The 109,345-nt window shown below is 40.6% G+C and overlaps 2 protein-coding genes and 1 pseudogene across 2 annotated transcripts; 1 reads left to right on the forward strand and 2 right to left on the reverse strand.

Moving 5' to 3' along the window:
- Positions 1–634: 634 nt before the first annotated feature.
- Positions 635–11,463, reverse strand: LOC118841354 (annotated as a pseudogene).
- Positions 11,464–33,169: 21,706 nt separating this feature from the next.
- Positions 33,170–65,901, reverse strand: LOC118841363 (cytochrome P450 2K1-like). The gene is made up of 10 exons (XM_036748742.1): positions 65,796–65,901; positions 64,798–64,847; positions 59,828–59,990; positions 58,573–58,722; positions 55,988–56,148; positions 46,266–46,439; positions 43,969–44,110; positions 42,369–42,556; positions 40,833–40,974; positions 33,170–33,372 (listed from the first exon to the last, which is right to left on the reverse strand). The coding sequence occupies exons 1-10, from the start codon at positions 65,899–65,901 to the stop codon at positions 33,170–33,172; spliced, it is 1,479 nt and encodes a 492-aa protein (XP_036604637.1).
- Positions 65,902–92,552: 26,651 nt separating this feature from the next.
- LOC118843334 (cytochrome c oxidase assembly protein COX19) lies at positions 92,553–103,606 on the forward strand. The gene is made up of 3 exons (XM_036750926.1): positions 92,553–92,712; positions 96,573–96,684; positions 102,748–103,606. Exons 1-3 carry the CDS (start codon positions 92,631–92,633, stop codon positions 102,824–102,826), a joined length of 273 nt encoding a protein of 90 aa, XP_036606821.1. The 5' UTR covers positions 92,553–92,630; the 3' UTR covers positions 102,827–103,606.
- Positions 103,607–109,345: the final 5,739 nt, after the last annotated feature.

Here is a 109,345-nt window from a genome sequence, read left to right on the forward strand (position 1 = left end):
CGGGTTGGCGGTTCGTGGGGGAGGAGGAGCACTGCTGTGGCAGAGTTTGCTGCATAGAAGTAGCTCTGAAAACAGCAGCATAGCCCCTTAAGCTTGGGACAAAGTACTCTCTACTCTACAAGTAGTCATACTCTGAAAAAAGCTCAAGGGTCAAGTAGATGGCTGGGAACATGAATAGGCAGCGAAAACGGTCTCAGATTCAGACTCAGACTTTGGAATCTTTCTTTGGTGACAAAGAAGATCAAAACATACAGCCAGAAGAAGTCAACAAAGTCAAACAGCCTACATCAAAAGCCTCCAAGAAAAATATGAATTGGTCTCAGGCCATGGAAGAGCTCCAAAAGGATTTAGAAAAGCAAGTAAGAGAAGTAGAGGAAAAATTGGGAAGAGAAATGAGAGTGATGCAAGAAAATCATGAAAAGCAAGTCAATGATTTGCTAAAGGAGACCCAAAAAAATACTAAAGAAAATAATAAGTATTAAAATCCACATCAGCAACAATATCTTACATCCTTTGACAACAAATACAAATCTCTTCCTTTGCACAAAAAATACATTTTTATGCCCTTCCCATGATTAAATCTACCATATAAAAAGGACTTAGAGATAGTGTACATTATACATAGCACACTGCATCAAGAGGTGTGAAACTATGGAGAGGGCAGAGCCAAGATGGCAGAATAAGGCAGGAACTCACCTGAACTTTCCCAAATTCACCTCTAAATAATTATTTTAAAGTGCCTCAAAATTATTTCTGGAGCGGCAGAGCCAACAAAAAATGGGGTGAAATAATTTTCCAGTCCAAGACAGCCTAAGAGGTTGACAGGAAAGGTGTGTCTCACTGATGTAAAAGAGGAACACGGTTCAGTGTAGGCAATATCCATGCAGGCCAGCAGCAGGGCATGCCCCAGCAAGCCAGCAGGAGTCCCCAAGCCCTGGTGAAGGCCAGTGGGGAGGCTCTGCATCTCCAGCACAGCAGACCAGCAGCCAGACCCCAGGGCCCCTATGCAGCAGGCCAGTAGCCAGGTCTCAGGCTCTGGAGGCAAGGAGTTTGGGACAGTGCCCCATGTGCCCTAGGAGCAGAGTCCAACTTTAAAAGTCATTAGATAGGCTGGAAAATGAGCAAAAAAATAAAAGAAACTGACCATAGAATGTTACTGTGGTAACAGGGAAGATCAGGACACAAACTCAGAAGAGGGTAACAATGTCAAAATGCCTATATGTGAAACCTCAAAGAAAGATGTGTATTGGTCTCGAGCCCCAAAATAACTCCGAGAAGAGCTCAAAAAGGATTTAAAGAATCAAATAAGAGAAGTAGAAGAAAATTTGGGAAAAGAAATTAGAATGATATTAAGAGAATCATGAAAAACTAGTCAACAGCTTGGTAAAGGAAGCACAAAAAAGGGAAAAGATGTGCAAAAATCCACTGAAGAAAACAACTCCTCAAAAAGTAGAATTGGCCGAATGGAAAAAGAGATAAAAAAGCTAACTGAAGAAAATAATTCCTTAAAAATTAGAACTGAGCAAGTGGAAGCTAATGGCTCTATGAGACATCAAGAATCAATCAATCAAAATCAAAAGAAGAAAAAGAAGAAAAAAATGTGAAATATCTCATTGGAAAAACAATTGACCTGGAAAATAGATCAAGGAGAGACAATTTAAGAATTATTGAACTACGTGAAAGCCATGATCAAAATAAGAGCCTATACATCATCTTTCAAGATATTATCAAGGAAATCTGCCCTGATATCCTAGAACCAGAGAGTAAAATAGAAATTGAAAAAAAATCCACCTATCACCTCCTGAAAAAGATCCCAAAATGAAAATTCTCAGAAATACTATAGCCAAATTCCAGAACTCCTGGGTCAAGGAGAAAATATTGGAAACAGTTAGAAAGAAACAATTCAAAATATCATGGAGTCTAATCAAGATTACACAAGATTTAGCAGCTTCTACATTAAAGGATTGGAGGGCTTGGAATATGATATTCCAGAAGGCAAAGGAGCTAGGATTATGATCAAGAATCACCTACCCAGTGAAACTGAGCATAATCATTCAGCGGGAAAAATGGATATTTAATGAAAGAGAGGACTTTCAAGCGTTCCTGATTAAAAGACCACAGCTGAGAAGAAAATTTAATTTTCAAATACAAGATTCAAGAGAAGCATAAAAAGGTAAGCAGGAAGGAGGAAGCATACAGGATTTAATAAGGTTAAACTATTTACATCCCTATAGGGGAATATGATATTTGTAAGTCTTAAGAACTTTATCACTACTAGGGCAGTTAGAAGGAGTATACATAGACAAACGTTGCAAGTATAAGTTGACTTTGATGGGATGATATTATAAAAATTAAGGGATGAGAAAGAAAATTACACTGAGAGAAGAGTAATATGGGGTAAATTATTTCACTTGAAGAGGCAGAAAAGATTTACTACAGTGGTGGGAAAGATGGGGGAAAGGGGAGGGTTGACATTGTTTGAACCTTACTCTCATCAGAATTGACTCAAAGAGGAAATACCATATACATTCAGTTGGGTATAGAAATCTATCTTACCCTATAGAAAAGTACAAGGGGAGAGGAATAAGAGAAGGGGATCAATATAAGGGAAAGTGGATTGGAAAAGGTGGTAAGAAGGAAAACACTTGTGAGGAGGGACAGGGTGAAGGGAGAGAGAGAAAGACAGAGAGAGATACACACATACCAAAAGAGAAAGAGACAGAGACAGAGACAGAGACAGGGAGAGAGAAGGATAAATGGGGGAAAATATGATGGAGGGAAACACATAGTTAATAATCATAACTGTGAATGTGAATGGGATGAATTCACCAATAAACAGAAGCAGATAGCAGAGTGGATTAAAAACCAGAATCCTACAATATGTTGTTACAAGAAACACATTTGAAGCAGAAAGACACACACAGAGTAAAGATAAGGAGCTGGAGCAGAATCTATTATGCTTCATCTGAAGTAAAGGAAAAAAAGCAGGGGTAATGATCAAGATCTCCAACAAAGCAAAAGCAGAAGTAGATCTAATTAAAAGAGAAACAGAAGGAAACTATATCTTGCTAAAAAAGAATGATAGACAATGAAGTCATATCAATGATAAACATGTAGGCATCAAATAATATAGCATCCAAATTTTTAAAGGAGAAGTTAAATGAGTTACAAGAGGAAATAGATGATAAAACCATACTAGTGTAGGGTCAGCTAGGTGGCACAGTGAATAGAGCACCAGCCCTGGAGTCAAGAGAACCTGAGTTTAAATCCAGCCTCAGACACTTGACACACTTACTAGCTGTGTGACCTTGGGCAAGTCACTTAACCCCAATTACCTTGCTTTCCCCCCTCCAAAAAAAAACTATACTAGTGGAGACCCTCAACTTCCGCCTCTCAGAACCTAACCACAAAATAAATAAGAAAGAAGTTAAGGAGGTGAATAGAATTTTAGAAAAGTTAGACATGATAGACCACTGGAGAAAATTGAATGGGGATAGAAAGGAACATACTTTATCTCAGTAGTACATAGCACCTATATAAATATAGACCATATATTAGGGCATAAAAATCTTGCAATCAAATGCAGAAAGGCAGAAATATTAAATGGATCCTTTTCAGATCATAATGCAATAAAAATTATATTCAATAAAGGACCATTGAAAGATAAATTTAAAATTAATTGGAAACTAAATAATCTAACCCTAAAGAATGAGTGGCTCAAAGAACAAATCATAGAAACAATCAATAATTTAAGCAAAGAGAATGACAACAATGAGACAATATACCAAAATGTATGGGATGCCACCAAAGCAAGACTTAAGGCAAAATTTATATCTCTAAATGTTTCCATCATTAAATTCGAGAAAGAGCAGATCAATGAATTGGGTATGCAACTAAAAAAAAACTAGAAAAAGAATAAATTACAAATGTCTAATTAAATACCAAGTTGGAAACCCTGAAGCTCAAAGGACAGATTAATAAAATTGAAAGTAAAAAAAAAATGTTGAACTAAAAAATAAAACTAAGAGCTGGTTTTATGAGGGGAAAAAATAATAAAATGAGGAAACCACTGGTTAATTTGATTTAAAAAAAAAAGAAGATAACCAAATTACCAGTTTCAAAAATGAAAATGGTGAATTCACCACCAATGAAAAGGAAATTAAAAGAATTATTAGGCACTATTTTGCCCAAATATATGCTAATAAATCTAACACTCTAAATGAAATAGATGAATATTTACAAAAATATAAATTGCCCAGATTAGAAATAAGAAAAGAAAAGGAAACTGAAGGAATTAGAATGGGAAATGAGGAAACAAACCTATCACTCTTTGCAGAGTATATGATGGTATACTTAGAGAATCCTAGACAATCAACTAAAAGTTGAAATAATTAACAACTTTAGCTAAGTTGCAGGATATAAAATAAACCCACATAAATCATCAGCATTTCTATATCTTATCAACAAAGTCCAGCAGCAAAAGATAGAAAAATTGCATTTTTAAAAAAATGTAGACAATATATAAATACTTTGGAGTCTGCCTGCCAAGACAAACTCAGGAACTATATAAACAAAAGTACAAAAACATTTTCCACACAAATAAAATCAAATCTAAGCAAGCGAAAAAATATCAATTGCTCATGGGTAGGCTGAGCCAATATAATAAAAATGACAATTTAACCTTAATTAATTTACTTATTTAGTGCTATACCAATCAAACTATTAAAATTATATTATAAAGCTAGAAAAAAATAATAACAAAATTAATTTGGAAGAACTAAAGGTCAAGAATATCAAGGGAATTAATGAAAAAATGTGAAGGAAGGTGGCTTAGCTGTACCAGATTTCAAACTGTATTAGAAAGTGGTAATCATCAAATCAGTCTAGTACTAGCTAAGAAATAGAATGGATTAGGTACACAAGGCACAGTAATAAATTACCACAGTAATCTGGTATTTGATAAACCCAAATAACTAAACTTTGGGGACAAGAATTCACTATTTGACAAAAGCTACTGAAAAAAAACTCAAAAACATTATGGCAGAAACTAGATATAGGCCAACATCTCACCCCATATAAGATCAAGATAAGATCAAAATGGGTACACAATTTAGATATTAAGGGAGATATAATAAGCAAATTAGAGGAGCATGGAATATCTTACCTGTCAAATTCATGGATAAGGGAAGCATTTATGACAAAATGAGATATAGAGAGCATTATGGAAAGTAAAATGGATAATTTTGATTACATTAAATGTTCTTTAAAATTTGCACAAACAATACCAATGCAACCAAGAAAAGCCAAAAGCTGGGAAACAATTTTTGTAACAAGTGTCTTTGACAAAGGCCTCATTTCTCAAATATGTGAAAAACTGGGTCGAATTTACAAAAATATTTTAAAAAGTCATTCCCCAATTGACAAATGGTCAAAAGATATGAACAGGCAGTTTTCCAATGAAGAAACTGAGGCTATCTATAGTCATATTAAAAAATGTTCTAAAGCATTATTCACTAGAAAAATGCAAATTAAAACAACTCTGAGGTACCACTTGACACTTATCAGATTGGCTACTATGGCAGAAAAGGAAAATGATAAATGTTTGAGAAGATGAGAGAAAATTGGAACACTAAATTCATTGTTGGTGGAGTTGTGAACTGATCCAACCATCCTGAAGAGTGATTTGGTATACTTCAGTTATTATTATAAATGATACTTATTATTGCTCTGCCCCACCTTTACCCATTGGATCTTTCCATGACTTTTTAGGTCACCTTCCATTCTGATTCTTCCATAGTGTTCTATGAGTCACAGCTACATAATGTCACCAGGAGAATATGAGTCTTAATCAGATAGCTTTTTGCAGAAAAAAGCAATTTAATGTCACTGAAAGCACTATAAAATTTCCAAATGCAACCCAGATTAGTCTCTACTTCCTATTCAATTCTTTGCCCAGTTCATTGTCTAAGAGTCCTACTCCAGTTCTTTATCATGGTTTGGAACTCACCTTTTTGGGGTTCTTTAAAGCAAAGCCATGGAAGAGCAAAGTCTAATAATTCCTATCAAACTGTAAAGACTTCTAGTATGGTCCCAGTGACTAATTATGGCTACCATCTTAGCCTGGCCACATGCAAAGAGATATCACCAGAAAGATGACAATTGTTAGGTGATCCATTTCTTTTCAACCATAGCAACCCCCAAAACTTTTCAAGTAGAAAGGTAAAAAAAAATTTAGTCATTTGGAAGGGGCTAATGAATAAAGTGCTTATATTTAAAAGAACATTAGCTCTGGACTCTGATGCCTCTGATGCTTACTGCCATAAGACCCTGGGCAAGTCACTTAACTTCTGTTTGCCTCAGTTTCCTCACCTGTAAAATGGGGATAATAACAGCACCTACCTCCCAGGTTTGTTGTGCGAAATAACAAGACAATAATTGTAAAGTGCATATTGTCAGTGTCTGACACATATATAAATATATATAAATGTTATATCTGTATTATAATATATATATAATATAAATATATATATATAGATGTTAGCTATTATTATTATCATAGAGGGAGTTATTAAAACAAACAGATGGCCTGGCTGTAGCTTTGTCCTATTTTGATTATCTTTAAGAGAAGAAAGAAAGAGAAGCAAAAGCGAATATACTAGGGAAGAAAGAAGAAGGAGGGAGAAGGAATTTACTTTCTCATATAGTTGGGGTATATGAGATGAGGAATGCACCAACACGGAAAAAAAGGTGGGGGAATGGTCATCACATGAACCTCACTTTAACCTGAACCAGGCAAAGGAGGATTGAACACACTTATACACATGCCAACAGACATACAGAGATACACACAGAATTCAGTGTAAAAAATACATTAAAATCAACAGGGAAATAGACAGACGGGGACAGGAAGAAGGAAGATGGAGGTTTAAGGGGGAAGATAAACTCCTTGAGCAGTAAGTCATAAGTACAACAGACTCCAACATCTCAGTGCAGATGATGAAGGGTAAATTAAAAGGAAAAAAGAAAAAAAAGAAAGAATAAGAACCTGTGGTTGGAAGGTTGGGTGAAGGTTAAGAGAGCCGGGCAGTGGCATACAAGCAGATTGTTTCAATTATAGAACATTTATGTTAAGCATCATCCTTTTTTCTTTTTTAATTATTTCTTTTCTGTTATTAAGCGTTTGGTTTTTTCTTCCTCCCACCTCCCCCACCCACTGAAAAAAAGAGAAAAAAAACATCAAATCTTGTAATATGCATAATCGAGCAAAACAAATTCCCATAGTGGCCCCTCCAAAAAATGTTCTCATTCTTCACATTTAGTCCATCACCTCTAACAGGAGGTGGATAGCATCCTTCATCATCAGTCTTCTGGAATTACAATCCTTCCCTTTCACTAACTTCTTCTTTATAAACAAGGCGAGAGAGGGCAAAGAGCACAAGAAACTAGAATGGAGGGAAATATACAGCTAGTAATCATAAACTGTGAACATAAACGGGACAAAATCACTAATAAAACAGAAGGGGGTATCAGAATGGATTAGAACACAGAATTCAACAATATATTTTAAGCATATCACAAATAATTTATTTAAATATACTTATACTATCATAATCCACATGATTACAATGGGATTTAGACTCTTCCTCTTTTCAGTTATTTTTAGATTACAGTTTTGTAAGGGGGACTGCATGAAAATCAGAAAATTTCATTCCTCTTGAAATCTTTTTTCCCTGGTCTTTTTTCAGACTTATAAAAATGGTAAGCTTGACAGGTATAGTTCAATTCATCTCAAAGTTACAGATCACTCAGAGAGATCTATCATTGTTGAGGCACAGCAGGTGAGTTTGAACATAAATGTGGAACCACTTGGCTTGAATTCACAAAGGCTTTTCTTTTGGTTTTTGGTGCACATATTTCATGCCTCCCGAACTTAGGCTAAAGCTTGAAATCGTTATATATCCCATAGTTTCACAATCTTAGCCTGGCCCACTCAATCCAGGACCAAAAACTTCCCATGAACCTGAACTGAATTTTGGGTTTGTGATGAAACTTGATACCCCTTGAAACCTCTTGGTTTCAGGTATGAAAACTTCAGCAATAAGAATTCAGGGCCAAGAAGTCACATAACGATCACATTTCCGAAATTAAGTATTGTACGTGTATGTTTGTGTTTAAAGGCAAGTCTTTGTGCACCAGGCAGAATGCTTCAATCCCAACTATTGTTGTCTGTAACAAAATCAGAAATCCTCCAAAATACTTTAACAGCTCAGTGCCCAGGCACTGACTTTCCTGTTGTATTTTAGTCCTTACCTTACTGAGTTCCTCTTCTAAACTCTTGGTGTGTTCTTTTAGCGTAGCCTTATTTTGCCATGCTTTCTGATTAACTTGGCACCGGGCTTCCTCAATCTTCCTCTCACACCACTTTTCCATTTGTGTAGATACAGCCTCCAAAAAAAAACTGGGTAATTTCTAGAGCTTGGGAGGTGTCTCGAATGAGAGGGCCAGCCTGGTGGTCTGCTGGTTGTTCCTGGGTAAATGTGTTGCCATGTACATGTGTTGATACATGTGAACATAAATGGGGTCTATGCCTTGTCTGTCCATTTTTCCCAGACTTCTTCATTTGAGTGCCTTTGTCCATGCAGTGACCAGCCACATTAATTACTTCTTTTCAGTTATTAAGCTCACATTTAATTGCTTAACTAGAGGGCAACAAAACTGTCTGTACCTTAATTTGTGTCAGTTTAGAGTTCTCACATTCCAATGATGCTAGTTCCTGCTGTAGTCTGTTAGAAGCAGTAGAACTAATAAGTGTCTTTTCCTTGGGCCTAACAACCTGAGGAAGCAGAAGCAATGGCTGGACTGGTAGTAGTAACCACTGATTGGTCTTGACAATCTTTTCAGATTATTTGAACCCCAGTGAGATCCAAAACCTAAATTTATCATCCAAACTGCTTTGTTCTACTCTAAAAATGCCCTTTCCTGTCTCAGCAAGTTCAAAGATTGACAAATGGCACCTTTTCTGTGGTGACAGGATGTCTGCAACCAGAACAGTGGGATTTCTCTTATCTTGATATCCTAGGGACATTTGCATCTTGGGATCATAATCTCTAAGTGACACTACCTTGTCAATTGTCTTGTTCACCATAAACTGGAATTGGGATTATTACTTAAACCTTGCCTTTCTTCTTTCAGTCAGTCAGAAGTTTGCTTCTGAGTCCACGATCATGTATCTGCTAGCTTTAAGGGAATAAATTATATGAATTATATATCACCTAGCCTTTTGCCTCCTTTAACCAAACTTTCAGGTCTACGGTCTGCACTTGTGAAGGATTCAGAAGTAGATGGGTTTGATTTAGGCCTGGAGGCTCTAGAGTCACCAGAAAGTTTCAGCTCCAGGTTCTGAATCTTTAACATACACCTTATTTTCAATTCACCCACTAGGGACACCTGTCATTTCTCTCCCTCATGCTTCTTCAGCTCAGTATGCTGCTGCAGACACTTCAGACAATGTGATCTTTCTGCTGATAGCGGCTCAGACCTCAACTTATCCAGAACTCCTAGTTGATGTTGGGTCTTATTCTCCATATGCCCCAGTCTTGTGTTCATCTTATCCTGCACAGTTCCAAATTCTGCCTTTATTTCCTCAACAGTTGCCTCCAGCTGATTCTCCAGTTTATTAATCAATGGTTCACAATGACATCCATTTATTGGTGCCTGTATAACTCTTCCATCCTTTCCACAGTACAGGGTATACAGCTGGTATGCTCTGAACTCATGAGGATGGGGTGGGGATGAGCAATGATGCTTATCTCTTTTTGGGGGGTGATTATGTGAGTTCTTCTGGTGCCCAGGAATAGGCTGCTGGTCTGCTGGTGGGGCAGGGTCAGAGAATACAGATACCTTGCGTTTCAGCTTTTTCTTTTGGTTAGTCTTTGCCGGGGACTCTGGATATGCTGAGTAGAATTCTTCTTTGGCCTCTCCTTTCTTCTGAGTGGCTTGCTCACTGCTGGGAGTGTCTGCTGCCACGACACTTCCCTTGCTCTGGGCCACCTCATCTCTTGGCACAGACTGGGACTTCCTCTCCTCCTTGAGCCTCCCTGTCTTTTTTCGTAGGCTTCTCCCACGACTAAAGTGCAAGACTTGTGGTGCTTTGGTGAGGAGAAGAGCAACTTCAGAATTATTGTGGTGCCAGGCTGTCTCTAGTGGAATCTGACCAGCCTTGTTGACAATTGTCCCCAATTGTCACCTGCTTCCAGTAAAATTTTAGCCACTTTTTTTGTGACTTAGTGCAGCAGCAATGTGAAGAGCTGTGTCCCCCGCCTGGTTCTTTTCATGGACAGAACAGAAAGCAACGAGGAGAACCCTAATGATGGACAAGTGATTATAGCAAGCGGCAACATGCAAACAGGTATCTCCTGCATTATTTTTGAGGTTAGGTCGAGATCCTCCCAGCAAAAGAACCCGGGTGCTCTGGGAATGACTGTTCTGACAAGCCAAGTGCAGAATGGTGAATGGGATGGATAACTGTGAAGACTTCACAGGGTATGTCTAAGGGAGTAGGAGAGGTTTGGGATTTGGCCTTGTGATTCTGGAAGGTCAGGGCCTAGAGCTGTGGGCATGCCCTTCCCCCTCTCTCTCAGATGTTAGAAGATAATGAACTTCCTGTGAGCTATTTGTTCTCTGCTCCAGGAAGGTCTCTCCTCCCATCCCCAACCCCATTTCTTCTCCTAGACTTTCAGACATCACCCCGGTAGTTGAGTTCTGATAGGGAAAACCTGAATGGACCAGATCAACCTTGGTCCTCTGTCTAGTTTTCGTACCTAGACTGTAAGCCCACCTTCCAGCCAATGGCGAGAAGGGATAGAGGTGGGTGGGAATCTTTTCATTAAGAGTATAAATTAAGACAGGTTCCCTTTTACCTTGCCTCCTCCATTATGGAGGTGTGCCCAAATCTTGCAAGGTTTGTAAAATAAATTTATTTCGTTTCTCCTAAAGATGTCTCTCCTATTATTTAAAAATCCTGTCCCACACAATGGTGTTCCCTGCCTTGTTCTTGGCAAGCACATTGGCTCCTGCTTTAATGAGAAGCTTGGCAGACTGGCTGAAACCATGCCAGGATGCTTCATGAAGGCTGGTATTCTCATCCTTGCCTTGTCTGTCCAAAGCACATCCATCTTGAATGAGAGCTGCTGTGACCTTGGTGTTCCCTACCACAGGAGCTCGGTGCAGTGCAGTGGGATCCCCATCATCCTGGATATCCGGGTCATAACCTGCCTTCACTAAGATCTGGACAACAGGAAGATGGCTTTTATTGGCAGCAAGATATAGTGGTATCTGGCCATGCTTGGTAACAGCCACCTTGGCACCCTCGTTGATAAGCTGCTCCACATTATCCGCTTGACCTTTGTATGCAGCTATGAGAAGGCATTCTGAAACCACAGTGATCACATCCTGTTGGCTCATGAACTAGGAGAGAAAGGTTTTTGGGCAAGTGGTGGACAAGTTCCTGGCAGTTCCAAACAGATCCTGCCACCCAGGCTGCCCCCACACACAAAGATTTCTCCCCTCGTTAGAAGGTGAGTTTTATGACTATGCCATCTTTAGTATGGGGATTTGGTGCCAGAGCCTCCTAAGCTAGAACTGCCAGAAACCCTCACAAAAGGCAAAGGGCTGGCAAAACACCCTCAACCATGTACTTTTTAAAAGAAATACACTTGAAACATAAAGATTCAAATAAAGTTAAAATAAGTGAAGCACTAAAGCAAAATCTGTTATGCTTTGGGTGAACTAAAAATAGGTAGCTATTGTCATTTCGTAGTCCAGGCAAGAGGTGATGAGGGCCTCAACTACTGTGATGGCAAGCAGGGTGGGACTTTTTGCCTTTATTTTTTCTTTAGGAGTGCCTCTCCCCACTAAGGCAGTCAAGTGCCTTTGATGAGTCTTGCCTTTCAAATGTAATGGTAAGCAAAGTGGGACTTTTTGTTGTCCTTTGTTCTGGAATGCTTCTCAGCATTGAGGCAATTAAGTGCCTTTGAGCCTTACCTTTGTTTCAATAGGAGTCTTTGATTGAATCCAGAGTCTTTGATGACCTGCTTAAGAAACAAGAAAGCCCCAGGCCCCAGTCCCTACATTTTGTTAAGTAGGTGCTAAGCCCCAGGGCCCTGAGAAGTGTATATATGATCTGAGGTTGGCGTTTTATTTTGGGGGTTTCACTCATTGGAAGAGTGCTCCTGTAGTTTGGTCAGACAAGATTCTGGGTAGCTGTTAAAAGCGCGCGCCACCCCCCCACCCCTCACCTCTTTGAAAACCCAGATGTTGGTGTTTCTATGTATTGTGATCTGGTCAGACAGATAGAAGTCTGTCTGTTGGTTTCTGTTATTCTCTCTGCTTATAATTCCTATTTGCAATTTCTGTTTGTGTTTGCTCTGAAGTTCAAGGTGCTGACTTTTTCCCCTGAACTAAGTGAATGATATATGTATGTTTAATTAAAGTGAGATTGTAAATCCCTTAAAGTTGCTTTCCTTAGAAAAGCAGATCAAAGAACTTGTGTTAGCAGCCCTCCTGTGTGCTGGTGTCATTGGTCTCACACAGCCACAGTAGTGGCAAGTAGCACTGTTGTTACAACTATTTACTTCCCAACTTGAGGTCATCTTCAGCAACCAAGATGGACATCTGCTAGCTCCATCCTGAGAGCTGAAGGCATGGACGCTAAGTCAGCAAACCAATTCATTCTCAGTTCTAGGAAATCCTCCACAGTCAAGGATGGACCTTTTTTCATCTCTGTGCCTCATTATCTAAAGGGCCAAGAGGGAAAGGGTGCCAGGTGTAGAATTACTAATATGGTTTCCACCGTTCCCAGGATCATTATGTGATTAAGCCCTGCACTGGTAAACTTAATTTGTGCCCCTTCTTTCAATACGAGAGCCATTTAAAAGTAATAATTAGTGAGAGAGATTAACCATAATTGCTTCTTAGACTGCCTTTTTCCAGAGTTCAGATTAAATTCTTTTTTTCCCCCTCGTTGCAGCTAATCACAGTGATTTGGGGATAAATGACTAATTAGTAACTATGACATTGAGCATGAGGTGACCAGCCTGGGCCCTGATCCTAGATCACTTGATAACCAGCCTCTGTCACTGTCCTTGGTTTTTAAATATGGTGCCTTCCAATCAGTTGTGAGGTGGACATTCAACCAGCAGCTTCTTCCCTTCACTTTTCCCCATTTTCTCAGAGGGTTTAGCTCGATATCCTTGGTCATTTAAAGTCATCGAACCGCGTCTTACCCTGTCAGCATACTGGCTATTGGTTTGGCCCTAAGGAGATTTTGTCCAGGTGTTTCTTGGATTGTGTCCAGGTGACAGGCTCACCTGCTCACCTGTTCTCTCCCTGGTTCAATCCCATAGATCCTGTATCAAATAGGAGTTTGACAACCTGAGCAATGATACCATAGCCACTCCTGGGAACCCGCGAAAGATGTTTTCCTGGTTTTGGTTTTTTGGGGTTTTTTTTGGAGGGGGGTGTGGTTTAAACATCCTCCACCTTAAATTTGTTATGACCAAGGAAATAAGAACATGATATTATTACATATCTGAAAATCATTTCGGCTTAATGGGGGAAAATAGTATGGGGGTTGGGTTCAAATCCTGTCTCTGCAACTTCCTAACTATATGACCTTGGCCCAGTTATTTAAACTTTCTTGCTCTCAGTTTCCTCATCTGTAAAATTAGGTGCTTGAACTAAATAACCTATAGGGTCTCTTTCAGATCTAAATCTATGATACTACAGGGTTTTCCCTAAAGTTTGGACACATAGGCAAAAACGCATATTTTCAAGAAAGGAAATGAATACATTTTCAACAACATTTTATTTGATTGGAATAGTAACAAATAACATCTTCAATATGATTTCCATCATTTGTGGTGCAAAGGTTGATGTGCTTTGCAAGATTCACATGAACTCAATGCAATAACTCCACATTGCTGTCAATTTTCCTGTGTCCAGACTTTAGGGAGACCCTGCATATGTAACAGGGAAGGATGGTGCAGTGGATTAAGCACCGGGCTTGGAATCAGGAAGATTCAGCTTCAAATCCAGCCTCAGCTACTTACTAGCTGTGTGACCCTGCCCAAGTCACTTTGCCCTGTTTGCCTCAGTTTCCTCATCTGTAAAATGTGCTAGAGAAGGAAATGGAAAACCTTTCCAGTATCTTTGCCAAAAAAAACCCCAAAAATGGGGTTGCAAAGAGTCGGACATGACTGAAAAATGACTGAACAAGAGGCTACTCACAGGTTGTGTTTGTCCTTCGTTCTTGAAGGGGACCATGACATCAGGGAAATGATGATATGACTTGCAGTTGACTTTGATTTGAGTGAGGGAGGGCTGTGCAAGGTCACCAGTCTCACTTTCTCCTCCAGAGTCATCTGGGTCCAGTGGCCTGATATTCACCAGGATGACTGGAGATGGCCCAGCACCGAACAAGAGCAACATCACAGGGAAAGAAATAGCAACTGATAATTGAGGCTGAGGGTTACCTAGGATTATAGAATTTTAGAGCTGAAGGAGACCTAAGAAGTCAGGCCCATCTCATACCCATGCAACCAGTCCTTCTAAAATACCCCTGACCAAAGAGCGTCCAAATTCAGCCTATACACTATCGTACAAAGTAACTCGTTCTATTTGGGGACAATGCTCATTATTAGCAAGTTTTTTTTTCTAAAGAGCAAAAATATGCTTTCTTGTCACTTTTCCCCTTTGGATTATTCTTTCCTCCCCCACCCCAAAGTTACAGAGAATAAACCCCATCCCTCTTTTAGATGGTAGTTGTGTGTAGGGCAGTCCTGAAGCCAGCTCTAACTGACTCACCATAATAGCAATTTAGATTGGAAGATCTTTCCCACTCATTTATAGGCCATGTGACCTGCTTACATCACAGGAAGCCTAAGTCACACGTGGTGGGAGGAGCTTGCTGAGAGGAAAAGGAAGTTGTGTCACAGGAAATGCTGAGAGAGCCATTATGGCTGTTAATGACTGTTTATGGTAGTTAGAGCAGAGGTAAAGAAAGTCGACCAGTGATAGCTGTACTGTGAGTTTTGTGGGGAGGCCCCACCAGGGGATCAGAGAGGTTTTGGGATGGCAAGGCTCCATGTTGTGATATTGTGTTTTAAGTTCCTTGCTATTATGATAAAGTGGACTAACTGGCTGTGGGAGCAGATTGCCTGGTTATGGGATGTGGTTATCCGGTGTCTGAATAATGTTGTACTTCTTCTACCTTCTGTATAAAGAGTCTCTCATACTTTGCAATACAGAACCACATAGGCATATTCACGATTATTGTTGATATTGTGTTTATTGCCTTGCTGTTACACTCACAAGAGCTGATTGTTAAATTTTCAGAGTAAGCATTTACACTCTGGAAATCAGCAAATGCTACCAATCAGGGCTTGGTGGTTGTTTAGTTGTCCACTAAGATGCTAAACTGAACAATACAGTCACCCCATACTGCTTCTGTCGTGTTTTTTCACTTGTGTCCAACTCCTTGTGACCCTCATTTGGGGTTTTCTTAGCAAAGGTACTGGAATGGTTTTCCATTTCCTTCTCCAGTGCATTTTACAGATGAAGAAACTGAGGTAAACAGGGTTAAGTGACTTGCCCAGGGTCACACAGCTAGGAAATGTCTAAAGCCAGATTTGAACTCAGGAAGATGAATTTTCATGACTCCAGGCTGGGCACTCTGCACTTTGGCGCCCTCTAGCTGCCAAGCAGGGAGTTCCTTGCACTAATAAAATCACAAGTCAGATCCAAAAATATAACTCATTAAGCCTTTCCGTGGCCACAGCCCATTACTGACTCAAGTCAGGCTTTTAAGGCAGTTGTAGCTCAAACTTATTTAGCACTTTAAGGAAGGAAAGAAAGAAACAAGCATTTATGTTGCACCTTCTATTGCCAGGCACTGTGCTAAGCACTTTACAATTCTCTACTTAGAACAACCCTAAGAACTAGGTGCTGTTACTATTCTCATTTTACAGTTGAGGAAACTGAGGCCAACAGATGCTGAGTGACTTGCCCTGGGTCACCCAGCTACTCGGCGTCTGAGGCCAAATTTTAACTCAGATTTTCCTGACTCTAGGCCCATTGCTCTAACCACTGTACTACCTACCTCCCTTTGGCAATAACCTTTATGGTTTGCTAAGTACTTTCTACACAAAAACCCTGATTATCATCCCCAATTTGCAAACTAGGAACCTGAAATTGAGAGAAGTCACTTGTCAAAAGTCACACAGCCAGCAAGTGTCAGGAGTGGGATTCAAACTCAGATCTCTTGTCCTGTATTCTTTCCACCAGAGCTTTTACACACAAACCACTCTCTATTTGCCTCAGTTTCCTCATCTGTAAAATGAGCTGGTGAAATAGCAAACCACTCCAATATCTCTGCCAACAAAACCCCAAATGGGGCCATGAAGAGTCAGACACAACCAAAAAACACAGAACACGGAAGACATTCCCACCTTGTCACCGAATCCTTCGTCACCCAGAGCCTCTGAACAGTATCTGAGCCTCTGGGCAGGAGGGGACTAGAAATTAAGACTCTAAATAGCTGTATGATCATGAATTTACTCTCTCCAAAACTCAGTTTCCCCAGCTGTACAATGACAGGCTTCATCGGATGGTGGATCCAGAGCCAGAAAGGTCCAGAAGCCATCAAGTCCAGCACTCAAATTTTGCAGATTTAGACGACAGGTTCATAGGGCTTGCAACGTGTCCAAGGGTCACACTCTAAGTCTCAGAGGTAGAATGTGAACTCCGGTCCTCTCACTCCAGAGTCAGGAATTTCTTCCCCTCCGCCATATTGCAGTAGGTGGACACCTAAGGTCCTTCCCAGCCCTGAAATTCCTGGATTCTCTAATGCTAATGCTAACTTTATAAGGTCATTGCAAGGATGTCAGGAGATCACGAATCTGAAATCTCTTTAACTCGAGAATAAAGTAGTCAGAGAATGGGAGTTGTTATTGCAATCACCATCCTGATTAAAGCTATTGAACCGGAACATCAAAATATTAGCTGAGCTGAGCCAGAACTAAACAACCATTGTTTCTTGTAATTCAGCCAGAGTCCCTGCCAGGTGCTCCCTGAGCAGACAAAGGGGCCAGCCAGCCCCAACACCTGGGATTCATTAAACCCCTGCCTGTTCAAGGTGTTGGATGACGCGTTGTGCACAGGGGATCCCAAGACAGAATCCAGAAGGCACACGACCTGGGTGCGGATGGACACACCAAGCATAGAGGCACATTCCAAGATGGCCCAGGAGCCCCATCCAATTAAACTTAATTTGACACACTTGGATAAAATGTCTTCTTAAGCACAAGACAACGTGTTGGGAATTTGGGGGACGACCTCTATAAACAGCTTAAATATAAATTTAATGAATACTAATTTTTTTAAAAAAAGACAAACATTTTTAAGTGCCAGGCACTATGCTAACCACTTTTCATTGTTCTTGGTATAGGTAGCTGTGCGATTTAGCTTAACGTCTTGACTTTAACAAGCTTAGAATCGTACATTAATTTGATGATCACAATAGTGCTAGGAGTTAGGTGCTAATATTATCCCTGTTTTACAGATGAAGAAACTGAGGTGGGTGGAAGAAACAGAGGCCCAGAGAGAAGTGATTTTCCCTGGGTCCTTAGTCCATTGTTGTTTGTCCTTCTCAAATGAGAAGGACATACATAAATATATATATTTATAAATTATAATAAAATATATTATATATAATGTATATATTTATATATGATATATAATAAAAATATATTTATATATACATACATATACATTTATTCTATATATAAAATATAAAAGCACTTTGCAAACTTTAAAGAATTACGTAAACATCAGCTATTATCATCACTGTTGTCGTTAGTCGCGGGTGATGGCTTGACTTGTATGTGAATTGGATTTAAGTGAGACCGAGTTGTACAAGGTCATCAGCCTCACTCTCTCTCCCTGAGACATCATAGTCCAGTGCAGGACAAAAGACAGGATGACCAGCAATGGCCCAGGATGCAGTGGATGACCTTGGCAGCTTCACTATCTGACCAAGCTCTAAGCTCCTACTTCAGCCACCTTCACAGCCCTTAGAACAAATTGTTCTCATCCACCCAGTGTGCAAGGGGAAGTCTTCATGTGCTTAGGGTAGACATCTCTCTATCTCACTGATAAGCTTGAGGTCTGTTGATTAGAGGCAGTTTACCAGGGTGTGGCCATTGGGCATACAATGGTTTCTTGGAGCCACAGGTAAGAATTGTGTGAAAAGACGAGCAAAGGTGGATGAGCAGTCCTGAAAAGGGCTCAGCAAGCCCTCACACCAGGGGTGTTGGTCCTCTCTGAATACCCCATACACAACATCTGAGTCTGGACTTGAACTCAGGTCTTCCTGACTCCATACCTCATGCTGTATCTGCTGCACCACCCAGCTGCCTCAGTGAGTAAAATTGGGGTTTAATGAAGTGATTTCACAGACTCTCAGAGTTCAATACAGGAGTAATTTGGTAGCGAAAGGCTTCAGGTAGAACACCATTCTGAGTGTAGAGATCTAAGGTCTAGACCAAGGGAGGCCGCAGGTGGCCTTCTAGGTCCTTTTGACAGAATCCAAATCTTATAGAACAAATACTTGGATTTCATCAAAAGGCCGCACTTAGACTGCTGCAGGTTCCTCCCCCCCCCGGTCTAGTCTCTTGGCTTTGTCACTAGCTGGGACAATTGCTTCTCTCTGCATCTCGGTTTCGTCATGTTTAAAAGTGAAGGAGTTGGATCAGGTGATCTTTCTAAGGTGCCTTCTAGCCCTTTTAATACTTTAGGCTTCTAAGATGCCAATAAATAGGGTGATGCGAGTGAAAAACACACCAGAGGGTAAGAAAGACATTTATAATGTCCAAAGGCAAGCTCAGGTGCTTTCTGGGTATATTGAGTGAAGACAGAGAAGCTGGGAGTTGTAGGTATAATCAAGGTGGAAGTCGGGGAAGAAATCACAGAGTTTTAGAACTGAAAGAGGGCTTAGAGCTCATTTGGCCCAACTTCCTACCAGGTAGAATAATAGAAGACTCCTTCCCTTTTGATCGGACAGTCAGAGCTATCTGTTCATCTCATGGGTCACCTGCCCAGTTTGTTTTGAATGGTATGTGTCTAACTGCTGTATTGGAAAACATAGCTGCTTGACTAAGGATGGAAACGAGAGGGGAAGGCAAATGTCTTTTAAGTCAGTTGGCCAATGGGGACCTCAGATTCTGCCTATGACCTTATATAGAGATTGTTCACTCCAGGGTATTAACCCAAGAAGCTATGGTGTCTGGGTGGATCACACTCTGGAGCACAGGCTCACACCTGCCCGGATAGTTGACTGATGCAATCCTAGAGCTGGAGGGAGGCCCGGGGAGAGTGACTGCTTGAGAGAAAGACATGGCCCAAGTCTTATGGGTCTTGGGACAGCTCCCTCTGAGATCTCACCCAAGTCTGAAGGTTCCTGGGAACTATAGCCTCTGATCCCTTCTCTCTACTTGGACATCAGTATATGACTGGAATGCCTCTAAGCACAAGGTGTCAGTGCAATTTTGAGTTTTTAATGACAGAAAAACTACTCTAAGGCTTTGGGGATGATCTGTGTTTTTGCCATCAAACTCAACAATGGGTGGTCCTCTTTGTCAGGAAAAATTATATCCCCTCCCACACTGCACCTTTGCAACTCTTCTAATGGTCACAGACCAAACCAATCCATTCCAACTACTTGTGAGTGAGTCATTTAAAAATCTTGTCTTGTAGTGAGATGAAATCTACCTACATCTACCCATTGGGCTAGTTCTCTCTGGAGAACTATAAGAACACACCTGTTCTTTCTTCTAAATGACAACTCTGTAGATAAGTGAGTACAGCAACATGCCTGTCCCACTCTAAACCATTCCTCTCATAGTGGCCAAATGGGTACTCCTAAAGCACAAGAATGACAGTCACTTCCTTGTTCAAGAAACTTCAGGAGCTCCCTCTTTCCCCTCATCTAAAATACAGCCTCACCTGGTTGACTTTTAAAATTCTTTACAATCTGGTTCCTGGGTATCTTTACAAGCTTATTGTACATTATTCTCTTTCATACGCTGTCCTTGCCAGCCAAATTAGTCCTCTTCCCTGGGCATGACATTCCATTTCCTTGATTAAAGTCAAGGAAAATCTTCTTAAAATGCAGGTCTGACCACGTGGTGTCTGCCTATTCAGTAAACTCCAGTGGCTCCTTATCCCCTCCGGGATCAAATAGAAACTCCTCTGTTTGGCTTTTAAAGCACTATATAATCTATATAATAATTTCCAGACTTCTTGCACCTTAATTCCTCCCCTTCATGTACTCTATGATCCAGTGACACTGGTTCCATTTCTAGCACAAGATTCTCTATCTCTGTCTCTGTCTCTGTCTCTCTCTCTCTGTCTCTCTCTGTCTCTCTCTCTCCACCCCCCCCCCTCCACTCCCTTCCACTCTCTGCTTCTCTCTCTGTTACTCTCTTTCAGTTCAAATCTGGCCTCAGGCACTCACTAGCTGTGTGACCCTGGGCAAATCACTTAACCCTGTTTGCCTCAGTTTCCTCATCTTCTGCAAAATGTGCTGGAGAAGGAAATGGCAAACCACCCCAGTATCTCTGCCAAGCAAACTCCAAATGAGGTCACGAAGAATTGGACACAACCGAAAAATGACCTGACAATGACATGCCTCAGTGTGGTACCTGCCTCGAGACTGTAGATGTGCCCATTGGCACCTCTTGAGAAGATGAAGGACTCTCTTGGGTTGACCCACTTATGCTTCCTTGAGGATGATTCTAAAAGTCTCATCTATGGGAGATGAATTGATTGGCTTGGGCTTTGGGGGCTCAGGGCCACTCTTCGGGCCACTAACTGTACCTCTGCCCCTTTTTCTGAGAGTTCTTGAGAGATATTTTTTCAGCCCAAAGGCAAGCGGATCTGGGTCCTGGGGGCCAGTTAGGTGTTTGATGCAGCGGATAGAGTAGAGTGTTGGACTTGGAGTGAAAAATTCTGTCTCAGAGACTTGCCTATTATGTAATCCTGGGAAAGTCTCTTAACCTCTCTCAGCCTTAGTTTCCCCATCTGTAAAATGGAGATGTTAATAGCACCTACTTCCCAGAACTGTTGTGAGGATCCAATGAGACTGCATATGTAATGTGTTTTGCAAACTTTAAAATGCTCTATAACATGGCTAGTATTTGTATAGCAAATTAAGATGTGCAAGGTACAAATATTATCTTATTCTATTCTCACCAAAACTCTGGGAAGTACGTGCTATAATTTCCCCCAGTTTTCCAGATGAGGAAACTGAGGCAAGCAGAGATTAAGGGACTAGATAAATGCAAGTTGCTTATTATTGTTGTTTGACTTCATGCAGAGAGACGAGAGAAGCTGATACCTACACTGAGACCACAGCAGTCTTTTCTTCTGAGACTGTATGTGGAGAGGGGAAGGTTAAAGAATCTACTTCCCAGCACCAGAAGGCTTTGGGTGGATTGTGTTTTTCTGAAGCAGTAGCTTCTTGTTTCCAGTTTTGACCTTGTAAAGTATTAACATCTGGGAGAAGTAAAAACAGGGGTGGAGATGGGGGTGTGTGGAGAGGGTTGCGATATCTAAAGAAGGTATAACAGCATCATGGCAAAATAATATCCTAAATTAAGAGATTATCTTTTTGGCATTGGAAGCTGCCAGGCCTGCTTTAAACTTGCTTTGCCCTGACACGCCGTGGGATGTGACTGCCACTGAATTTTGTAGCTGACACCTTCAGCAGCTTCATGGATTTCAATGAACCCACATGCTAGAGGTTCAGAGCTTTGGAGGCTTTTTTCCCCCCTTGGTGAATCCTCCTTGTTCTTCTGATCGGATTCATGTGTCATGAATTTCTTGTCCATTCCAATCATATTGTTCCCCCACATCTGGGGTTCCCCTCAGTTTGTATTTCTCAGTCATATCCATCGGCTGCATGTTGGAAGATTAGATAACCTTGTATGTTAGACAACTTTGGCCTAATGGAAAGGGTACTGACTCTGGACAGAGACTGCCAGGGCTTCAAATCCTGTTTCTGCCTTTCTGGGGCTTAGTTTTCTCATCTCTCAAATGAGGAGGTTGAACTAGAAATCCTCTTACTCCCCACCCCCAATCTAGTACAGTGCTGACATTTACCTCTAGTCCAGGGTTTCTGAGCAGGAATTTGGTTTTGTTTTATATTTTGATAACTATATTTCAATATAATTGGTGTCTTTGTAATATCTATGCTTTTAAAAATATTCTCAGAAGGGTTCTATATGCTTCATCAGATTGCCAAAGAGGTCCATGATATACTTTTGTTGTTGTCATTCAGTCATATCAGTCATGACCCCTTTTGGGGTTTTCTTGGCAAAGATACTAGAATGGCTTGCCATTTCCCCCTCCAGCTCTTTCTCAGATGAGGAAACTGAGGCCAACAGGGTTAAGTGACTTGCCCAGGGTGACATAGCTAAAAAGTGTTTTGAGACTGGATTTGAACTCAGGAAGATGAGTCTTTCTGATTCCAGGCCAAGCACTAGTTGCCTTCTGCCATGGCACATATACGAAGGTTAAGAATCCCTCTCTCTGATCTAGTCCAACCTTCCCCCACCCCTGCCCCCACCTCCTTTGAGAAGTGAGGGATTGAAGCCTAGAGAGGGGAAGTGGCCTTTCTGAAGTCCCAGTTATTGAATGACAGGAGAACTAACCCAGATCTCCTGACTCCCAGTTCAAATTTCTCTCCCTGGACTGTAGCTGTTTTCTAGCATTTGTTAAAAGAGGTTCTTTCTATGGAGTCTGAATGCAGAGAGAAGCAGACTTTTCTTTTTTTTTTTTGTTCTGGTTTTGTTTGCTTTCTCATAGTTTCTCCCATTCATTATAATTTTCTATACAACATGACTAATGTGAAAATATGTTTAATTGGAGCCTAAATCAGATTGCATGCTGTTGTAGGGAAGGAGGGGGGAGGGAGGGGGAGAAAATTTAAAACTTATGGAAGTGAATGTTGAAAACTAAAAATAAATAAACTAATTAAAAAAGAGGTTCTTTGCTGACAAAGGACTTTCATTATCTGGTATTTCCTTTTTTTTTAAATAAATATTTAGTGAATATGTAAGCCTTATAACAAAAGCTAAAAATAAAGGGGAAAAAAAGGCAATTCACCAAAATCTATCAACCCATCAACTGAACTCTAAAGGAATGTGTCCTTATGCAGAAGGCTTTGTGTGGTGTGAGTGATAAATATAGTTGGGACCTGGATAGTCTTAGATGACTCAGCCTGAATCTCCAAGTTTAAAGGCAGGTTTCCAAGGGAAATTCTCAATGGGTGTCCACAGATGGGAGAATTTGACTACTTTGGACTTCAGGAAGCTTAGGGCTTTCTTATGTCCTCCAAAGTTTCTTCCAGTAGGAGTTAGAAGGGAAGAATCAAATAATTTTGTATTAACATGGTAATTCAAAAGTCCAGAAGGGAGAAGCTAACTGCAAAAAGGGAGATGGTCTATGCAGATGCAACTCCACATTTGCAGCCTCAGCAATGGTTATTTAAATTGATTAGACATCATTTTACACAAAAGCAAAGAATGGTTTGGTGGAGAAAAGCACTATACACAAAGGGTTCCAGGCTCAGTTCTGCCATTTCCTATTTGTGGGACTTTGAGCAACACATCTAATTTCTGTGAGACTCAATTTACTCATCTGTAAAATAGAGTTAATAATACTTTCACTAAGTGACTGGAATTGGGGAGAGAAAGGAATGTAGGGAAACTCCAAGGGGAGACTTAACTAGTTCAAAATTTGTCAGAATGTTTACCTTTAAGGAGGCACCCATGTCTTTTGAAAGACAGAAACCTGGTCTTGCTTCACTCCTGTAAAAGGGACTATGCCTATTTACGTGAGGGAGGCTTTTCTCTGAAAGCAGGTTGACCTCCCAGGACTTCAATGCCCACCAACAATCTTACCTCTGAAAGGGTGGGACCCTATTCAACATTTCCTTGTGCTTTTAATTTTCTTTAAGTCTTATTTTTATTGACATTTCTTTTTCTATCACCATCATTTTTTAAATTCAATATTATTTTATTATTAGCTCCAAATTCTCTTCCTTCCTCCACCTATTGAGAAGGTAAGAAATACAAGTTTGTTACAAATATGAAGTCATGGAAAATAAATTTTCACATTAGCCACCTCCCCACTCCCACCAAAAGAAAAAAAAAGAAAGAAAAAAATCTGCACTCTAGGTTCTCAATTTGGAGGTGGAATCACCTTTTTTTTTTTAATATATCCCCTTTCCCCCCTTGGCTGAATGAGTCAACTTTTTTTTTAACAAAGGTTTAAAAAAAAAAGACAGAGAAAGCAATCCAGCAAAACCTATCAACACATCAAGTGCATTTGCTTCAGCCAGGGGGCAGGGAGTGGTGGCAAATTTTCCCAACTATTCTCTATGAGTGCTCTAAATTTTCAAATCAGACTTTTCGATTTTCAAAATAGAGCCTTTCTATAACTCTGCCTTCTGTCCAGGATTGTTTGGGCACTCAGTTCTTGACTTCTTCTGTGAATTGACCGGTAGTAAACTCCTGCCTCACTGGGAATATATGAATCTGTCCCCCTGTAAACCTTTTAAAAGTCCAATCACTGAGCTCTAGACTTGCAATTGAAGCCTGCCTTGAAATTCCATGTCACCCTCCTACTTGCCATATGAACGCAGGCAGATTGATGAATCCCTCTGAGCCCATCACCTCATCTATAAAATGAAGATGATAATCGCATCTGCCATGCAGTGCTGTTGTGGGGATCAGGTGAGATAATGTACGTAATGTGCTTTGCAAACTCTAAAGCATTTTAAAAATGTAGAATAATGGATAATGATAATAATTTGAGACCACATGACTCAGTGGATAAACTGGCCTCAGAGTCAAGGTAACCTGGGTTCAAGTCTTCCTTCCGACAAATAGTGACTCTTGAAAAAATTTTGAATCAGCAAAGTTTCTTCTTGGGTATGAGAAATGAGGTTTTGGGGATCACTGGATTTCCTAGGCAGGGTCAAAGTCCTGAGGAAGAACCCCATGAAGGAAGGCTGTGCAGACCACAGGACTCCCAGAGGAAGGCCAAGTGGTAGCCCCCTTTATCCGTGGGGATCACAGGGCTCCTAGGGGTCAGACCCTAAGGAGGACCCAAGTGATGGCCTCTTAGAACAGTTGTGGGGAATCACAAGACTTCCTAGGGTTGGACCCTGAGAAAGAGCCACATGATGACCCCTAAGGAAGGCTCCCAGGGAAATCCTGAGTGGTAGCCCTCTTAACACCGCAGTGGGGATCACAGGACTCCCCAAGGCAGGGTCAGGAAGTTAGCCCAAGACGTGCTTCCACAGTTCATTGCTTTCCTGGTAACGTGACCTTGGGGAGATCCATGTGATTTGCCCATTCTCACCCAAAGAACTCAAGACCAGAGTGGGCAGAGGAAAGCATTTATTATGAGAGAGCGGGTGTAGCGCTCACTGGGAACACTCACACCGATACAGCTGCGACAGTGGCAGTAACCACCACCTCCACTCCCGCTAGAGTTAAGGTTAGTTTACAGTCTTTACTTTTTACATAGTTTTCCTTGGTTATATAGTTTATATAGGTAGGATAATGAGGATACAGAAGCAGAAGTGAAGTTAATTAGATTTTCCTTGTCTTAGTTTAGGATTAATCTACATTCTTTATTTCCCCTACCTTCCCTCTTTAACATATGCAAATTATGCAAATCAGTAGGCCTGGACTCTTGACCAAGACCAGACCCTTGATAAGCTTGAACTGGTTCAACCGGTTTGGCCTCTCTAGTTCCCCTGACTGCCTCCTCAAATGTCCTGTTTAAACACCGGTACAAGCCTCTGACCTTTCACCTGACTGACCTGAGGCCTGGTTTCTGCTAAAGCTGGGGTGGGGGAGGGGGGAAAGTACACCTTCAGTTCTGTGGAAACAAAACTCCTCCTCCCATTTCTTACATTGGGGTTTCCCCCGAATCTCTTTCCCGCATCAGAAAATTCTGTTCATTTAGTCATTTCTTACTGCATGTCTTGGTTTTGCTGTCTGGGTAGAAGAGGGGGAGGTAAAATATTTGGAAAGAATGTTGTTGTTTGTTCTTCATTCTTGAAAAGGACCAATGACACCAGGAGGGTGATGTCAAAGCAAAAAGCATCATTTAAAAAAAATTGAAGATAACGTAGCTTGTGCAGTTCTAAGCTGTAGGCTAGTGGGTAACCCCGGGGTTACCCTCCCTTGCCCTTGGAAAGACCAGTCTTCTTCAAAAGAGGGAAGTTATTGAAGTTCATACCCTGCCCTTGACACTTATTACCTTGTGACCTTAGGCAAGTCATTTAATGTCTATGAGACTCAATTTCCCCATCAGCAAAATGAAGGGGACAGATAGAGTTCCTAGAGTTCTAGATCTAGGACATTTAAATTCAGAGTCTCTATCTTCCCAATTCTGAACTTTTTCTTCTCTCTACGAACCCTTTGGTTTCTTTTACCCTCTGCCAGACACAGTGCCCTGGGGCTACCCTCAGCTTCTCTGTCCCAAGGTGCCCATAGTGTTTCCATGCTCTCTCTTCATCTCCCTTGTCTACCCAAAACTGTTCTTAAATCTCTTATTCACACTATGCACACCGCATCTCTAGCTAAGTTACTAAGCATGGATCAGTGTCTCTTGGTGCTGTCACTCTAGTGTAAAGAACTGATAATACTCACCCAGATGGAGGGAAATTGCTTTTCATGGGGGTGCTTTGCTTAGGCTTGGAGCTTTCTAAGATACAACTCTTATGCTGGAATCCCAGGAAATAGACAGGCAGTATGGTTCAGTGAACTGATTCTGTACTCACCAGATTGACAAAAGGGTCAGCTCAGCTGGACTGAAATCCTACCTTTGACACTACCTGTGTGACTTTGGGCAAGTCATTTAACCTTTGTGGATGCAACAAAAACCTAAATCCTTGCAAGTTAGTCTGGTTTTTCCTTAAAAGGTACTGAAGGCATCTTGGAGATTGATTGACTAAGAAGACCTAAAGGCTTGAGTTGTCTGATGAGGTATGGGGTTGAGGGGTGCTCGGGACCCCAAAACACCGACATGCTGGGTCCTGCTGAATGAATTCGACTCAAGCCTTCTCAGCCAAGGAAAAAGACAAAGTTTATTAAATAAAGGTTTTGCCATATTGGGTTGTCTTAAGAAATCTCACGATTTGTGATGCTTGTTTTAACAAGCAGGCCAGATTCAACCTGCTGAACTAGATAGAATCTGAGCGCCTTCATGGAGGCAAGATGAGACTTATATACACAAAGATTGTAGGAGGGATCAAGGGTGGTCCTGGGATGATGGGAGGAGGGGTTTAGGGAGGGTCTTGAGGAGGAGTCTAAGGAGGAGCTTGATGGGACTGGGATGGGGTCAGACTCCAAGAACAAATGGGATTAAGGGTGGGAAGTAGTTGAAGACTACCTGGAGATGACAGACAACAAGAGAGCTAGGGTAACAGAGCTAGGGTATAGATATTTTGATCAGGGCCAAGGGTGGGAAACAGGCAGAAGGCAATCCAGAGGTAGCCAGACAATGGAAGGCTAGGCTAGGCTAAACTAGGCTATTTGGGCATAAAAAACCAGATTAAGTGGGAAGATTCAGGGTGGGGCTCAAGGGGGTTCCCACAGTCTAAACCCCATCTCGTCAGCTTCACTTGTTTGAGTACACAGCATCACTTGATGTCACTTGACATGCCCTGGAGCTACAGACATGGGTGGAACTGGACCCCAACCTGTCACTTGACTTTCAGCCCTTCTTGTTGTTGCATCATTTTTTAGTCAGGTCCAATTCTTCATGACCCCATTTGGGGTTTTCTTGGCAAGGATTCCTTCTTCAGCTCATTTTACAGATGAGGAAACTGAGGTCAACAGGGTAAATTGACTTGCCCAGGGTTCCACAGCTAATAAGTGTCTGAGGCTGGATTTGAACTCAGGAAGAGGAGTCTTCCTGACTCCAAGCCCAGCACTCTAACCAATGTGCCACCTAGCTGCTCCAACTTGTAACCCTTGAGACTACTTTTGTAGTGAAAGACTTCCCCCCGTGAAATAGTTCTCTCACTTTTAGCTGAGGTGTTTTATCTCTCTGCCAGAGGAATCTGCACCTTTCATGCAATTTATAATCTTAGAGAATTGACTCAAGTATTAAGAATGGCTTGTTCAAGGACCACAAAGCTGATATGTGATACAGTCAGGACTTGAACCTAAGCCTTCCAGGTTTTGAGGCAAGAACTAGGAAATACATCATTGAGGGATGTGATCCTCATGGACAAAGGAGCTGCCTCATGGAAGAAGGACACCACCGCCAATGCCAACTGTAACTGATGGGCAGCTGAGCCAAAGAGCCCTAGGAACAGTGGTACCCCGGTGCCATTTGTCCTGTGTCCAGTCCCCATAAGCACAATCCAGGGAAGCACTCCTGGTGGAGATGTGACCTAGAACAGACTCAGCAGGCACTAGAGCCTCTGCCTCTTCAGTCAGAGTTACAGCGGACTCGAGAAAGTTCTGGCCACCAGAGTCATCAGCCCTGTGAAGTGTTCAACATCAGAAAGTGATGTGGTTTTTATTAATGGAAGTGACATTAAAGAAGATACATAACTATCTTCTTCACTGCTATACCCTAGACCTTGGGGTCTTTTCATCAGTTGTAGTTGGTCTCTCTTTATTAGAATGTGAGTTCCTAAGAGCAGGGACTAAGCATTTAATAACTACCTTTTATTCCTTCTTTCCTTCCTCTCTTCCTTCTTTCCTTCCTTCTTTCTTTCCTTCTTTCCTCCCTTCTTTTCTTTTTTTTCTTTCCTTCCTACCTTCTTTCTTTCCTTCCTTTCTTCCTTCCTCCTTTCCTTCTTTTTTCTTTCTTTCCTACTTTCCTTCCTTCTTTTTATCCTTCTTTCTTCTTCCTTCTTTGCTTCCTCCCTTCCTTCCTTCCTTCTCCCCTCCACCTTCCCTCCTTCCCTCTCTATGTATATATGTATGTATATGTATGCATATGTATGTACATGTACACATTATTACATGAATGCATGTGTGTAGCTCATGTATGTATTATATGCATTTGTTTACATGTTTTCTAGCTGTGTGTGTGCGTACATATGTGCATGCATGCATGTGTGTGTGTGTGTGTGTGTGCATTGGGTATACATTTGCATGTGTAGATGTATATATACCTTACTCCTAATTCACATACCAGTAATTAGAACGTGAGCTTTCAACTTTGTCTTTGTGATCAGACACAGATTAACAAGGCACTGTCCACCAGCCTCTAGCTCTGGTTTTATCAGCAGATGTACTTGGAGGGAATTCCCAACAATTTACTCAGCTGCATTATTTTGGATTTAGACACAAAGCATTTCTATTTTCTTTGAAATGATCATTTCCTTTAACTCCTTCACGTGTTGTGGAAGACACCACTTTGCAACTGCCTTTAGAAACTAAGAACATGTTTTTAAAATCATATGTTCTGGAAAAGGGGTCTCATCCCTTTAGAATAATTAGAAGCAGGCTGAGAGGGAACTGATGGTCTTCTGGGGGTAGTTAATAGGTAATTTTTAGTTTTCCATGGAAATTGGTTTTCCAATGATGCCATCAAAGGGTAAAAAATTAAGCAGGAGAATCAGGTCAGAGGAAGAAAAAAAAAATCTCCTGATTGGAAAAGGAGCCATGATAGGGAAACAAAGCACACACACAACGGAGTTTTGTTCCTTTTCTCTTTCCTGATACAGGAAAAGGAAAGATGCAGAAAGTTGATCCTCTCACTCACAAGTCTCTTCCACCTTCAATCCACACTCCATTCAGCCTCCAAAAGTGATTTTCCTGAAGCACAGATTTGACAGTGCTGTCTCCTAACTCACCCCCACCACACAAAAATGAGTCTTCCTCATTCCAAGCCTACTGCTCTCTGTCCCCTGTGCCAACAACTGTAGTGGCTCTCTATCGCTTCCAGGATCAGATACAAAGCCCTCTGATGTTCAAAGCCTTTCATAACCTAGCCCCCAGTCTTCTTACATCTTACACTGTCCACCTGCCCACCCACCCCACTGCCACCCCCACATACTTTTCAATCTGGGGACACTGGTCTCCTTGCTTTTCTTCAAACGAGACATTCAATCTCTCCACTGTGGGCATTTTCTCTGACTGTCTCTCAAGCCTGGACTGTTCTCCCTCCTCATCTCTGCCTCCTGGCTTCTTTCAAATCCCAGCTGAAATCCTACCATCTATAGAAAACCTTTCTTAATTCCCCCTTAATTCCAGTGCCTTCCTTCTGTGCATTACTTCTTTTTATGCTATATACAGTCTGTTCAAACATAATTGTTCATGTATTGCCTCTTCCATTAGACTGTCAGTTCCTGGAGGGCAGGGTCTGGTTTTTTGCCTTTCTTTGACTCCCCAGTGCTTAGCACAGTGCCTGGCATATAGTATGTGCTGGATAAATGTTCACTGACTGACTGAGTTGTAAAAGCAGAGAGAAATTAGTTGATTAGTAAGAACTGAGCATTAACTAGCAATATGAGATTACATGCAGGAGAAGGTCATTTCTGAGGTCTTTTTGGTGAGCTGCTTTCAAATCTAGAAGTACCCAACCCAACTACAGTGACTCTTCATCTCAAGGTTCCACACTGGAAGCACCACAAAAGAGAAGTGTTAAGAGTTCCTTTCAGTGAGGTAACAGTTAAAGTTTGGCATGAGAACATGTCATTGTAATTAGATATTTGAATTTCTTTTTAGCATCCTCAGTTCTTTCTTCTTGTCCACAGTGAAGCAAGAAACCCAAGGCAGTGCTATAAGTCTGAAGGATACAAACACCTAGGAGTCAGGGCATATCAAAGAGGAGGGAGTGCTTGATTTGCTAGCAACTTTGAGTATTTTCTCCCTGCTGGAGATCCTACCCAGGATAGAATAGGTAAGACTAGACAATATAGGTTCCTGGGGGAGGTAGAGGATCACCAGAGAGGAAAGGAGAATTATCTTTATTTATTAGTGACTTAGTAGTAGGTCCTCTGCCTTTTTGTCCTATATTGGTAGCTTGAATGCTTGCATGGGAGCTGTGGTCTCTCTCTTTTTGTTCCTTTTCTTTTTCTTTTTTTTTTTTTTTTTGGAATGAACTGAACATAAACCAAATTCTGATGTACTCTGGGAAATCTTTGGATGGGGAAAACAAACAGGGAGTGACTCAGTGAGAAACAAGCCTCTAAGATTGAACAGAGTCTGTGTAGACTCCAAAGCTCTGGTTCTGAGCAATGGTTACATGAAGTAGGGTTTTATCAGCATTTTGCAAAAGGCTTGGGAAGGCTCAGTGGTATCACCATATTTTATAGCCTGTTCTAAATTATAGAGTTGCGTTTGTGCCGTGCTCTCTACTTCACCTAACTGCCTCATGTACAGCCTAACTCTTATGTAAAGCTACTGACTTCTATTTGTTGTGAATGGTGGTGAGGTCTAGTCAAGTACTGTTGTGAAAAAAATAATCATTTAGCTAAGTATTTACTAGGTGCTAAAGGACAAACGTGATGGTTTCAGAAAAACCAGGAAAGACTTATATGAACCGATACAAAGTGACATTCGCAGAACCAGGAGAACATTATACATAATAACAGCAAAATTATAAAGATGATCAACTGTGAAAGACTTAGCTACTCTGATCAAGACAGTGAGTTCCAAAGGTCTCATGATGAAAAATGCTATTCACTTCCAGAGAGAGAACTGGTGAAATCTGAGTGCAGATTGAAACATATTTTTTTACTTTATTTTTGTTGCTTGTGTGTGTGTATGTATAGTATCATGTAAAAACCACGGTCAACCTCCTGTCTGAAGCTGGATTTTAACTCATAAAGAGGAGTCTTTCTGATTCTGAGGCCAGTGTGCTGGCTATTGCACCACCTAGCTAGCCTACAGGTTCTAGCAAATGCTAATGCAAAGAAAGAAGAAAGCATTTATTAAGCACTCATCATTTACTAGGCACTGTGCTAAGCAAAAGGCTTCACTTTGAAAAATTGTTAAATATAAAAAGGCAGCATGTCAAAAGAGTGCCAGTCAAGAAATCAGGAGACTCGGGTTCTAGGGCCAGATCTAGAGCTGTGACTAAGGTAGAGAGACTGGGGCTTTTGTCAAAGCATTGAAACCTAAAGGGCTCTGACAATACTTGCACTTATTCCTTTGGTTGGTAGAAACAACTGAGCTTAGCACCTGGTTAGTAAGAAAAACTAAATAGGGCAGGCAGGAACATACCAGATGGCCAATTTTTTTCTCCCTTACTTAGCCCCATCCCAGTGTGGGGCCAGACTGATCCTCCCAGTAGTGACCTAATTCAGTCCAATCCAATAAACACTTATTAAGTGCCTACTATGTGCCAGGCATTGTGCTAAGTGTTGGGGATACAATTAATATATTAATGACCTTCCATGCAGGGATGTCTTGGGGTCTGTCTTCTCCCCACAGGGTAGTATTAGAGGTGCTGTTCCCTTAATTCAGGTTTGATTTGGAGATGGATGAAATGAGGCACTTGCAAGTCATCAACCATTAACAAGTTTATTTTGCCCTAACCCAGCAAGTGGGCAGCTAGGGTGACACAGTGGATAGAACAGTGGCTCTGGAGTCAGGAGGATCAGAGTTCAAATCTGGCCTCAGACATTTACTAGCTGTGTGACCCTGGGCAAGTCACCTGTTTGCCCCAGTTTCCTCATCTGTAAAATGAGCTAGAGAAGGAAATGGCAAACCACTCCAGTATCTTTGCCAAGGAAATCCCAAATGAACCGGACATGACAAACAACTGAACAACGACTTCTTTGCAGAAATTGAGCTAAGACTTGTATTTACTGTACAAGCTACATATTACATTGGTATAATAATATCTATCTCTCAAGGTCAGAAAATGGGTGGATTATCTGTTTGGTCAGGCATGTAACAATATACGAATGCTTAATAAATGTGATAGTGATAGGTGTGCTCCTGCAGACCAGCTGGATCTTTACCAGGCTGGAAATGTGTACATATGGTCTAAAGCCATCCCAGTTTCTTTTGCTACCAAAATGGATGCACTGGTCTGAATGGAACCCAACAGCAGCTCTCCCACATTAAGAGCCATGGTCTTCCTCCCGGGGGACAGCGCACACCAGGTGAGGCGTTGGGGTCAAGGTAAAGCCAACTTGAGCTGTGAGGTCAAGGTCTGCTGGCTCCATCCCTGGGGCAGGCTTGAATGTGAACTTCTGGAGTAAGCCTACAAAGATCAGGAAGAGCTCCATCCTGGCTAGAGATTCTCCCATACACACCCGGCGCCCTGGATAAGGAAGAAACCAACAGACTCTGTGGTAAGCAGTTATACTAATGGGTTTTGAAATATTCATAGCTAGAATTTGTATAGCCTTTGAGGATTGCAAATTGTCATTCCTGTTTGACAGATGTGGAAGCTCAAATTCAGTGACTTGTCCTGGGCCACATGGATAGTGTCTGGGACTAGATTTGAACCCAGTTCTTCCTGATGCCAGGCCCAGTGCTCTATCCTCTGCCCCTCGTTACCTTCAAATCTCATTTCAGACCACATTTCTTTTTTTTTTTTGAGACAATGTTGACTTGTTCAGGGTTACTCAGCTAGTAAGTGTCTGAGGCCAGATTTGAACTGTGGTCCTCCTGGCTCCAGGGCCAGTGCTGTATACAGTGCACCACCTAGCTGCCCCCAGATACCACTTCTTACTTGAGGCCATTCCAGATCCCCCTAGTTGCTTGCTACTGCCTACCACCCTCCTCAAAAAATTACCTTGCATTGATGTCTATACAGGATATCCTCAAATTTTTAGTACAGTATAAACTTTAAAGAGTTTACGACCACATACTGTATTTTGTATGCACTTATTTGTATGCAACCTTTCCTTCGATAGAACATAAGCTCCTTAAGGGCAGGGATCGTTTCACTTATGAATTGTAACCCCAGAGCCTGGCACAGTGCCTAAACATAAATGCTTGCTGAGTAATTGATTGATGGACCCCAGGTATAACGGAGCGGAGAAAGGTGTTCATTAAATTATAAGATCCTTGAGGACGGAAGATTGTAAGATACCTTGAAGGCTACGAGGTGGCACAGCGAATAGAGTGATGGGCCTGGAGTCAGGAAGACTCATCAACCTGAGTTCGGTCTGGCCCCAGGCACTTATTAGCTGTGTGACCCTGGGCAAGTCACTTAATCCTGTTTGCCTCAGTTTCCTCATCTGTAAAATGAATTGGAGAAGGAAATGGCAAGACACTCTGTGCCAAGAAAACCCCAAATGAGGTCACAAAGAATCAGACAAAACCAAACAATAACAAAAAATGGAAATAACAAGGGCTTGTTATGAAGAAAGTGCCATGGAAACCTTGAAGCCCATCCTTTTAGTGCCCTGGGCAATTCTTTAAGACTCTAAATTGCAGAACAGGTGTTGACCTCTATCAATGGAGGGAACTTCCTCACTGGGAATACTTATATCAGTGTAATCATTGATGTGGTACAAAACTTTTTTTCTGTCCCAATTTCACAGATGGAACAGTGACTAAAGCATAGAGATTAATTGACTTGACTAAGTTCACATAGTCAATTTAGAATAGAGAGAATAGTAACTAAGTAAATGAGTTCTTAGGCTTACCATCCCCTTGCTAATAGTTATATATTCATGTATTAGATTAAATCCTTAAAGCACATCATTCCTTCAAGATGATATGAGGAATATATATATGCATGTATCTAGACACACATGTATATGTGTGTATATCTATATCCACGCATGCATGTATATACATGTACATACATAGATGTATATACACATATATGTATATACACGTGCTTATATGTGCATATATAGATACATGTATGTGTATGTGTGTGTATATATATGTGCATGTATATGTATGTGTGTGCATGTGTGTGTGTTTGTGTTACTGACAAATTTTAGCTGAATTACCTAGGAATCTCTGCAAGTGACTTGGAACCAGAAAAGCAGATCCACTAGGAGGAGTTCCTTTCACACCTACCCTGAGAACCAGGCCTACTCCAGAATGTCCGAGAGAAGATATTTCCAGGGACCAGATGACTACATGGAGACATCTGGGACTCAAGATGAAATGTGTTGATTAAATGAACACCAGGATTGGGTTACCAAGTTACAAGACTTCATGTTATTTAATACTAATGATCATTACTGTATTACCACAATGGCAGTTAGGTGATACAGTGGATAGAGCACTGGGTTTGAAATCAGGAAGACTCATCTTAGTGAGTTCAAATCCAGCCTCAGACACTTCCTAGCTGTGTGAACCTGGGTGAGTCACTTAACGGTTTGCCTAAGCTCCTCATCTGTAAAAATGGGTTGGAGAAAGAACTGGCAAACCATTCCAGTATCTTTGCCAAGAAATTTCCAAATGGGGTCAGGAAGAATGGGAAATGACTGAAAAAAAATGACTCAACAATTGTATTACTTCAACTTCTTGTTTGTTTCTTGATTTTGTTTCACATTTATTGAGTTTTCTTGGTGATATGTAAATCTCTCCTCTCAAATTAGTACATGGTGAGCCCTCTAAGTGGTTTAATTCTTAATTTGACTTAGTTAACCTACAGAGCCTATTTAACAAGCTTTGTCTCCTTGAGGGATTGTGACTCTGCTAAGTTTAACTTTTATGACATTGAAGAAAAAATAGGATTATGATTCTTGTAATAGTCATGGCCACAGTACAATTGTTTCCTGTTGTAAATTTAAATCCCCTAGTTTATTGCCACTAATGCTTACTCAAATTGATTTGGCACCAGCAGCAGAGATTAGGATAATGCAGTTGAAGATAGAAGGATGACATAGATCTGAATGTGGTGCTGCACTATGAGTATGGTGAGCACCAAAGTGGGGACTGTGCAAAGTCAGCCATTGGAACAGTCAGCCTGAGGGACCCCCATGTTTTAACCTTGCTAAACCTTTGAGTTCTGTGCTCAGTCAGCCTGCAGGGGAGGGTAAGGTCCCTTTGGGATTAATCCCTCTCCTGCAAACTAATCTCATCTCCTGTGGGCTACTCCCACAACCTGAGGGCTCATCCCATCTCTCAATGATGCTATAATGGGGAGGAATTGAAGTGACACTAATTCTACCTCCCTATTGAGAGGTATACCAATCAGAATTGTTTTACCCTTACATGTAAATTGTTCTGTTCTTGTTTATAGAAGCAACTTGAAGTTGGAATTGGGTGGCTGGCCCCATTCCAACTGCTTGATACTTTGGTGTTCCAATAAACTTTTTTGTCTCAAAACAGTGGGGCATAACCTCTCCATATTCCAGGCAACTGGAACTCAGGGAGGAGCTGCCAATCTGCATTGGTGGGATGAGTTCACCACAATGGGGAAATCATGGACCAAGAAAAAAAAATTATGTTAAGCATAATCAATATTAATAGCTCTTGTTTCTTTAGTGTCTTATACATACAAAACACTTTCTGCATGACAGTTCCTTTAAAGTAGATGGTACAAAATCTTAAAAATCTTGTTTCGCAGATAAGAAAATAGTCAACAATCTATAGTCAGTGAAGTACCTACTGTGTGCCAGGCACTATCCATAAGGCTCATACGGGTAAGATGAGTTGCCCAAAGCCACTCAGCTTAGTAAATCATGGAGGCAGGAATCAAAAGCGGGTCTTTCTCTGAGTCCAGGACTCAGTATGCCACACAATATTCCATCTCCCATCTCTATCCTTCTGCATAAGTTATCTACACACACACACACACACATACGCAGAATGCATTTTTACTTCACCACTACTTTGAGAATTCCTATTTTCCCTTATTAGTCATTTAATAAATATTAAGCACCTACTACGTGCCAGCCACTAAACTAAGCGATAATATTAAGCACCTACCATGTGCCAGTCATTAAGTTAAGTGACAATACAAAAAAAAGGGCTAAAGACAGTCCCTGCCCTCAAGGAGCTCACAATGTCAAATACCACCTTTTATATGAAGCTTGGGGAAGCTAGATAGTTTAGTGGATAGAGCACTGGGCCTGGAGTTGTTGTTCAATGGTTTTTCAGTCATATCTAACACTTTATGAACTCATTTGGGGTTTTTTTGGCAGAAATCCTGGAGCAGTTTGCCAATTCCTTCTCCAGCTCATTTTACAGATGAAGAAATTGAGGCAAACAGAGTTGAGTGACTTACCCAGAGTCACACAGTTAGTAAGTGTCTGAGCTAAGTCAGGAAGACTGGGTTCATATCTGGCCTCAGACACTAACTGTGTGACCCTGGGCAAGTCACTTAACCCTGTTTGCCTCAGTTTCCTCAACTGTAAAATGAGCTGGAAAAGGAAATGGCAAACTGCTCTAGTATCTCTGCCAAGAAAACTCCATGAATAGTATTGGAATGCTACAGTCCGCAGGGTCATGAAAAGTTGGAAACGACTGCATGATTGAACAACAAGTATGAAACTTTGCTTGATTCCCCCACATATTAGTTCTTCCTCCCCATATCAAACGGTAAATATTTTATATTTACTTATATGTGTACATGTCACTTCTTCTATAGAATGTAAACTCTTTAAAATCAGAGTCTGTTTCATATTTTTATCTTTGTATTCCCGATAGCCTAGTATAGGACATGATATATAGTAGGTGTTTGATAAATGCTTGTTTATGGATTGATTGCTATGTTGTCTATGTATATATTAGAGATTCACCCATAAGAACAGGTACCCAGGTGACTCAGGAAAGAGATTTCAGCTCAACTGATATGCCCTGATTTCACCCAAGTGTAACTTCTCTGAAGTCTGTAGGGTGGAAGTCTGCTTTCCAAAGTTTCTTTCTCTCCACTGGTATCTCCCTGAAGAGAGTCTGAAACTGCATGTGTCTTCTCTCAAAGAAGGAAGCAAAAGGATCACTTATCCTCTCCAAAACTTTTGTACCAACTCTGTCCCTCACACACGTATGCAGTGTTGAATCATCAATCTCTGCACCAGTGAGGAGAGTTTCAGGCAAATGTTCAAGCTTGAGACCTGGGTTACCCTAAAATGAGATACCCAGAACTGAGCATACTACTACTACTACACGTGTGATCTGACCAGGGTAAAACACTATCATCTCTATAATCCTGACTGCTTTGCCTCTCAATCCAACCTAAAACTCCTTAATGAAAATATGACACTATTCATTTTTATGGAGCCTACAATTCACTAAGACCCTCAAATCTTTTTCAGATAAGTTGCTATATAGCCTTGTATCTCATGATGTACTTGGGATATTGACTTTTTTTTTAATCTAAATGTATGTTCTAACCTGAATTCTGACACTGTCATCCAATATCAACTATAAATTTAATAAGCATACTAGTTATGCCTTTTATGCAAGTAATTAATACAAATGTAGATCTCTGGGGCACTCCACTGAAGAACTCCTTCCAGGTTGACATCAACTACTCTTTAGGTCTAGACTTTCAACCAATTTCCAACCCATCTAATTATACTATTGTCTATTACATAACTATTTCTTTTTAAAAAGAACAGCAAGGAAATTTTCTAGTGTTGTATGCAGCTAGCCATGAGCTGACTTTACTCAAAGCCCAGAGCCACAAACTGGCTGAAGATGGTCAAGCTGGTTCAAACCAGTTAAAATGGGTCCTGTGATTTCTTCGGAAACTCTCTGTTGTTGCACCTGGGGACTGCTATCTTGGACGGATGTCACCATGCCCCTAGCCTCCCCAGAATTCTCTATGAATTTTCAGCTATTTTGCAAAACAACTTATGTAACAGCTTCACGAGGTTGTGCTTTCCCTAAGACTCCATCTCTGTTGAAATGCATTTAAACCCTTGTGCCCATCTCGAGTGCTCCAGTGCTCTGGTGCTGTGTGGTATCCCCATTTGCAATTCTCTTGCCTCTGTTAAAGACAAAGGTCTTTCTGGTAGCTTTCATAGTCTTTTATTTAGAGTTGATGCTAGTAATAAGCAAGTTGGTAAAAAAAAAAAGTGTGTTAGAACTCAGAGCAGAACTCAGTCAGTAAGATATAGTGGAAGAAGCATTGGCCTGGGAGCCCAACGACCTGGGTTCTGAGCCTGGCACTGATGCTTTTGTACTGGGTGACCCTAGAGAAATAACTTAATATTTCTGAGCCTCAGTTTCCACATCGGTAAAATAAGGGTGATAATTCTTATACTACTTAGAGGCAGCTTAGGCGGTACGGTGAATGGAGTGCTGAGCCCAGCATCAGGAAGATAGGAGTTCAAAGTAGGCCTCAAACACTTCCCCGCTGTGTGACCCTGGGTGAGTTACCTAAACTCTGTCTGCCTCAGTTTCCTCAACTTTAAGAGGAGAATAGCGTTAGAACCCACCTGTCAGGGTTATTGTGAGGATTAAATGAGATAATATTTGTAGAGCACTTAGCGTAGTGTCTGTCATATAGCAGGCATTTAATAAATTTAGCAATTTAATGAATTTAATAAATGCTTGTTCCCTTCTGTCCTTTGCTTCTTACTTTACAGAGTTAGCATTAGTATCATCACCATTACTACTACTGCTACTACCACCGCTGCTACTACTACTAGTGCTACCACACTACTACACTACTACTACTACTACTACTACTGGAAAAGATTTCAGAGGTTAGAAAAGAGTCAGCATCACCTAATTATGCTGTGCTGAGCAAACATTCGCTTGCATTTTGGTTGTTGGTACGGAGTTGGACAAAAGTTATTCCACTTGTTCATTTTAGGTCCTTTCATCTAGGCATCTAGGTGGTACAATGGGTAGCGCTCTGGGCCTGGTGTCAGGAAGACCCGAGTTCAAATTTTACCTCAAATTTTTACTATGTGACTGAGTAAATCACTTAACCTCTCTTTGCCTCAGTTCCCTCAACCGCAGAATGAGGATGATAATAGCACCCACTTCCTAGTGTTACCGTGAGGATCAAATTAGATCAGATAAGATAAGATTTGTAACGTCCTTAGGACAGTGCCTGGCACATAGTAGGCACTTAATAAATGCATATTCCCTTCCCTTAAACCTTCTCACATTGATTTCTCCTTGGCAATTTGCTAGCCTGCATCCCATTCATATCATCCCAGGGAATCTACTTAGCAAAACTTCCAAAAGTCTGGGAGCCCCTAGGGCAAAAGAAATTCTTTTCATCTCCCCTGGCCCAGAATGTCTTTAGAGCACATGCAAACTAGCTTGGGAGCAAGGATGAAAAGGGCCAGGTGCATGTGGCAACCTTTACCATCAGCAGCTTCAATCAACATGTTCCCTCTGTGTGTAAAATGAGGAGACTGGTGCAGATAATTTCGAATGAATCCTTCAGCTCTTAATTGCAATTCTGTGATAAAGGCGCAGAAGTGAACTGGTTTTGAGAGGGTGGCCTCTAGTTTGGGAAGTGTCCCCTCTTCAGTTAATCAATCAATAAACATTTAAGCACCTACTATGTGCCAGGCCCTGTGCTCTTAATATCTATCCTATAATCTGTGGCAACAATTACAGATGTTCATAGAATTTCCTTTCTTTTAAACCTAAACCAGAAGGAATAAAAATGGAGATAACATGGTAGAATAGACGAAAGCTCTTTGTTTAGAGACAAATCTAGCCCTGTGGGACCTTAGGTAATTCACTTTGATTAGACAACTCTGAGGTCTCTTCTAGCTCTCAATCCATGAGCCATAATCTGTTTGGGGAAAAGTGGACTCCTTTTAAAACATCTATCTGATAATTTGTGGTGACTATTAAAAATGTTCCTGGAATCTCTTTTATTTTTTTTTTTACCTAGGCCAAAAGGAATGAAGCAGTCTTTCTTGACAAAGTTTCCAGTAGCATCAAGAAAGTGAGCAGGGTTGAACTGGTAAGGTGTCTCCCACTGTGTTGCGTCCTTGAAGACAGAGGAGAGCAGGGGAATCACCTCTGTTCCCTGAAAGGAGAGGAATGACCGTGGCATCATTACAAAGCCATACACTGTCCCCATGTATGTCTAAATATTCCTTTTGAATGTACTTCCCTCTCTCCTTTTCCCTGAAGACATGGGAGACCAGTGGGGTGGAATATTGCTTTACTGTTTTTGTTACAAGGGAAAGCTCACTGGATGGTGGGGATGGTGGGGGCAGTATATCCAGAAATGACTATTATTTAAAAAAAAAGACAGCAACAAAACTTAAAAAAAAAAATTTTTAAGTTTATCATGTTGTGTTGCCTGGTTTTGTCAAACTGCTTTATTTTATCTTTTTAAATCCTTTATTACAAGAGATGGCTTGCTGGGTAGGAGAAAGGAGATATATTTTTAAATGAAGGGGACTTAAAAATAAAAAGGACAGCTAGGTGACAAAGTGGATAGAGTCCTGGGCCTGGAGTCAGGAAGACTCATCTTCCTGAGTTCAAATCCACCCTCAGACACTTACTAGCTGTGTGTCCTCAGGTGAGTTACTTAACTCTATTTGCCTCAGTTTCCTCATTTGTAAAATTATCTGGAGAAGAAAATGGCAAATTAATCTGGCATCTTTGACAAAAAAAAACCCCAAATGAGGTCATGAAGAATCAGACACAACTGAAAAGACTGAACAATAACAACAAAAAGAATTTATTCTATTTGACTCCTAAAGGCATAAATAGGATCTAAATTAAATTAAAATTGCCACAAGTCTGATTCCAATTCAATATAAGGTAAAACTCCCTAACTATTAGCATTGCCCAAAATAAGGACAGGCTGCCTCCAGAAACAGACAGTTAGTTTTCCCCACCTTGGTGGGGTTTTGGGGAGGGGGAATAGATCTTGTTACTGAGTGGATGTTGGACAGAGACTTGCCAAGATGTCATAAAGGGGATTCTTTGTCAAGCCCACCTTGAATTAGGTGATTTCTGGGGTGCTTTCTAACTCTGAGATGCTAGAGCCAGAAGCTCCCCAAGCTCACTTGTAACCCTAGGTCACCCACTGCATCCTGGGCCATCACTTGTCATCTCGACCCTTGTCTTTGCCACTGGACGTTGGTGACTCTGGAGGAGGGAGTGAGGCCTATGACTTTGTACAGCTCTATCTACACTCATATCCAGTTGTTGCAAGTCAAGAAGGTTACGCTTATGATGTCGTTGGTCCTCTTTGAGATCGTGGGATGGACAACAGTGACCGTAGCAACTAGGAAATTCCATGAGGTCCAAACGCATTGATAGATATAAAACATCGACAGACTAAAAACCCTCCTGTGGCCACATCAATACTGTCTCCCATGGACAATTTCAACATTAGGAATCCAAGTATAGTAGGACCCAATTTCAAAGAACCAAATTCCATAATTTTTTTCTAACAATACGCACCTTAGGAATTACGTATCCCTGAAATTTTATATCAGCAGAAACGCTTCGGGACACACCCATCGGCACAATGTTGGCAAATCTCTGTATTTCATGTATCACTGCCTCTGTGTATGGCATGTTTTTTCGATCTTGCACGTGAGGGTCTCGTCTGAAACTAATGACTTTATTGATTTCAGCTTGGACTCTTCCTTGAAAAATATGTAACAAACAGCCAAAAAAAGGTGAAGAGAATGAAGTACATGCAGACCTCAAATTATATCATAAGGCAGTCATCACCAAAGCTATTAGTACTAGCCTAAAAAACAATAGAAAAGCAGATCCATGGTATAGACTAGACAGAGAAGAATTAGAAACAATTGAATTGCGTAACTCAGTGATTAATTGGCCTGAAAACATGAATTTGGAAAGGTAACTTTTTTTTAAAGTAAACTACTGTATTTGTTTAGGATTCTTTACCCTGGACAAGGGTAAAGAATCTGGACAAGGAAATGGCAAACCACTCCAGTATCTCTGCCAAGAAAAACGCAAATGGGGTCATGAAGAGTCAGACTCAACTGAACAACTCCCTGTTCTTTGGCAAGCTCTGTATTCAGACGCTACATTTTTACTATGGAATTATTTTGTTGGTAAGTAGTAAACACTATGAGGGCAGGGGCTATCTTACTTTTTTTTGTATCCCCAGAGTTTAGCACAGTCCCTGCACATAGTTGGCATTTAATAAATGTTGACTGATTAATTGACTCTGGTCTTTGGAGTGAATAGGAACCTGTTGAGACAGTGGGGATGTATTGGAAGGGTGGTTGTCTAGGGTCAGGACACCAGTATTAATTGAATCATGAATTTAAAACTCGAAAGGAACTTTCAGGTCATTGAGTCCAACCCCTTCAATTTACAGATAGGGGAAGTGAGGCTCCGGGAAGTTGCCCATGATCACATGGTTGTAAGTATCTGAGGTGGGATTCAAACACAAGACTTCCTGACTCCAAGTCCAGCACACTAGCCACTGCACCATACTGCCCAGCCCTGCTACTAATGAACTCTGCAACCTTCGATAGGTCACTCTGAGCCTCAGTTTCCCTATTACTTGAATGTATTTTATAAAAGCTTACAAGTATCCATGGTGTACCCTCTCTCACCCTGCCCCCCAATAAGACATGAAATACTTGAAGTCAGGGATTGTTTCATTTGTATTACTGAATCTCAACGTCTAGCACAATACCTGGCACATTGGACACCTGCTGCTGGAGAAGACTGAGTCTGGTGGAATGCTTGAGCTCAGGAGTTCTGAGGGGCAGCGGTACTAAGTGAATTAGTGTGAGCCCTTAGCACCAGGCTGCAGAAGGAGGGACAACCAACTCAGATTGGAAAAATGGAGCAGATTAATGCTACCATGCTAATTAATATTGGGATCGGGTCTGTGAATGGCCACTGCACTCACAGCTTGGGCAAGACTGAAAGACCCAGCCTCCAGAAATACATAAGTGAACCGCAAATTGAGTGAATGAACAATTGCTTATTGGCTGATCAATCTATAAAATGAGGGAGTTTGACCAGTTGAATTTCAAGATTCTTTCTAGTCATAACATTCAATGATTCTTACTTTGAACCTCAGGATATTTCATCATCAGAAGAAGGCCCCAGCAAAGTGTAGTCGATGTGGTCTCCGTCCCAGCGCCAAAAATATCCAGTGTGCTAAAGAGTAAGTTTTTCTTGTGGAATTCGGTCTTTGGATTTTGAGTTTCCTATAACACATACATCATGTTCACTGTTGCTCTGTTGGCGAATGTTTAACAACAAGCTCTCCAGGTGGAAAATGTATAGAAGACACACTTTTAATTTTAATAGGCACTAGTATGCATTCTCCATCACTTTCTTAAGTCTAGACAATTAACAAAAACAATAAATCAAATGCTGATTTACATCATGTGTCGATTTCCAACATGTAAATGCCCACACTGAAAACTGGACACTTTGGCTTGCAAGCCCATATGGGCTGGCTCCAGCACACTTCTGATTATGTGATTCTGACCTGTAAGGAAAATGGATGCTACTTCTCTGAGGTCCAGTAGCAGAAAATAGATCTTAGGCTTGCCATCAAGGCACAAAAATTCTAGTAGAATGCTCACAATAGAGATTCCACAGATTTCTACGGCAAGAGGATATGGCTTAGCGCTATTATATTTAGAAGCAGTGCCAGAGTATTAGAAAAAAGAAGGGAAGAGATAGGGAACAACCATTTATTAAACACTTGCTGTGTGCTGTTCTAAGAGCTTTACAAATATTATCTCATTTGGGCTTTACAATAACCCTGGTAGGCAGGTGCTTTTATTATCCCCATTTTACAGCTGAGGAAACAGAGTCAGGTAGAAGTCAAGACTTTCTCAGGATCACACAACTCTAGCAAGTGTCTGAGGCTGGATTTGAACTTAGTTCTTCTTAACTCCAGGCCCAGTTCGCTATCCTCTGCACCACCTAACTTCCACTAGGTTGTTGTTTTTGTTCAGTCATCCCAGTCACGTCCAGCTCTCCGTGACCCCATTTGGGGTTTTCTTGGCAAAGATTCCAGACTAGTTTGCCATTTCCTTCTCCAGTTTATTTTACAAGCAAGGAACTGAGGCAATCAGGGTTAAGTGACTTGCCCAGGGTCACACAGCTAGTAAGTGTCTGAACCCAGATTTGAACTCAGGAAGAGGATTCTTGGATCCAGGCTCAAAAAACTCCAATAACTCAAACTCTGGGAACAGTTTCCTCATCTGGGTTTGAATTTTGTAGAAGGGATTGCTTCTCCAAATTGAACAAGATGACTTTGGAAAACCCTTCTAACTCAAAGATTCCATGATGCAATCATGTAATCACCATGTGAAAAGTCTTGGATCAGGGTAGCTAGGTGACACAGAGAATAGAGCACTGGCCCTAGAGTCAGAAGGACTTGAGTTCAAATCCAGCCTCAGACACTTGACACACCTACTAGATATTGGGCCCATCACGTGGGTTTCTTAAGAGTGTCAAATGACATATCCCATGTGACAATGACTTGAAAAGTTTAATGGCCCATAGCAGTGTGAGGAATTGGACAAGATGAGCTCTATAAAATTTTCTGGCTCTAAATCCTAAGATTCTCTGACCTAACTAAAATGTTCTCCTTGAGGGCCAAGAATTGTTCTGTTTGTATCTCTAACAGTATAGTGTCTAACATTCATCAGTAATTGAATGAATAAATTAATAAATGGAAATTATAGGGAGGCAATAATAAAGAGAACTTCTGAATACTGAGAGCCATGTAAAGATGGCATGGGATGGGAAGCCTTGGGAGGTGGAGAGCTCCCTAGTCACTGAGGCTGGGTGGCTAACTATAGAGAATTTTGTGGAAGGGATTGCAAAGATTCCGTGATGCAATCATGTAATCACCATGTGAAAAGTCTAGGATTGGGGCAGCTGGGTGGCACAGTGAATAGAGCACCAGCCTGGAGTCAGGAGGACCTGAGTTCAAATCCGGCCTCAGACATTTGACACACTTATTAGCTGTGTGACCTTGGGCAAGTCACTTAATCCCAATTGCCCTGCCTTACCCCCTGCAAAAAAAGAGTCTTGGATCCAATTCCAGCCTTGGATACTTACTAGCCGTGTGACTGAGCAAATCCTTTAACTTCTCTGAAACTCAGTTTCTTTATCTGTAAGAGGCAGATAACAACAGCATCTACTTCATAGGAATTGTTGAATGCGCGCATAGTACTTTGAAAACATTAGATTGCTGTATAAATGGAAGCTATTGGTGCTGCTGCTGGTGTCATCAACATTATAAAACTCAGTATGAAATTTTTCCAAGAAGATTGACAGAGCTCAAAGTCCTGGAGAGTCCTGGAGGGACTCTGCAGTTAACATAGAAACTATGCTTACCTGCTGCTGTTTTAACAAAAAGGAATCCACAAAGCCAGTTAAATGGCTGACATTAAGATGGCGGGCATGCTCCTCAAACACCTTGCCAAAGAAATTTTTCATCTTCTGAGTATTCCGTAGGATCGTCTTGTGGGCTCCAATCATGAATCCCAGAAAAGGATAGTAATTATATATCTAGGCAGAAAAAAAATTGAGAAAAGAGGCAGTTATTGCAAGCATGCTGATTACCATAGATTAATAGCTGCCATCTGGGAGAACAGAATGAAACTTGCTTATATTTTTTGCATAAAATACTTTCTCCTCACAGAAGGGCTGGCAATCCTCATGGACCTACCTTAACACATTTTAATATGTGTCTCTCTCCTCCCCTCCCGCCTCCCACTTACAGGACCTAGCCACATGAGTCCTTATTAATGCTCCTTTTTTTTAAAAAAGGATTTTTGAAAGGACTGAGAATAAATATCCGCTAATGTTCTCCTTAAAAAAATGCTCACTTGAATCTAATTAGACCAATATGTGTTTGAAGTGATGGCCTCGATAGTGACTAATAAAATATGCTTGGGCATACTCAAATATGCTTTCCAAAGTGTGTATTCAAGTTTATATAAATTTGAGTTTCTCAGATGCACACCTTTTATTATTCCAAGGGAATCTGCTGCCCTATCACAGGAGTCGTATCTGCTATTTCTAATCATGCCCCATGCTGCTTACCCACCTGGAAGCATGAGGCTTTCTCCTCCTGAAATACTGTTCACACTTCTCCCCACATATCCCCGGTTTCCTTCAAATCCCCATTCAAACATCACCTTCCAATTGAGGTCTCTCCTGTTCAGACTGGTTGCCAGTGCCTCCCCACCAATATCCACCCCTCAACAAATTAACTTTCATTCATTTTCTGTATAGAGTGTCCCAAAAGTCTTAGCAAATTTAAAGCCCTTAAAGCTTTAAAATCCATGAAGACTTTTGAGATGTCCCATATTTTGTATACACTTTAACTGTGGGTACGTTGTCCCTTCCCTACTTCCCACCCCTGTCCCCCAGGATGTAAGCTCATTGAGAGCGGGGGCCATTTCATTCATCTCCAAGGCTTGTCGATGGACTGATTAATGCAAATCTTACTCATCCTACCACTCAAGTACCTTCTTCTGTGTGAAGCTTACATGGACCATCCCCAACCCAAAGGGATTTCTGTCTCCTTTGCACTTACATAGCACTCCCTGTTTATACCACTCTTTTGGTAAGAAATGATGAACTGACTTGGGTCATCCCTTGTATCATTGGGTTGTTGTTGTTCATCCTTCATTTTCAGAAAGAACCAATGACATCACAGGGAGATGTCTTGACTTGACCATGAATTGGATTTAAGTGAGGCAGAGTTGCACAAAATTGGCAGCCTCACTCTCTCTTCCAGAGGCATCAAAGTCCAGTGGCAGAAAAAAAGTCAAGATGACTGGCGATAACCCAGCATACAATGATGACCTTGGCATCTTCCATGTCTGACCAAGCTCCAAGCCCTACACAGCACCTGCTTCTACCACCTTCATGGCCGTTGGAACATATTATTCTCATCTACCCATTTCAACAGGGGAAGACACCCTTCTAACTCACCAATGGGTTTGAAGCCTATCAATCAGTTACCCTCAACCTGGGTTAACCCCTCTGCTGAAATAATTTACTAGGGTGTGGCTACTGGCCATGCTGCAGCTTCTTATTGGGTAACCTGTGGCCCAGTACAGAACCAGACTCACACAGACCTGAGAGTTCCTATCTCAGAAGCTTTTCAATAAGAAATATTCTGTATGGCTTATGTTTTGACCCTCACCCAGACAAATCTGGGAACATCAGAATCTAGCTAATGTGGGATCTTTCCTGGGGATATTAACTCTCATGACACCCATAAGTAACCAAGGCTACTTAGGGATATTCGATTATGTCTCATAAGAGACATAAATAAAACTTGGACCCAAGTCCTGAAGCAAGGAGCAAACTCACAATATCAATAAAGAAATCCCTGCTAAATGGGAGGAGTTGGAGCTTTTCCACTGAGGACCATCAGAGTCCCTTCCTGCCTCTGGTTTCGCCTTGGAGTCTTGAGTCTTGCTTCATTGCATTTCCAAAGGCCTGGTCAGCATTTGTCAGGCCTTGAACATCTGCACAATCCAAACATATTACAGTGACTTCCAGAGATTCTGCATCTGCGCTGACCCAACAATACCTCAGCCAGTGGCTACCGTTACTTTCAGACACTGTCCCCCAGTGGCCAAGCCTTGCCTTCTTGCTCCCAGAAGTCTGTACTCAGTGCCAGCAATGGGCATTCTCCTATGTACTTTGAGCCCACAGCATTCTGGGAAGCACAGTGTTTGTTTCCCTCCAATCGACAATCATCCTTCTCTTCCAAAGGGTGGAGAAAGGGAGGAAAAACTCAGAGCAATTGTTTGGAAGTTAGAGAACCTGGGTAAAATTATGGTTCTGCCCCTTATAATGTGCATGATTAAGTCACTTACCACCTCAAGGGCCTGATCTATACAATAAAGAATTTGGACTTAGTGATCTCTAAGGTCCCTTCCAGTACTGAATCTATGAGACCTCACATGCCTTCTACATTGTCTCCCAAGTTAAAGAAATTATAGTTCTTGAGAAGTATAGCAAGTTCATAGGCACATTACGTAGTGATATGCAAAGTACATATTTTTCAACGTGATATAGTAGAATGGTGTACCGTAGACTATGCAAGTATATACTATACAGCAGCAAATATTAATTACTCAAAGTAGACCAAATACATAAATCATATGGAGGTACATTATTGTTTTTGAGTCATTTTAGTTGTGTTCAACACCTCGTGACTCCATTTAGGGTTTTCTTAGCAAAGACACCCTGGTTTGCCATTTCCTTCTCCAGTTCATTTTACAGATGAGGAAACTGAAGCAAACAGGTTAAGTGACTTGCCCAGGGCCACACAGCTAGGAAGTTCCTGAGGCCAAATTTGAATTCAGGGAGGTTGAGTCTTCCTGACTTCAGACCTGGCACTCTGTGCACTGTGACTCCACCTAGTGTCATGAAGGTAAGTACCACATGACATTTGGCATTAGAGTCCTAGGTACCTTTCATACATACACTCAATTAGCCAGGTGCCATCCTGCCTCAAAGGTAGCAGTTGTTCCTGGCTATATCAATGCCTATCCTTCTGATGGTGCCATATGCCAGCCTGGTCACCAGCTGGATAATCGAGGCATTTCTGGGATCGCCTGCTGTTATTTCTATTCCTGTGGTTTCTTTGCCTTCTAAAGGCAGTCTGGTATTCTCAAGCCCACCAGCTTTAAGTTCCAAATCAGGGCCCATACATGGTCCAGACGAGATGGTATTATCTACAGACCCTTGGGCAGCCACTCTTTCTAGTCACTATCACTCTGTTAGCGTCAAACTGTCCTCCAAGCCATCTAGGCTGGCAATAATGTGTAATAATAAAAAGACCTCATATCGACTTAATATTTTAAGGTTTGTAAAGCACTTTACACGTATGAGTTCACTGATCTCACAACAACCCTATTAGTTGAAGGCTACTATGATCTCTCCCAGTTCAGATAAAGAAACAGAAGCTTAGAGAGGCCAAGCAACTTGCCCAGGGTCACACAGCCACTAAGTATCAAAGGCGGGATTCGAACCCAGATCTACCTGATTTTAGCAATACTCTACCCAATGTAATATGTTGCCTCTTCACAAAGGGCTTGCTCAGGTCAGCAAAAGCCAGCACTGGTGCCTGAGGGAGACGGCAAACCAGGGTCATTAAGTTTTAATCACTCTTTTTCCCCCTTCAAAGCAATTTTGAGTTTATTTAGAATAAGACAATAAATAGCTCCCATAGCTAAGAGGTGCAGTGGATAGAGAACTGGGCCTGAAGTCAAGTTCAAACCCGACCTCAGATGCTTAGTAGCTGTGTGACCCTGGGCAAGTCACAAACCCTGTTTGCCTCAGTTTCCTCATCTGTAAAATGGCCATAACATCACCTACCTTTCATGGGATTTGAATTCGGGTCTTCTGACTGAAAATCCAGCTCGTAGAAGCAGCAGAGCCAACACTTTCAACAGCGCAAGACTCATGATTTTCAGTCTAGAATTCTCTTCACCACTCTTTGTGCCTATCTTCTCTTTAAGAAACCGTGTGTATTTCGTCACTCACTCCTGCCAGAGAGGCAAGGAGCTTCGAAGTCAGAGGGAGAGACATACATTTTAGGGTCTGGCCAATGTGGGAGTTTATTTTACTAGATTAAATATATCTTTATCAGGGCAGCAAGGTGGCACAGTGGATAGAGTACCATGCCCGGAGTCTGGAAGACCAGAGTTCAAAACTGACCTCACATACTTAGTAGCTGTGTGACCCTGGACAAGTCACTTAACCCTGTTTGCCTTAGTTTCCTCATTTGTAAAAAGAGATGAAGAAGGAAATGACAAACCACTCTAGCATCTTGGCCGAGAAAACCCTAAATGGGGTGACAAAGAATCAGGCATGGCTGAACAACAATTTTTGTTTATGATGAGATTTTGCTTTTGGGGTTTTGTGTGTGTGTGTGTGTGTGTGTGTGTGTGTGTGTGTGTGTGTGTGTGTGTGTTTTCAAGGGGTAGAAGGAATAAAAAAGATATAAATTCATATAAAAATAAATTTATTTTTAAAATAATAAAAGACTACATATATACATAGTCCTTTTGGGACAGATCTCGGGCATCTTGCTTCTAGTCACCTAATCCCCTAACATTCCCCCAAGAGTGGGAAGTTTTTCTCTAGGAGATGAATTGAATAATACCCTTCTTTCTTATCTCAAGCAATTTCTCACTGTAAAAAAAAATTTAACTTAGTTAATCTTAACTTAATTTGCATACTGAAACTGACCTTAACTTTTTTTTTAAAAAACAACCTGCTTTGCCAGGTTGCTCCTAGCAACAATTTCAGATATTCTTTCATTTAAGAAATATCCCTACAAACAGAATAAAAACTAGCATAAAATGCTGATTGCAATATTAAGTGTTTGAGTTGGGGGGGGCACCTAGCTGCCCACCAGAACCATACAGATAGGAATACTACAGTTACACTGTAAGTATATACTGCATTCATCCCCTTCATAACCTAGAACCTTCTATCTTTGGCTATCTAACATCTACTTATTCCCCCAACTAATATTATGTCTCAGCTTCCTCATCTGTAAAATGCAGATAATAATAATCTATCTCCTAGGGGTGTTGTGATGGGCAGCCAGGTGGTGCAACGGATAGAATGACGGGTCTGGAGTCAGGAAGACTCATCTTCCTGAGTTCAAATCCAGCCTCAGATACTCATTAGCTGCATGATCCTGGGCAAGTCACTTAACCCTGTTTGCCTCAGTTTCCTCATCTGTAAAATAAGCTGGAGAAGGAAATGGAAAACCACTCCAGTATCTCCGCCAGGAAAACCCCAAATGGGGTCACGAAGAATTGGGCATGACTGAAGCAAATGAACAACAACAAAGGGGTGTTGTGAGAATAAAATGAGATAATGTTCACAAAGCTCTTTGTAAGCCTTAAAGCATTCTATAAATGCTATTATACTGTCCTGTTTCAATTTGTTTCTTTTCTCTCTTCTCTTCATTTTAAGACTGGGTCTCCCTATCCTGTCCAGGCTGAAAGTACTGGGACTAGTCACAAGCTCTATGGGAACTTTGACCTGCTTCATTTCTGACTTGGGTTGGTTTGCCCTTCTGTATGCAGCCTGGTGGCCCCTTTGTTCCCAAAGGCTAACCATATTGATGCCAGACTTAGTGCGCATACCCCATCCACGTTGCCCACCATAGCACACAACTCATAAACACAAGAGATCCACCAGCTTTAGCTTCCTTGGTGGCTGAGGTTACAGGTATGTGCCACCATGCCGCGACATTTCATTTCGCTTACTTCATTTCAACAAACACCTTTTAAAACTTCTTGCTGTGTGATACAGGGGAAAAATCATGGAATTTGGAGCCAAAAGACTTGGGTTCAAATATCCACTCTGCTACGTATCACTTGTGTGAACTGGAGTAAATAATGTAACCTCTATGAGTCTCAGTATCCCCATTTGTAAAATTAGAAAGACCAGACTAAAATGCTGTTAATAGATCTGTGAATTAATGTAACTACTATGGAAAACAATGGGAAATTAGGCTAAAAAGTGACCAAATATCCATACCTTTTAACTGAATGGTCCTAATCTTAAGGATTTACTCCAAGTATGTAAAGGAGAAAAGAAAAGCCCCATACATACAAAAATATTTATAACAGAACTTTTTGTGGTAGCAAAGAACTAGAAAAAAATAGATTCATCCATCCATCTATTCATTCATTCAATAAACATTTACTAAATGCGACAGGCATTGTACTAAAGCACTGGGGATACAAAAAGAAACAAAAGACAATCCCTGCCCATTAATTGAGGAATGGTTAAACATAAGCATAAAGGTATATTAACATAATGAGATTTAATTCACCAAAAAGAAAGATGAAGAATTCAGAGAATCATGGGAAGATATATATGAAACAAAGCAGCGTGAAGTAAGCAGGACCAGGAAAAGAATATACATTGTGACTCCAACAATGTAAAAGGAAAGAACAAAAAAAAAGCATAAAATCATTTTGTAGTTATAATAATCAGACTTGGTGCTAAAAAACAGACAAAAATATACTTCCCTCCCTTCTTTAAAGAGGTGGGGGACTATGGGTATAGAATATTACATAAACTGCAAGACTCACTTCTATGTTGGTTTTTTACTCCTTTTACTCTTCCCTAATTTATGTTCAGTGGATAGAGCACTGGACCTGGTGTCAGGAAGACCTAAGTTCAAATCTGGCCTCAGACATTCACAAGCTGTGTAACCCTGGGTAAGTCATTTCACTCTGCCTCAATTCCTCATCTATAAAATGAACTGGAGAAGAAAACGGCAAACTACTCCATTATCTTTGCCAAGAAAACCCCAGATGGACACTAATGCATTGTTGGTGGAGTTGTGAACTGATCCAACCCAGAACAATTTGGAGCTATGTCCAAAGGACTGTAAAACTGTGTGTTTCCTTTGATCCAGCAATACCACTACTAGGTCTATATCCCAAAGAGATCATAAAAAAGGGAAAAGGATCCACATGTACAAAAATATTTATAGCAGCTGTTTTTGTGGTGTCAAAGAAATGGAAATTGAAGGAATGCCCATCAATTGGGAAATGGCTGGTTAAGTGGTATATGAATATAACGGAATGCTAGTGTGCTATAAGAAATGATGAGCGGGCAGATTTGAGAAAAGCCTGGGAAGATTTACATGAATTGATGCCGAATGAAGTAAACAGAACCAGGAGAACATTGTCCATAGTAACAGCAACACTGTGTGATGATCAGCTATGACTGACTTCACTTTTCTTAGCAATACAATGATCCAAGACAATCACGAAGGACTCATGATAAAAAATGCTATCCATATCCAGAGAAAGAACTGATGGAGTCTGAATGCAGATTGAAGCAGACTATTTTCACATTTTTTCTTTTGTTTTTTTTTCGTGGTTTTCCCTTTCTGTTCTGTTTCTTCTTTCACAACATAACTAATGTGGAAATATGCTTAACACGATTGCATGTGTATAACCTAAATCAGATTGCTTGCTGTCTTGAAGAGAGGGGAGGGGACAGAGGGAGAAGAATTTGGAACTCAGACTCTTATAAAAATCCATGTTGAAAACTGTCTTTACATGTAATTGAAAAAAAAATATTAAAAAAAAAAAAAGAAAACCCCAAATGGGGTCACAAAGAGTCAGACACAACCAAAACAACTGAACGACAACAACAAAGCACTGGAAAGCAAGGATTATACTAATTCCCCTCTTTTGGTCCTTGTGAGTTGGGAGGAGTGACCTTTAGTAGAGATAATTGCCAGAAATATGGTGATGTTTATTGTTGTTCTCTCATTTTCTTGGCAACTGAAATGGTTTGCCATTTCCTTCTCCAGCTCATTTTACAGATGAGGAAACTGAGGTAAACAGAATTAAGTGGCTTGCTCAAGGTCACACAGCTAGTGAGTATCTGAGACTAGATTTGAACTCAGATCTTCCTGACTCGAGGCTCTGTGCTCTATCCACTGTGCCACCTAACCACCCTAGAGAGATGGCGACCTCAGGGGAAAGCCAGGTTTCAGCTAAACAGCAAAGAGATAGAATAAGCATTAGCTGGGAAGTTGTTAAGAATATAGTAAGAATTTGTAGGCATGCATGGAGAGCATGATGGTAGGAGTGAATCTGGAGAGAAGAGCCAACCAGAATAGAGATGAGGGTTCAGGAGGAGCTAATAGGGGCGATTAGTTTGCATGCACCATGCAGGAGTTGTGCTCCATGGGCAAAACTGAGTCAAAAGAGAAACTTGAATTGCATAATTAACTGGTCAAGGCTCTAAATGGATTATACAACGCTGGTGTTTGGAATGTGTGCAGGAACACATACACACACACACATTCTGCCCATTGTTAACTAAAGGAGGCCAATCAACTATCTTACCCCCCAGGCAAAAGGTCTTTTCTGAATGGCTTTCCAAACACAACTCCCAGATTCAGGTTGAAGAGAGAGTCCAAGCAGCTTTCCCAATACCCAGAGGTAGATGAGAGGCAAAATGGTGTGGCTAAACCATTTGAGTCAAGGATACCTGTGCTCCAATCTCAGCTCTGACAGATATGAGAAGCATGATCCAAGGACCTAACTCCTCTGACTTCTAGTTTCCTTATGTGAAAAATTGGAATAATAGCTATTACCCACTTCACGTAATTATGAAGGTCAACTAAAAGAAAGTCTGTTTTAAAGACATATCAATTATTATTATTATTTTCCCACAAACACACATCTCTCCCTAAGCTTTCTGATTGCTATCATTTGTCTTAAGTCATATTTACTTCATCTCTGCCCCTTTCCTTAATTCTCTTTTTGTTCCCAGTTCTCTCACACCACTTCTCCTCCCCCCTCCCCAACCCCCCTGCCAAGGTCCTAGAGTCCAAAATTGTCTGTCCCTGTTTTTTTTTCCATCTTGCTACACAGAAACATTTCTGAACATCTATATAAACCAGTGATAGCAGGGACTCTCCTAGTTAATATTGAGGAGTACATGAAATACACAGATATTGGGGTAGGTGGAGAATTTCTAGTCACAAAAAAAGCTAGATCATCCTATCTCCTTATTATTATGTTGTTGTTGTCCATTCACGAACCACTCTTTGTGACCCCATTTGGGGTTTTCCAGTCTAAGATACTGGAGTGATTTGCCATTTCCTTCTCCAGCTCATTTTACAGTGAGGAAACTGAGGCAAACAAGGTTAAGTGACTGGCCCAGGGTCACACAGCTAGTAAGTGTCTGAGGCCAGATTTGAACTCATGAAGAAGAGAGTCCTGACTCCAGACCTGGCACTCTATCCTCTGTGCCATGTAGCTGCCATTGTAGGTATTATTCTCAATTCCCATATCAGCAAACAGAGGATAAGTGACTTTTCTGGCCCTAAGGCTATTAAGTCAGAAGGAGGATTTAGCCTCAAATCTCTTCAGACTCCAAGTCCAGCATTCTTCCCACTGTACCGTGGTGCCTTTCCTGGAATCCCATAAGAGCACTCTACATGAGTTACGTTAACTGGACAGTTAGGAAACTGAGCAGCAGACAAGAACAGGGAGGGAAAAAAAGAATAAAAGAGAACACAAAGTTACCTCAACCATGGCAGAGCCACTTAGTTTGACATTGTCATCCAAGAGCTTCAGCATATACTGAAATTCGAAATCATCATATTCATATCTCTTGCCAAGAAGGATGGAGCAGATGATATTTGAACTAGCATGTTTCAAGATGATCGATGTGTCAAAAGGTTTACCTACATCCCAAAGCATTAAAGAGAAAAACAAAGATGCCATGATTGGAAGAATGACGTTACAAAATTTGAGAGTTGGAAGGGACGTTAGTGGCAACCAGTCCCCACTCTAACACACCCAACAAGTGATCCTCCAGTCCGCGTGGTCAGAACTGATGAATTAGTCACACCCCACCGTAGGTCATGGGTTTTAAACGGTTTCTCCAAAACTAAGGATGAATTTTCACTGATTTCTACCGCTTCATCACTACTGTCTCTACCACCTCTTGGTCCCCGGTGGCACACAATAGTGACACAGTCTGTCAAGGCTTGGGATAACGTATGTGATTATGTCTTCATGGCCATGAAGATCTCAATGAATTTCTTTTTCCGGTGGGATTATACTTGTGCCAGATCAGTACCAGGATTAAGGAATGAACCAAGGGTTGGGGACAGGGATCAGGCTCTAAGAGGTCAATACCAATATAAGCAATAGGGTAAGGGTCTGACAGAGAATTTCCTTGATTTGCTATACTTATTGTAATGTTGTGAAAGATAGAGTATCAGTTTATCAGTTTAGCCACATGTGTTTTCACGACCATTATGACTTTTAGAATATTTCAATAGGATAATATAATTATTTACCAAATATCCCCTAAACCCCTTTGAACTGAGAGTCAGAAGACCTGGGTTTGAGTCCTGGCCTTGCCTCTCACTAAATGTATGACCTTGGGCAAGTCACTTTCCCTCTCCTGGCTCCAGTTTCCTCTTCTCTAAAATGAGTGGGTTGGACTCAATGATGTCAAGCTCGTATACAAATGGATCCCCGAGAGGCCATATGTGAACTTAGACAATCATATGTTAACATTTTATGTTGGATTGTATTTTTACTTTTTTTGTTAAACATTTCCCAATTATATTTTAATGTGGTTTGGGAGCCACTAGGGAGTTTTGCAGGTCCCTTGTAACCCAGGGCTGCAAGTTTCATATGTACGTTTCTCCCACTTCTGGCACTTTCTACCTTTTGGACCTTGGATTAGTCACTCAACTACTTTGAGCTGCCATCTCTTCATCACTAAAATGAACATTTGGAATGCTGTTCTCTTAGGTCTCTCCGAATTCTAGATCTATGATCTTATGACCTAACGTACACATATAGGGCCAAAGAATCTTCCCATACACCAATTTTTAACTATGCAAGAAGATTCTCCCCTAGCATTAGCTCAGTTCCCAGACTCTTAGCTCAGCTGGCTATGGCAGCAAGAGACCAAAATCTGAGTCTTGGCAGCATAGGTCATGTATTGGATTTTTATTGGCACTCTCCTGATTTGTATTATTAGAGAGGCAGCAAGGTATGGTAGAAAAACATAGAATTTGGAGACAAAGGACTCGGATCTCATCTCTGATACTTACTTGTATTACCTTGGGTAAATCAATTAACTGAGTCTCAGTTTCCTTATCTGTAAAATGGGTATGCCAACAGAACCATAACTAGTGTGGAGCTATCAGGGCTTTGCTCCAAGAGTGGAGAATTCAGAGTACGCCAAGCAATGGCACTCTCCTGGGGATGCTTCCTCTTCTGCTTTCATGGCCAAAGGGGCTTCAGGCCAGGGCACTTGTCCTCCATCCATATGAACTCTCTCATACCTCCTCAAGGACGTGTTTCAAGTGTTCTAGGTAATAATCTGGCATACCAACCTCCCAGGGTTGTTGTGAGGATCAAACAAAATGAAGGTGAAACCATTTTGAAGAGAGTCAAGTGCTTTATAAAGGTAAGGAATTGTCTTAATAATGATAACAGCTAACACTTATAGATCACCTATTACGTGCCTACAATAAATATTAGCTTATTTGATCCTCACAACAACCCTGGGGGCAGATGCTATGGTTAATACCACTTTTCAATTGAGGGAAGTGAGGTTAAGTAACTTACCCAAAATCACATAGCTGGTAAGTGTCTGTGGTCAAATTAGAACCCAAGACTTCCTGATTCCAGGCCTAGCACTCTATCTATTATTCTACCTATCTGCTTCTTACTAATGACTTATTCCAGTTCCTCATTGTAGTATGTAGATGATGTTGCATTCTCAAAGACTATGACAGCGGAGGACAACTCTAGGATGGTACCACCAACAACTAGAAAGGTTCTGAGAATTTGCTTGGCAACGTTCTCCGGTTTTGTGATCCAAGGACCATCCTAGTTATGTTCTCAGGAGATTGGACACGATGTGAAGATTTTTTTCCTAAGCACAATTTGAAAAGGCAGTATATGAAGCTATCATCTATGTTGGTGGAGGGCATCTCCCTGAGGTAGAAACTCGACCCTAAGAAAAGAGGTGCTATCATTTGGGAGTAGAGTTTGATATTGAAGGAAACCTGGTGCTGCCCTGCTCATTTGTCCAATGTATAGTTGCTATTCATTTCATCATCAGAGCCCCCAATACTAACCTTTGTGAGATCCAAAACACATAATAAGATAATGTAGTTCATCTTGAATCTTGAGTTCTATGAGGTTTTTTCCCATTCCAAAATCACGGAGATTACGTAAAGCAAATCTTCTCATTATTTTCCACGTTTCTCCATTACTAAAAACAATACCTAATAAAAAAGCATAACCAAGAGGTAGAATTATGCCCCCAAATGCAGCCCCTGATTCAGTCTCAATGCTTAATAAATCCCAACTACTTCTATGATCTAGGCTTCTAGAAGGCATTTCTATCGATGGAACAGAACTCAGGGAGTATTGATTCATTGTGGGGGGGAAGGGGTAGGAGTTGGAGTGGGAGAGAGTGTAAATTGTGGAGGGAAAAATGGAGAGCTAGAAGGTTGAAATTAGAAAAGGAAGTAGAGTAGCATAATGGAAAGAATACAAGATGATGAGTTACAGGACCTCAATCCTAGCCCTAGCTTTGAGACCTTAACCAAGTCACTCCACTTTCTCCCCTCCTCCTCAAATTTCCTCCCTTACAAAATGAAGGAGTTGGATGATCTCTGAGGTTCCTTCCAGCTCTAAATGATTACGACATTATTGCAAGTGAAGTTCACAGTGGGAAGATCTTGCAGTCATGATAAAATGTGCCCTTCACCACTGGAGACTCAAGAGAAACTCATATGACCCAGTGACAGAAATCTCACTTACCCTGAGGTTAAATGTCATCCTTCCACTCATTACGTATGTGACTATGGGAAAGTCACTTAATTTTTCTAAACATCACTTTCCTCATTTTTAAATGTCGGTATTAATATACTATTATGAGGAAACCAGTTTATAAACTGTGAATCCCCATAACCTATAGATCCATAGTGAGCTTTAAAGTGTTATGGTACAATTAAGAGTTGGTCTAGGTGACCTCTGAGATTCCTTTCAGTGAAAGAATTCATTGTTCTATGATTCTGTATTTTGAGAAGTTTGAAGCACAGGAAAAGTGAGGAAATTTTCTGAAAGTCACACAGGTAAGTGAGCTGGGGAACCTTTAACAAGGCAGTAGAATACTACTCTCTCTGTGTCTCTCTTTCTCTCTCTCTCCCTCTGTATACATACATATACACATACATGCATACATATACACTTATATATATATACATATATATGTGTATATATGTATATAAATAATACTCACACATATGTATGTATATATGAAAAAGTAGTTCCTTTTGAAAGGACCCAGAATATGGAAGGGGGGAAAAAAGAAATTTGAATTACCATGTCCTTCCCCTATCTTTTGAAATATCGGGATTTCCGGCCTGTTTTCAAACTCTTCACTGTGGTTTGACAAGGCTTCCTTTATGGCATCATAACCCACAAGTACCACTTTTTTCTTGGGACCCAGGTATACAGTGAACACCTGCCCATAAGTCTTGGATAGCTAAAATGTATATGGAGGATGAAAAAGATTAACAAAGAGCACAAGACACAGGACAAAACTGAGCAATTCATGGAGGGTTTTGCCGCCCTCCCACCTCCTTTTCCGATGATGTTTTTAGTATTATGATAACCTGTCTCCAGTGTTTCCCATTGGCTCAGCAGATATTACCTTCTATTTTCCCACAGGATCTCTCTCCTAAGGGATGTTCTTGTGACATAGTTTCCCAATGGAAATAGTCTTTTCAATAAGTTTCTCTGATAAAGGTCCCATTTCTGAAATATGTAAGGCATTGATTCAAATATATCAGAAAAAGAGCCATTCCCCCATCGACAAATGGTCAGGGGATATGAATAGGCAGTTCTCAGAGGAAGACATTTGAACTATCACTAGCCATACCAAAAAAAAAAAAAAAACCAAAAACTAACTGCTTCAAAGCACTAGTAAGTAGAGAGATGCAAATTTTGATTTGAGTATGAGTTTCCATCTCATACCAATCAGACTGGCAAATATAACCAAAAAAAAGGAAAATGACAAATGATTGAGAGATTGTAGGAATTCATGTATATTAAGATGCTGTTGGAGCTGTGGCTAATGTGGAAAACAATCTGGAACTATGACCTAAAAGTCACTAAACTGTATATACCCAATGATAGCAATACTAGGACTCTACCCAAAGAAAGATGAAAGGTACACATAAAGATATGTGTGTACACATATATAAAGTCCTTATAGCAGCTGTTTTTGTAGTAGCAAAGAACTAGAAACTCAAAAGATGCCTATCAGTCGGGGAATGACAGAACAAATTATAATATATGAATGTTACAGAATACTATCATGCTGTAAGAAATGAAGGGATGATTTCAGAGAAACCTGGGAAGACTTGTATGAGCTGATGCAGGGCGAAGAGAGCAGAACCAGAGAATAACAATGGCATTCTAAAAACAACCTTGAAAGATTTAAGAACTCTAATCAATGCAATGACCAACCATGATTTCAAGGGCCATTGATAAAGCATCACCTCCTGATAGAGAGGTGATAGATTCAAGATGCAGAATGAGAAATATAATTTTAGACATGACCAATGTGGGAATTTGTTTTCTTTGACTATGTATATTTGTTACAAGAGGCTTGTTTTGTTTGTTTTTCCCCCATTGGGGGCCATGGAAGAAGAGAAAATAAATGCTTGTTAATTGAAAAAAATAAAACAATCTTAAGAGGAAAAGAAAATTGTTTATGTGGTAAATATTCCATTTTGCCTATGTCCAAGTCAGTATGTGACACATGGAATATGTTCGATAAATGTACGTTGAATTGAAAGAAAAAAGATAGTGTCCCAATGATCTACCCTTCACCTTGTCTCCCATGAAAACAGACTCTTTGGAAATCTCCATGAATTGATTTGAACTGTCATCAATAGCAGATAATGGCTTAATGTGTTATTCGTCCGGATATATTTGCATTTTTCAGATGGAATAGTGGAGGATAATTCAATTTCCAAAGGAACAGAATCACTAACAGGAGAATTTCAGGCATCTGCAGTAAACCTGTGGGGGAAAGGCTTTTGGTAAGGGACACTTCCTAGTGCGCCTAAAGTTGAGCTCAGTCCCAAAGGGATGTGAAAAATGTCCTTTTGAAGTTCAAAAGTGATTTGCCTTGGCCCTATGCCCACCTGGGGATATAACCCTGGGACCCAGAGCTTTAACCAGGGCAAGGTGACAGGGGTATTATCCAAGGGCACGGACAATTAGAATATGCTGACAGCACATTTTTGGGATGTGATTTCTACATCATATATACACATATATGCACGTGCACACGCATGCACACACACATGCACATGTACGCACACACACGCCAGGTGAGCTCCCCTCTTCCTGGCCTTATCCTACAGGTTGGCAACCTTGTCCTACTTTATGCTTCCTCGGTGCCCCAACCACATCTGCCCATTCCTCCTATGGTAATAGCCAGAACCGCAGCAGCATAGAAACTCTTTTGGTGTCCCTACCCCAAGTAAGCTCACCACCTTTACCCTCATTCATATCCTGGCACAAAAATTCCTGGTTAGACCTCTGCTTGGCACCTGCTGTTGCTGCTGTTTGTCCTTTGTTCTTGAGGAGGACCATGACATCAGGGAGATGATGCCATGATATGCAGGTGAATTGGTTTTAAGTGAGGAAGGGCTGGGCAAAGTCACCAGCCTCACTTTCTCCTCCGGAGCCAGCTGGGTCCAGTGCCAGATACAGATCAGGACGACTGGAGATGGCCCAAGATGCAATGAGAGACCTTGGCCTTTTCAAGCTAAGGTCTAACAATTGTTTCTCCTTTGGCCGGGAACCCTGAGGGTTTTCCCTCCCTGATTTTTTTCTTGATGAGGATAGGTTCCTACACTAAAGATAAAGTATGACAACTTTTTTGTTCCTCTAAACAGTAAGGGCTCTAGAATCCACCCGTATCTTGTCTTGTTGGTTTCTAGGCTTCTCACCTTCCTTAATATCCCCATGCCTATGGATGATTAGAATAGTTAGGGTTGTAGTAGACAAGAAAACAAAAGGATGGGACAATCATCTTTTTAATAGCCCCTTTCAAGTGTATGCTCCTTCCAAGTGATGCTTCTGAACTTGTGTTCTGAACCTGAAAATTGTTTTTATACCAACAAGATTCATTCATTTTAGCCTTAATGATTTTTATGTTTTGGTTTTGGGGGACAATCAGGGTTAAGTGACTTACCCAGGGTCACACAAGCTAGTAAGTGTCAAATATCTGAGGGCAGATTTGAACTCAGGTCCTCGTAACTCCAGGGCTGGTGCGCTATCCATTATATCAGCTAGTTGTCCCTAGTCTTGATTTTTTATAGGTCATCATGATTCCTTTTTACCATTCAACTACTTGTGCTTTTTGTGAATTAATCCTCTACATAACGAGTTATAAAATATTTACCTTCGGGGCAGCTGGGTGGCGCAGTGAGTAGAGCACCAACCTTGGAGTCAGGAGGACTTGAGTTCAAATCCGACCTCAGACTCTTGACACATTTACTAGCTGTGTGACCTTGGGCAAGACACTTAACCCCAATTGCCCTGTCTTCCCCCCTGCAAATATATATACATATATATTTACCTTCCATATACCAAGAGGACTGTTCTGTGGTTTCTAGCACTCATTCCCTCCTCTCCTGCCTTTGTCTCCATCCTCCAGGAGACTAGCAAGCAAAGAAATAAACTGGCACATGAACAAAGGCCTCAAAAATCTAGAAAAGCAATTGAAGAAATGACTTTTTTGACCCTCATTTCTATTAGCAGCAGGGAAAAGAGGTAGAAAAACTACCTGCAAAAAAATAAATTAAATTAAATGAGGTTCTGAATCCAAGAAGTTCCAATTGAAGAAGTTTCTCTAAGCTTAAAGAAACCATGGCAAGTTAAGCATAAGCCTCCCCACCATGCAGTGGAAAGGGAACTTCCCTAGAAGGACAGGGAACTTAGTTCTGATTCTGGTCCTGCCCAATTAGTTTAACTAATTTTGAATCTAAGTAATTTGATGTTTGGTTTAGCATCAACTACTGCTGTAGTTTTCTGCGCAAGCAAAATGTATAAAAACTCATAGCTAAGAAAAACTCTATACCCCGTATCCTTTCTGAATCAATATTTCTTAACTATTGTTAATTGCCTGTACTATATAGCTATATCCTGCTTTAATTCTCTGTGTCATATATTTTAAAGAATGTTTTTATTTTTTTTTCTCAGTTACATGTAAAAACAATTTTTAACATTTGATTTTTTTTTATCATTGTTAAGTTCCAAATTCTGTCTCTTTCCCCTCCTTGAGTAGGTGAGCACTATAGATTATAAATGTGCTGTCATAAAAAACATGTTATCCATGTTGCAAAAGAGAACACAGACAAAAAACAAATACCCACACAAGAAAAATAAAGTAAAAAAAAAAAAAGAGGCTTCAATCTGCATTCAGACTCCATCAGTTTTTTCTCTAGAGTTGGATAGCATTTTTCATTACAAATTCCTCAGAATTGTCTTGTATCATTGTATTGCTGAGGACAGCTAAGTCATTCATTGTACAATATTGATTGTACATCGATCATTTTATATATATACATATATATATATATATGTAGATAGATAGATAGATAGATAGATAGATAGATAGATAATATAGCTGTTGCAGTGTACAATGATATCCTGACTCGGGTCACTTCATTTTGCATCAGTTCATGTACATCTTCCCAGGTTTTTCTTAAACCATCCTGCTCATCATTTCTTACATCACCATAGTATTCACAATCATATATCACAGCTTATTCAGCAATTCCCCAGTTGATGGGCATCCCCTCAATTTTCAATTCTTAGCCACCATAAAAAGAGCTGATAAAAATATTTTTGTACATACAGGTCATTTTACTTTTTCTTTGATCTCTTTGGGGTGCAGACCTAGTAGTGGTACTGCTGGACCAAAGGATATGCACAGTTTTACTGCCTTTTGGGCATAGTTCCAAATTATTCTCCAGAACTATTGGATCAGTCCACAAATTCACCAAGAGTGCATTAATTACCTACATCATTTGAAAGCAGATGTTTCTTAATTATGAGTGGATCTTTTCTGGTGTCCCGTTTAACCTTAGCCTTCTCTATCCTATCTTAAATACATCATACTTGAGAATATTAGCCCACCCACCCCCTATGGGCCCTCAAACACTGAAGGTACAGAAGCCAACTCACCAACTCACCAAATATGCACACTCCTAGGACTGCACCCTCATCGATCAATGTACCACCACCCCCTGACAAATACAAAACCCTACCTCTGTCAGGGATATGTACTGCTGGTTCAGATCCACCAAATTCAGGTTGCCTATGAGAGGCAGGGGAAGGGGTCCAGGAGGCAACTTGCTCTTGTATCTCTCAAGCAAAGTTATCAAATAAAAGATAGCCACCAAGCCCAATGCCCCATAGACCAAAGATGAGACAGTCAGACCCTGCAGCAAAACCTTGTATGCTGTCATCTTCCTTCAATTAGCTTTCCCTGCACGGTGGCATCTGGAGGTGGAGAGAGCCACCTTTATAGGAAGATCTTCACCCCTGCTGGAGGCATATTCAAATCCCCTTGGCTCTGGTGCCTTCAGCTGGTACATACATCCATGGCTTTGGAAAATGGCCAGCTGAAACATTTCCAATGCAGAAAGTGTGGATTACATGGATGTTTTTCAACTGGAGATGTAATTTCTTCATGTGTTTATTTCTTTAATCGTCAAGGTGACTGCCCACCAGGAAGCTAAATCTAATCTCATAAAAATTCAGTTGGAATCAAGTAGCAGGTTATGCAAAAGTGGGCATCAGGGGCAGGCGGAACAGAAACCACCAGTTACCCCCAAAGAAGAGATTTTTCCAGATGCTTGTGATGTGAAAGACAATTGATATTAACTATAATTTGCCCTATACCTCACCTGTACCCACTAGGATTGGCCGTGGCAACCCATAGACCTTCCCAAGGTATTGTCTAGCATATATGTTTGTACTGGAATAGTATTGTTTTGATTTTTCAAAGGGATTTTTCTTTTTAAGGTAGAAATGGCTGGAAAACCACTGGTCCAGAAAACTGAATCCTAAGTGGGGAATTAAAAGATAAGGATTCAATTTGTGACTTATTTAGTTACCCTCAGCAACTTGCTATTTCAATTGTTTTTCTGTCCGTGATCCTCCATTTCTAATAAAGGAGAGAAAACATCAACCTGGAGTCAGTCAGCTAAAATTCATTCGTCTTTCATTCCAAGTAATGATGATAATAACACCAATGACTTACCTTTCATTTCTTTCTCCACCCTGAGACTCTCTTCTCCATTGGTCTCCATATGGTCAGAACCTCCATTCTGAGGAAGGTCCCAAACCTTCCATGTTTCCCTGTCCATAGTTAGCTACTGTGTTTCATCTGCCTTCTCCCATTGGTGACTTCCTCCTAGAACCTCCATTCTGAGGAAGGTCCCAAACCTTCCATGTTTCCCTGTCCGTAGTTAGCTACTGTGCTTCATCTGCCTTCTCCCATTGGTGACTTCCTCCCAGAAACTCCATTTTGATAAATGGCCCAGAGCAACCATTCTGCATTCTCTGGATTTCATCACTAAGACCCTGTTGGTATCTGCCCCGCTTTTCAGTTTCCCTTTTTAATGGGTTGCCTTCCCCCAAGAGAAAGTAAGTACTTGGAGATCAGCGACTTCTTTCTTTTTGCTTGTAATCAATTTCCCAGCACTCGCTGCTGCTTTTATTGTTATAGGACCAACAACCTTACAGGGCTGTGCAGTGACTCGAGCATGAATCAGATTTAAGTGAGGCAGAGTTTCACAAAGTCTTCCTGACTCCAGGCCAGGCACTCTCTCCACTGTGCCACCTAGTTGCCCCTTGACCATCCCTACCAATGCCCCATTATCCTCATACTCCCCCATTAGGTCCTCTCCTGCTCCGGTATAAATTCCCAACCTACCCCTTTCTGAGTCTGGTGTCAGCCCCTCAGGACAGTCATCACCTGACTGCTCCCCAAGCATCCACAGCGGCAGCCCCAGGGGTTTGGCTGCCAAATTCCTTTCAGCACCCTAGGGCAGTAAATGTGAACCAGAGATCCATGTGGCACCTGCAAGTTTGTGTTTTGGGTTGGACAGAGTGAATTGCACAGTTGTACCTATGTAACAAGAATTAAGGGATAGTTTTTTACATGTAATTGGGGAAAAAATAAAATATTATTTTTTAAAAAAGAATTAAGGTATAAGGAGTATCTGATTCCCCACGTATAGTACAAAATGGAGGATAAAGAGATTAGATTCCCCTCTCTGTGGTCTCCCCCAGTCCACTCCCACTTCCTCCCCTGTAAATTTTGCATGGACTGGTCTCCTAGACAGACAACACAAGAATTCCAGGGGAGGTAGGTATAATAAGGAAAATTCAGGTGTGTACCAGAAGCCCACTCTATCTCTTGTACAGGTCTGGTTCAACAGGAGTTTGGGGTTGGTGGTGCTCCAGATTAGGAATCTCTCTGGGGGCAGCTAGGTGGTGCAGTGAGTAGAGCACCGGCCCTGGAGTCAGGAGGACCTGAGTTCAAATGTGACCTCAGACACTTGCCGCACGAGCTGTGTGACCTTGGGCAAGTCACTTAACCCCAATTGCCCTGCCTTTAAAAAAAAAAATATCTCTGCTTCTACTTACTGCTTGTCTTACTGAGCTGGTTTAGGAAGTCTAGAGCAGAGAACAGCCCAAGAGTTTGTGATTTCTACTCCCAGGATGGACATTGTTATTAACGCCCTGCTGTTTTCAGCCCCTCCCTACCCTTGCTGCTGGATGGCTCCGGTTTTCCTATCTCTCTCCTCCTCTCCATCTTCTGGCTTCCCTGGCTTCTTTCAAATGTCAGCTAAAATCCCACCTTCTACAAGAAGACTTTCCAGGTCCTTGCTAACGTCACTGGCTTCCCTCTAAGATGATCTCCAAACCTCTCCTGTATGTATCTTATTTGTACTTAGTCGTTTGTATGTTTCATGCGAATTGTTGCATATTTGCTTTAGAATGTGACCTCTTTGAAGGTAATAACTTTCTTTTGCCTCTCATTGTATCCCCGAGTGGAGACTTAATTTCAGATGGACTGTGGCCCCTCTCCACAATCCTTCCTCCAACATCTATTCACTTGGAGTAAAGGTCAGAGACCACTATTTTTTTTTTTTTTACAAAGTATAGACAGGGAGTAGCAGTAGCAGGGAGGAGAATAAAAGAATGAAAGGGAGATAATTTGTTAGTTACCTGCAGCCAGCAGGTACTGAACAAAAACTGATTTCCTAATTGTATTTCTTCTCCCCACCCCACTGCCCACGCCAGGAGGGTGAGATAGACCTCAGATGAATTTCTCGATTAGAGAGGTTGGTGTCTTTTCCCCACTGGGAATTAGAGCACTTGAGTTAGCTCATCAATCACTGCCCTTATCAGTGTAACAACCCATCCCATCTCTTTAAAGGAAAGAGCTGAGGTTGGGATTATTGTTCGTCCTTCATTCTGGAAGAGGACCAATGATGTCAGGAGGATGCCATGACTTGCAAGTGAATTGGATGTAAGTGAGGCAGAGCTGAGCAAAATCGTCAGCTTCACTCTCTCCTCCAGAGTCATCAGTCTCAGTGGCAAGACATAGGTCGGGCCAACTGGTGACAGCCCAGGAGTCAGGTAGCTCCATTTGAATCCCAATGGGCTTTTTCAAAACCTGGTTTTCCAGAACTTCATTTCAAGAAATCATAATGAAAACTACACAAGACAAAAGAGTTAATTGTCTCAGTATAAAAAAAGGTAGAATAAATAAGTAAGGAAGAAAGAAATCTAGCCCCCAAATCTCAAAATACCTTGCAAAGTATAAGTGATCAAAATTTATATTCCTTTGGACATAGTGTCCACATGTAAGACTGAAAGAGTCAAAACACCTGGGTACCTAGAATCTCCCATATAGTGCCAAGATGAAGGGTGCTTCACACACCCCAAACCTGACATCTTCCCTACTTCCTTTCCAGTGTCTTTCTCTCCACATTCTTTGCAAACAGTCCCAGATACTTCAGTCCCTGGGTTCTTAACCTGAGTTGGTGAGCTCATTTTCCTTTTTCATCTTTGGAAAAAAATATTTCAATATAATTGGCTTCCTCTGTAATTCTATGTATTTTATTGTGTGCACTTAAAAGCATTATTCTGAGATGGGAAACATCCACAGACTTCACCAGACTGCCAAATGGATCCATGACTCAGAAAAGGTTAAAAATCCCTACTTCAATTCCACAATGTCAGTGGCTGATAGATTTGGGGAAGACATCTCCATCTCCACGGTAATCACAGTGCAGGGGTGGGATCAGAGACTGAGATGTAGACCAGACCTTAGAAGACATTGGGTCCAATCCCCTCATTCTCCAGATAAAGAAACTGAAGCCCAGAGAGGTCAGGTGGCTTGACCCAGGATCATATAGCCAATAAGTGTCTGAAGTGGGATTTGAACTGAGGTCTTCCTGACTCTAAGTATGGTCATTTATAAATCAATAAATATTTGTATATTGGAGATGAGTGCACAGAAAATATGTTACTATTAAAGGTACACAATCAAAATTAATTTGGAGGCCACTGTTGTAAGAAAACAGAAAGGGTTCATAAGAAGGTAATCAGCTCAGCAGATTTGTTCCCCAATACTTTAAGACCTCTCCTAAGCTTATTCCCACCAGTGAACTGTCTGTTTCAAAAGCTGGTATACTCATCAGCAAAGTGCCTCCCTCCCTCAAATCAAGAAAATCAAACTGCCATTCGATGCCAATTTCATGACCAAGCATTGTCATTATAGACAAATCCCAGGCCTGACCAGATCTCAAATATTGTTGTCCCCTCCTTCTATTTAACATCCCATGATTCAGTTCCATGATAAAGGGTTAACCTTTGAATGTCTTGTGCTTTAGACATGCCTATCATCCAAGCAGGCCTTGCCATACTTTGGGAATTAAAAAAAAAAAAGGCGATCTCTGCTCTCCTCTCCTAACACCCCTCCCACCCTCTGAAGAACATGGTAAGGACATTTCTGAGACTAACTATTCTCCCTTACATAATTGGGGAGATTTAAAAGTGTGTTATGTGATTATTAACCAAGGGTTTCACTGGAAAGGAAAGTAGTATATGAGTGACATCATTGTGAAGACTTCCATTTACTGATTTAGAACCATCCAATATTAATGTCAGAAGAGACCTTGAAGATTACCTAAGGCAATTTCCTCATTTTTTCAGAGTCATTGATGTCAGAGGAAGGATTATTCTGTTTCTGAGGATGAGAAATCATGGATAGCCCTCCCAGGTGCCTGGGGATGAAAGGAGTTCACAAAATCAGAGAACTGAATGGTACCTTAGTGGCTATCTACTCCAACGTTTAGCTGACCAAGAATCCTCACTATAACATTCCCAAGGAAGAGTCACTCAGCTCTCACTTGAAGAATTCTAATGAGAAATTCAGTGAATCAAGATATTCCATCCCACTTTGGGGGAGCTCTCACTGAGGCTGGTGGATCTCTTGAGCAGAGGAGTTCTGAGCTTTCAAGGCGCTTTGCCGTGCCAACTGGATGCCTGCAATATGTCTGGCACTAATATGGCGAAGCCCCGGAGAGTAAGGAATTGCTAAGCTATCTAAGGGAAGACTAAGTGACCCTTATCAGAAGCAGGACAGATAAAAACTCCCCTGCTGACCAGTAAGGTGGGATCAGGCCCATGAGTGACCATTGCATTTCCAGCCTAGGCAAGAGAGGGAGACCCAATCTCAAAAAAACAAACAAAAACTAAAATGAAGTGAAAAGGAAAGGCAAACTATATATAATAAATATTAGGAGTTTCATATACTCTTTTCATGTTCTTCTTTGTACAGGAAAATACCCATTTTATTTGTAAGTTTGTTAAATTCAGAATGCTAAAAAGTGATTTTTTAAAATTTTTAAAAATTATTTTAAAAAATAATTTCCTTGAGGGCAAAGACTATTTCATTTGTTATTTTTGTCTTTGTATTTTCTAGTGCCTAGAAGAGTCACTAGTACATAGTCAGTCCCTTATAAATGCTTGTTGACTGACTTTTTGCTTGAATGTTGCTAGAAATGCCCATTGCATTAACATTAATTTCAATACTAATATTCACCAGTGAGGCTATATGGCTGTGAGTCTTTGAGCATTATGGTCTTTTGTTGTTGTTGTTGTGTTCTTTCAGTCATCTCTGACTCTTCATGACCCCATCTGGCAAAGAGTGGTTTGCCATTTTCTTCTTCAGCTCATTTTACAGATGAGGAAACTGAGGCAAACAGGGTGAAGTGACTTGCCCAGAGTCACACAGCTAGTGAGTGTCTGAGGCCAGATTTGAACTCAGGAAGATAAGTCTTCCTGATTCCAGGCCCAGCACTCTATCCACTGACCCATCTAGCAGTCCCTAATTATGATCTTAGAGGAACCAAAATTACATTGTTCCTCTCTTTGAGTTAACTATCCCAAAAAGGTAATGGAAAGCCTTATGGTATGAATAAACAGGTTTTCCCATATTACCAACAGTCATTGCTTTTAAGAAGCTCCATAGAAAAGACCACTAAGAACAAGAGGTAGTGGACTGACCTTATATTGAGCATGAGGGACAATGGATGGGCAGACCAAGTGTGATGTGAAATACTAAAAGAACCAAGAACCAGGGGGGTGGAGCCAAGATGGCCACATGAAAACAGCGTCTTACCAGAGCTCTCTCACAAGTTCTGTCAGATTCCTATAAAAAAGTGAATTTGAGCAGATTTGAAAGAGTTAGAAACCACAAGCAGTTTGAGTAAGGCAAATTTCCAAGCCAGGAGAGTCTGAAAGGCTGAAGGGACAAATCTGTAGGCTGGGAGAGCACCTGGCGTGCGGAGCTGCTCCAGACAGCACCAAAACGGAAGTGGCCAGAGAAACCAACGTGGGTGACAGCCTGGGAGAAGGCTGGGCGCCCAAAACTGGTGGAGATCCCCAGGCTTCCCAGCACAGGACAGCAGTCTGCGGAACCCACGAGAGGCAGCGCAAGGCCACAGGCTGTGAGACATCAACTCCTGAGGCTTGCAGCCCAAAGGTATGAAACACTTCTTCTTGAACTTCTGGGAGACATAATGGCCAGGTAAACAGCTCTAATCCCTCCCCGCCCGCACCCAGAGAATTCCTTGGGAAAAAACTCTGGAATAGAGGAGACAGAAGTGGGGCTTCAGTAGCTGAGTAGTGGGAGTTCCTGAGTCACAGAGGGGCAGAGTCAGCAGGGGTCAACACCAGGAGCCCAGATGCAATCTTGCTCCCCCAGGGGAAGTGCCAGACACCAGCTCAAACAACAAAAAGCTGAGACCATTGCTGAAGAGCAACAATGCTGGAGAGCAGCCCCAAGGGAAGAGACCTCAGGCAGCCAGACCCCTCCCTCACACCTCAGGAAACTGAAGGCTATAATCCACAAAGCCAATAACTAGGCTCAAAATCCCCAGAACAAGAAATCTGGGACAGAGATCCCTGAGCCCCAAAAGCAGAAATTTATTGTAAAGCCAGGAAAAGGCTAACCAACATGAAGAAGAACACAAAAAAACCAAGGACCATTGATTCTTTTTATGGAGACAGGCATGATCAAAATACCAATTTGGAAGAGGATAACAATGACACTATACCCTCATCTGATACCTCAAAAGGGAATGTGAACTGGTCTCAAGCCCAAAAAGCATTACTGGAAGAGTTAAAAGAGGATTTTAAAAACCAAATTTGGGAGGTAAAAGAAAAAATGGAAAAAAAATGGAAAAAAATCCACTGATGAAATCAAGTCCCTAAAGAATAAGATTGGCAAAATGACTATGGAGGCTATGGACAACCTGAGAGGTAAAATCAACCAATTGGAAAAGGAGACTCAAAAGCAAAATGAAGACAGTAACACATTAAAAATTAGAGTTGAGCAAGTGGAAGTTAGTGACTCTATGAGGCATCAAGAAGTACTAAAACAAAATGTAAAGAATGAAAAAATAGAAAAAAATGTGAAATATCTGATTGGGAAAACAGCTGACTTGGAAAATAGATCCAGGAGAGACAATTTAAGAATTATCGGTCTACCGGAAATCCACGATGAAAAAAAGAGCCTTGACAGTATCTTCGAAGAAATTATCAAATATAACTGCCCAGAGGTCCTAGAATGAGAGGGCAAAATAGTCATTGAAAGAATTCATCGATCACCCCCTGAAAGAGATCCCGAATTAAAAACACCAAGAAATATTATAACCGAATTTCAGAATTACAAAGTCAAGGAGAAAATACTACAAGCAGCCAAAAAGAAACAATTCAGATATCATGGAACTACAGTCATGATTACACAGGATCTCTCAGCTTCTACATTAAAAGACAGGAGAAATTGGAATATGATATTCCAAAGGGCAAAGGAGCTGGGACTACAACCAAGGCTCAATTACCCAGCAAAATTAAGCATAATTTTTCAGGCAAGAGATGGACATTCAAAGAAATAAGGGAATTCCAGACCTTCCTGATGAAAAGGCCAGAACTCAATGGAAAATTTGATCTTCAAATACAAAACTCAAGAGAGACATAAAAAGGTAAACAGGGGGAAAAACCCCCCACAAATCTTATTAATCAATAAGGGCAAATTATTTGCATCTTTATATAGGATTATATCATCTTATATATGTTATGTATATATACATATATATACACACTATATATATACATGTGTATGTATGTATGTATATACATATATATGCCAATCTTGAGAATGGTACAGCTATTATGACGATTAAAAGGGATACACATAGACTGTGAATGTCTGTATAAAATAACTGATATAAGGATAAAAACATAATTAAGAGATGTAAAGGGAGGGTTATGGGAGAAGAGGTAAGGAGGTAGTAGAAAAGGTTAATTACACCAAATGAAGAGGCACAAAAACACATTTTAGTAGAGGGAAAGAAGGGAGGGAGAAGAGCAGTATTTGAGTTGCACTGTCATCTAATCTGGTTCAAGAAGGGAATAACATACCCTGATAAGTACAGAATTCTAACTTGTCCTACAGGTAGTAGGAGGGGAAAGGGGGAAAAAAGGGAGGGAGTGGTCAGAAGGGAGGGGAGAAGTAGCAAGTGGAAAACGGTAAGATAAGGGAGAGGAATAAAGAGGGAGGGTAAACTGAGGTAAGCAATGGTCAAAAGCAAAACTTTGCTGAGGAGTGGAAGGGGAAAGAGAGAAACAAAAACATAAATGGGGGGAAATAGGATGGAGAAAAAGACACAGATAAAAATCATAACTGAATGTGAATGGCATGAACTCTCCCATAAAATGGAAGCAGATAGCAGAATGGATTAAAAACAATAATCCTACAATATGCTGTTTACAAGAAACACATTTGAAACAGGAGGATACACACAGGGTAAAGGTAAAAGACTGGAGTAAAATATATTGCATTCAGCTAAAGTAAAAAAAGCAGGTGTAGCAATCCTAATCTCAGACAAAGCAAAAGTAAAGATAGATTTAATTAAAAGAGATAAGGAAGGACACTACATCCTGCTAAAAGACACCATAAACAACGAAGCAATATCATTGTTTAACATATATGCACCAAGTGGTATGGCATGCAAATTCTTAAAGGAGAGGTTAAGGGAGTTACAGGAAGAAATACACAGCAAAACTATAATATTGGGAGACCTCAACCTCCCCCTTTCTGAACTTGATAAATCTAACCTCAAAATAAATAAGAAAGAGGTTAAGGAGGTGAACAGAATTTAGAAAACTGAATGGGGATAAAAAGGAATATACTTTCTTCTCAGCGGTACATGGCACATACTCAAAAATAGACCAAGGTATTAAAAACCTCACAATCCAGTGCAGAAAGGCAGAAGTAGTCAAAGCATACTTTTCAGATCATGATGCAATAAAAATTATTTGCAACAAAGAACCATGGAAAAATAAGCTAAAAATTAATTGGAAACTAAATAATCTAATTCTAAAGAATGAGTGGGCCAAAGAACAAATCAGAGAAACAATTAATAACTTCATTCAAGAGAATGACAATAATAAGACAACATACCAAAACTTATGGGATGCAGCAAAAGCAGTTCTTAGGGGAAGTTTTATATCTCTAAATGCTTACATGAATAAAATAGGGGAAAAGGAGATCAATTATTTGGGCATACAACTGAAAAAGTTAGAAAAAGAACAAATTGAAAATCCCCAATTAAATACCAAATTAGAAATACTGAAAATCAAAGGAGAGATTAATAAAATTGAAACCAAAAAAACTATTGAATTAATAAATAAAACAAAGAGCTGGTTTTATGAAAAAACCAATAAAATTGATAAACCTTTGGTCAATTTGATTAAAGAAAAGAAAGAAGAAAATCAAATTACCAGTATCAAAAATGAAAAGGGTGAGTTCACCTCTAATGAAGCAGAAATTGAAACAATAAATAGGAATTATTTTGCCCAATTGTATGCCCATAAATTTGACAACCTTAGAGATATGGATGAATATCTACAAAAACATAAATTTCCCAGGTTAACAGAAGAGGAAGTAAAAAAGAGGAAGTAAAAGAAAAACAACAACCCTATCTCAGAAAAAGAAATTGAGCAAGCCATCAATGAACTCCCTAGGGAAAAATCTCCAGGGCCAGATGGTTTTACATGTGAATTCTATCAAACATTTAAAGAACAATTAATTCCTATACTTTGTGGAGTACTTGGGAAAATAGGTGAAGAAGGAGTCCTACCAAATTCTTTTTATGACACAAATATGGTACTAATATCCAAACCAGGTAGAGTCAAAACAGAGAAAGAGAATTACAGGCCAATTTCCCTAATGAATATTGATGCAAAAATTTTAAATAAAATATTAGCAAAAAGAGTGCAGCAACTTATTACGAGAATAATACACTATGACCAGGTAGGGTTTATTCCAGGAATGCAAGGCTGGTTCAATATTAGGAAAACTATTGGCATAATTGACCAGATCAACAACAAAACTAGTAGAAACCATATGATCATCTCAATAGATGCAGAAAAAGCCTTTGACAAAATACAACACCCATTCCTATTAAAAACACTAGAAAGCATAGGAATAAATGGAGCCTTCCTTAAAATTATAAATAGCATCTACCTAAAACCATCAACAAGCATTATGTGTAATGGGGATAAGCTAGATGCATTCCCAATAAGATCAGGGGTGAAACAAGGATGTCCATTATCACCCCTACTATTCAATTTGGTACTAGAAACGTTAGCTGTAGCAATAAGAGAAGAAAAAGAAATTGAAGGAATTAGAATAGGCAAAGAAGCTAAATTATCACTTTTTGCAGATGATATGATGATTTACTTAGAGAATCCTAGAGAATCAAGTAAAAAACTACTTGAAATAATAAACAACTTTAGCAAAGTTGCAGGATATAAAGTAAACCCACATAAATCCTCAGCATTCCTATACATTACCAACAAAGCCCAACAGCAAGAGGTAGAAAGACAAATTCCATTCAAAGTTACTGTAGACACTATAAAATACTTTGGATTCTATGTGCCAAGACAAACCCAGGGCCTATATGAACATAATTATGAAACACTTTTCATGCTAATAAAGTCAGATCTAAATAAATGGAAAAATATCAGCTGCTCATGGTTAGGCAGAGCTAATATAATGAAAATGACAATTTTACCTAAATTAATCTATCTATTCAGTCCCATACCAATTGATCTACCAAAAAATTATTTTACAGAGCTGGATAAAATAATAACAAAATTCATCTGGAAGAACAAGAGGTCTAGAATATCTAGGGTATTAATGAAAAGAAATGCTAGAGAAGGTGGCCTAGCCATATCAGATATTAAACTATACTATAGAGCAGCAGTCATCAAAACTACCTGGTACTGGTTAAGAAACAGAGTTGTGGATCAGTGGAATAGAATAGGTACACAAGATGGAGAAGTCAATGATTATAGCAATCTACTCTTTGATAAACCCAAAGAGGCCAGTTTCTGGACTAAGAACTCACTATTTCACAAAAACTGCTGGAAAAAATGGAAAATGGTAGGGCAGAAACTGGGCATAGACCAATATCTTACACCATATACCAAAACAAAGTCAAAATGGGTTCATGATTTAGGAATAAAGGTTGATACTATAAGCAGTTTGGGAGAGCAAGGAATAGTTTACCTATCAGATTTATGGAAAAGAAAAGAATTCATGACCCAACAAGAGATAGAGAGCACTACAAAATGCAAAATGGGTAATTTTGATTATGTTAAATTGAAATGTTTTTGTACAAAAAAAGCCAATGCAACAAAGATTAGGAGGGAAGCAGAAAATTGGGAGAAAATATTTACAACTAGTGTCTCTGATAAAGGCCTCATTTCTAAAATATACAGGGAACTGAGCCAAACATATAGGAATACAAGTCATTTCCCAATTGAGAAATGGTCAAAGGATATGAACAGGCAGTTTTCAGAGGAAGAAATTAAAGATATCTATAGACATATGAAAAAATGCTCGAAATCACTACTGATTAGAGAAATGCAAATCAAAACAACTCTTAGATACCACATCTCTCCTGTCAGATTGGCTAAAATGACAAAACAGGAAAATGATAAATGCTGGAGAGGATGTGGGAATATTTGAACATTGTTACATTGCTGGTGGAGTTGTGAACTGATCCAGCCATCCTGGAGAGCAGTTTGGAACTATTCCCAAAGGGCTATAAAAATGTTCATACCCTTTGACCCAGCAATACCACTTCTAGGGTTGTATCCCAAAGAGATCACACAAGTGGGAAAAGGACCCATGTGTACAAAAACGTTTATAGTGGCTCTTTTTGTGGTAGCTAAGAATTGGAAATCAAAGGGATGCCCATCAATTGGGCAATGGCTGAACAAGCTGTGGTATATGAAGGTAATGGAATACTATTGTGCTATAAGAAATGGGGGTGATACAGATATAGTAAAGCCGTAGTAGTGAGCAACTACTAGGGGGCGCCTAGTAAAGCCGTAGTAGTGAGCGACTTCAAGGGGGCGCCTAGTAAAACCATAGTAGTGAGCGACTCCTAGGGGGTGCCTAGTAAAGCCGTAGTAGTGAACGACTCCTAGGGGGCGCCTAGTAAAGCCGTAGTAGTGAGCGACTCCTAGGGGGCACGACATAATGCTGAGTGAGCGGAGCAGAGCCAGAACATTATACACAACCACAGATATATGGATTCTGTGATGACTAAACCTGATAGGCTTTGCTCTTCTCAGCAATACAAGGTGCAAAGATAACTCCAAAGGACTCACAATGGAGAATGCTATCTACATCCAGAGAAAGAACTATGAAGTATGAATGCAGATTGAGGCACACTTCATGCTTGCCTTTTTCCCCCCTTTTTTGTCTCTTTTGTTTTTGTTTTTGGGTTTTTTTTTTTTGGTTCTGTTTCTTCTTTCTCATGATTCATTCCATTGGTCATAATTCTTCTCCACAACTTGACTAGTGTGTAAATTAATTCAATGCAAAGTTATACATGGAAGCTATATGGGATTCCATGCCCTCTTGGGGAGGGAGGAGTGGGAGGGAGGGAAAAAAATCTGGAACTCAAAATTATGTAGAACCAAGTGTTGTAAACTAAAAATAAAAAAATAATTAATAATTAAAAAAAAGAACCAAGAACCAGGAGGAAGGCTTCCAGGGCTTTGGACGGATACTCCACAAAGTATTTATGGAAAGAAATCAGTATCACACGGGATGAAAAGGCACAGAGGGGCTGTGACCTTTGTGGGTATGTATGTATTCCTATGGACAGACAGTTAGAAGCCCTGTCTGCTGATTTGTGTTATTTGCTCTGTATATGTGATTTTTGCTTGTAATTTCTGTTTGTGTTTTCTCTGAAGTTCAGGCTGCTGACTTTTTCCCCTCAACTAAGTGGATGATGCATGTTTAATTAAAGTGAGATTGTAAACCCCTTAAAGTTGCTTTCCTTAGAAAATCAGACCAAAGAACCTCTGCTAGGAGCCCTCCTGTGTGCTGGTTTTATTGACCTTGCATCTCCACAGCAGCTGCTAGAAATGTTGTTATGCATACATACATATTTACATCCCTTTCCTCATAGTTCTAGTCCCATATTTTCAACTGCCTGATGGACATATCTGCCTGGATGCTCTGTTGGCACAGCAAGCCCAATATCTACTAAATAGAGGCAGTGTGAAGTGCTGGATGTAGTGTGAAGATGACCTGGATTTCAATCCTGCCTCAGATTTCTACTGTGTAATTGTGGGCAAATGAAATAGGTGCTATCATTATCCTCACTTTATAGATGAAGAAACAGAATCATGTAAGGCATTTAACCTCTGTGGGCTTCAGTTTCCTCAACTGTAAAGTGAATGGTTGGACTTGATGGCACCCAAAGTCCCTTCCTAAATCTGTAATCCTGTGAACTCATTACCTTCCCTCCAGAACTTGCCCCTCCCCACCTCCTCTGAACACCTCTACTTCTGCTGAGGGAACCATGATTATTCTGGTCACACAAGCTCAGAACCTCCAAGTCACCTTGGACATGTCCCTCTCCCTCAACCCTAGAATCTAATCAGACACTAAGTCCTTTTGATTTTATTTTAGAAATGTCTCCTATTTCCTTTCTTGTCCCTTCTGTCTTTTTTCACTAATTTATTGTCTCTTTTTTCACTCTTTTCACTAGCTCCCTTTATTATCTCTTCTTGGTTAGCCTATTGTAACAGTTTCCCAAGCAGCCTACCTATTTCTAGTCTATCCCTTCCCCAATTCACCCTTCTTACTGCTTCCTTCGTTGAAGGAATATTAAAATATTCCTAATATACTAATCAAATATGCTAATCAAATCCCTCTAGTCCTAGAATCATAGCACGTCAGTGTTGGAATAGACCTCAGAGGGCTAACCAGTCTTTCATTCATTTTTCAGCTGTGTCTGACTCTTTGTGACTTTATGTGGGGTTTTGTTGGCAGAGATACTGGCATGGTTTAGCCATTTCTTTCTCCAGCTCATTTTACAAATGAGGAAACTGAGGCAAACAGGGTTAAGTGACTTGCCCAGAGTCACACAGCTAGTAGAAGTCAGGCCAGGTTTGAACTCGGGTCTTCCTGACTCTAGACCCAGCACTCTATTCATTGCACCACCTAGCTGCCCTCTTCTTGGTTAGCTTACTGTAATAGCTTCCCAAGTAACCTACCTATTTCTAGTCTATCCCTTCCCCAATCCATCCTTCTCACTGCCTCCTTCAAAGTCTTCCTAATGTTCTAATCTGATGCCACAACTTCTAGAATCATAGCACCTCGGAATTGGAATAGACCTCAGAGGGCTAACCAGTCTAGCCTGTATATAAAAACAAATCCCATGTATTAAAAAAACTTCAGGGAAATCCCATTGCCTGATGAATAAAGTAGAAATGTCTTGGCATTCAAGGCCCTCCACAATATGACTCCAGCCTCTCTTTCTACACTGATCTCGTGCTATACTACATTCTAGCCAAACAGGTTGATTACACTTGGAGTTGGAAGGACTAGGTTCCTCTCCCAGCTCTGCAATCTCTATGATCGAATCACTTAACCTCCCTGGGCTTCCCTTTCCTCATCTGTAAAATAAAGGGGTTGAACTAGATAAGGTCCCTCTGAGGGCCCATCCAACTGTTAATCTATATCCTTATGGTACCAAAATTGCAGGTATTCATTTCTATATGATTTTGCCTGTTCAGTCTTATGGAAGTGACTAATTTACGATCTAAATACATGTATTTTATCTATTTCTACCCTTTTCCCCCAAAATTCCCAAAACATGTTATACCAAATTTGACTAATCCAGTTTGAAAAAATTAGGGATTGGGTTCCAATTGTCTGTAGCCCATCTCTTCTGTAGAACTAGCTTCTGTAGAACTCTTTGACAATGAATCTGGATAGCTTTTGACATTCTCCTTTCTTCCTCTGTTCTCTGGCTTTTGTATCTCAGTATTTATGATGACTAGAGTCCAGCTAAGATGAGGATATATATTTCCTTGCCTCCCTAACTCTTTCAGGACCTGTCACTCATAACCTGTAATTTTAAAAGTAAAATAAGTCTCTTTAAAGAATTTTTTTTCTCTTAAGGAGTAAAAATCAGAGAAATAAATCATGCATTTTACAGCCCTAGCCTGACACCACAGTAACAGGCATTTGCAATCATGGTTCTACCTGGTGGTGCATGGATATGACTGTAAGAAAAACAAATGGGATAGGAAAATGGCCATTTATCATAACCTCCTGCCCTGTACGCTGCAGTGTGATCATTATGGGCCTGATGTAGCTGAAAATACCAAGAGCCTCCAGGGCCAGGCAGACTTTTGAAGCCCATAAATTCAGGACTTTGTAATAGGCTGATCTATTTACCAGAAATGCCAGCCTCTTCCAGAAGCCTATGCTGCTTTGCTGAGTATCACCTGAGGCCATGAAAGGAGACATTAGGCTTTTGAGCTGTCCATTCAGTTTTGTGGCCTTCTGGGTGATTTTAGGCCACATCCCAAGGCATCACATTTCGAAAAAACAAAACGATGCACGTGACTCAAAGTACTCTCATCGAGCTGCCACAATTCTGCTTGAAGAATCACGGGGCCGGAAGGGATTTTGGAGATCATTTATTTCAACCCTTTCACTTTCCAGAGGAAGAAACCAAGATCCAAAGAAGGTAAACAACTTTGCCAAAGATCACAGAGTAAGTTGGTAGCAGGACCGACCTGCTTGTCCTTTCTTTCTAGCTCAGAATTCTTATCCATAACACCGTGAGGCCTCCACAGAAGCTTGGAGAAAGACAACTTAGCCTTTAGGAGAAAGAGGCTGAGACAGAAGAAGGGTTCAAGAAACAGGTATACAGGCTGAGGTTGGGAATAACTCCTGATATATTACTGGGAATTCTGCAGTCCAAGATAGAAGCAAGCAGTTTAGAGCAAAAGAGAAACAGGAGACTCCTGTTTAGTTTGTATTGGGCTTCAATGATGTATATTCCATGAAATTTGCCTTTAAAACACAACACGTGTTATTTCATGTCAGTGCTCTGCAGGTGGTAAGCAGACCAGCCTGGTTCCCTTCCTGATGTTCTTTCTAATTCTGTTTCCATTTCTAACTCTAACCTTTATTCTTTGCAAACTGACATTAGTTAAATCGGGAACTTAAAGGGGGTGGCTCTGCTGTCAAAGCGAAGTAAATAAATGATCAAATCACCCAATAATTGTAGGTTCCCCCAAGCAGTCCATGATTTGGGTCCAAATTACCCAAAGAAGGCATCTGGGCTTTCTTGATCCATCAACTAACTGCTCAGCCCTCCATTCGCTTGGTCATTGTAGGCTGATCTTTTATATTAACAACTAAAAGTTTTCAAAAACACGCACACAGCTTGATGGAACATTGAGGATTATTTCATCGTCATTAGGAACTCTACAGTCTAAATCCTATTCATACAGTAAAGGATCAGATGGTAAAGTATTTCCAAAGATAATACAAAAGATAACACAAGTTCTAACCCTTAGGCTCAACTGTTCAGTTACCCCACAGATAACAAGTCAGCCCTGATAACAGCAATAGCATTTCAGTAAAATTCTAGCTTCTTCATAGGATTTGTTTGAACTGAGATCCCAGAAGAAATAAATTTACTTTAAAAAAAAATCATCCACAAGCATTTATTAGGCACTTACTACTATAGACTCTGTGCTGGATGTAGCAAATACAATGAAAGATAAGGAATGGCAGAGTCACAACTAGAGCAGGAAGACGGTGGCTTTGTCCTAAGGTACCACCATCTAGGGAGCAAACTTCCTTCTCACAACAGTCATGAAACCTGCTATCCATACACCTTAGCACTCCTCTTCCATGACTTCCTCACTTGGTCCTGGGCTACCCACCACCTCTATGGGTCCTATTATCATCAAACTAGAAGACCTGAGTTCAAATCCAGCCTCAATACTTACTAGCTATATGGTCCTAGGCAAGTCATGTAACCTCTGTCAGCCTCCCTTCTCATAACAGTCTGGGGAAGGAGGGGGTTGGGAAAAAAAAGAGAAAGACCTACAGAATAGAGATAGAAAAACAGAGAGATAGGGATACCAAGACACAGAGAGCAATAGAAAGGGACAGATGGGAGACAGACAGGTAAACAGACAAAGATGACACAGAGATACAGGGAGCTCTCAACTGTAATATTGGAGTGAAAATAGTACCTACCTTTCAGGGTTACTTTGAAGATCAAATAAGATAATATTTGTAAAGCAAACAGAGGAGTGACATGGAGATTGCATTGAGTGACTTGTGAGTGACATGTGAGCAACATGTGAGTGTCATGTGAGCAACATGTGAACGACATTTGAGTGTCATGGGGTATATGTGGGTGACACTCTAGTGTCATGGTGTGGATGACATCTGAGTCACATACGAGGGACATGTGAGTGTCATGCGAATGGCATGTGAGTGGTGCATGTATATCGTGTAATTACATTGTGTGGCATGCAAATATGTGAGTGTCATGTGAGTGACATGTGGATCACATTGCCTGACATGTAAACATGTGAGTGACGTGGGAATGACGTGTGAGTGTCATGGGAAATACATTTAGTGACATATAAGTAACTGAATGACATGGTGCGACATGTGAGTAGCATGTGAGTGACATGTGAGCTTCATGAGAGTGACAAGTGAATACCATGCTAATACATGAGTGTCATGGGAATGACATGTAAGAGACATGGGGATGTCATGTGAGTGGCATAGGAATGACGTATGAGTGCCACGGCAATGACTTAAGCATCATCATGCGATTGACATGCGAGTGACATTGGAATGCCATGTGAGTGACATGGGAATGACATTCGACATGTGAGTGACTGGCATTGATTGCCATGTGAGTGACATGTGGGTGATATGTGACATGGTGATGTCATGTGAATGTTATGTTAGTGACGTGGGAATGACATGCGAGTGCCATGTGAGTGACATATGAATGACATGGGAACGAAATGTGAGTGCCGTGTGAGTGGTATGGAAATGCCATGTGAGTTCCATGGGAATGACATGCAAGTAACATGGTAGTGACATTTTACATGCGAGTGACATGCATGTGATTGACATGGGGGTGTCATGTGAGTCACATACCAGATTGGCTAACATGACAAAACAACCACATTGCTGGTGGAGTTGTGAACTGATGGATGGAGAGTATATGCCTTGCAGTTCCCATTGGAAATTGAGAGGATGCCTGGCAACTGGGCTGAACAAGTTGTACAGTGAATTTCAGGAAAACTCGGAAAGACTTATGTGAATGCCCTTCCAGACAATTCCAAAAGACTCATGGTAGAAAAAAATGCTATCTAGAGGAGAATGCTATCTATGGAGTCTGAATGCAAATCAAAGGATACTGTTTTCTGTTGGTTTTTTTTTTTTGGTGGTTCTTCCCTTTTCTAATTTTTCTTTTATTATGACTAGTATAGGAATATGTTTAATATGATCAAACATATCAAACCTATATTAGATTGCACACCATCTTGGGGAGAGGGGAATGAAATACTAGTCTTCCCTGAACACAGCCTACACCCCACTCAGTAAGTATTGCTGGCAGCAATGCCCCTCACACTCCCCACCCCCACCCTCCACAAGTTTGACACCTCAGATGTGGGCAGTGCAGGGAGATAGAGATTGCTATAGGCAGGGAACCTAGCACTGTTTTCCTTTCAAATGTTCTTTTTTAAATCAAAATTTTGCTTGTTTCACAAAGTGGAGAATTAAAAACACCGAACGGGAAATCACAAGACTTGGATTCTGGTCCCAGCTCAGCCATTAAGTCATAATGTGACCCTTTATTGCTATGGACTTCAGGTTTCTAATGTGGAAAATGTGTCTAATGTGTCAGGCCAGCTGATCTCCAGGGTCCCTCTCAGTTCTAACAGTCTATGACTGTATAGAAAAGCATAATACTTTGGCTTTGAGGTACCAGTAGAACAAGGACAAACAAGTCCTTCCACTAAAGAGAGCCACCCTTCTCATAACAGTCTCGGGAAGGAGGGGGTTGGAAAAAAAAAAAGAGAGAGAGACCTACAGAAATAGAGATAGAAAAACAGAGACATAGGGCTACCAAGACACAGAGAGCAATAGAAAGGGACAGATGGGAGACAGACAGGTAAACAGACAAAGATGACACAGAGATAGGGGGAAAGATATGTACAGACAGAGAAAAAGACAGACAAGTGGATAAAGAGACAGAGGCAGATACGGACAGAGACAGAAAAGCAGGAAGACAGAGACGCAGAGAAAGACAGAAAGGGACATACAAAGACAGAGACACTAGAAGACAGGAAACAACAGAGAAAGAATAGAGACAGAGACTCTGGAGTCAGATAGCCTGGGTTCAGATTCTGCCTCTGATGATTACTCCCTCTGTGACTATGGGGAAATCACTTTAATCCCTTGGGTCTTAATTTCCTCATCTATAACTTCCTCATTTTCCTCATCCTCAATTTTTTATTTCAGTTCCTCAATCCTCAATTCCCTCATATTTCCTCCACCTTATCATCACCCAATCCCCTACCCTAACCCCATGCTTCTCTGATTAGAGGGTAGGGCCATGAACTTCAAACCTCCATTTCAGGAGAGAGCCCAGCTCAGAAATCAATTTCTCACCTGATCTGAAAATGAGTTGGAGAAGGAAATGGCGAACCACTCCAATATCTTTGCCAGGAAAACCCCAAATGGACTCAAGAAGAGTCAAACTCAAACCACTTAATCTCTTATCTTATTACTTACTGATTGAGTCGCCTTATGAGGCACAGGCCATTGTAGCCTATGTGAAAAACTATTGACAGAATAATTCACCAAAGAGGGGATTCTCAGAGCTCAGAGCAATGATAATAAAAATATCTAGTATTTATACCATGCGTTCACTTTACAAACTAATGTAAATATCTCATTTGATCCTTATAACAACGCTGGGAGGTAGGTGCTATTACTGTCTCCGTCTTACAAATAAGGAAACTGAGATAGGCAGAAATTAAGGGACTTCTCCCTCTGGCACACAGCTAGCAAGTTTTTTAGGCTGCATTTGAACTCAGGTCTTCCTGACTCCAAGTCCACATCATCACCACAACTGCTTACATATATATTCACATATTCTGGGTAAATAGAAAGCGACATGACTATCAATTATGTTCCCCTGAGAAGTTACAATAGCCAATGTTGACCCTGAGAAGAAATGAGAAAATGCATTTTCCTGCTTTAGTGGAGAGGTGGGGGATAATGGGGGTGGAATGTTACATATACAGTCTGAAGTGGCTATTGGGATGGAGAGGTGTGTCTATCTGTGTGTGTCTATCTGTCTGTCTGTGTCTGTGTCTGTATTTATGTGTCTTTTTTGTCATTATTTATGTGTGTGTGGGTGTGGGTATCTGTGATATAAAAAAGGGCAAATATTTTTACATGGACTGACATATAGTGGAGACTATAGAGTTTTGGGAGACAAGCTGTTTTACTTCCAGATCCATAGCTGTTTATATTGTATTTGGCTTATCCCTTTAGCCACTTTCTAGGTTTTTCCATCTGTGAAATGCAGATTAAAATTCAGTCCTAGGCACCAAAAAAAACTGAAGTGCTTTGGGTAGAAGCAAATATTTCCATTAAAACAATGCAGATAAAGCAGGAGCATTGCATTGTTTGGTCTTGAATTCATCATTCATCACTCTAAGGATGAAAAAGAGGAGGATGAAAAAGGGGAGGAGGAGAAGGAAGAGGAGGAGGAGGAGGAAGAGAAGGAGGAGGAGGAGAAGGAAGAGGAGGAGGAGGAGGAAGAGAAGGAGGAGGAGGAACTGGGTGTGGTGTCTAGGTCCTCCTGGGGATAGGGCTGTGCTTTTTATTACTAAGTAGTATAATGAAGTCAAGCGGAAAAAATGGTATTTGCCCAATAATAAAACATCTATTGTTCATAGTCCTGGAAACATATTAATGAATAAAACAGAGGACGCTCATGCTCTTATTTCAAGCTGTGTAAAACAGTTGTTTATTTAATAAAGACAAGGTATCATTTTCCATTTGTGGTTGTAAATGGGTCCTGAAGATTTATTCTCCAAACACAAAGCAATACACCCCTTCTCTTTCCAGCCCCACTCCTCTGAGGCCTTAGAAAGTTGCCTGGAGTTAGGACATCCACAAAGTACTGATCTCAGAACCTTCTGGGGAGATTGTGTGGAACTATGGATCTGAAACATTACATACACTGTTAGCCCGAATTGATCTGTTGGTTAATTTTGTTGAATTGTTTTTTTTTTCTTTTTTTGAAGGGATGGACTACTTGGCAGAGGATGAGAGTGGAGATGAAGGTGGTATGAAAACAAAAAATAGTAATAAAAATTAAAACTAAAATTTAGAAGCATTAATCTCCATCTCTCCAAACCAGGATCAGTGTCTTCCAAATTCAGTCACCAAGTATTTATTAAACACCTACTATGTGCTGGGTACAGTGGTAAGCACTGAGGATATAAAGACAAAAATGAAATAGTCCCTAACCCTAAAGAGACCTGCATCCATTTCTGATGGTCCTACCTTGCTTGCTCCCTCTCCCTTTATTCCCTTGCCCTAGATCTCACTGCTCCCTCTCCTATTTATACCAGAGTAACATCACATTGACACACATCAGCAAAAAGTGAGTTGTTCCACATAAGGTTATTTTCCAGACAACGCAGTTTATAAGCTGCCTGAGGTAAGAATTATTCTTTTATTTGTATGGACTAAGACCATTTTCCACAGCTGTAGAGATCATCTATTCTAGCCTAAACTTCTCACTTTACAGAGAAGGAAATAGAGACCCTGAGAAATTAAGTGATTTGTCCAAAATTACAAACTAATCAGGATCATAGGATCATGGATTAAAGCAGGAGATAACCTTGAAGTTCACTTAATCCAACTCCCTCATCTTACAGAGGAAGAAACTAAAGACTCGGAACTCTAAAATGATCCAGAGACAGGGAGTAAGTGATCCAGGTAGGATCACATCGCCGTCCCTCAGCTTACCAAGGGTTCTAACAAATCTTAAAGCTTTGTAAATATCAGCCATTAGGCTCGCTGGTACCTTTCAGAGACAGAGATTCTCTAAGACTATAAAGCACCTAGGTGGCACAGAGGATGGAGCACTTGACTTGCAGTGAGGAAGGTCTGAGTTCAAATATGAACCCAGACAGGATGTGTGTGTGTGTATGTGTGTGTGACAGAGAGAGAGAGAAGGAGAGAGAGAGAGAGAGAGAGAGAGAGAGAGAGAGAGAGAGAGAGAGAGACCTAGGGCAAGTCACTTAACCTCTATTTGCCTTAGTTCCTCATCTGTAAAATAGAGTTGTTTTTAGGATCATGGGAGAAAATATTTTTAAGACACTTTGTTAACATTAAAGCACTATATAAATGCCAGTTATTATTATAAATTATACACAAGTTGCTGATCTGCAACTGATCTGAAAGAGTTTCTATGCTGGGGGTTCCCCATATCGATGACATTGCAGGTATAGCACAAATATATATTTATATAATATATTTTATTATATCATTAATATATTATAATACAGTATTAATATTATTTTATATAATAGGGTATTTATTGTTACAATATATAAATATATGATTGATATTTTTTGATATAATATTATTTATATAAAATATATTTATATCAACATATATAAATTTTTTGTATGTGATTTACAGGATTCAGATTGATAGAAGGATAGAGAATTCAGATAGAAGGAAGAATTTTCTGTCCAATTACAATGGAAAAGGTCCCTAAATGTTTTCTGATCACTCTTAGTGAATATTCTTAAAATAAATCCTTAGCTGCCTGAGATATTTTAGATGGGATGCTACCTAGAGTCAGAGGACCAAAGTGGGAAGATTTCTCAAGGTCCTCTTCAGCCTGAGTATTTCACGTTTTGGCAGCATTAGAGACTTGTTTACCTTCAACCTAGAAAATGGCTCTGTAGGACTTGAGCAAGAACTTGGCCAATAACACATTGACAAAGAAGCAACAAAAGGCTGAGTCATGAGGGTGTCTTTGTGGACATGGATAATTCAGGATCAGGTCATTGTCGTATGAAAATACAGAAGGAGCCCAGACTTAGCCACCCAAGTAGGAGATATAAGGAAATGGTAGAAATTGTGCAAGGGGTCACTGCATGATGGAAAAATTTGGCACCTAACACACACCTAGAAAAATATGGCTCAGTGGTCAAAAAAAGAGCCCATTATCTCCTCCCCCCATCCCCCAAATAATGTAGCCCTCTTCCAAACTTCCATACTTTTGCCGACGGCACCATTCATTCTCCCTTTTGGCACCTTGGTGTTACCTTCACTCTCATATCCAATCAGAGGCTAAATTTCACCATTTCTGCCTTCACATCTCTTGCATCTGATCTTTACACACGCAGCTACCAACTTAGTTCAGGCCCTCATCCCCTCTTCTCTAGATAATTGTAACAGCTTTCTAGTGAATCTTCATGCACTAAGGCTTTCCTGACTTCGGTGTATTTTATATATCGCATACACTGAATATATAATATGTTCTGTATCATATATGTTGTTCTTGTTGTTCAGTCATTTCAGACTTTTCATGACCCCATGAGGGGTTTCTTGGCAAAGATACTGGAGTGGATTGCCATTTCCTTCTCCAGCTCATTTTACAGATGAGGAAACTGAGGCAAGCAGGGTGAAGCAACTTGCCCAGGGTCACACAGCTAGTAAGGGTCTGAGGCCTGATTTGAACTAAGGAAACTGAGTTTTCCTAACTTCAGGCCCAGCACTCTATCCACTACCCCACCTAGCTGCCATATATAATATAGATTGAATATAAATGTTATATATGATATACTGAATATGTTACATACATACTGACTATATAATATGCTATATATTGTATATACAATTATAGAATTTAAATATGGAAGGGTATCCAATTACCTCATTTTTCGATGAGAAAATAAAGGCCCAGAGAGCAATAATTTGTTTCACTTAGCAGAGTAAGGGTTTAAAGGCAGGTCCTCTAACTCCAAATCCATCAATCTTTCCATAATATATCACACTGCCTCAGAACTAATTCACTCAGCTCCTCTTCCCCGGGATAGGTCTCCTGGAGTCACTACTGAGCCTCCAGTGCCACAGGGCCACTTCCCCCACTCCCGTTGGAACAGTTATCCTAATGGAAACAGATTAGGCTAGAGTTAGCATGCATTGTTACTCACAGCACTATGATTTGAAATACAACTTTGACTAAATTTTTTTGTTTTGAGGAAAAGGGAAGGAGGAGTTAACTTGGGAGAGCTAGGTCTATTGCTTTTGCAAACAGTGAGAGATTCATAGAGTAGACCCCAGGGTAAATCACTAAACTTCTCTGTGCCTCAGTTTCCTCATCAGCAAAATGGAGAGGGGGTGGAGATAGTTGCCTTTCCAGCTACAAACCTATGATTCTAAGTCATTTCATTGACCTAAAGGTCTTAGGAAGGAGACTGGGGGCCGTGAGGGGAGGTTTGGGTGGAGAGTGGGAGAAGGTCTGACCTTGTTACTCCCTATCTCAAGAAACTTCAACATCCTATGTTTCTCGGATAAAATACATTGCTTTGCCTGGTATTTAAAGTCCCTCACAATCTGGCTCCAGCCTTTCCTTCCATGCTGTTTACACATTACTCCTTCTTACTGCTCCAGCCCTCCTAACCTTTTGGGTGCCTTTTCACCTGCCTGTCCATCATGGCCCTCCCCCCTCACTTAAGCCTCTTAGAATCCCCCAATTATTCTCAAAGGTCAATTCAAATGCCACTTCCTTCAAGAGGCCTTTTTTCCCTTTTCTTTTTTAACAGTATTTTTTCAATTGTATATAAAGACAATTTTTAGCATTTATTTTTACAAAACTTTGAGTTCCAAATTTTTCTCCCTCGCCCTTTTCCTAAAAAGGTAAGCAATTTGATATAGGTTATATATGTGCAATCATGTAAAACATATTTCCATATTTCACAGTTGTGAAAGATGAAACAGATCAAAATGAAAGAACCACGAAAAAAATAAAGTGAAAATAGTATGCTTCGATCTGCATTAAGACACTATAATTGTTTCTCTGGACGGGGATAGCATTTTCCACTGTGAGTTCTTTGTGATTGTCTTGGATCTTTGTTTTGCTGAGAAGAGCTAAGTTATTCATAGTTGATCATCATACAATGTTGCTGCGACTGTGTACAAAGTTTTCCTGGTGCTCCTTATTTCACTTTGCATCAGTTCATACATGTCTTTCCAGGTTTTTTTTTTCTGAAATACAACTCCTAATCATTTCTTTTTGTTTTTTTCTCATCATTTCTTATAGCATTTTCTTATAGTATTTCTTGTAGTATTCAATTACATGTGGACACCCCTTCAATTTCCAATATCTTGCCACCACAAAAAGAACCACTATAAATATTTCTGCATATGGTCCTTTTCTCTTTTTATGATCTCTTTGGGATACAGATCTAGTAATGGTATTGCTGGATCAAAGGGTATGCACAGTTTGATTGCCCTTTGGGTATAGTTCCAAATTGTTCTCCAGAATGGTTGGATCAGTTCACAACTCCACCAACAATACATTAGTGTCCCAATTTTCCCACATCCTCTCCAACATTTATCATTTTCCTTTTTCATCCTATTAGCCAATCTGATAGGTGTAAGGTGATACTTCAGAGTTGTTTTAATTTGCATTTCTCTAATCAGAAGTGATTTAGAGCAATTCTTCATATGACTTCGGATAGCTTTGATTTCTTCATCTGAAAACTTCCCATTCTTATCCTTTGACCGTTTATCAACTGGAGGATGGCTTGCATTTCAAGAAGCCTTTCTTTATTCTACCAGGATCATTCTGGCCTTCATCTCCTCCCCAACTCCTTCATATTTGTTCTGTATATATCTTTGAGCATGTTGTATCTTCCTAGCTAGATAGTAATAAACTTCTAGAGGGCAGGGATAAATACAATTATCGCTACCCCCAAAGTGAAATTGGGAAGTTAAGGGTTTTTCCCACCTTCTACAGGAAACCTTTCCCAACCCCTCTTAATTCTAGTGCCTTCCCTCTTAACTATTTCTTACATATCCTGTATAGGGCTTGTTGTGTCCACCACTAGAGAATGTTAGCTCCTTGAGGGCGAAGACTTGTCTTTTGCCCTAACACTAAGCACAGTGACACACAGTAGGCACTTAAATGTAGTTGCTCAAAGAAAGGTAAAAAGGTTGGGGTCGGGGAGGATGAGGGAGGGGGGCAGAATGACTATTTGTAGGGTATGTTTCAGAAGAAATTTTTTTGAGTTTGGGTTGGACGACTTGGCCCCTGTGTCCCTTTCGGCTTTGAAATTCTGGGGGACCTCTGTAACCCTTTTGTCTTTGTATCTCCCGTGCCCACCGCCAGGCCTGGCCCAAAGAAGCAGGCTACTAATAAATGCTTGTGGGTTGACTGCCTAAATCGGTCTGCTTCTACGTGCCAGGAAACGTGTGCGTGTGCTGGGCACTGAGGAGTCAGAGTCACAAACGAGGTGCCTGCCCTCGGGAAGCTCACGTTCTAAGGGGGGGAGGGGAGACTACATGCAAAAAGTTGTCATATTCAAGTTGTGCTGAGCTTAAACGGAAGATAGCTCCCAAAGAGAAGGCGCCGGGGATAGGAGTGGGTAGTAAACCGGGGGGAGAAGTGGGATCCTATCTTCTTCAATCTGGGGCTAGGAATCCCGAAGAACTGAGTTCAAATCTCACTTTAGATATTTAGTAGGTGTGTAACCGACCCTGGCCAAGTCACAAAACCTCCGAGGCTCAGCTTCCTCATCTATAAGATTGGGGGGAGGGTGGATTAGACGGCCTCTAAATCTAAGAGAACTATGAACTTCTCTCAACACCCGAGGACTGCCCCGCATGCCCTCCCCACCGCTCCACGGAGTTAAAAAAAAAAAATTGTTGGGGGAGGGGAGGGAGGCGAGAGGGGGCGGGGCCTGAAGAAGGCGGGGACAGGCAGCAGGCATCGATTGGCCCCACTCGATCGTCTCCGCGCTCGGCTGAGGCTGCCTGCCCGGCCGCTACCCGCTCGGCGCTCCACTGCCGGTTTGACAGGCCCGGGTGACCACCATGTCTACTGCCATGAACTTCGGGACCAAGAGCTTCCAGCCCCGGCCCCCAGATAAGGGCAGCTTCCCGCTGGACCATTTCGGTGAGCAGCGGCCCTCGTGGCTAGCTGCCGCCGGGGAGGGAGCGTGTGTGGTGGGGGAAGGGAGGATCCGTGGAGTGAGAGGGGGGCTCCTGGGGGCCTGGCGGGGAGGGGGGCGTGAGTGTGAGCAGCTCCCCCGCCTTGGGCCCAGCCTCTTCTCCCCTCCCCCTTCCGCCCTTACCCACTCTCTGTCCTCCGTCCCCCCTCCTTCTGTCTCAGTCCCTTCCCCCACTCCTGTTCCCTCCTCTCCTCCTGTCCCGCTCCGTCCCCTCTTCTCTTTCCTCCCCTCCCTCCCATCTTCCCCCTCCTCCCCATGTCCCTGCCCCCCCCCGTTGCCTCCCTCAGTCTTCCTCTTCTCTCCCTCCTCTTTCGCTCTGTCCCCCCCTCCTCCTGTTTCCCTCTCTCCTCCCTCCTCTCTCTTCTCTCCCCTCCTTTCCCCTTTGCTGTCCCCCTGCTCCTTTGCTCCCGCCCTGACCCCGCCTCCTCCTCTGTCCCTCTCCCAGCCCCTTCCCCATGCCCCTCAATCCTATACCCTCCCCGCCTCCTTCCCTCCTGTCTCCCCCTCTTCTCCCTCCCCTTTCTCCTGTTCCCCTCCACTGTACCCTTTCCTTCTCTTCCGCTTCCTTTCTGTTCCTCTCCCTCCTCCCCCTCCTTTCCCTTCCCTCCCCCTCCCTCTTCCCTCCTTTATCCTGCTCTTTCCTTCCCTCCCTTCTCTTCCGACTTCCCTCTCATCTTCCGTCACTTCCCCATCCTTGCACAGTCTCCCTTCCACCTGCTATCTCTTCCTATGACTACTACTATACTATATATTACTATATATACTGTATGTACATTACTATACATATATGTCTATATATATATTTACTATACATATATATTCTTTCTTCCTCTGTACTCTCCCCTTCTTTCCTTTCACTTCCTTTCTACCATCCCGTTTTCCCTCCTTCTCTCCCCTCCATTCTCCCAGTCCGTGCTTTCTCCTCCTCTCCTTTACTTCCTCTCTCCTTCCTCTCTCCTTCTGTCCCTTCCTCCCTTTCTCCTCTTCTCCTTCTGACCTCCCTCTCCCTTTTCCCCCCTCTCCCCACCTACACCATCTTTCCCCTTTTTCCTTTCTGTTCCCTCTCAACCTTGAATGCCCCCAGGCCTTCCTGAGCCCTGGCCAGAGGTGTCCCCCAGAAGGCTAAACTGCTTAACAACACCACCCCCCCCCACCTTCCAAGCCCGCCCACCTGCCTCACTGAGAATGCTTCTTTATGTACTTGAGAAGAAAAGTCTCTGATAGAAACGGCTTGTTCTGCTCCTTTTGCCCTTACCCACTCCAGTACAGTTCACCCCTGGGATGTGGGTGAGGTGGTTGGATTCAAGCCTAGTCACTTTCTCTGTGACCCTGAGCGGGTTACTTAACCCCTCCAGACCTCTGTCCTCCTTTCTTAATGAAGAGATTCAACTAGATGGCCTCTTCATCCCTCCCAAAACTGTGATTCCCCAAAGACAGCAGTGGGAACAGGTCCTGAGACCAGCTGAAGGAATGAATGCCTGCAGGGTGCTCTCTTTTTTAGCCCTATTCCAAGCTGGGGTTGGACAACACAAAAATACCAAACCCCAGTGGGTGCTGGAGCATGGTCCTGTGGGGAGGCCAACCCTCCTGCTTCTTCTGGGAGTAAAGTGATTTGCATTTGAACTGGATCTTTGGCCGTTGTTATCTTGCCACAATTTTGTTTCTTACCCATTCCCAAAGGTTGATTGGCTTAAAATGAACAGATGTAAAGGTGACTGGAAGATACTCCACCCAAGGCTAGTGTAGTATCTTAACAAAACCCGTAAGTGTCCTCAGGAGTCCTTAGGCAGATGGGGGGAGGGGTAGGATTATAGCATAGGCTAGCATTTCTTCCATCTTAATGATGGTGGAGGAAAATGTTAAATACTTTTCACACAGACAATTTTATATTTAAGGTTTTAGGGAAATGTCACCCATGTCAATATATGCTCACGGAATCCCTGTCCCTATTGCTACACAAGCCAGAGTTCCTCAGTTTACAAATGCTGCTTTAAAAGATTATGGAGAAGATGCAATCACTGAACCTTTTGACAACACACTTTACAAACTTGGGTGATTATATAAGGAGAAAAACACAGAGTGTTCAAAAGTCTTAGTACACTTTGGGGTTGTTCTTTATAGCAGTATTTGTGATAGGTTGTTAATGCTTTTGTGATTTTACCAAAATTTCAGCTTTTAGACAGGGATTATCTTCCCTCCTAAAGGCAACATTCTTTCCTTAGATAATACTTTTTTCTCTTAACATAATTAGGAAGGTAGACATCTATCCTTGTCATCAAAAGATGTCACATACATCGTGGTACAAATATATATATATGACATACTTTAAATGTCTGCTTGTAGTTATTTTTAAAGTCTTTAAACAGAAAAGAAAAAATACATACTGTCTGCAGTTTCTTTGAAAAGAGGTTTGTTCAGTTTATTACCTCATAGGCCAAAAATATAGGGGGGAAAACAGGTTTAAAAAGCTTGACCCTTAATTTCTAAGTCTTGGTGTTAGAAGAGCTGTGCTTTAGAATGTGTACAGCTGGAAAGTGTTTGTTGAAGGAAAAAATAAAATAAGCAGGAATTTGATTTAATGAGCCCACCTAAGTAGGCTATGCAGGCTAACAAAAAAAATTTTTAACTAATAATCCATCCTAGAAAAACAAACAGCCAAACTTCTCTTCAAGAAATACTTTGAAATTTTGATACTTGCAGGGAACTGTGACCTACCTGTGGTCCTTTGTCCTCCTGTGTATGCATAGTTGTGGGATAGAGGTATAATGAGTCCATTTAGCATGCCGAAGAACAGCTAATATAATCTATATAGGGTCTCTAAAAATGGATTTTTAGCATTTTCACCAAGTACTTTTAGCAAAATAATTATTCATTATTTAGGGCATTGGCAGAAATGAGCAATTTTTTTTAGTCAATCTCAGGTTGAATTAGGAAATAATTTGCATAAACTAATACTAGATTTTAATACTTAGCAATTTTTTCAAGTTCTCCAAGATTAAATTTAATAAAAATAGAATAGGAAAATTGAGTTTATGAAGTCTTTGTATAGTTTATTGGACAGTTATAAGGAATTTTTATATAAGCATCGAATTTTAATAATGTTACCATAAATTTGTATACAGATCAGATAATTCAGATATATACTATATCTTAGTATTTAAGGAAACTTGCTGTGAATCGTTTTATAATGCAAACAGCTTCTATTTTATCAATTTTTCATATTGATTTCTCTAAAGTTTCTTTCATTTGGGCATTGCTTCATTTTGTGATATTTACTCCTTTTTTGTGAATAGTCTTTACAAATTACTATGTGTCACAATATGACACATAATGTGACATATGATACTATGTGACACATAATAAATGCTCTGTGTCACAATAGAATACGTACCATATCTTTGTACAGACTTCTAGTCATTTTTATGTTGACTGAATTCTGGGATTTCTTGCCCAGAAATGGTAATTAGATTAGAAACTTGAGTTCTTTGAAGAAATGACATACACATAATTATTTTTGCTAATTATAAAAAATTAAAATTCACAGGACAATGGCTTTGACTGAAAAATGAAGTCTTCCACCATACTTAGTATAAACTTTAAAAATGTTGCCAAAATATACATGTTTGTGACTAGAGTTCTAATTTGAGTATTCAACAATGGGTGGGATGAATACAATTTTAATCTTAGCAAATACATTTGTTAGTAATTTTTTCAACATGTATATAGGGAAAATTTTTCACAAGGAATAATTTCATTTTATAGTGGCAGGTTTTCATTTTTTAAAAGAATTTTTTTTTAATTCTAGGTGAATGTAAAGCGTTTAAAGAAAAATTCATGAAGTGTCTTCGTGATAATAATTTTGAAAATGCTTTTTGCAGAAATGAATCAAAAGAATATTTAGAATGCAGAATGGAGAGGCAAGTACATGTCAACTTTTAACATCTCTGCACATGGGCATTTTTTTCTAGGAGTTCATTGCAGTGAACCTAATCTAGGCCTTTGGCATAACCACAGTATTCCACAGCTATAGAATTGTTTGTCCGTGAAATTGAGGATTATCATATTAAATTGTACTAAAGAATACTTAACAATCCTGAGACCATTTTATTGAATGATAGGATTATGAGGAGTTTGGGGTTGCATTCCTTTATTGTGTTTGCTTTCCAAATTTGGACAGTACTATTAACTAGTCAGTCAGGTTTTTAAATTGTACTTTTTTAAAAATGCTGACAGCACAGAAAGATTTGGAAATTATGGGTACAGAGCCTCTGTCTTATTCCCAGACTGTAAAAATACACATTCCATTGTTTTGATCTACTGAGAGTTAGGGCTATTTGGTATGTGAAGAAGACAATAGCTTATTTTAAAAGAGATGAAAGATGAGAGATTCTTTCTGTCTTGACCAAAATACACTAGAACTTGCTTTTAAAAACAAACGTCCCACCCAAAGATGATCCTTAGAGATTTAACTTAAAATAGCAGCTGCTTTCAGGCTCTCTAGAGTGAAAAAGAAAAATATGTAGCTACTAATTATAATAGCTAGTTTAAAAAAACAACATTTAGTTATGCTTTTTAACTGAATCTGAGCCCATCATTAGCCCCTTGAGGAATTCAGCCTTCAAACTTGGTTGTTTCTGCCAGTGACAGCTTGATATAAGCCAATCCATTGTAAACCCCATTTTTCAGTCTCCCATAACAAACTCAGAAATTTCCTTTAGGGCTAAAATATATTACCTTTCTCTTCAGGCCTCACACAGAAGTGTTTGAAAGAAATGTCAGCAAAACAGTTTAAGACTTTTAGGTGATGTTAGAAGTTGAAGACCCTTTAAAATGGTTTTGCTTTTGTACTATAAACTTTCTGTAGATTTTAGTCCTCAAGATGAACACAAGAACTTGAATCTGAAAAGATCTGGCTTAATAATGCATTTATAAATGATTAAAAATGTATTAACTGTTATGTAAATGTCTTAAATTTGCTACCATTCTTAAAAATAGCATGTTTTTGGTTGAAGCTGCATTTTTGGGGGTATTTTTATATACACACACGACACAGATATATTTCCAGTATAGACTGTTTCATTACTGCTTTTTTTTTAAAAGATTATACTCGATCTGGGGCAGCTAGGTGGCACAGTAAGTAGAGTGCTGGCACTGGAGTCAGAAGGACCTGAGTTCAAATTCGGCCTCAGACGCTTGACATACTAGCTGTGTTACTAACAAGTCACTTAACCCCAATTGCCCTGCCTTCCTCCTTTCCCCCCCCCCAAAAAAAAGATTAAACTGAATCTCACAGTCATCTGCTTGCCTCTGGAGATAGTATAGAGGGGCCAATCTCTGTCAATTTGCTTTCTCCTCATTTCCTGAAGTCATTTACTCTTAAGAATAACCTAAAGTCCTCATTTGGACTATGCCTTTCCCCCGTGCAGTGGTAAGTTCACTGCTATGCTTTTCCATGGTTCCTAGTCAGTGTGGTTCAGTGGAAAGAACATTGAACTTGGCACTAGAAGATGTGCATTATAGCCCAGGCTCTACCCCCTTATCACTGGTGAATTTTAGTTAAGTCACTTAATCTCTCTTTCTCATCTGTAATGTGGAGATAATAATATTTGTATCACCTCTCTCCGCAGAGTTCGTATAAGAAAAGCTCTTGCAAACTGTAAAGTTACTATATGTAAGTGAGCTCATAATATAGGTCAGGGTTTTTTCCCTCAAGCCAGCTAATGGGTAATAAAGGAAATGCCAGCCAGTTGAGTGTTTGTACTTGGCTTACATGCCTGTGCTTCATTCTTGTCATTTTCAAATAGAAGTTGTAAAATTATGTAGCTTCTGAAGCATGGCACCACAACAACCAGTTGAAAAAAATTTTAACCAGTTATTTGGCTTTTTTGTCCACTTGATGCTAAGTAGTTTGATTTGTTATCTGGGATCATATGATTTTATATATATTTTTTTTTCCACTGGACCACCTGAATTTTTAAAGTTGTTTCATTGAGAACTCATGCCATGTTACTTTGGGCCAGAGAACTAGGCCCTCCTAACTTTTTATCTTACTGCATACATAGAAACCATGTTATAAAGCAGTTCATTGCAGAGTCCTTTCTCATAGGAGTGATGTTAAAATGAGGGACTGTGTTCCTAACCAAGAATAATAGTTTACATTTACACTGACTCTGGCTGATGCTTTACTTACGTGGATCATCCCAGAAGCTATCACTGAGGTTGATAGACATTGTAGTGACTTGTCTTGGGTCACAAAGCTGGGAAGTGGCAGGGATGGGACACAGACCCAGGGCTTCAGACTATGCTCCATATGTCCATAATTATAACTCTCTGTGATCACTTAAAAGAAAATTATGCTAAAATCCAGGGTAGAGGAGAGCATCTGACTGAGAGTCAGGAGATCTGGGTTTGAATCCTGACCTGAGTACTTATGAACTGTGTGACCCTGGTCAAGTTATTTCACTTCTGAGACCCTGTTTTCTCATCTGTTAAGCAGGACTGATAACACTTACACTGTCTTCCTCAAAGTTTTGTTAGGAGGAAAGTGCTTTGTAAATTTTGAAGCATTACATAAATGCATGTTGTTACTATAAATGTGTTAAACACATTAAGTATTACCAGGGGCTCTGAAGTGCTATCTCTGGTTGTAGTTCTTTGAATCTTCTAGGATCCATGATTTTATTGATATGGGTACTATCACCAGCCAAACAAATGGCAGCCCCTTTATGTTTTACTTAACAGTCCCGTAGAATTGCTGAAGCCCAAAAAAAAATTATCCTATTGGTCGAGGCCTTCTGAGCTTAGCTGGGCTGTCCTTGTACCAAAGACTGTTGCTGAGCCTATGCATAACCTTAGCACAGGGCCTGGTACATTGTGGGCACTTAATAAATGTTTCTGGACTGACTAACTGGCCAGCTTTTCTAGCTTGGTAGGAATTTTAAATATGGGCAGCTAGGTAGTGCAATATATAGAGCTCCAGGCCTGCAGTCAGGAAGACTCAAGTTCAAATCTGGCCTCAGACACTTCCTAGCTGTGTGACCTTAGGCAAATCACTTAACCCTGACTGCCTGGTTTCCTTATCTGTAAGATGAACAGGAGAAGGAAATGGCGAACCTTTCCAGTATCTCTGCCAAGAAAGCCCCAAATAAGGTCGTGGAGAGCTGGACATGACTAAAAAACAACTCGGCTTGTTCCGAAAACTGCCTGTTCACGTCCTTTGAACATTTATCAATTGGGGAATGCTCTTGCTTTTATAAATCACACTCAGTTCTGAACCATCTTTTAAGTGCAGCCCTTCATCTCTGTTCTCACTCCCACCACCCTGTATATCTCTTCTCACCTTTCCCCCGTGCCATGTCACTTTTGTACTGTCGCCAGAATAATCTTATGTAGATCCTGTCATGTCTCTCCCCTGCCCCAGATTTTTAGTGGCTCATATTACCTGCCAGGTTCTAATTACTCTGTCTGGTATCAAGGACTTCCACAGGCTGGTGAGATCTTCTCCACATTTCTCATATACTTTCTACTCAGTCTGAACTGGGGAACTCCCTTTATACTCAGACAAACATGATGCTCTTATTCTGCTGTGCCTTGCTTACGCTGTTCTCTATCCCTGGAATTTCTTTTTTCTTCTTTTATCTGTTTGACTTTATATTCATCCATTGTCACTCCAGGCAACCTTACCTGATCTCTCCATTTCATCACAACCTTCCCAGGTAGATATCCTATAGCACTTTATCAATTTTCTAAGACACATTTTATTTCAAATTATAACTACCTGTGTGTCTTATCCCCCTACTGAACTGTATGCTCTCTGTGGCTTAGAGTTAGGAGTGCTCTAGGTCCCTTTCCCACCTATGACACTAACTGTGTGACTATGGCCAAGTCACTTATCTCTCTATGCCTTATCTTTCTCATCTCTCATACAGGGATTGTAATGCCTGTAGTATCTACCTAACAGGGTTGGCTCAAATAAGATAATGTATATAAGCACTTTGCCATGGTAAAGTACTATATAAACATTAGCTATTTATCATAGTATCTAAACTTCATGTCTTCTCCTGTTGCCTAACAGAGTTCTTATGAGTTTAGGAACTCTTAAGTCCAGTGAATTTAGAGCTGTACTAAAAAAAATTTTTTTGAAGTCTTCATAAGGACTGAAGATGTAAGAATTTGGAAGAGTTGTGAATCTAGTCCTCTCATTCAACTTTTTTTTGGTTTATTTTCAGTCCCTCTCCTACCCTCCAGTCCCTGCCCCCAAAATACACATGCAACATGGGAGAGGGAGAACTAATACATTTATGGGGGAAGGCCCATCCCTTTCCTTAGTGATGGTAAGGAATATTTGTAGACATATTATATGAATAGGAAATCGGGATTTTTAGTACCAGCTGCCAAAATCATCTCTTTATGTCTCATTGTTATCACTGCCTCTTCCCACCCCACCCCAAGCTTCTCTGAACCTCTACTATGTAGCAGCAACATGGGCCACACAGTGAATGAACTGGTAAAGCCCAGGGGAAGGGAAAGATAAAGCTGTAAAAGGGATTGTAAGACCTCTATATTTAAGCAAAGGATTGTACTTTATTTTAGCTTCTACCAAGTCATTTAGCCTTAGTTTCAGTTTTCTTGTGTCCTTAATGTAACTGTATGAGTTCTAACCTTTAAGATTTCAAGCTGGAGGGGCAGCTAGGTGGCGCAGTGAGTAGAGCACTGGCCCTGGAGTCAGGAGGACCTGAGTTCAAATCCGGCCTCAGACACTTGACACATGTGCTAGCTGTGTGACCTTGGGCAAGTCACTTAACCCCAACTGCCCTGCCAAAAAGCAAAAAAAAAAAAAAAAAGATTTCAAGCTGGAAGGCCCATAGATCCATCATCTCCTCTAATCCTCCTTTTACAGATGGAGACACGGGCCTTGGGAGGTGGTAAGGGTCAGCTGATAAGGAGAGCAGGGATTCCAACCAAGGTGTTCTCCTTCCAGGCTAGAGCTTCTTCCACTACTTCATGCTGCCTCCAGATTTTCATTTAATATTGAATTTAAAGCTACCCAGGCATTCATGGTGTTAAGCAAGCATCTGGCACAGATAGTTGAATAAATCCTCTTACTTTACTAGGCCATTCTTGTAACTTCTTTGATGAGACACCCAACATAGTAATTTTTATGTTTGAGGAATGGAACTATTTTTTCAGAATAAATTGGAATTATAAACCAGTTTCCCAAAGTCAATTGAATCATAGACTCAGGGCTGGAAGGGACCTCAGAGGTTATTCTATCCAGTCCCCCCCCACCTTTTTTCTAACAAATGAGGAAACAGGCCCACAGAGATAAAGTTTCTTTCCCAGGGGCCATAGCTAGGGTGGCATAGATGGGGTTTGAATCCAAGGCCTCTGACTCCAAATCCAGCTCTCTCTAGTATACCAATCACCTGTCCCAGTTATTTTTATATTTCTCCTAAAGAATAACAGGTCAGCTAGGTGACAGAGTGGATAGAATGCTGGCCCTGGAGTCAGGAAGAACTGAATTCAAATGTGGCCTCAGACTCTTACTAGCTGTGTCACCCTGGGCAAGTCACTTAACCCTGTTTGCCTCAGTTTCCTCTTTTGTAAAATGAGCTGGAGAAGAAAATGGCAAACCACTCCAGTACCTTTGCCAGCAAAACCCCAGTCAGACATGACTGAAAACAACTGAACAACATGAAAAAATTAACAAACACACTTGAGACACCAAAGACATTCAGAGAAGTCTAGGTAGCTGACTAAAACTACTTGCAAAATCTCTTAATTTGCCAGATTCCTGTAGGTTGAGTAACATGAAAAGGGAGGAAACATGAGTTTTACTTGACTATAACTCAGCGCTTGTCATTTATCAGGCCTTATAAAATTATTTTGAACTATATCCAGCAAATACACACCAATGTAGCCCTACATTAGAAAAGTTTTTAAGATGCTTTTTTAAAAATCTTTTTTTGTTTATTTCTTAGGCAGCTAATGGCCCAAGAGTCACTGGAAAAGCTGGGATTTAGAGATCTAATGGGTGAAAAATCAGAAACAAATCAGTAATGGGAAGAAGACAATTGAATTGGTACATATTGTATATTCTCCTTTGTTTCCACATCTGGAAGAGGTTAATATTTGACCCTGATTGATATTAAAATCTTACTTAGGAAAGGTACTTCGTTTGGAGGATTCCTTTTTTTCAACTTTCACCTTAATGAAGTAAGGGGCAAGAAATCAAAATGATGTTACTGCCACACATTGGTAATGTCAGTCCATGGGTAAAGAGTCTAATCCTGACATGAACCAAAGTTAGGGAAAATGCTTGCTTTTATAAAGTAAATTTAACCTGTCAGAGTTATCATTTGGTAAATTATCTCTTTTTAGAGGTTTTCCTAAAAAGTGTATGGGGCTGGGGGGGATTTTTTTTGCCAATGTGTGAGCTTTTCTTCATTTCAATCATAGGCCCATAATATGAAATAAGAATGTTATATGTGATTTGATAGAAATATTTGTAAATAGATGACTTATCTTCTGTAAATGTGTAATTTTTAAGAGTTCTATGAATATTTTCAAGTTAATTAAATGCCTACAACTGTTATCAAAAAATAAAAGTGCTACTCAGCAACAAAATATTTTCTTCACAATTCAGAAATATGTATCTCAACAAATTTCCTTTTTCGATAAAATGAAAAAATACAAAAGGAGTGAGAAATATTTTGACTTCTGATATATTTGTCACTCTGTGTTTTTCAGATCAGGTATTTGCAGATTCCAAGTATGTTTCTAAATAGTTCAGCTTACTGTTTGCCTTACCTTTTATAAAGTTGGATAAATATTTTAAAACTTGTCTATTTTCACTTCTTGAAAAGCAGAACATCTGGGATTTCATCAACACAAGCTATCTTTTCATTACTCATAAATCACACTTGTTTTACTTTTTATAGAAACTTCTGTAAATCTTGAGATTTCAGAATTGTTACACCCAAGTTCTCTGTCAAGGACAAAATGTTATAATAGTGAATAATACCTTTTCATGGTTTTCCTCACCAACATATATCAGCATCTATAGTGTGCATGGCAACATATCCAAGGCATTTGATTAATTGCAATATTTTGCCCCATTAATTGATTGGTTTGCTTCTAGATGTTCCTTCTCTAAGAATGGGGATTTATTTGAGAATAGACTTAGAATTTGAACAGTTTTAGCCTGGATGAAATATAGCTTCATCTTTGTTTATTCCTTTACCTTTGGTACATACTGTACCGGGGGTGAAGGGGAAGGGGAGTTGTCTCCTCCCTCCTCACCATGTCAATGGTGCCTTACTGATGGTGGAAGGAGAAGAGAAAAAGCATTCCACCTCTCTCCTAGCTCCCTAAACAAAATTCCAGAAGAGTTGCAAGAGAAAAAGTGAAAAGCAGTCCTCTCTAAAGATCTGGGCTCTTCTATAGCTGGCTCTCTTCTCAACTGCCAGGTGTTAGCCCCAGCAACAAACTCCAAAAAAGGGGTGTCCTTTCTGCAAAGCTGAATGACTTTTTAAACAGAAACAAGCTGGCTGATCTTTCAGCCTTCCAATGGCTTTTCACCATACAGTTCTATCCAATGGATAGAGGTACAACAAAGTATAATAACTTCTTTGCACTTAACTTTCCTATCTGCACAGAGGTTGCTCAGTGTGAATTATTTGAGGTCTCACACCTTTTACAAGACACAAAATGATCCACTCAAAAACCAAAAAGGGTGTACCCTTTACGAGGTGCAGCCTCAATTACCATGACACTTTCCTTTACATCCTGCCATTTCATCAGATTGAATAGAGTCTTGGTCAGAGATTCCCTGATCTACACACACACACATTCAGTCCAATTCAGTAAACATTTATTAAGTGCTTATGGTGTGCCATGCACTGTGCTAATTGCTGGGAATACAAATAAAAAGAAAAGCAGTCCCTGCCCTTAAGGAGCTTGCAATCCTACTCGGAAGGAAGCTGGAGGGGGTGGGGGAGTACCAGGGGTGTCATGTTCCATGGAATCCAAACCACAGCAAAGCTGCTGGCAGGAGAGTTAGCTGAAAAGTCCAGATCCCCGCCCTCCATAGAGGAAAGCTTTGGGAGAAGTTTGGTGCTCTGCCCTCCAATCAGAGAGAAGAGAAGACTGAGGGAGTTGAGGTGTTGAGAATACAAACCTGAGTTAATCAGCATGATGAGATTTCAGGTGATCAGCCTATTCTGGGTGCGGCATCTTATTCCCTGGAGTCCAAACCAAGAACAGTGCTGAAGGAAAGTAGAGACTGTATATAAAGTACAGTACATCAATAAAAAATTGAAGGCTAAAGGGGTAATAAACTAATGCCTGGGGGAGGGAGGAATCAGGAATGTCCTCAAGTAGAAGAAGGAGATGCTTGAGTTGATCTTTAAAAGAAACTCAGTACCAAGAGAAGGGAAGTACATTCTAAGCATGTGAAAAGGCATAGAAATATGGGAGCTGGAATGTCGTATGTGCACTGCAATAAGGCCAGTTTAGATGGACCACAGCGTGAAAAGGAGTTATGTATAGGGTGTCCTAAAAGTCTTAGTGCCATTTAAGTTTTGGGACACCCTATGTAATGATCCTGGAAAAGGTAGAGAGGAGCCAGGCCACGAAAGGCCTTAAGTGCCAAAGAGGAGTTTGTGTTGATCCTGGCAGTGATAGGGAGCCCCTAGAGATTACTGAATAGTAGAGAAACATGGAAACTGGACTGTCTTTGGCAGCTCTGTGGAGGAAGAATTGGAGAAGGAAGAGACTGGAGGCAGGGAGAGCAATTGGACTCCAAATATTTACAAACTGTGGTATGTGAAAGTAATGGAATATTTCTGTACTGTAAGAAACTATGAAAATGAAAAATACAGAAAAGCTTGGGGAGACACAAACTGATGCAAGGTGAAGTAAGAAGAACCAGGAGAACAAGGCACAATGACCACAGTAATTTAAATGGACGGGACAAAGCAAATGACCAAAAGTGGTCCCCCCCCCCCCGCAAAGAGCTATGAGAATCTCTCTCTCCTTCTTTGCACTAGTGTATTAATATTGATGAAGAACACTGAATATACCATTGGACTTAGCTGATTTGTTGGCTAATGTTGCAGAACAGCATTTTCCCTCCTTTTACTTGTTAAAAGAAATGGCTTTCTGGGTAGGGGAGGAATATATAGGGAGAAAACTCCTCTTTGGCACTTAAGGCCTTTCATGGCCTGGCTCCTCTCTACCTTTTCCAGGATCCCAAAACTTAAATAATCTAAACTAAATAATCATTGGTAACTTTAGAGAGAGTAGTTTGAATTGAGCAATGAGGTTGGAAGCCATATTACAAAGGGTTGGGATGTGAGTGAGAGGAGGAGAAACAGACAATAAGAGCCAACAGCTTGTTCTTGGAGTTGGACTATGAAAAGGAAACTGTAGGATGATGATAGCTAGGATCAGATCAAGTGGGGATTTTTGAAGGATGGGAGACACCTCGGCATGAAATACCGAGTTGAAAAAAGTTCTTGTGTATAGATAATATATAACCATTCCCTAAATACTTATTCTGTCAAGTTATCAGGGTTTTAGTGGCCTCTTTTGCTTTTCCTTTGGGCTTGAAATTTCTCACTTCTATTCTCAGCCATAGAGGCTCTGTGTTTCTCATATGGTAACAGTGGAATAAGACTTCTGTGGCTCCTAGGCAACTTAAACCTTAAAATATGACCATTGTGCCTGATGAGAGCATGAAAATCTTAGAAAATCTTTAGTGTCCTGGTCTGCAAATTCTAAATCTATATACATTGGTGTGTCAATCAATCAACTAAATCAAGAAAACAAAGGACAAGGCAGGTCAATTGATGCAATTTTAGTTTTTTATAATTTAGTATAATTTCTCCTATCTGTACAGATGTACTTTAAATACAAATAATTCCAACCAGATATCATAATTTTACTTTGAAATGAAAAGTTTCATCCTAAAAATATACTTCATCAGTTGATGCAGCTTGGTACTTCAAAGTATTACTAAATTCCTGGTCCTTCTAGTTTAATGTGTCACAAAATCTTGGGTTCCCCTGCTCCCATTTACCAGCAAGGAGATTGGAAGTTGGAGGTAAGTGTGGTGATGAGTAAAGCAATGGTAGCAGGCATCTCCTTGATTATAATATAGCTGGACAGATGGTTGAATCAATAGATGACTTTTTTAGTCCTCTCTCCCTCTTGAAATTCCATTGTATCTGCTTTGAACTTAATATCTGTATCCATGGTATAGTCCCCTCTACTCCAAAGAATGTAAGTTCATTGAGGGCAAGGTCTGTTTTCTTCTGTCTTTGCGTCCCTAGTATCTAGCATTGTGCCTTACATAGTAGATATTTAATACATGTTTGTTAGGTTGAATTGAGTTAAACTGCATATTTAGGAGGTAGGTGCTGGCCCCATTGTCCCACATTGGTTGTTCATGGGATATCCACTCTAACAGAAGGCCTAAAGCCACTCAACACTCAACTTGTATAGAGATTTTAGACAAAGAGCTGCCTCATCACTTATACAAGTCTGCCCCATCACCAGTAGGGTGAGGCATGTTGGGTAGTGGACCACCAAAATGAGAATATTCTCTGATTCACCTAATAAAAAATAAGGAATGAGGGGCACAGAGTCAAGAAACTTAATATATGTGGGGAGCAATGGGGTTGGACAAGATGCTTGGGCTCCAAGTCAAGTAAGCCTTAGCATGCACACATCCTGGGGGCTTGGGGTCAAACCCAGTTGAATCCAATTTCATCAGCTCACACCCACAAATCACAACCACATATCGGAGGGAGAATATCAGCATTAAAAAGATAGGGTTTTGTGTCAGTGAATATTGAAAGTATTTTTACAATTTCCCTATTGAATTCTGAGTTCATCAAATTTTCTGTCTGAAGGGTCTGCCTCAGCTACATGTATGGATGGGCTTTGCCCGTCCAGTCGTATATCATAGTCTGGATGGTGAGCATGTTTTTTTTTAGCCATTTGAGTTTGTCCCATATGCACTGTTAGGTCCACCATTTTGAATGGTCATATATTTCATTAAAGAAGCCCTGTACTATTTTGGGCTTTGATGCATCTTCTGAGAACAGAATTATCTCACCTACTGGGAATCCCTCATCAATTTGGGTTTTGTGCAGGCCATCTTTCATAAAGGAACAAATGGCATGGATATATGGAGGAGCATAGGCTTCAGATCTGAAAGGGGCCTTAGGGGCCATCAAAACCAACACTCTCATTTCAATGAGGAGGAAACTGAAGAATAGAGAGGTTGTCAGTCACTTAACATCTCTTAAGTACCTACTATATGCAGTGCTAAGCTTAAGTGACTTGCCCAGGGTCACATATCTATCAAGTGTCCTAGGGATAATTTGAACCCAGAGCTTTCTGACTCAAGTCCAATGTCCTATCCACTCTACTAGGTGCTTGCATGTACTTTTATTAAGCATGACATTGCTTGGTTCCTGATATATTTTAGCTTTTTATCCATAATCAATCTGAATTAGAGAAATCTTTTTTGTCGAATTCTTTTTGTGGTATGTAAAAGACCTGTGGGGTCATTGTAAGGCCAAACTTTCCATGATTTCATCTATATCTATATTTAGATTTTTATTCTGAAGCAAAAATCAATATGTAAAAAAAGGAAATTATAATTTAAAGTCATAAAAGAAGCAAAAAAGTAAAGAAAGGATAATCAAAATTAGCATATTTTTTTTAAGGTTTTAAGCTTTTTTAGATATGGAACTTTTCCAATCTCTTGCCAAAGAATCCAGAAAACCCTGCCTTCTGTAACACTTGCATTGTGGTGAATTTGGGGGCTTGTGATTCAGGACAATGTTAATATTTTTTTGTTGTTGATAAGGCCTCTGTTAATGTAATTTTTGCTCCAAAGTCAAAACCTTTTACTTAGTTCTAGACCTAGAAAAGCACTTCATTGCCAAACTCACATATGCCAGTGTGGATTTTCTAGAGTAGCTTTCTTACAAACAGTAACTGTTTCTTGGGTACAATTTATTCCTAAACCACAGCAGGCAATTCGCATAGGAGTGTCATGGCTGTAGGAATGAGGCTGCTGCCAAACCTTCATTTAGCTTATGGACCACATTAAGTTTAAGTGATATTAAACTATGCATTTATTTGATCATAGTATTTCATCTGAATAGAATGCCTTTTTATCCTCCTTTTCAGTTAAAAGGGGTTGATCAAGGGAATTCACCAACCAAGTCAATGTTTGAGATTTTGTTTGTAACTTCCTGTGAAGTGTATGGATCCAGATCTCATCACCTCCTGTTAGATAGGTTTTTATTGATGTGGCCAAATTGGTTGGTGCTCACTATTATGGGATGGATGATTGGAAGGGGCTGGATTTTTGTGCTGATCTATTAAAGGGAGTCTTAATCTCATTTTTCTTCCTTTCAGAGAGATCCTGAGAACTCATCAGAGCTGAGTCATGGAGGGTAGAGAGAATGAGAGAGGGTTACAGTTATGGCTACCATGAGGCAGAGGCACATGACAGAGACAGATATGTTCTCACACATGCAGCCCAAAAGAAGATTTCCC

Source organism: Trichosurus vulpecula, chromosome 1 (assembly GCF_011100635.1).
Source record: "Trichosurus vulpecula isolate mTriVul1 chromosome 1, mTriVul1.pri, whole genome shotgun sequence".
NCBI lineage: Eukaryota > Metazoa > Chordata > Mammalia > Diprotodontia > Phalangeridae > Trichosurus > Trichosurus vulpecula.

Coding starts and splice junctions, on each gene's coding strand:
- LOC118841363 (XM_036748742.1), bottom strand. CDS start 65,901: ATGGACAGGGAAACATGGAAGGTTTGGGACCTTCCTCAGAATGGAGGT. Junction 59,991..64,797: donor AGTACATATCCCTGACAGAG/GTAGGGTTTTGT, acceptor TATACATTTTAG/CTATCCAAGACTTATGGGCA. Junction 33,373..40,832: donor CTTCATTCCTTTTGGCCTAG/GTAAAAAAAAAA, acceptor TTCCTTATCCAG/GGCGCCGGGTGTGTATGGGA.
- LOC118843334 (XM_036750926.1), top strand. CDS start 92,631: ATGTCTACTGCCATGAACTTCGGGACCAAGAGCTTCCAGCCCCGGCCC. Junction 92,713..96,572: donor CTTCCCGCTGGACCATTTCG/GTGAGCAGCGGC, acceptor TTTTAATTCTAG/GTGAATGTAAAGCGTTTAAA. Junction 96,685..102,747: donor TTAGAATGCAGAATGGAGAG/GCAAGTACATGT, acceptor TTTATTTCTTAG/GCAGCTAATGGCCCAAGAGT.